General features: G+C 37.5%; 3 protein-coding genes across 4 annotated transcripts in view; 1 reads left to right on the plus strand and 2 right to left on the minus strand.

Moving 5' to 3' along the window:
- The first annotated feature begins 27,684 nt into the window (after positions 1-27,684).
- On the plus strand, positions 27,685-75,295 carry LOC133569898 (xin actin-binding repeat-containing protein 1). Its single transcript, XM_061922487.1, has 10 exons — positions 27,685-27,845; positions 27,917-28,051; positions 28,114-28,201; positions 31,689-32,027; positions 32,246-32,318; positions 45,162-45,307; positions 45,522-45,569; positions 45,866-50,232; positions 74,982-75,135; positions 75,209-75,295. Exons 2-8 carry the CDS (start codon positions 27,933-27,935, stop codon positions 49,985-49,987), a joined length of 4,935 nt encoding a protein of 1,644 aa, XP_061778471.1. The 5' UTR covers positions 27,685-27,845; positions 27,917-27,932; the 3' UTR covers positions 49,988-50,232; positions 74,982-75,135; positions 75,209-75,295.
- On the minus strand, positions 75,168-95,251 carry slc22a13b (solute carrier family 22 member 13b). The gene is made up of 8 exons (XM_061922488.1): positions 94,617-95,251; positions 94,439-94,542; positions 91,852-92,006; positions 91,598-91,769; positions 87,653-87,773; positions 78,852-79,126; positions 78,590-78,784; positions 75,168-78,516 (listed from the first exon to the last, which is right to left on the minus strand). Exons 1-8 carry the CDS (start codon positions 94,989-94,991, stop codon positions 78,453-78,455), a joined length of 1,461 nt encoding a protein of 486 aa, XP_061778472.1. The 5' UTR covers positions 94,992-95,251; the 3' UTR covers positions 75,168-78,452.
- A 7,743-nt stretch (positions 95,252-102,994) lies between these two features.
- oxsr1b (oxidative stress responsive kinase 1b) overlaps positions 102,995-115,000 on the minus strand; it is a 138,516-nt gene continuing 126,510 nt past the window's right edge. For both annotated transcript variants that reach the window (XM_061921260.1, XM_061921261.1), the window contains 3 exons: positions 114,337-114,405; positions 114,192-114,256; positions 102,995-110,299 (listed from right to left, as the gene is read on the minus strand). In XM_061921260.1, coding sequence (XP_061777244.1) covers positions 110,225-110,299; positions 114,192-114,256; positions 114,337-114,405 — 209 coding nt within the window. In that variant the 3' untranslated portion in view covers positions 102,995-110,224. The remainder of the gene's footprint in view (positions 110,300-114,191; positions 114,257-114,336; positions 114,406-115,000) is intronic.

Here is a 115,000-nt window from a genome sequence, read left to right on the forward strand (position 1 = left end):
CACTGACTTTCTTAAGTTTGATATGGGACCCAAATAGGATGGATTCCGTTTTACCTAAGTGTATGGATAGCTTGTTGTCGTCGAGCCAGGTGCAAATATTAAGGAGTTCAGCACTGAGGGTTTGTTCCACCTGTGACTTGTCCTTGCCGGGTACCAGCAGGGCCGAGTCATCCGCAAACGGGAACAATTCACAGTCGCATGCTGATGGCATGTCATTTATGTATATTAGGAACAGTAAAGGTCCTAGTATCCTGCCTTGGGGGACTCCACAGCTTACTGGGAGGGGAGGGGACATGGTGCCGTTCACCTCTACCACCTGTTTCCTCCCATCCAAAATACCAGGTGTGTTTAATACCCTGAGAGGAACACGACCCCGCAGTCGGCTTTCTTTGACGGCCATCCTTACGCCAACCCTTCCCGCCGCCGGGAGCTGGGTTATGTCGTCGGCACAACGCCGGCCTCCTGAAGCCCGTGAAAGCAGCTTAGAGCCCGCAGGTCTGCTGCTGCCGCCGCCACCACCGCGGCCACACGTGCGAAACGTGCACTACCGCCGACACGGCGGCGCACGCGGGAGGCCGAGCCCTCGCCACGGTCCGTGCAGGACTAATGAGGAGGGCGGGGCCTGTCGAGGCCTGCTCTGACCGGGAGAGGGGAGGGCTTAGGGGCCGGGTCACTCCCAGTCAGCTGTACTGAGGCACGTTGCTCCTCCACACACACACACACACACACACACACCTGCAGTTGTGTGTGTGTGTGTGCATGTGAAAGACGAGAGGCTGTTTTCCCACTAATGTCTGGAATGTGCTGCACAACTTTCTCTCCTCATTAGCAAATATTTCCGCTAATGACGCATCGATTTCACTTTCACGTTATCCCCCCCCGTATTATTGTCGTCCACGATGGAAGCAGGTGTGAGTGTGTTTACTGGCGCTGACCTGAATGCTCCTGCTTCTCCTGGAATAACCACAGCTTGGCCTGGAGTCACCTCAGTCCCTGAACGCGCCACAGAAGCCCCAGTCGGTCTTCTGCCTGGTCTCTGGCACCCCCTGCTGGCCGACAAGCATATGGACACAGAAGTTAAGTTAAAGTAGGAATAATTGTCACAGACACACATTGAAATTCGTCCTCTGCCTTTGATCCATCCCCTTGTTCACCCACTGGGAGGTGAGGGGAGCAGTGAGCAGCAGCGGCGGCCGCGCCCGGAAATAATTTTTGATGAATTAACCCCCAATTCCAACCCTTGATGCTGTAGTCCAGGGGTGCCCATTACGTCGATCGCGAGCTACCAGTCGACCGCGGGGGGTGTGTCAGTCGATCTCCAGTCAGGCTTTTAAAAAAAAAATAGACCTAAAAATGAGTGATCATCAATCTTCACCAAGACGTCACTTAAATGACATTCACGGTACCGGAGGGTCTTGTGAGATGACGCTGGCTGCGGCAAGATCATTATTATGAAAATATGAGCGAGAGGAAGGCCAGAAACACTTTTTATTTCCACAGACTCTCGCGCCGTACCTTCCGTCAAAACTCTAAAGGCCGACTGCACATTTCCTGTCTTCACAATAAAAGCCCTGCTTCATGCAGCCTGCGCTAACTAAATAGATTAGATTAGATTGGATTAGATAGTACTTTATTTATTCCGGCAGGAGAGTTCCTTCAGGAAAATTGAAATTTTCAGCACAATCCCATTCAAGATCAGACAAACATTACAGGGAGACAGAACAGGATCGCTGACGGGTCTGCCGGCTTCCAGCGCCCCTTACAAAAAAAAAGATGAGATACAGGTAAACAAGGGGGGGAGAAAAAAATAGAAGATTAATATAAAATTAAAAAAATCGGTTTTAGCCTGGGCCCTGGAGAGGGGGTGCAGACTGAGGCCAAGGGAGAAAAACAACAACTCATAGCCATAGTACACATCCCCCTTACATGTGTGTAAGAGGGAGACATCAAACATCAAAGAACACAGAGGACATTAAAGACATTAAAGCAGCAGATACAAGCAGACACTTCTACATACAGCTATGAATAAAAAGTAAAAGAAACATGGCCAGAGACAGGAGCAGACCCAACAAAGCAACCAAGACAGCCGACTCCACTCTCGGCCAGTGTCCAGTCCGCATGGATGAGCGATGATACGTCCAAGGAGACTGAGGTGTCCGACACCTGCTCACCCAGCCAAGACACCGCGGAGCCTCTCCGTCCCAGCGCTCAGTGCCAGCTCCGCAGTCCTGTCCCCTCATCCGCATCTCCTCCAGTCCCTCCAAAGCGACTCCGGTGTGGCAGAGACCCAGCAGCTGGTCTCCATGGCCAAAAGGCTCCCGGGAGGCAGATCCAGAAGTCCACAAAAAAAGCACCACAGAGGTCACGAAAGTGCCACCCCTTGTCACACAGTCCCAAAGGGTCCCGGACCAAAAGGCAAAAAAATATAATAACACATGAAAACAAGAGGGAAACACATACAGATACAAGATACAAATACAGAGTCTCAGAAAGCTGGCGTGCACATCGCTTGTGCACGCCAGCTTTCCGAGACTCTTATTTTGTTAGCGCAGGCAGCATGAAGCAGGGCTTTTATTGTGAAGATAGGAAATGTGCAGTCGGCCTTTAGAGTTTTGACGGAAGGGACGGCGCCAAAGTCTGTTGAAATAAAAAGTGTTTCTCGCCTTCCTCTCTGTCATTTTTTCATAATAATGAACTGGCAGCAGCCAGCGTCATCTCACAAGACCCTCGGGTGCCGTGAATGTCAATCAAGCAAGCTACGGAATTTGCCGCCAATGTTTTTCTTGTAAAGTGTATGGAAGCTGGATGAATTAGATGCCAAAAAGCAACCACTTTCATGTGGTATTGTACAGAAAGGACAACTTTTTTTTCTCCTCCATTTGAAAATGTGGGCGTTATCATCATTACTGTCTGATTCCAATCAATGCGAGTCATCAGAATCAGGTAATACACCAACTTATATTCTTGTCTTTGTGAAAGAAAGACATCTATATGTGTTACACATGCTTGTATTATCATTAAACACATTTAACTTGTTTACAAAAATGTCTCTTTCATAAATAAATAAATATAAATGAGGTAGATCCTCTCGAGTTGGTCAATTGAAAAGTAGCTCGCCTGCAGAAAAAGTGTGGGCACCCCTGCTGTAGTGCCAAGCAGGAAGGTGATGGCTCCCAACTTTATAGTCTTTGGTGTGACTCGGCCGGGGTTTGAACCTCACCACCTACCGATCGTAGGGCGGACACTCTAACCCATCGGTGTCAAACTCAAATACGGAGTGGGCCAAAATTTTAAAACGGAACAAGGTTGAACAAATTCACCTTTTAATAAGGACCCAAACAAGTTTTGCATTAAATATTGAACAAGCAAGGCTTATATAACTTTAGTGACATGCAAAATCCAGTTTTAAATAATACTAATAATTAAAAAAAATATCAATGGCATGTCAAAAAATAATTTAAATAAAAATGTTATGCCTTTTTTTCCTATTTGCAATCTTCTGAGGTAGATATCAATTTTTTTCCACAGGCTAATAATACATTTGTGAAGTGAAGTGAATTATATTTATATAGCGCTTTTCTCTAGTGACTCAAAGCGCTTTACATAGTGAAACCCAATATCTAAGTTACATTTAAAGCAGTGTGGGTGGCACTGGGAGCAAGTGGGTAAAGTGTCTTGCCCAAGGACACGACGGCAGTGACTAGGATGGCGGAAGCGGGAATCGAACCTGCAACCCTCAAGTTGCTGGCACGGCTGCTCTACCAACCGAGCTAAGCCGAAAATAAAACAACAATATTGAATGAACCAAACACTCAAGCCTTGAAGTAGCAAGAGAAAATGCATGAATAAAACGTTAATTATTGGTCAGTTTGCTGGAAGTTTCCCAAAAGAGTTAGTGCTGCAAGGGAGTCTGGGTATTTGTTCTGTTTTGTTACGGTGCGGATGTTCACCCGAAATGTGTTTGTCATTCTCGTTTGGTGTGGGTTCACAGTGTGGCGCATATTTGTAACAGTGTTCAAGTTGTTTATACGGCCACCCTCAGTGTGACCTGTATGGCTGTTGACCAAGTATGTGTGTGTGTGTGTGTGTGTGTGTGTGTGTGTGTGTGTGTGTGTGTGTGTGTGTGTGTGTAAAAGCCACAAATATTATGTGACACGCTGTTAGTATGGAGGAAAAGCGGACGTGACGACAGGTTGTAGAGAACGCTAATGCATTTTTTACGACCCGTGGAAAATAAGGAGCAGGAGAAAAATATATTGTATTTAAAATGTAACTTCCTGTGATTATAATCCCTCAGCTATCAAGGCAGAAAGGAAATGTCAACACAAGCATGGAAAACACTCAAATAATGTCAACAAAATAGTAAAATCACATTGAACACTTAACAATAAAATCTTAAAAATAAGGAATATGCAAGAAATGCTTCATAAAATGTAAGAAAATTGTGCAAAGTGTGAAAATGTAAACAGTTAACTATGTTTAGTGGCAGGAAATAACGTCTGTGTAACATTAATTTGCCTTGTTATTCTTATTTAACTATGGAAATTATTTTTTTGTGATACAGTAATCGTTTAAATATTAATATATCGGTCGATATCGATAATTATAGACATTTTTTACGACCCGTGGAAAATAAGGAGCAGGAGAAAAATATATTGTATTTAAAGGCAGAAAGGAAATGTCAACACAAGCATGGAAAACACTCAAACAATGTCAACAAAATAGTAAAATCACATTGAACACTTAACAATAATAGTTCTTAAAATGAAGGAATATGTAAGAAATGCTTCATAAAATGCAAGAAAATAGTGTTAAGTGTGAAAATGGTAACAGAGAACTATTTTCTGCAGGTTTAGTGGCAGGAAATAACGTCTGTGTAACATTAATTTGCCCTGTTGTTCTTATTTAACTATGGAAATACATTTTTGGTTATGCAGTAATTGTCTAAATATAATTAATAAATCGGTCCATATCGATAATTATAAACATTTTTATGACCTATGGAAAATAAGAAGCAGGAGAATAATATTAGAAATGTAACTTCCTGTGATTATAATCCCTCAGCTATCAAGGCAGAAAGGAAATGTCAACACAAGCATGGAAAACACTCAAACAATGTCAACAAAATAGTAAAATCACATTGAACACTTAACAATAAGATCTTAAAAATAAGGAATATGCAAGAAATGCTTCATAAAATATAAGAAAATAGTGGAAAATGTGAAAATGTAAACAAATAATTATTTTCTGCAGGTTGAGTGGCAGGAACTAACGTCTGTGTAACATTAATTTGCCCTGTTATTCCTGTTCAACTATGGAAATTATATTTTGTGGTGTACTGTATCGGTTGATTTCAATAATTATTGATATTTTGTTTTTTTTAAATGGAAGAATATGTAAGAAATGCTTCACAAAGTGTAAGAAAATAGTGCAAAGTGTGAAAATGTAAACATAGAGTTGTTTTCTGCAGGTATAGTGGCAGGAAATAACGTCTGTGTAACATTAATTTGCTCTGTTGTTCTTATTTAACTATGGAAATTATATTTTGTGGTGTACTGTATCGGTTGATTTCAATAATTATCAATATATTTTTTTTTTTTAAATGGAAGAATATGTAAGAAATGCTTCATAAAGTGTAAGAAAATAGTGCAAAGTGTGAAAATGTGAACAGATAATTATTTTCTGCAAGTTTAGTGGCAGGAAATAACGTCTGTGTAACATTAATTTGCCCTGTTGTTCTTATTTAACTATGGAAATTATATTTTGTGGTGTACTGTATCGGTTGATTTCAATAATTATCGATATTTTGTTTTTTTTAAATGGAAGAATATGTAAGAAAAGCTTCACAAAGTGTAAGAAAATAGTGCAAAATGTGAAAATGTAAACAAATAATTATTTTCTGCAGGTTGAGTGGCAGGAAATAACGTCTGTGTAACATTAATTTGCCCTGTTATTCTTATTTAACTATGGAAATTATTTTTTGTTATGCAGTAATTGTCTAAATATCATTAATATATCGGTCAATATCGATAATTATAAACATTTTTATGACTTATGGAAAATAAGAAGCAGGAGAATAATATTAGAAATGTAACTTCCTGTGATTATAATCCCTCAGCTATCAAGGCAGAAAGGAAATGTCAACACAAGCATGGAAAACACTCAATGTCAACAAAATAGTAAAATCACATTGAACACTTAACAATAAGATCTTAAAAATACGGAATATGCAAGAAATGCTTCATAAAGTGTAAGAAAATAGTGCAAAGTGTGAAAATGTAAACAGAGAACTATGTTTAGTGGCAGGAAATAACGTCTGTGTAACATTAATTTGCCTTGTTATTCTTATATAACTATGGAAATGATTTTTTTGTGATACAGTAATCGTTTAAATATTAATATATCGGTCGATATCGATAATTATAGACATTTTTTACGACCCGTGGAAAATAAGGAGCAGGAGAAAAATATATTGTTTTTAAAATGTAACTTCCTGTGATTATAATCCCTCAGCTATCAAGGCAGAAAGGAAATGTCAAAACAAGCATGGAAAACACTCAAACAATGTCAACAAAATAGCAAAATCACATTGAACACTTAACAATAAGATCTTAAAAATGAAGGAATATGTAAAAAACGCTTCATAAAGTGTAAGAAAATAGTACAAAGTGTGAAAATGTAAACAGAGAACTATGTTTAGTGGCAGGAAATAACGTCTGTGTAACATTAATTTGCCTTGTTATTCTTATTTAACTATGGAAATGATTTTTTTGTGATACAGTAATCGTTTAAATATTAATGTATCGGTCGATATCGATAATTATAGACATTTTTTACGACCCGTGGAAAATAAGGAGCAGGAGAAAAATATATTGTATTTAAAGGCAGAAAGGAAATGTCAACACAAGCATGGAAAACACTCAAACAATGTCAACAAAATAGTAAAATCACATTGAACACTTAACAATAATAGCTCTTAAAATGAAGGAATGTGTAAGAAATGCTTCATAAAATGCAAGAAAATAGTGTTAAGTGTGAAAATGTAAACAGAGAACTATTTTCTGCAGGTTTAGTGGCAGGAAATAACGTTTGTGTAACATTAATTTGCCCTGTTGTTCTTATTTAACTATGGAAATTATTTCTTGTGGTGCACTGTATCGGTTGATTTCAATAATTATCGATATTTTTTTTTTTTTTTAAATGGAAGAATATGTAAGAAATGCTTCATAAAATATAAGAAAATTGTGGAAAATGTGAAAATGTAAACAGAGAACTATTTTATGCATGTTTAGTGGCAGGAAATAACGCCTGTGTAACATTAATTTGCCCTGTTGTTCTTATTTAACTATGGAAATTATTTTTTTTGGTATACTATATTGGTTGATTTCAACAATTAACAATATTTTTTTTAAAATGGAAGAATATGTAAGAAAATCTTCATAAAGTGTAAGAAAATTGTGCAAAGTGTGAAAATGTAAACAGAGAATTATTTTCTGCAGGTTTAGTGGCAAGAAATAATGTCTGTGTAACATTAATTTGCCCTGTTGTTCTTATTTAAGTATGGGAATTATTTTTTGTTGTGCACTGTATCGGTTGATTTCAATAATTATCGATATTTTGTTTTTTTTAAATGGAAGAATAAGTAAGAAATGCTTCATAAAGGGTAAAAAAATAGTGCAAAGTGTGAAAATTTAAACATAGAATTGTTTTCTGCAGGTTTAGTGGCAGGAAATAACATCTGTGTAACATTAATTTGCCCTGTTATTCTTATTTAACTAAGGAAATTATTTTTTGTGGTGTACTGTGTCGGTTGATTTCAACAATTAGATTTTCTTTTTTTTTTTAAATGGAAGAATATGTAAAAAATGCTTCATAAAGTGTAAGAAAATTGTGCAAAGTGTGAAAATGTAAACAGAGAACTATTTTCTGCAGGTCTAGTGGCAGGAAATAACGTCTGTGTAACATTAATTTGCCCTGTTATTCTTATTTAACTATGGAAATAATTTTTTGTGGTATACTGTATTGGTTGATTTCAACAATTATCAATATATATATATATTTTTTGATGGAAGAATATGTAAGAAATGCTTCATAAAATGTAAGAAAATAGTGTAAAGTGTGAAAATGTAAGCAGAACTATTTTCTGCAGGTTTAGTTGTAGGAAATAACGTCTGTGTAACATTAATTTGCCCTGTTATTCTTATTTAACTAAGGAAATAATTTTTTGTGGTGTACTGTATCGGTTGATTTCAACAATTAGATTTTGTTTTTTTTTTTAAATGGAAGAACATGTAAAAAATGCTTCATAAAGTGTAAGAAAATAGTGCAAAGTGTGAAAATGTAAACAGAGAACTAATTTCTGCAGGTCTAGTGGCAGGAAATAACGTCTGTGTAACATTAATTTGCCCTGTTATTCTTATTTAACTATGGAAATTATTTTTTGTGGTGTACTGTATCGGTTGATTTCAACAATTATCAATATATATATATTTTTTAATGAAGGAATATGTAAGAAATGCTTCATAAAATGCAAGAAAATAGTGCAAAGTGTGAAAATGTAAACAGAGAACTATTTTCTGCAGGTATAGTGGCAGGAAATAACGTCTGTGTAACATTAATTTGCCCTGTTGTTCTTTTTTGACTATGGGAATTATTTTTTGTTGTGCACTGTATCGGTTGATTTCAATAATTATCGATATTTTGTTTTTTTTTAATGGAAGAATATGTAAGAAATGCTTCATAAAGTGTAAGAAAATTGTGCAAAGTGTGAAAATGTAAACAGAGAAATAATTTCTGCAGGTATAGTGGCAGGAAATAACGTCTGTGTAACATTATTTTGCCCTGTTATTCTTATTTAACTATGGAAATGATTTGTTGTTATACAGTAATTGTCTAAATATCATTAATATATTGGTTGATATCAATAATTATTGACATTTTTATGACCTATGGAAAATAAGAAGCAGGAGAATAATAATATTTATTTGAAAACCGGGTGTGAGTTTTCCTTGCCCTTATGTGGGCTCTACCGAGGATGTCGTAGTGGTTTGTGTTGTGGTTTGTGCAGCCCTTTGAGACACTAGTGATTTAGGGCTATATAAATGAACATTAATTGAAATGTAACTTCCTGTGATTATAATCCCTCAGCTATCAAGGCAGAAAGGAAATGTCAACACAAGCATGGAAAACACTCAAACAATGTCAACAAAATAGTAAAATCACATTGAACACTTAATAATAGCTCTTAAAATGAAGGAATATGTAAGAAATGCTTCATAAAATGTAAGGAAATAGTGCTAAGTGTGAAAGTGGTAACAGAACTATTTTCTGCAGGTTTAGTGGCAGGAAATAACGTCTGTGTAACATTAATTTGACCTGTTATTCTCATTTAACTATGGAAATGATTTGTTGTTATACAGTAATTGTCTAAATATCATTAATATATCGGTCGATATCAATAATTATAGACATTTTTATGACTGGTGGAAAATAAGAAGCAGTAGAATAATATTTATTAGAAATGTAACTTCCTGTGATTATAATCCCTCAGCTATCAAGGCAGAAAGGAAATGTCAACACAAGCATGGAAAACACTCAAATAATGTCAACAAAATAGCAAAATCACATTGAACACTTAACAATAAGATCTTAAAAATACGGAATATGCAAGAAATGCTTCATAAATTGTAAGAAAATTGTGCAAAGTGTGAAAATGTAAACAGAACTATTTTCTGCAGGTTTAGTGGCAGGAAATAATGTCTGTGTAACATTAATTTGCCCTGTTGTTCTTATTTAACTACGGAAATGATTTTTTTGTGATACAGTAATCGTTTAAATATCATTAATATATCGGTCGATATCGATAATTACAGACATTTTTTACGCCCCGTGGAAAATAAGAAGCAGTAGAATAATATTTATTAGAAATGTAACTTCCTGTGATTATAATCCCTCAGCTATCAAGGCAGAAAGGAAATGTCAACACAAACATGGAAAACACTCAAACAATGTCAACAAAATAGTAAAATCACATTGAATACCAACAATATGATCTTAAAAATTAAGGAATATGTAAAAAACGCTTCATAAAGTGTACGAAAATAGTACAAAGTGTGAAAATGTAAACAGAGAACTATGTTTAGTGGCAGGAAATAACGTCTGTGTAACATTAATTTGCCCTGTTATTCTTGAGTATGAAAATTATTTTTTTGTGATACAGTAATTGTTTAAATATCATTAATATATCGGTCGATATCGATAATTATAGACATTTTTTACGACCCGTGGAAAATAAGGAGCAGGAGAAAAATATATTGTATTTAAAATGTAACTTCCTGTGATTATAATCCCTCAGGCAGAGAGGAAATGTCAACACAAGCATGGAAAACACTCAAACAATGTCAAAAAAATAGTAAAATCACATTGAACACTTAACAATAAGATCTTAAAATAAAGGAATATGTAAGAAATGTGTCATAAAATGTAAGAAAGTAGTGCAAAGTGTGAAAATGTAAACATAGAATTATTTTCTGCAGGTTTAGTGGCAGGAAATAACGTCTGTGTAACATTATTTTGCCCTGTTATTCTTATTTAAGTATGGGAATTATTTTTTGTTGTGCACTGTATCGGTTGATTTCAACAATTATCAATATATAAATATATTTTAATGGAAGAAACAAAGAAATGCTTCATAAAATGTAAGAAAATAGTGCAAAGTGTGAAAATGTAAACAGAGAATTATTTTCTGCAGGTTTAGTGGCAGGAAATAACGTCTGTGTAACATTAATTTGCCCTGTTGTTCTTATTTAACTATGGAAATGATTTTTTGTGGTGTACTGTATTGGTTGATTTCAACAATTATCAATATATATATATATTTTTTGATGGAAGAATATGTAAGAAATGCTTCATAAAATGTAAGAAAATAGTGTAAAGTGTGAAAATGTAAGCAGAACTATTTTCTGCAGGTTTAGTTGTAGGAAATAACGTCTGTGTAACATTAATTTGCCCTGTTGTTCTTATTTAACTATGGAAATGATTTTTTGTGGTGCACTGTATCGGTTGATTTGAATAATTATCGATATTTTGTTTATTTTAATGGAAGAATATGTAGAAAATGCTTCGTACAGTGTAAGAAAATAGTGCAAAATGTGAAAATGTAAACAGAGAACTATTTTCTGCAGGTTTAGTGGCAGGAAATAACGTCTGTGTAACATTAATTTGCCCTGTTATTCTTATTTAACTAAGGAAATAATTTTTTGTGGTATACTGTATCGGTTGATTTCAACAATTAGATTTTTTTTTTTTTTTTAAATGGAAGAACATGTAAAAAATGCTTCATAAAGTGTAAGAAAATAGTGCAAAGTGTGAAAATGTAAACAGAGAACTAATTTCTGCAGGTCTAGTGGCAGGAAATAACGTCTGTGTAACATTAATTTGCCCTGTTATTCTTATTTAACTATGGAAATTATTTTTTGTGGTGTACTGTATCGGTTGATTTCAACAATTATCAATATATATATATTTTTTAATGAAGGAATATGTAAGAAATGCTTCATAAAATGCAAGAAAATAGTGCAAAGTGTGAAAATGTAAACAGAGAACTATTTTCTGCAGGTATAGTGGCAGGAAATAACGTCTGTGTAACATTAATTTGTCCTGTTGTTCTTTTTTGACTATGGGAATTATTTTTTGTTGTGCACTGTATCGGTTGATTTCAATAATTATCGATATTTTGTTTTTTTTTAATGGAAGAATATGTAAGAAATGCTTCATAAAGTGTAAGAAAATTGTGCAAAGTGTGAAAATGTAAACAGAGAAATAATTTCTGCAGGTTTAGTGGCAGGAAATAACGTCTGTGTAACATTAATTTGCCCTGTTATTCTTATTTAACTATGGAAATGATTTGTTGTTATACAGTAATTGTCTAAATATCATTAATATATTGGTTGATATCAATAATTATAGACATTTTTATGACCTATGGAAAATAAGAAGCAGGAGAATAATAATATTTATTTGAAAACCGGGTGAGTTTTCCTTGCCCTTATGTGGGCTCTACCGAGGATGTCGTAGTGGTTTGTGTTGTGGTTTGTGCAGCCCTTTGAGACACTAGTGATTTAGGGGTATATAAATGAACATTAATTAAAATGTAACTTCCTGTGATTATAACCCCTCAGCTATCAAGGCAGAAAGGAAATGTCAACACAAGCATGGAAAACACTCAAACAATGTCAACAAAATAGTAAAATCACATTGAAGACTTAACAATAAGATCTTAAAACAAAGGAATATGTAAGAAATGTGTCATAAAATGTAAGAAAATAGTGCAAAGTGTGAAAATGTAAACAGAGATCTATTTTCTGCAGGTTTAGTGGCAGGAAATAACGTCTGTGTAACATTAATTTGCCCTGTTGTTCTTTTTTAACTATGGACATTTTTTTTTTTGGTATACTGTATTGGTTGATTTCAACAATTATCAATATTTTTTTTAAAATGGAAGAATATGTAAGAAAATCTTCATAAAGTGTAAGAAAATTGTGCAAAGTGTGAAAATGTAAACAGAGAACTATTTTCTGCAGGTTTAGTGGCAGGAAATAACGTCTGTGTAACATTAATTTGCCCTGTTGTTCTTATTTAACTATGGAAATTATTTTTTGTTATGCAGTAATTGTCTAAATATCATTAATAAATCGGTCGATATATTTTTATGACCTATGGAAAATAAGAAGCAGGAGAATAATATTAGAAATGTAACTTCCTGTGATTATAATCCCTCAGCTATCAAGGCAGACAGGAAATGTCAACACAAGCATGGAAAACACTCAATGTCAACAAAATAGTAAAATCACATTGAACACTTAACAATAAGATCTTAAAAATACGGAATATGCAAGAAATGCTTTATAAAGTGTAAGAAAATAGTGCAAAGTGTGAAAATGTAAACAGAGGACTATGTATAGTGGCAGGAAATAACGTCTGTGTAACATTAATTTGACCTGTTATTCTTATTTAACTATGGAAATGATTTATTTGTGATACAGTAATCGTTTAAATATCATTAATATATCGGTCGATATCGATAATTATAGACATTTTTTACGACCCGTGGAAAATAGGGAGCAGGAGAAAAATATATTGTATTTAAAATGTAACTTCCTGTGATTATAATCCCTCAGCTATCAAGGCAGAAAGGAAATGTCAACACAAGCATGGAAAACACTCAAACAATGTCAACAAAATAGTAAAATCACATTGAACACTTAACAATAAGATCTTAAAAATACGGAATATGCAAGAAATGCTTTATAAAGTGTAAGAAAATAGTGCAAAGTGTGAAAATGTAAACAGAGGACTATGTATAGTGGCAGGAAATAACGTCTGTGTAACATTAATTTGACCTGTTATTCTTATTTAACTATGGAAATGATTTATTTGTGATACAGTAATCGTTTAAATATCATTAATATATCGGTCGATATCGATAATTATAGACATTTTTTACGACCCGTGGAAAATAGGGAGCAGGAGAAAAATATATTGTATTTAAAATGTAACTTCCTGTGATTATAATCCCTCAGCTATCAAGGCAGAAAGGAAATGTCAACACAAGCATGGAAAACACTCAAACAATGTCAACAAAATAGTAAAATCACATTGAACACTTAACAATAAGATCTTAAAAATGAGGAATATGCAAGAAATGCTTCATAAAATATAAGAAAATATTGGAAAATGTGAAAATGTAAACAGAGAACTATTTTCTGCAGGTTTAGTGGCAGGAAATAACGTCTGTGTAACATTAATTTGCCCTGTTATTCTTATTTAAGTATGGGAATTATTTTTTGTTGTGCACTGTATCGGTTGATTTCAATAATTAGCGATATTTAGTTTTTTTTAAATGGAAGAATATGTAAGAAATGCTTCACAAAGGGTAAGAAAATAGTGCAAAGTGTGAAAATGTAAACATAGAATTGTTTTATGCATGTTTAGTGGCAGGAAATAACGTCTGTGTAACATTAATTTGCCCTGTTGTTCTTATTTAACTATGGAAATTATTTTTTGTTGTGCACTGTATCGGTTGATTTCAATAATTATCGATATTTTGTTTTTTTTGAATGGAAGAATAAGTAAGAAATGCTTCATAAAGTGTAAGAAAATAGTGCAAAGTGTGAAAATGTAAACAAAGAACTCATTTCTGCAGTTTAGTGGCAGGAAATAACGTCTGTGTAACATTAATTTGCCCTGTTATTCTTATTCAACTATGGAAATTATTTGTTGTTATGCAGTAATTGTCTAAATATCATTAATAAATCGGTCCATATATTTTTATGACCTATGGAAAATAAGAAGCAGGAGAATAATATTAGAAATGTAACTTCCTGTGATTATAATCCCTCAGCTATCAAGGCAGAAAGGAAATGTCAACACAAGCATGGAAAACACTCAAACAATGTCAACAAAATAGTAAAATCACATTGAACATTTAACAATAAAATCTTAAAAATAAGGAATATGCAAGAAATGCTTCATAAAATGTAAGAAAATTGTGCAAAGTGTGAAAATGTAAACAGTTAACTATGTTTAGTGGCAGGAAATAACGTCTGTGTAACATTAATTTGACCTGTTATTATTTGACTATGGAAATGATTTTTTTGTGATATATTAATGATATATAAAACGATTACTGTATCGGTCGATATCGATAATTATAGACATTTTTTAAGACCCGTGGAAAATAAGGAGCAGGAGAAAAATATATTGTATTTAAAGGCAGAAAAGAAATGTCAACACAAGCAAGGAAAACACTCAAACAGTGTCAACAAAATAGTAAAATCACATTGAACACTTAACAATAATAGCTCTTAAAATGAAGGAATATGTAAGAAATGCTTCATAAAATGCAAGAAAATAGTGTTAAGTGTGAAAATGGTAACAGAGAACTATTTTCTGCAGGTTTAGTGGCAGGAAATAACGTCTGTGTAACATTAATTTGCCCTGTTGTTCTTTTTTGACTATGGAAATTATTTTTTGTGGTATACTGTATCGGTTGATTTCAATAATTATCGATATATATTTTTTTTAATGGAAGAATACGTAGAAAATGCTTCATAAAGTGTAAGAAAATAGTGCAAAGTGTGAAAATGTAAACAGAGAACTATTTTCTGCATGTTTAGTGGCAGGAAATAACGTCTGTGTAACATTAATTTGTCCTGTTATTCTTATTTAACTATGGAAATTATTTCTTGTGGTGTACTGTATCGGTTGATTTTAATGATTATCGATATTTTTTTTTTTTTATGGAAGAATATGTAAGAAATGCTTCATAAAGAGTAAGAAAATAGAGCAAAGTGTGAAAATGTAAACAGAGAACTAATTTCTGCAGGTTTAGTGGCAGGAAATAACGTCTGTGTAACATTAATTTGCCCTGTTATTCTTATTTAACTATGGAAATTATTTCTTGTGGTGCACTGTATCGGTTGATTTCAATAATTATCGATATTTTGTTTTAAATGGAAGAATATGTAAGAAATGCTTCATAAAGTGTAAGAAAATTGTGCAAAGTGTGAAAATGTAAACAGAGAACTATTTTCTGCAGGTTTAGTGGCAGGAAATAACATCTGTGTAACATTAATTTGCCCTCTTATAGTTCTTTAACTATGGAAAAGATTTTTTGCGGTGTACTGTATCGGTTGATTTAAAAAATTATCGATATATATTTTTTTTAATGGAAGAATATGTAAGAAATGCTTCACAAAGGGGAAGAAAATAGTGCAAAGTGTGAAAATGTAAACATAGAATTGTTTTCTGCAGGTTTAGTGGCAGGAAATAACGTCTGTGTAACATTAATTTGCCCTGTTATTCCTGTTCAACTATGGAAATTATATTTTGTGGTGTACTGTATCAGTTGATTTTAATAATTATCGATATTTTGTTTTTTTTAAATGGAAGAATATGTAACAAAAGCTTCACAAAGTGTAAGAAAATAGTGCAAAATGTGAAAATGTAAACAAATAATTATTTTCTGCAGGTTTAATGGCAGGAAATAACGTCTGTGTAACATTAATTTGACCTGTTATTCTTATTTAACTATGGAAATTATTATTTGTTATGCAGTAATTGTCTAAATATCATTAATATATCGGTCGATATCGATAATTATAAAAAATGTTATGATCTATGGAAAATAAGGAGCAGGAGAAAAATATATTGTATTAGAAATGTAACTTCCTGTGATTATAATCCCTCAGCTATCAAGGCAGACAGGAAATGTCAACACAAGCATGGAAAACACTCAAACAATGTCAACAAAATAGTAAAATCACATTGAACACTTAATAATAAGATCTTAAAAATGAGGAATATGCAAGAAATGCTTCATAAAATATAAGAAAATAGTGGAAAATGTGAAAATGTAAACAGAGAACTATTTTCTGCAGGTTTAGTGGCAGGAAATAACGTCTGTGTAACATTAATTTGCCCTGTTGTTCTTATTTAACTATGGAAATTATTTTTTGTGGTGTATTGTATCGGTTGATTTCAACAATTAGATTTAATTTTTTTTTAAATGGAAGAATATGTAAGAAATGCTTTATAAAATGTAAGAAAATTGTGCAAAGTGTGAAAATGTAAACAGAGAACTGTTTTCTGCAGGTTTAGTGGCAGGAAATAACGTCTGTGTAACATTAATTTGCCCTGTTATTCTTATTTAACTATGGAAATTATTTTTTGTGGTGTACTGTATTGGTTGATATCAATAATTATCTTTTTTTTTTTTTTATGGAAGAATACGTAGAAAATGCTTCATAAAGTGTAAGAAAATAGAGCAAAGTGTGAAAATGTAAACAGAGAACTATTTTCTGCAGGTTTAGTGGCAGGAAATAATGTCTGTGTAACATTAATTTGCCCTCTTATTCTTATTTAACTAAGGAAATTATTTTTTGTGGTGTACTGTATCGGTTGATTTCAATAATTATCAATATATATTTTTTTTAATGGAAGAATATGTAGAAAATGCTTCATAAAGTGTAAGAAAATAGAGCAAAGTGTAAAAATGTAAACAGAGAACTATTTTCTGCAGGTTTAGTGGCAGGAAATAACGTCTGTGTAACATTAATTTGCCCTGTTGTTCTTTTTTAACTATGGAAATTATTATTTGTTATGCAGTAATTGTCTAAATATCATTAATATATCGGTCGATATCGATAATTATAAAAAATGTTATGACCTATGGAAAATAAGGAGCAGGAGAAAAATATATTGTATCTGAAATGTAACTTCCTGTGATTATAATCCCTCAGCTATCAAGGCAGACAGGAAATGTCAACACAAGCATGGAAAAAAACTCAAACAATGTCAACAAAATAGTAAAATCACATTGAACACTTAACAATAAGATCTTAAAAATACGGAATATGCAAGAAATGCTTCATAAAGTGTAAGAAAATAGTACAAAGTGTGAAAATGTAAACAGAGAACTATGTTTAGTGGCAGGAAATAACGTCTGTGTAACATTAATTTGCCCTGTTATTCTTATATAACTATGGAAAATTTTTTTTTTTGTGATACAGTAATCTTTTTAATATTAATATATCGGTCGATATCGATAATTATAGACATTTTTTACGACCCGTGGAAAATAAGGAGCAGGAGAAAAATATATTGTATTTAAAGGCGGAAAGGAAATGTCAACACAAGCATGGAAAACACTCAAACAGTGTCAACAAAATAGTAAAATCACATTGAACACTTAACAATAATAGCTCTTAAAATGAAGGAATATGTAAGAAATGCTTCATAAAATGCAAGAAAATAGTGTTAAGTGTGAAAATGTAAACAGAGAACTATTTTCTGCAGGTTTAGTGGCAGGAAATAACGTCTGTGTAACATTAATTTGCCCTGTTGTTCTTATTTAACTATGGAAATTATTTTTTGTTACACAGTAATTGTTTGAATATCATTAATATATCACTTTATAGCCCTACAGTGCACTGGTCCCTCGGTTGCCATTCCTAATCTGTTCCAAAAGGTCCGATGAAGACCCCATCTTGTGAAAACCAAAACCAGAATGGATATAGATTCGATGAATCTAAAAAGGTTCATTATGTCTTCGTTTTCTTAATTCAAGAGTTAAAAACTCAGAGCTTTATGATTATTAAATTGACGTACCAACTGTGGAGAGGCGGAGCCGACGGTGGGGCAGGGCATGCTGCAGCCCTGCCCAAGATGGCGGCAAGGAGGCAGAGAATGCGGCGGAGCGCAGAGGCGGGGCGTGCCGGGAGCGACGCCGCCGCAATTAACCCATCTCCTCATGATGTATAAAAGGGGAGAGGGAGGAGAGATCGAGAGAGGAGTGGAATGTCCGCAGCAGCGACCAAGGAGCAGAAGCAAAGTGAAGAGCAAGAGCGCCAACGAGCACCCAAGAGACGGAGACGCGGCCGGCTGAAAAGCGACCGAGAGGCGAGCAGGGGAGAGGGAGCTGAAAAGCGACCAGACCGGAAAACAATCTTTATTATTGCAAAATCAATCAATCAATCAATGTTTACTTATATAGCCCTAAATCACTAGTGTCTCAAAGGGCTGCACAAACCACCACGACATCCTCGGTAGGCCCACATAAGGGCAAGGAAAACTCACACCCAGTGGGACATCGGTGACAATAATGACCCAGTGGGACGTCGGTGACAATGATGACTATGAGAACCTTGGAGAGGAGGAAAGCAATGGATGTCGAGCGGGTCTAACATGATACTGTGAAAGTTCAATCCACAATGGATCCAACACAGTCGCGAGAGTCCAGTCCAAAGCGGATCCAACACAGCAGCGAGAGTCCCGTTCACAGCGGAGCCAGCAGGAAACCATCCCAAGCGGAGGCGGATCAGCAGCGCAGATAAAAGAGTCAAACCTGCTCGACGATCATGCCCTTCCTGGGTGGTCCATTGAACCCGCACAACGACGGCTTGAGACTGTCACACCAGCATTCTACTAATTGTCCAACAAGTATACCAATATATGTGTACCGATATTATATATAAACATATTTATTACACAAGTGTAAAAAGAAGTTAGTCGCTGCAAATGTCAACTTGAATAGTCATGCAAGGTTTGGATTAAGAAGGTGTTTTGGACAGCCGGCGTGTGTTTTTGGGGGGAGTAGAGTTGCCATTGATGAAACTTCACAGTCCTGAAGTATTCCTTTCATGTGTGCAGCGCCTCCGAGGCTGAGACGCCAGGGAGGGATGGAGGTTCAAGTCAGGGTTGGGGGGGAGGTGGACTACAATCTGTTCTTGCCCTGTGGGCGAGGGCTGCTCGCTCGCTTTGGTAACGCAAAAGCAGGACAAAAGCAAGAGATAGACAAGAGCGGCCATTGTCTCTCACTGCTCTACTGCACCTTCGGTCTAGTCATGTGACACGACACATGTCTTAATTGCAATAAATATTATATCTTAATTTAGTCAAGTCATGTGACACAACACATGTCTTAATTGCAATAAATATTATATCTTAATTTAGTCAAGTCATGTGACACAACACATGTCTTAATTGCAATAAATATATCTTAACCTTAACCTACTCAGTGGTCTAGTGGTTAGGGTGTCCGCCCTGAAATCGGTAGGTTGTGAGTTCAAACCCTGGCCGAGTCATACCAAAGACTATAAAAATCACTATAAATGATTCCCGGGCGCGGCACCGGTGTTGCTCACTGCTCCCCTCACTTCCCAAGGGGGGATCAAGGGTGATGGGTCAAATGCAGAAGACAAATGTCACCACACCTAGTGTGTGTGTGTGTGTGTGTGTGTGTGTCAATCATTGGTACTTTAACTTCAACTTTTAAGTTCAAACTCTCAAAAACTACGAAAAAAAGTCAGCTTTCATGCAGCAGGACTTGTTTTGTCTTTGTGTTTACTGCCTCCAGGTGGTCAAAACTATACTGCAAGTGTCTAACACATGCAGTACAAGTGTCTAACACATGCAGTACAAGTGTGTAATAGACACAGTACAAGTGTCAAATACATGCAGTACAAGTGTCTAATACATGCAGTACAAGTGTGTAATAGACAAAGTACAAGTGTCAAATGCATGCAGTACAAGTGTCTAATACATGCAGTACAAGTGTCTAATACATGCAGTACAAGTGTCAAATACATGCAGTACAAGTGTCAAATACATGCAGTACTAGTGTCTAATACATGCAGTACAAGTGTCTAATATATGTAGTACTAGTGTCTAATACATGCAGTACTAGTGTCAAATACATGCAGTAAAAGTGTCAAATACATGCAGTACAAGTGTCAAATACATGCAGTACTAGTGTCAAATACATGCAGTACAAGTGTCAAATACATGCAGTACAAGTGTCAAATACATGCAGTATTAGTGTCAAATACATGCAGTACAAGTGTCAAATACATGCAGTACAAGTGTCAAATACATGCAGTACAAGTGTCAAATACATGCAGTACTAGTGTCAAATACATGCAGTATTAGTGTCTAATACATGCAGTACTAGTGTCAAATACATGCAGTACAAGTGTCAAATACACGCAGTACTAGTGTCTAATACATGCAGTACAAGTGTCATATACATGCAGTATTAGTGTCAAATACATGCAGTATTAGTGTCTAATACATGCAGTACTAGTGTCAAATACATGCAGTACAAGTGTCAAATACATGCAGTATTAGTGTCTAATACATGCAGTACTAGTGTCTAATACATGCAGTACAAGTGTCAAATACATGCAGTACAAGTGTCAAATACATGCAGTACAAGTGTCTAATACATGCAGTACTAGTGTCAAATACATGCAGTACTAGTGTCAAATACATGCAGTACTAGTGTCAAATACATGCAGTACAAGTGTCAAATACATGCAGTACTAGTGTCAAATACATGCAGTACTAGTGTCAAATACATGCAGTACAAGTGTCAAATACATGCAGTACAAGTGTCTAATACATGCAGTACTAGTGTCAAATACATGCAGTACTAGTGTCTAATACATGCAGTACTAGTGTCAAATACATGCAGTACTAGTGTCAAATACATGCAGTACTAGTGTCAAATACATGCAGTACTAGTGTCAAATACATGCAGTACTAGTGTCAAATACATGCAGTACTAGTGTCTAATACATGCAGTACTAGTGTCAAATACATGCAGTACTAGTGTCTAATACATGCAGTACTAGTGTCAAATACATGCAGTACTAGTGTCTAATACATGCAGTACTAGTGTCAAATACATGCAGTACTAGTGTCAAATACATGCAGTACTAGTGTCAAATACATGCAGTACTAGTGTCAAATACATGCAGTACTAGTGTCAAATACATGCAGTACTAGTGTCAAATACATGCAGTACTAGTGTCTAATACATGCAGTACTAGTGTCAAATACATGCAGTACTAGTGTCATATACATGCAGTACAAGTGTCAAATACATGTAGTACAAGTGTCAAATACATGCAGTACAAGTGTCAAATACATGCAGTACTAGTGTCAAATACATGCAGTACTAGTGTCTAATACATGCAGTACTAGTGTCTAATACATGCAGTACAAGTGTCAAATACATGCAGTACAAGTGTCTAATACATGCAGTACAAGTGTCAAATACATGCAGTACAAGTGTCTAATACATGCAGTACTAGTGTCAAATACATGCAGTACTAGTGTCAAATACATGCAGTACAAGTGTCTAATACATGCAGTACTAGTGTCAAATACATGCAGTACTAGTGTCAAATACATGCAGTACTAGTGTTTAATACATGCAGTACTAGTGTCAAATACATGCAGTACTAGTGTCAAATACATGCAGTACTAGTGTCAAATACATGCAGTACTAGTGTCAAATACATGCAGTACTAGTGTCAAATACATGCAGTACAAGTGTCAAATACATGCAGTACAAGTGTCTAATACATGCAGTACTAGTGTCAAATACATGCAGTACAAGTGTCAAATACATGCAGTACAAGTGTCTAATACATGCAGTACAAGTGTCAAATACATGCAGTACAAGTGTCTAATACATGCAGTACTAGTGTCAAATACATGCAGTACTAGTGTCAAATACATGCAGTACAAGTGTCTAATACATGCAGTACTAGTGTCAAATACATGCAGTACTAGTGTCAAATACATGCAGTACTAGTGTTTAATACATGCAGTACTAGTGTCAAATACATGCAGTACTAGTGTCAAATACATGCAGTACAAGTGTCAAATACATGCAGTACTAGTGTCAAATACATGCAGTACTAGTGTCTAATACATGCAGTACTAGGGTCAAATACATGCAGTACAAGTGTCAAATACATGCAGTACTAGGGTCAAATACATGCAGTACTAGTGTCTAATACATGCAGTACTAGGGTCAAATACATGCAGTACAAGTGTCAAATACATGCAGTACTAGTGCTGTATGTTGTGACACATTAGCCACAATATATACCATCCAACAACAACAACAACAAGAAGGATGATTGTTGACTTTCAGTTCTGAGGTCCACCAAAGCTGCCATGTTAACGTTTTCAAGCTGAGGTTTTAAAACTAAAATCTTTGACTCTAAGTGTAACAAGTAGTGTAGATGTACGTGTATACTGACTGTGTGCATGTACGTGTGAAAGAAGTAGTGTAGATGTACGTGTGTATTGGTTGTGTGCATGTACGTGTGAAAGAAGTAGTGTAGATGTACGTGTGTACTGACTGTGTGCATGTACGTGTGAAAGAAGTAGTGTAGATGTACGTGTATACTGACTGTGTGCATGTACGTGTGAAAGTAGTGTAGATGTACGTGTATACTGACTGTGTGCATGTACGTGTGAAAGAAGTAGTGTAGATGTACGTGTGTACTGACTGTGTGCATGTACGTGTGAAAGAAGTAGTGTAGATGTATGTGTATACTGACTGTGTGCATGCAAGTAGTGTAGATGTACGTGTGTAATGGCTGTGTGCATGTACTTGTGAAAGAAGTAGTGTAGATGTACGTGTATACTGACTGTGTGCATGCAAGTAGTGTAGATGTACGTGTGTAATGGCTGTCTGCATGTACGTGTGTAAGAAATAGTGTGGATGTACGTGTATACTGGCTGTGTGCATGTACGTGTGAAAGAAGTAGTGTAGATGTACGTGTATACTGACTGTGTGCATGTACGTGTGAAAGAAGTAGTGTAGATGTACGTGTGTACTGGCTGTGTGCATGTACGTGTGAAAGAAGTAGTGTAGATGTACGTGTGTACTGGCTGTGTGCATGTACGTGTGAAAGAAGTAGTGTAGATGTACGTGTGTACTGGCTGTGTGCATGTACGTGTGTAAGAAGTAGTGTAGATGTACGTGTGTACTGGCTGTGTGCATGTACGTGTGAAAGAAGTAGTGTAGATGTACGTGTGTACTGGCTGTGTGCATGTACGTGTGTAAGAAGTAGTGTAGATGTACGTGTGAAAGAAGTAGTGTAGATGTACGTGTATACTGGCTGTGTGCATGTACGTGTGAAAGAAGTAGTGTAGATGTACGTGTGTACTGACTGTGTGCATGCAAGTAGTGTAGATGTACGTGTATACTGACTGTGTGCATGTACGCGTGAAAGAAGATGTACGTGTGTACTGACTGTGTGCATGCAAGTAGTGTAGTAGTAGTGTGTACTGACTGTGTGCATGTACGTGTGAAAGAAGTAGTGTAGATGTACGTGTGTACTGACTGTGTGCATGTACGTGTGAAAGAAATAGTGTAGATGTACGTGTATACTGACTGTGTGCATGTACGTGTGAAAGAAGTAGTGTAGATGTACGTGTGTGCATGTACGTGTGAAAGAAGTAGTGTAGATGTACGTGTATACTAGCTGTGTGCATGCAAGTAGTGTAGATGTACGTGTGTACTGGCTGTGTGCATGTACGTGTGTAAGAAGTAGTGTAGATGTACGTGTGAAAGAAGTAGTGTAGAAGTACGTGTGTACTGTCTGTGTGCATGCAAGTAGTGATGTACATGTGAAAGAAATAGTTTAGATGTACGTGTATACTGGCTGTGTGCATGTACGTGTGAAAGAAGTAGTGTAAATGTACAGTACGTGTATACTGACTGTGTGCATGTACGTGTGAAAGAAGTAGTGTAGATGTACGTGTATACTGACTGTGTGCATGTAGGTGTGAAAGAAGTAGTGTAGATGTACGTGTAAGAGAAGTAGTGTAGATGTACGTGTATACTGACTGTGTGCATGCAAGTAGTGTAGATGTACGTGTATACTGACTGTGTGCATAAACGTGTGTAAGAAGTAGTGTAGATGTACGTGAGAAAGAAGTAGTGTAGATGTACGTGTATACTGGCTGTGTGCATGTACGTGTGAAAGAAGTAGTGTAGATGTACGTGTGTACTGACTGTGTGCATGTACGTGTGGAAGAAGTAGTGTAGATGTACGTGTATACTGACTGTGTGCATGTATGTGTGAAAGAAGTAGTGTAGATGTACGTGTAAGAGAAGTAGTGTAGATGTACGTGTGTACTGGCTGTGTGCATGTACGTGTAAGAGAAGTAGTGTAGATGTACGTGTATACTGACTGTGTGCATGTACGTGTGAAAGAAGTAGTGTAGATGTACGTGTATACTGGCTGTGTGTATGTAGGTGTGAAAGAAGTAGTGTAGATGTACGTGTAAGAGAAGTAGTGTAGATGTACGTGTGTACTGACTGTGTGCATGTACGTGTGAAAGAAGTAGTGTAGATGTACGTGTATACTGACTGTGTGCATGTACGTGTGAAAGAAGTAGTGTAGATGTACGTGTATACTGGCTGTGTGTATGTAGGTGTGAAAGAAGTAGTGTAGATGTACGTGTAAGAGAAGTAGTGTAGATGTACGTGTGTACTGACTGTGTGCATGTACGTGTGAGAGAAGTAGTGTAGATGTATGTGTATACTGACTGTGTGCATGAACGTGTGAAAGAAGTAGTGTAGATGTACGTGTATACTGACTGTGTGCATGTAGGTGTGAAAGAAGTAGTGTAGATGTACGTGTATACTGGCTGTGTGCATGTACGTGTGAAAGAAGTAGTGTAGATGTACGTGTATACTGGCTGTGTGTATGTAGGTGTGAAAGAAGTAGTGTAGATGTACGTGTATACTGGCTGTGTGCATGAACGTGTGAAAGAAGTAGTGTAGATGTACGTGTAAGAGAAGTAGTGTAGATGTACGTGTATACTGACTGTGTGCATGTAGGTGTGAAAGAAGTAGTGTAGATGTACGTGTAAGAGAAGTAGTGTAGATGTACGTGTATACTGACTGTGTGCATGTAGGTGTGAAAGAAGTAGTGTAGATGTACGTGTAAGAGAAGTAGTGTAGATGTACGTGTGTAAGAAGTAGTGTAGATGTACGTGTATACTGACTGTGTGCATGTACCTGTGAAAGAAGTAGTGTAAATGTACAGTACGTGTATACTGACTGTGTGCATGTACGTGTGTAAGAAGTAGTGTAGATGTACGTGTGTACTGGCTGTGTGCATGTACCTGTGAAAGAAGTAGTGTAGATGTACGTGTGTACTGGCTGTGTGTAAGAAGTAGTGTAGATGTACGTGTGTACTGGCTGTGTGTAAGAAGTAGTGTAGATGTACGTGTATACTGACTGTGTGCATGTACGTGTGAAAGAAGTAGTGTAGATGTACGTGTATAATGACTGTGTGCATGTATGTGTGAAAGAAGTAGTGTAGATGTACGTGTATACTGACTGTGTGCATGAACATGTGAGAGAAGTAGTGTAGATGTACGTTTGTAGTGACTGTGTGCATGCAAGTAGTGTAGATGTACGTGTGTACTGACTGTGTGCATGTACGTGTGAAAGAAGTAGTGTAGATGTACGTGTGTGCATGTACGTGTGAAAGAAATAGTGTAGATGTACGTGTGTGCATGTAGGGGTGAAAGAAATAGTGTAGATGTACGTGTATGTACGTGTGTAAGAAGTAGTGTAGATGTACGTGTGTACTGGCTGTGTGCATGCAAGTGGTGTAGATGTACGTGTGTAAGAATTAGTGTAGATGTACGTGTATACTGACTGTGTGCATGTACATGTAAGAGAAGTAGTGTAGATGTACGTGTGTACTGGCTGTGTGCATGCAAGTAGTGTAGATGTACGTGTGTAAGAAGTAGTGTAGATGTACGTGTGTAAGAATTAGTGTAGATGTACGTGTGCATGCAAGTGGTGTAGATGTACGTGTGTGAGAATTAGCGTAGATGTACGTGTATACTGACTGTGTGCATGTACGTGTGTACTGACTGTGTGCATGAACGTGTGAAAGACGTAGTGTAGATGTACGTGTATACTGACTGTGTGCATGTACGTGTAAGAGAAGTAGTGTAGATGTACGTGTGTACTGGCTGTGTGCATGCAAGTAGTGTAGATGTACGTGTGTAAGAAGTAGTGTAGATGTACGTGTGTAAGAATTAGTGTAGATGTACGTGTGCATGGAAGTGGTGTAGATGTACGTGTGTGAGAATTAGTGTAGATGTACGTGTATACTGACTGTGTGCATGTACGTGTAAGAGAAGTAGTGTAGATGTACGTGTGTACTGACTGTGTGCATGAACGTGTGAAAGAAGTAGTGTAGATGTACGTGTATACTAGCTGTGTGCATGTACGTGTGAAAGAAGTAGTGTAGATGTACGTGTGTACTGACTGTGTGCATGCAAGTAGTGTAGATGTACGTGTGTAAGAAGTAGTGTAGATAAATGGGTTGTACTTGTATAGCGCTTTTCTACCTTCAAGGTACTCAAAGCGCTTTGACACTACTTCCACATTTACCCATTCACACACACATTCACACACTGATGGAGGGAGCTGCCATGCAAGGCGCCAACCAGCACCCATCAGGAGCAAGGGTGAAGTGTCTTGCTCAGGACACAACGGACTTGACGAGGTTGGTTCTAGGTGGGATTTGAACCAGTGACCCTCAGGTTGCGCACGGCCACTCTCCCAATGCGCCACGCCGTCCCAATGTACGTGTATACTGACTGTGTGCATGTACGTGTGTAAGAAGTAGTGTAGATGTACGTGTATACTGACTGTGTGCATGTACGTGTGTAAGAAGTAGTGTAGATGTACGTGTGTACTGACTGTGTGCATGTAGGTGTGAAAGAAGTAGTGTAGATGTACGTGTATACTAGCTGTGTGCATGCAAGTAGTGTAGATGTACGTGTGTAAGAAGTAGTGTGGATGTACGTGTTTACTGACTGTGTGCATGTAGGTGTGAAAGAAGTAGTGTAGATGTACGTGTGTACTGACTGTGTGCATGCAAGTGGTGTAGATGTACGTGTGTGAGAATTAGTGTAGATGTACGTGTATACTGACTGTGTGCATGTACGTGTAAGAGAAGTAGTGTAGATGTACGTGTGTAAGAAGTAGTGTAGAAGTACGTGTGTAAGAAGTAGTGTAGATGTACGTGTGTAAGAAGTAGTGTAGATGTACGTGTGTAAGAAGTAGTGTAGAAGTACGTGTGTACTGGCTGTGTGTAAGAAGTAGTGTAGATGTACGTGTGTAAGAAGTAGTGTAGAAGTACGTGTATACAGGCTGTATGCGTGGTTGCTATCTTGAATAGTCAATGTATAACAGGCTGGATGAAATATGAGCAGAGGAACAACCAACCCTTGAAAACCAGCCAATGAAACATCACTTTCACTTTGACAAGAGAAGATACTGTACATGATTCATACTGCAGATGTTGGTCACAGTGTCGGGGACCAGGTAACGGCAGACCGCCGGACTTGAGACAAAAACGGACTTTGTTTACACACGCAGTCTTGTGACATCGTGGAAGGACTTTGGAGCGTCTCACGGAGAAAGCACCTGACCAACATCTCGGACGGTAACGATTGTTTCACAGCTGACAAATGCGGGTGAAACGTAAAGATGATTGAGTCTCATGTCGGTTTCCAGCTCCTGGACGACGGCCATGGAAAGGAAGAACAAGGCGACACGGAGCCAGTCCCTAAGGAGCATCTCTGACGAGGCCGCCAGGACGGACACCAAGCTGCTGGGCAGGGCGGTGTCCGTGTCCCACTTGGTTTTAAGGTCCAAGAAGCACTTGTCTGATCTGCGGCTGTAAGTTGCTAAAGTCCTGATGACTGTGACAGGTATCAAGAGAACGCTGGTGGAAACACCCCAGCCGAGGCCGCCCAAGAGAAAAAAAGTGAAAGGCCTCAGAGGTTGTCCGTTAAACAGGTAAGTTGAATCAGGAAGATCTCAGAGACTTAAGAACATACACGGGTGGTCAAAAGTGTACATAAACTTGTAAAGAACATCATGGCTGTCTCGAGCTAACAATCATTTCTACAACTCTTGTTTTTTTTGGGATGTCGTGATTGGAGCACATACTTGTTGCTCACAAAGAAACTCCCATGAAGTTTGCTTCTTTTATGAATTTATTATGGTTCTACTGGAAATGTGCTGGGTCAAAAGTACCGTATTTCCTTGAATTGCCACAGGGTCAAACTCGTCACGTCATCATTTTCAAAATGGAGGAGGCTAATTTAGATCATTTGAAATCGCATAAAGAGAAGAAGATTAGATAGATAGATAGATGGATGGATGGATGGATGGATGGATGGATGGATGGATGGATAGATAGATAGATAGATAATACTTTATTGATTCCTTCAGGAAAATTAAAATTCCAGAGTTATTCAGTAGGATTTAAGGTCCAAGCTATTGAATATGCTAAAAAGAACAGTAAGCAGCTATGTTCATCATTTTCAAAATGGAGGAGGCTAATTTAAATCATTTGAAATCGCATAAAGAGAAGAAGATTAGATAGATAGATAGATGGATGGATGGATGGATGGATGGATGGATGGATGGATAGTACTTTATTTATTCCTTCAGGAAAATTAAAATTCCAGAGTTATTCAGTAGGATTTAAGGTCCAAGCTACTGAATATGCTAAAAAGAACAGTAAGCAGCTATGTTTTATTAGTATACCGTAGCTGCGTGTGTCAAATATGAGTCGTTAATTGACTCCCGCTTCCTGGTGGTAGAGGGCGCTAGTGATCCTTCTTGAGACTACTCGGCTGCAGAAGAAGTGACAACAAGCAGCGATCGTTTATTTTTTCCTCTCGCTTGCCATTTTAACATGGAGGATTACATATCTAAAATAAAACGGTTTTCTAAACTGGACTTTCAATCGAAGCAGGAGGTAATAAAGGAAGATCTCCATCGAGACGGAGAGACTTTTAAAACTGAAGAAAGATAAGGAAGACTTCTATAGACAAGTTATCGATGCTTTTGATCAGAAGGAGCTGCGCATGGACTTCATTTATAAGTAAAGGTAAGACCATAATAATGTTGTTTTTTATTAAACGTGCTTTTCATGATGGTATCCTTACATCACACTCAAATTTTTAAGCGCAGTCCTAAATTTACCGCATGCCTTCGGTAAGCGCCGGAGTGAGAGGAGGTTTTAAATTAATTGGCGGCAATTCAAGGAAATGCGGTATACATACAGCAATGTTAATATTTGCTTACATGTCCCCCGCGACCCCGAAAGGGAATAAGCGGTAGGAAATGGATGGATGGATGGATGGATGTCCCTTGGCAAGTTTCACTGCAATAAGGCGCTTTTGGGTAGCCATCCACTAACTTCTGGCAAGCTTCTGGTTGAACTTTTGACCATGTGTTGGTTTTCTGACATGGACTTTGTGGAGGTCACCCTCTTGTGGGTTCTCCTGACCGTCAATAGAGCTTCTTGGGAGCCTGGAAGTCTGGTTTGGAACAATCAGCTCGGCGACTTTTCAGTCTCTCTCGTCTCGGCGTGGTCTTGCGTACCTGTGTCCGCTCGCTCCAACTCCCTCCTCGTGTCTCGATCCGGCTGCTGCTGATAAGCGTGGCAGGTGATTGGATGATTTACCCAGCTGGGTAATCCAATCACCTGCCAGCTGTGTTTCGAGGCCAGTCCTTACACAGGCAGGCCCGCAGACCACGCCCACCTCCACAGACTTGATTCTTCAGCGTTGTCCACACGTTTAAGTCAGGACTTTGGGAAGGCCATTCCAAAACCTTCATTCTAGCCTGATTTAGCCATTCCTTTACCACTTTTGATATGTTTGGGGTCATTGTCTTGTTGGAACACCCAAGTGCACCAACTACCCAACCTCCGGGCTGGTGATTTTTTTAGGTTGCCCTGAAAAATTTGGAGGTAATCCACCTTTTTCCATTGTCCTGTTTACTCTCTGTAAAGCACCAGTTCCATTGGCAGCAAAACAGGCCCAGAGCATAATACTACCACTGACAGTTTGGTCCACTGTCAGGTTTACCCCTGACAGTTTGGTTCTGTTTTAGTTTTTCCTCCGTGTGTGTAGTTTTTCCTGTCAGCGCTCTTGTTTTGGTTCTGTATCCTGTTTGTCTCCCTGAGTGCTGTGTCCCCTCAGCTTTGGCTGATTGGCACCTGGCCACACCTGGTGTCAATCAGCCAGATGCTATTTGAAACTGCCTTCCCATCCAGGTGGTACTGGAGTATTGTAGCTCCTACCGATTGATTGTCGTTTGTACCTGTATCCAAGTTCCTGTTTTCTGGTATCCAGTTTCCTGTGTCCTAGTTCCTGGTTTGTTTTTTGCCTTAATTTCTTTGCATCTTGGTGTTCGTCACCAACTCTATGTGACAACCACCACCATGCTTGATGGTAGGAACGGTGTTGCTGGGATTTAGCCCTCACCTTTTCTCCTCCAAACATATTGCTGGGTATTGAGGCCAAACAGTTCCATTTTTGTTTCATCTTACATCACATGGACAAAGATAAGACGTTCTGGAGGAACGTTCTGTGGTCAAAAGTGGTAAAGGAATGGCTAAATCAGGCTAGAATTAAAGGTATTAGAATGACCTTCCCAAAGTTCTGACTTAAATTGTAGAAATTATTGGAAACTCAAGACAGCCATGACAATATGTTCTGTGGAGAGGCGGAACCGGCGAACGGGCAGCGGGGCAGGGCACGCTGGAGCCTGGCCCAAGATGGCGGCGAGGAGGCGAAGAATGCGGCCGAGCGGAAAGGCGGGGCGTGCCGGGAAGCGACGCCGCAGTCCTGTGCAGGTGTGTGGATCGCGCACCGGTATACAATTAACTTATCTCCTCACGGTGTATAAAAGGGGAGAAGGAGGAGAGATCGGGGCAGAAGGAGGAGGGAAGCCCGCAGCGGCGACCGAGGGGCGGAAAGAAAGAGCAAACGAGGACGACGGCTGCTGAAAAGCGGACCGTGAGCGAGAAGTGGAGACAGGCAGCTGAAAAGCGATCCGGTCTGAAGACAAAGCTTTATTTGGAAAAAATAAACGACAGTCAAACCTGCTCGATCATGTCCTTCCTGAGTGGTCCATGGAACCCGAGCGACGACGGCAAAAGTCGTCCACATTTGCTCTTTCTTTCCGCTCCTCAGTCGCTGCTGCGGGTTCTCTTCTTCCTTCTGCCCCGATCTCTCCTCCTTCTCCCCTTTTATACATAAGTTAATTGTGTACTGGTCCGCGATCCACACACCTGTACATGACTGCGGCGTCGCTTCCGGCACTCCCCGCCTCTCCACTCGGCCGCATTCTCTGCCTCCTCGCCGCCATCTTGGGCCGGGCTCCAGCGTGCCCTGCCCCGCTGCCCGTTCGCCGGCTCCGCCTCTCCACAGTTCTTTACGAGAGTATGTAAACTTTTGACCACGACTGTACAATGTGTCCTCAGACTACAGCGACCCATCGTCTAAAGTCTCAGCCGGAGCCACCAAAGAGCAGAAACCACGAGAGAGGACAGGAGCGCGCTGAGGCCAAGACCACTTTGAACCGCAGTAAGTCCATGGGGAGCCTTCCAAGCAAACCAGAGTCCATCGAGGACCTAAAGGCCCGCTTTGAGTCCATGGCACCGCAAAAAGAGCTGAAGAGCGCGGTCAAAGCCGTGGACATCCCACGGGCTTCCAGAGAGCTGAAGCCAGCGAAGACTGAAAAGGTGGAGGCGGTGAAGAAGGAGCAGAAGCCTCCTCGGGCCTCTCTGAACTACGCAACAAAGGACAAAGCACCAAAACAGGTGAAAACAATTTAGCAGCCCTTTGAGACAATTGTGATTAAGGGCTATTTCATCAACTTTGATGGATAGCACACGAGGATCAGGATGCATATTTTATTTGGCTTTTATGTATTTCTCATCTTACCAAAACATTTGAGGGAACGACTCCAAATAGTTCTTGTGTAATCACCCTGAAGGCTGTCACTCCGGGTTGACCAAGTATGTTTACCAAACACCAGGTGGTGAGTCGCGCGGAGAGAAGGAAAACCATTGGAGGAAGTGGTTTCGAAAGACCTGCAGCCTCTAAAGCTGGTGAGTAGGAGACCGAATGATGGAGTGAAAACTGGAACATGAACCTGGTGTTGTGTGGTCTGGGTGTGTAAAACATACTGGAGGTGTCCTGACCAACTTACCCACTTTAAATGCTGTATGGATTATACTTTTCTACATTCAAGGTACTCAAAGCAGGGCATTAGACTGTTACACCCACAGTGCATTAGACTGTTACACCCACAGTGCATTAGACCGTTACACCCACAGTGCATTAGACCGTTACACCCACAGTGCATTAGACCGTTACACCCACAGTGCATTAGACTGTTACACCCACAGTGCATTAGACCGTTACACCCACAGTGCATTAGACCGTTACACCCACAGTGCATTAGACTGTCACACCCACAGTGCATTAGACCGTTAGACCCACAGTGCATTAGACTGTTACACCCACAGTGCATTAGACTATTACAGCCACAATGCATTAGACTGTCACATCCACAGTGCATTAGACTATTTATCCACAGTGCATTAGACCGTTACACCCACAGTGCATTAGACTGTTACACCCACAGTGCATTAGACTGTTACACACACAGTGCATGAGACTGTTACAGCCACATTGCATTAGACTGTTACACCCACAGTGCATTGGACTGTTACACCCACAGTGCATTAGACTGTTACACACACAGTGCATGAGACTGTTACAGCCACATTGCATTAGACTGTTACACCCACAGTGCATTAGACTGTCACATCCACAGTGCATTAGACTATTTATCCACAGTGCATTAGACCGTTACACCCACAGTGCATTAGACTGTTACACCCACAGTGCATTAGACTGTTACACACACAGTGCATGAGACTGTTACAGCCACATTGCATTAGACTGTTACACCCACAGTGCATTGGACTGTTACACCCACAGTGCATTAGACAGTCACACCCACAGTCCATTAGACCGTTAGACCCACAGTGGATTAGACCGTCACATCCACAGTGCATTAGACGGTTACATCCACAGTGCATGCGACTGTTACACCCACATTGCATCAGACTGTTACATCCACAGTGCATGAGACTGTTACACCCACAGTGCATTACACTTTTACAACCACAGTGCATTAGACCGTTACACCCACAGTGCATTAGACTGTCACACCCACAGTGCATTAGACCGTCACATCCAAAGTGCATTAGACCGTCACACCAACAGTGCATTAGACCATTTATCCAGAATGCATTAGACTGTTACACCCACAGTGCATTAGACTGTCACATCCAAAGTGCATTAGACCGTCACACCAACAGTGCATTAGACCATTTATCCACAGTGCATTAGACTGTTACACCCACAGTGCATTAGACTGTCACACCAACAGTGCATTAAACCATTTATCCACAGTGCATTAGACTGTTACACCCACAGTGCATTAGACTGTTACACCCACAGTGCATTAGACTGTCACACCAACAGTGCATTAGACCATTTATCCACAGTGCATTAGACTGTTACACCCACAGTGCATTAGACTGTCACATCCAAAGTGCATTAGACCGTCACACCAACAGTGCATTAGACCATTTATCCACAGTGCATTATACTGTTACACCCACAGTGCATTAGACCATTTATCCAAAGTGCATTAGACCGTCACACCAACAGTGCATTAGACCATTTATCCACAGTGCATTAGACTGTTACACCCACAGTGCATTAGACCATTTATCTACAGTGCATTAGACTGTTACACCCACAGTGCATTAGACCATTTATCCACAGTGCATTAGACTGTTACACCCACAGTGCATTAGACCATTTATCTACAGTGCATTAGACTGTTACACCCACAGTGCATTAGACCATTTATCCACAGTGCATTAGACTGTTACACCCACAGTGCATTAGACCATTTATCTACAGTGCATTAGACTGTTACATCCACAGTGCATTAGACTGTTACACCCACAGTGCATTAGACCATTTATCCACAGTGCATTAGACTGTTACACCAACAGTGCATTAGACCATTTATCCACAGTGCATTAGACTGTTACACCAACAGTGCATTAGACTATTTATCCACAGTGCATTAGACTGTTACACCCACAGTGCATTAGACCATTTATCTACAGTGCATTAGACTGTTACACCCACAGTGCATTAGACCATTTATCCACAGTGCATTAGACTGTTACACCCACAGTGCATTAGACCATTTATCTACAGTGCATTAGACTGTTACACCCACAGTGCATTAGACCATTTATCTACAGTGCATTAGACTGTTACACCCACAGTGCATTAGACCATTTATCTACAGTGCATTAGACTGTTACATCCACAGTGCATTAGACTGTTACACCCACAGTGCATTAGACCATTTATCCACGGTGCATTAGACTGTTACACCCACAGTGCATTAGACCATTTATCTACAGTGCATTAGACTGTTACACCCACAGTGCATTAGACCATTTATCCACGGTGCATTAGACTGTTACACCCACAGTGCATTAGACCATTTATCTACAGTGCATTAGACTGTTACACCCACAGTGCATTAGACCATTTATCCACGGTGCATTAGACTGTTACACCCACAGTGCATTAGACCATTTATCCAAAGTGCATTAGACCGTCACACCAACAGTGCATTAGACCATTTATCCACAATGCATTAGACTGTTACACCAACAGTGCATTAGACTATTTATCCACAGTGCATTAGACTGTTACACCCACAGTGCATTAGACCATTTATCCACGGTGCATTAGACTGTTACACCCACTGTGCATTAGACCATTTATCCACAGTGCATTAGAATGTTACACCCACAGTGCATTAGACTGTTACACCCACAGTGCATTAGACAGTTACATCCAGGAGAACTTCCCCAGGTATTTTCGAGCCACAGTTATTAGACTTAACACACTTGTGTAATTGCTGTGATCTTTCTCCTGGTGTGCAATACGAGTGTTAGAATCAGTTTTTTTGTTTTAATGTGATCTATACATAGTGTAATGTGTATTCTTTATTGATAATAATGTTACTGTATACAAAAACCCGAACCGGAACCATTCCTTTCATTCATTTATTTACTTTAAACCATGTAATTTCCTCATTGTGGGATGATAAAAGTACTTAATTTTATCTATTTACAATCATGAATGACCTTTGAGTATTTTCGCACCCTCATAAAACAAACTCAGCAACCTCGAAACGGCCTAATGAAGTCATTCGTAGTTGACAGATTGCTCTAGAACACAGGCGTCAAACTCAAGGCCAGATCAGGCCCGCCACGTCAATTTGAAATAGTGCAAATAAAGTACCTTATCTTTTGTTAATACATGCATTACAAAAATAAATGAACTGCGTACAATTACACATACAGTACATACACTAATAATAAAACAAAATAGTACATCATCATACATTTCAAAACAATGTTGTTCAAATAAAGATACATACTGAAATATTTGCTTGACTTATGATTTTAAAGCAAGTAATCCAACAAACTTTATGTAAAAATTTTACAGTAACTTTTTTTTAAACATTCAATATAAAATAATAATACACTATAAAACACAACAGCCATAGATTTTACAGTATAAAAAACTTGCATTAATTTTTTTACGTTACAAAAACAAAAACCGTGGCGGCGTTTTTCCATTCCATATAATTCCATGCATTTTTTTTTACTTCTATATGCTGTAAAAATAAAAATAAAAATAAAAATAATGATTAAAAAAAAATAAAAACTCCAATTTTTACGGTAAAAACAAGCTAAGAACTATGGGAGACCGGGCTTTCTGCTCCGCCGCTCCCAGTCTGTGGAATGCTCTCCCTGACCACCTGAGGGCACTAGAGACTGTGGATGCTTTTAAAAAAGGCTTAAAAACCCTTCTTTTAAAAATAAATATAAAAATGAATTTAAAAAAAAGCCTTTTCATAGATATATGCATACTAGTTCTATTTTTTATTTATTTTAAATATATTTTTATTATTATTTTATTTATTTATTCATTTATTTTAAATACACTGTAGCATTTGGAGGTTGTTTGGTCAATAAATAAAATAAAATAAAATCGATAAAAAAAAATCAATTGAAATTGTAGCGACTGAGCTGCCAGTTTTATACAGTACAATCTAAATGTTTAGTTTTGTTCAGCGTAGGTAAATATACACATTTATATTCATACTGTATATTATTCAATCAATCAATCAATCAATCAATGTTTATTTATATAGCCCCAAATCACAAATGTCTCAAAGGACTGCACAAATCCTTACGACTACGACATCCTCGGAAGAACCCACAAAAGGGCAAGGAAAACTCACACCCAGTGGGCAGGGAGAATTCACATCCAGTGGGACGCCAGTGACAATGCTGACTATGAGAAACCTTGGAGAGGACCTCAGATGTGGGCAACCCCGCCCTCTAGGGGACCGAAAGCAATGGATGTGGAGCAGGTCTAACATGATACTGTGAAAGTTCAATCCATAGTGGCTCCAACACAGCCGCGAGAGTTCAGTTAAAAGCGGATCCAAGACAGCAGCGAGAGTCCCGTCCACAGGAAACCATCCCAAGCGGAGGCGGATCAGCAGCGTAGAGATATCCCCAACCGATACAGGCGAACGGTCCATCCTGGGTCTCGACTCTGGACAGCCAGTACTTCATCCACGGTCATCGGACCGGACCCCCTCCACAAGGGAGGGGGGGACATAGGAGAAAAAAGAAAAGAAGCGGCAGATCAACTGGTCTAAAAAGGAGGTCTATTTAAAGGCTAGAGTATACAGATGAGTTGTAAGGTGAGACTTAAATGCTTCTACTGAGGTAGCATCTCGAACTGTTACCGGGAGGGCATTCCAGAGTACTGGAGCCCGAACGGAAAACGCTCTATAGCCCGCAGACTTTTTTTGGGCTCTAGGAATCACTAATAAGCCGGAGTCTTTTGAACGCAGATTTCTTGCCGGGACACTTAAAATTCCTCTGAGGGCAACCAGAACCGCGACGTGGCCCTCAATGAAAACAAATTTGACACGCCTGCTCTAGAGGTTGCCAGGTAGCAAATAAATCAAGCACGCTGGTCTAATTGTCAGAAATACTGTATAGTCGAGGAAGGAAGGAAGGAAGAAAGGGTGAGTTTCCAAGCAGCAGTGATTGACTGCACCTGGTGTGCATCAACACGATGGGCCACTCCAGTGCAGGACAGAAATAGTCGTCCTGCGAGCCCAAAATAAGTGCGGGGGACGCTCAGCTGTCACAACAGGGCAGCAGCAGCAGCAGATAGCTTGTGAGCGCGGCAAACACAGCCACAGGAAATTAGTCAAGGACGTCCATGCAGATCGGTAGAGAGTGAGCAGGAATGGCAGCACTTTGTTGCTGGTGAGTACACATTTTGGTTTTTCCGCACCTGATTTTGAGTAGTACTGTTTAAAGGGAATATTGACATAAAAACTATATCCGTTTGCAACTTTGAGCTTCAACTATTTGACATTTTACTGTCAAAAGGACTGGAAAGGTATATTTCACACATTTCCAATACTAGTCCATAGGAATGGAATTAGGGCTGGACGATTATGGCAAAAATAGTTATTATTTTTGATTAATATTGAAATCACGATCAATAACACTATTATTCATTTATGTGAAAACATGAGAGTTTCTTGCACCACCAAAACGCAACTAAAATACAATTTAAAGAAACAACGGGTGTAAATTAGTAACAAATAAAATTAAAGCTGCAAGCATCGTTGGTCGGGCCCGCCTTTGGCTGCTGCCCCCGCGACCCAAACCCGGATAAGCGGTAGAAACATGGATAGTAGCTACTATTATTATGGAGTATTGTGTGTAGAATTTTGAGGACAAAAAAGATTTAATTACATTTCACATTGTCATTGTCTACTGTTAGTCCTAAGTGTCCCAATACTTTTGCCTAGTGGTAGTCCTAAGTGGCCCAATACTTTTATCCAGTGGTAGTAGCCATCTTGAGACAACAACAGCAGCAGCGCAGTTGATCTTTGAAGGGTCATAAAATCAAAACCAGAGCAGTAATCAAATTTTCGAGAACTTTTTGTCAGAAGGGTTCAAACTCTCTCCTGTGCGAGTTTGAAGCCGAAACGACAAACGCGCTCAGAGGAGATATTGTTTGAAGGAAGACAGGTGACGTTTTTTTACCAAACTTTTGTTTTGAAGGGGTAATTGCCATTTTACTGTTGATTTTTGCTGAAGGATGGCAATTATTAAAATATAGGTCTAAGTGAGACCTACATAGAGGTTTTTGTTTCATGTCTTTCCGGCATTCCTACCGGAAGTTACGAGCAGTTTTGTCTGTATTTTCTTCCTAGGAGCAGTTTTTTCTGTGTTTTATTAAAAAATTGCGATAGAACGCAATTTTGAGTTTTGGTTTTTTCACTAGATTGCAATTTTCGCCCGTCCTGATGTGTGTGCCAAGTTTGGTGAGTTTTGAAGCATTTTAAGGGGGTCAAATTACAGCTCAAAGAGGCAAAAATAGCATTTTTTGCGAACATTTTATTTTGAAGGGGTCTTTGCCCACTTTCTGTTGATTTTTGCTATAGAAGTTTCTAATTGGAAATTTAGGTCTAAGTCGGACCTACATAGAGGTTTTTGTTTCATGTCTCTACGACATTGCTAGCGGAAGTTACAAGCACTCTGTTTTTTTTTCCTAGGGGGCGCTAGAGCACAATTTAAATTTTTAGGGTTTGATTGTTTTATATGTTGGGGTGGCCTGCCGTACCGATGTGTGTGTCAAATTTGGTGAGTTTTGAAGCATGTTAAGGGGGTCTAATTACAGCGCATAGGTGCGGAATAATAATAATAATAAAGAATAATAATAATAAAACGCACAAAATTCCATGATGTCGTTCACAACAACACAATCAAATGGGATTTGTTGTTGGTGTGTGGATTATTTGTACGTTGATGTTACATCCATGATGTCGTTCACAACAACACAATCAAATGGGATTTGTTGTGGGTGTGTGGATTATTTGTACGTTGATGTTACATCCATGATGTCGTTCACAACAACACAACCAAATGGGATTTGTTGTGGGTGTGTGGATTATTTGCACGTTGATGTTACATCCATGATGTCGTTCGTAACAACACAATCAAATGGGATTTGTTGTGGGTGTGTGGATTATTTGTACGTTGATGTTACATCCATGATGTCGTTCACAACAACACAATCAAATGGGATTTGTTGTGGGTGTGTGGATTATTTGCCTGTGATGTTACATCCATGATGTCGTTCACAACAACACAATCAAATGGGATTTGTTGTGGGTGTGTGGATTATTTGTACGTTGATGTCACATCCATGATGTCGTTCACAACAACACAATCAAATGGGATTTGTTGTGGGTGTGTGGATTATTTGTATGTTGATGTTACATCCATGATGTCGTTCACAACAACACAATCAAATGGGATTTGTTGTGGTTGTGTGGATTATTTGTACGTTGATGTTACATCCATGATGTCGTTCACAACAACACAATCAAATGGGATTTGTTGTGGGTGTGTGGATTATCTGTACGTTGATGTTACATCCATGATGTTGTTCACAACAACACAATCAAATGGGATTTGTTGTGGGTGTGTGGATTATTTGTACGTTGATGTTACATCCATGATGTCATTCACAACAACACAATCAAATGGGATTTGTTGTGGGTGTGTGGATTATTTGTATGTTGATGTTACATCCATGATGTCGTTCACAACAACACAATCAAATGGGATTTGTTGTGGTTGTGTGGATTATTTGTACGTTGATGTTACATCCATGATGTCGTTCACAACAACACAATCAAATGGGATTTGTTGTGGGTGTGTGGATTATCTGTACGTTGATGTTACATCCATGATGTTGTTCACAACAACACAATCAAATGGGATTTGTTGTGGGTGTGTGGATTATTTGTACGTTGATGTTACATCCATGATGTCATTCACAACAACACAATCAAATGGGATTTGTTGTGGGTGTGTGGATTATTTGTACGTTGATGTCCATGATGTCGTTCACAACAACACAATCAAATGGGATTTGTTGTGGGTGTGTGGATTATTTGTACGTTGATGTTACATCCATGATGTCGTTCACAACAACACAATCAAATGGGATTTGTTGTGGGTGTGTGGATTATTTGTACGTTGATGTCACATCCATGATGTCGTTCACAACAACACAATCAAATGCGATTTGTTGTGGGTGTGTGGATTATTTGTACGTTGATGTTACATCCATGATGTCGTTCACAACAACACAATCAAATGGGATTTGTTGTGGGTGTCCATCCATCCATCCATTTTCTACCGCTTATTCCCTTTCGGGGTGTGGATTATTTGTACGTTGATGTTACATCCATGATGTCGTTCACAACAACACAATCAAATGGGATTTGTTGTGGGTGTGTGGATTATTTGCACGTTGATGTTACATCCATGATGTCGTTCACAACAACACAATCAAATGGGATTTGTTGTGGGTGTGTGGATTATTTGTACGTTGATGTTACATCCATGATGTCGTTCACAACAACACAATCAAATGGGATTTGTTGTGGGTGTGTGGATTATTTGTACGTTGTTACATCCATGATGTCGTTCACAACAACACAATCAAATGGGATTTGTTGTGGATGTGTGGATTATTTGTACGTTGATGTTACATCCATGATGTCGTTCACAACAACACAACCAAATGGGTTTTGTTGTGGGTGTGTGGATTATTTGTACGTTGATGTTACATCCATGATGTCATTCACAACAACACAATCAAATGGGATTTGTTGTGGGTGTGTGGATTATTTGTACGTTGATGTTACATCCATGATGTCGTTCACAACAACACAATCAAATGGGATTTGTTGTGGGTGTGTGGATTATTTGTACGTTGATGTTACATCCATGATGTTGTTCACAACAACACAATCAAATGGGATTTGTTGTGGGTGTGTGGATTATTTGTACGTTGATGTTACATCCATGATGTCGTTCACAACAACACAACCAAATGGGATTTGTTGTTGGTGTGTGGATTATTTGTACGTTGATGTTACATCCATGATGTCGTTCAAAACAACACAATCAAATGGGATTTGTTGTGGGTGTGTGGATTATTTGTACGTTGATGTTACATCCATGATGACGTTCACAACAACACAACCAAATGGGATTTGTTGTGGGTGTGTGGATTATTTGCACGTTGATGTTACATCCATGATGTCGTTCGTAACAACACAATCAAATGCGATTTGTTGTGGGTGTGTGGATTATTTGTACGTTGATGTTACATCCATGATGTCGTTCACAACAACACAATCAAATGGGTTTTGTTGTGGGTGTGTGGATTATTTGTACGTTGATGTTACATCCATGATGTCGTTCACAACAACACAATCAAATGGGATTTTTTGTGGGTGTGTGGATTATTTGTACGTTGATGTTACATCCATGATGTCGTTCACAACAACACAATCAAATGGGATTTGTTGTGGGTGTGTGGATTATTTGTACGTTGATGTTACATCCATGATGTCGTTCACAACAACACAATCAAATGGGATTTGTTGTGGGTGTGTGGATTATTTGTACGTTGATGTTACATCCATGATGTCGTTCACAACAACACAATCAAATGGGATTTGTTGTGGGTGTGTGGATTATTTGTACGTTGATGTTACATCCATGATGTCGTTCACAACAACACAATCAAATGGGATTTGTTGTGGGTGTGTGGATTATTTGTACGTTGATGTTACATCCATGATGTCGTTCACAACAACACAACCAAATGGGATTTGTTGTGGGTGTGTGGATTATTTGTACGTTGATTTTACATCCATGATGTCGTTCACAACAACACAATCAAATGCGATTTGTTGTGGGTGTGTGGATTATTTGTACGTTGATGATACATCCATGATGTCGTTCACAACACAATCAAATGGGATTTGTTGTGGGTGTGTGGATTATTGTACGTTGATGTTACATTCATGATGTCGTTCACAACAACACAATCAAATGGGATTTGTTGTGGTTGTGTGGATTATTTCTACGTTGATGTTACATCCATGATGTTGTTCACAACAACACAATCAAATGGGTTTTGTTGTGGGTGTGTGGATTATTTGTACGTTGATGTTACATCCATGATGTCGTTCACAACAACACAATCAAATGGGATTTGTTGTGGGTGTGTGGATTATTTGCACGTTGATGTTACATCCATGATGTCGTTCACAACAACACAATCAAATGGGATTTGTTGTGGGTGTGTGGATTATTTGTACGTTGATGTTACATCCATGATGTCGTTCACAACAACACAATCAAATGGGATTTGTTGTGGGTGTGTGGATTATTTGTACGTTGATGTTACATCCATGATGTCGTTCACAACAACACAATCAAATGGGATTTGTTGTGGGTGTGTGGATTATTTGTACGTTGATGTTACATCCATGATGTCGTTCACAACAACACAATCAAATGGGTTTTTTTGTGGGTGTGTGGATTATTTGTACGTTGATGATACATCCATGATGTCGTTCACAACAACACAATCAAATGGGATTTGTTGTAAGTGTGTGGATTATTTGTACGTTGATGTTACATCCATGATGTCGTTCACAACAACACAATCAAATGGGATTTGTTGTAAGTGTGTGGATTATTTGTACGTTGATGTTACATCCATGATGTCGTTCACAACAACACAATCAAATGGGATTTGTTGTGGGTGTGTGGATTATTTGTACGTTGATGTTACATCCATGATGTCGTTCACAACAACACAACCAAATGGGATTTGTTGTGGGTGTGTGGATTATTTGTACGTTGATTTTACATCCATGATGTCGTTCACAACAACACAATCAAATGCGATTTGTTGTGGGTGTGTGGATTATTTGTACGTTGATGATACATCCATGATGTCGTTCACAACAACACAATCAAATGGGATTTGTTGTGGGTGTGTGGATTATTGTACGTTGATGTTACATTCATGATGTCGTTCACAACAACACAATCAAATGGGATTTGTTGTGGTTGTGTGGATTATTTCTACGTTGATGTTACATCCATGATGTTGTTCACAACAACACAATCAAATGGGTTTTGTTGTGGGTGTGTGGATTATTTGTACGTTGATGTTACATCCATGATGTCGTTCACAACAACACAATCAAATGGGATTTGTTGTGGGTGTGTGGATTATTTGTACGTTGATGTTACATCCATGATGTCGTTCACAACAACACAATCAAATGGGTTTTGTTGTGGGTGTGTGGATTATTTGTACGTTGATGTTACATCCATGATGTCGTTCACAACAACACAATCAAATGGGATTTGTTGTGGGTGTGTGGATTATTTGTACGTTGATGTTACATCCATGATGTCGTTCACAACAACACAATCAAATGGGATTTGTTGTGGGTGTGTGGATTATTTGTACGTTGATGTTACATCCATGATGTCGTTCACAACAACACAATCAAATGGGATTTGTTGTGGGTGTGTGGATTATTTGTACGTTGATGTTACATCCATGATGTCGTTCACAACAACACACTCAAATGGGTTTTGTTGTGGGTGTGTGGATTATTTGTACGTTGATGTTACATCCATGATGTCGTTCACAACAACACAATCAAATGGGATTTGTTGTGGGTGTGTGGATTATTTGTACGTTGATATTACATCCATGATGTCGTTCACAACAACACAATCAAATGGGATTTGTTGTGGGTGTGTGGATTATTTGTACGTTGATGTTACATCCATGATGTCGTTCACAACAACACAATCAAATGGGATTTGTTGTGGGTGTGTGGATTATTTGTACGTTGATGTTACATCCATGATGTCGTTCACAACAACACAATCAAATGGGTTTTGTTGTGGGTGTGTGTATTATTTGTACGTTTATGTTACATCCATGATGTCGTTCACAACAACACAACCAAATGGGATTTGTTGTGGGTGTGTGGATTATTTGTACGTTGATGATACATCCATGATGTTGTTCACAACAACACAATCAGATGAGATGTGTCGTGGGGGCATGGAATGTTTGTCCTTTGATGTTACATCCATGATGTCGTTAACAACAACACAAGCAGACGACATGGGTTGCGGGTGTATGGGTTGTCCTTGCTAGCTTTAGCTAATTGTTTTTGTTGCTGTTTCAAGTGTCCGTTTCCACAGTTTTGTTTAGGACGTGTTCCAGACATTGTATTTTCCCAAACAAATGTTAATTTTTCTCACAATGACATCATTTCACTCACATTTATGTCAATTTAACTGATATTCTGCGTTTTGCCCCTCTGTTCGTCCGTGGTTACATTAATGCGAGATCCCTAAATTCTAATAGATGTGGTCTTGTTTTCACTAATCACCCACTCATCCGTTTCACTGCTACAAGCTCAGATATTTGCATACACGTTGCGCGGCCCATTATAAGTATTTACTTTAAATTATTTTTATGATCTTGAGAATCCAAAACCGAAACTGTCCGATTAATTCCATGAATTGTCCAGCCCTAAATAGAAGGTTGCTTCATCAGTAACTGCACTCTTTGGTCAGTATGTGTGTCAGTGGGGTCAGGTATCTCACTTACCATCACAAGTGCTATATATTTTTAACTCTGACGCATAGCAGTTGTCACCCAGAAACTTAGAGAGCGCTATATCCAAAACCATAACTGTGCTGTAATTGCATGACTGTGCTACTTGAAGTATTCTGTCACGAGATGTTGTTGCACTGTTGTTCGTTGGCCGTCATGCCGCTGCCTTGCTGTGAAGTACGACTAAAGATGTTTTGTGTCTGCAGATGAAAAGCGGAGGTCGATCGCAGACTTCAGGGAAAACCTCTTCCTCCCCGAGAACGAGAAACTGTTTGTCTCCGTCAAAGCTCTGTCTGCTCTCTATCTGTCAAAAGTAGCAACTCAGGAAGCAGAGCAGACCATTTTAAAGCCGGTAAACCATCTCACTCTTGAACCCTTTTTACAGTCGTGACTATTCAGTTTTTATTGCCATTCAAAGTGTCGCTTTGTTAATGGTGTCTTACAAGCTTTACTAGAAGGAACTATGCCCTTGTAACGATCGCAAACCAATTAGTTTTATTGGCCGTGAACAATAAATGCCGCTCTTTCTACAACCCAGAACGTGCTTGCTTTATGTCCCCCACCAGGCTCAAGATCGCTCACCTGAACCACGGAGACGAGTGACTCGAATGAGGGTGAGTTCGAGCATCACGTGATTTTTGCAATCTTTTCTCTTTGCTGTATGTTGGATTTGAAGACATTTGCATGTTTTGTGTTGAAAGCATAAACTAATAACAATCAACAGTTGGGTTCACGTTGAGTGCCTACAGTTGTTGGTTGCCTTTGGAGTTCAGCTAACAAACTGACCTGTGCATCAATCAGCTGCTTTTTGGAAGGTAACAAAAGCATCTCATTAACCGGAGCATGGCAATGGAAACCTTGAAATCAGACCTGGTGCCAAATCATGACCACATCACTTTGTTCTTCAAAGATGGCCGAAGATGCCCAACTCGACAGAGGTGACCAGCTTGGACATCAATTAGGGACAAATCCGCAACTGTTCTCACAATCCCAAACTCCCAAAGAAACGTTGTCACAACAGCGTCAGAAATGTGAGCTGAGGAGACTCTTGAAGCACACACACCCTGAGCTGAAGATGCTGGATGAGGTGGTGGACGAGGAGCTTGCTGAGGTTTTGAACTCGGACTCCGAGGTGACAGCTGATAAGAGTGGATACGAGGGAGAAGTCCACTCCAGAAGGTTGCTATTTGAAAACAGTTCCCTGAGTGATAAAGTATCATCTTACAACCCCAGGATGCACATGGCTGAAGAAACGTTAGAAAAAGGGACTATCAGTAAAACATCAGCTGTGGTTGAGGACCCGAACGAGAGGTCAAGTCTTGTTCAACCAATGTTGGACTCTGACCAAAGTCTGCTTTCTAGCCCAGATCCCAACAGAGAGTGTGAGGAAGAGCCTATCAGAACAGATGTACAGGCAACCAGAAGGATGTTTGAAAGTCAGTGTGTGGAAACATCTCAGCCGAATTCAGATACCAAGCAGGGGCGTAAAGTTTCTAATTCAGGTGATGCCATGGCGTTAATCCAAGGACAGCAAGCCCAAAAGTGCGAACCATGCAATACTCATGGAGATGGAGACGTTTCAACACAGTTTGTGGGAAAAGAAGACAGTATAAAAACCAAAGCGGCCCTGATGCAAAACAACCCATTCGTGTCACAGAACATAAAAGAACTCTCCCACTTTCACACGAAGAAACCAAGTCCAGCAGCAGAAGATGATATTTACGCTATAGTTAAGGACAGAGCCCATTTGTTTGAGTCAATGCCGTTTGACAGAATCAGACGCCAGAACAAGGACGAAATAGAAACGATGGTAGAGACGCTCAAAGAATCACTGCACTCTCTCCATCGCCTCAACGTCATTCACGGCAATGGTTCCATCATTGAAGTAAACGAGACCACGCGAGCCAAAAAGGCAGAGTACACCATATCAGAGAGAATACCTGAAATAAATGAAGAGGTTTCCGAAGGTAATTTCCAAAACTTGGTCCTGCGTGTTCTGCCACGAGCCAACCTGAAGCCTCAGGTGACTTACCTGAAGGAGGCTTGTGACGGAGAGATAAAGAACTCATTGCTAATTGTACCCGTGAACCAGCATCAGGAGTGTAAAACTGCTAATGTGCTGCAATTTATTGAGGATGTTCTTAATCAAGATAACTCTCTGAGGAAAGGCGTGATCATCCAGGAGGATAACAAATCCGAAGACATCATCGTTTACTCCCTTTACAAGTATTCGGACGAGGAAGATGTGAGACGATATTGTCCTCCACAAGCGCGTTGTTCAGAGATGAACACACGCAAGTCTCCGGTCGTCTCCCCAGATAGGACCTGTCAAGTTTCAAGCCATCCTGCAGTCAAAGGAAATGTGAAATTATTCAAAAGTTGCATTGAGAAGGGAGAACTGGAGTATCTGAAAACTCTTCAGGCAGAGGCAACAGTTGGAGAACTGACGACGGAACAAATCGCAGCGATTCAACCTGAGCATGCAGACGAGGGTGCTCGAGAGTGGGCACCAGTGGATGTGAAGAAGCTGAGAAGTATGTTTTCCGGAGGTCAAAACCCGAGCCAACCTGACGGAATCACAATTTCTCCAAGACTAAACTTGACACCAGATGTCCCTCCACGTGAAACCAAGAAATGTAGCACCAAAGCTCATGAAGAAGTTAAAGACTCCTTCAGTTTGTCGCAATTTGACACACGGTATGGAGACGCAGTCTTCCTAGATGAGTTAGTGGAGGTGGTCGAAGACAATGAAGTGTCCAACCTTCAAACTGCAATTCACAGCCTCCAACAGGCCACAACGGAAGCTAAATCTTTGCATAAGTCATTGCAAGAAAAGCAGAAACCTATCGAGCAACCAGTTGATGTCAACTCACAGGAGATACACATCGAACAAAACACGTTGCCAAAAGACTGTGGACAATCAGAACAGGCAGTCTTCGGCATCAATTCGGCTTCAGATAGTACAACTTGTCTAAAAGATGGTGCTTCTGAAGAAACTCACAGAGCTGAGGATGTCCAGGAATGCCACTTCCACACTGCTGTGGTCCCTCCAGATGTTTCAGAAACGTCCACACAAGAGAGAGAGGAAAACGTACTTCAAGGTAAACTCAAGGCGGCCTTGGATTCCCTGGAAAGGTCCAACATTAACGTCAGCAAAGGAGATTTCAGAGCAGCAATGATATATCGTAACTCCTCAAAACCTCCTCAAGAAAGACTGAAAACTGATGCGGTTTCTGTTGAAAAGACAGTCGACCAAGACGTTTGTGTACCATCGTCTCATTTGAGTCAAAATACGGTCAGAGAAGAAGGGATCAACACCACAAACGCGGAGTCTACAAGGAAAGGCAAATTCACAAGTGTATCTGAGAAAAGCAGAAGGAATGTTGGCCCGAAACCAGACATCCCTCCAAAACCTGAACACCTGAAAGCAAAGGAACATAAACAGTCAAACACCGAGAAACACACAACTAAGCTACTTAAAGATGAAAATACAACAAACCCAGATCAACCTGAGGCAGATTTGTCGAAAAGAAACACTGCTATGGTCTTTGAACAAGATGTGCTGGGTTCGGAAAGATCTGGTGTGACAGAAACTAATTCACAGACATCTCTGGAAATTGACAATGAACAACCAATCCAAGTAACCACGGAAAAAGACCACAAAGAAGAGATATATGTCCCCCAGGACATCCCAGTGGGAGACAAGATTAATGACAGCGAGGAAATCCACTTAGACTTCAACGAGGCATGTCAAATGTTTGGCGGCAAAAAGGCTCCTTCGAAGAAGAAGCCACCTGTGAAACCAAAAAGAGTGAAACTGGCTCAATCTCACAACAAAGACGCCGAGGACGTATCTGAAGTGAGACAAGTAGATGTCCAATCACAACCAACTCTACTCGATCAGTCGCACGGTAATCCACCTGGACAGAAAGACCAGCCAAAAACTAAACAGGACGCTAAGGTTGCGTTGAGGCAAAAGAAGGGAAGGACGGAGACGGAGGATGAACGGCGACAGCGTCTCTCAGTCCACATGGACGAGATCATGCGGGGAAACATTTCGGCCGCCATGGAGATCTTTGACAACCTGCGAAAGCGGGAAGAGCTGCAGAGCATCCTCTGTCGAGTTGAAGAAATGGAGGAGGACACCAGCAAGGTGGATGTCAGGTCGCTGAGGAGAGTGTTCGAGGACGTTCCCGACTGGGTTGTTCGCTCCAACGAAAAGAAAGAAAAGCCGGTAAAGAAAGAACTCAAAGGAGAGACGCTGACACTATCGGACCATAAATCCCCCATGGCGCAGGTTTTTGGAGATCTGGAAAGAGCCAGTGAGGAGATAATGAATCTCAAAGAGCAGACGCTAGCAAGGCTGGTGGACATAGAGGACGCCATCAAGAAGGCTCTATATTCCGTCTCCACGCTGAAATCGGACTCCGACATAGCTGGTCTGTCTTGCCTGTTCAAGGAGTCTTTGGGAAGCATGCAAGGATCCTCTGCTAACATTAGCAAAATAAGCATCGGCTCGAGCAAAACTAAACCACTGCAAGAAGAAGAAGTCCTCACAGCTCCAGCCGGGGGACAGAACCTTGAAAGGACTCCACAGGGCACATCTTCACCTGCGTTCATCTCTATCCAGTCAGCTGCCAGAAAGCCTCCAGAGACCGCCCTCGGCCCAACATGCCAGCACAGTCAAAGGCCAGAAGAGACTTTCCGCACGACCAAAGTCCTTCGATGCAACAGTCCTGGTCTGAACAGGACGAAGGACGACAGCAAGGAATCTAACTCGACTCCACGGGAGATCAGCGTACTGGAGGTGCACACGGACCTCCACGGGAGCACCGAGGCCATCACGGAAAACTACGCAAGGACGGACGCCTGCGGGAACAAGATTTACTCCTCAAAAACGTCCGCTGTGGTCACCGCTCCGCCTGAAAGCGTCGCCTCGTCCGCAGCTCCGGTCGTGGTCATGCCGGCGATGTGTCAGATCGCCGCATACACCGAGGTCCCCCTGCCGGGCGAGGACCACAAGCAGTCCTGAAAACCCTTCTCACGTGTACAGAACTCATGTTTGGTTACGCTTTCATATTGTCCTCCACTTTTCTTGGTGTTTTGGAGATAAAAACCCGTCCTAACTGCCTGGTTGTCTCATCAGTTCCAAGCAAGTCCTTCCGAGACCTGCTCGGCCTGTCTCAAGCCCGTCTACCCCATGGAGAAAATGACGGCGGACAAATACATTTTTCACAAACGTTGCTTCTGCTGTAAAAAGTGCAAGAAAACTCTCAGGTGAGGAAAAACAAACAAACTTTAAAACCAATCAGCAGCTTGCAAGGCAGAGGTGGGCGATACTGCCGATGTTGGTATCGATCTGATACCAAGTCACTAAAACGATTTGGCACATTTAAATTTGGGAGGAATGATTTTGGAAAAGAACACAAATGAGTGAAAAGCAGAACAAATACAAATGTTGCTTCTTTTTGTCTTTGTTAAGAGAGTGAGAAGCAACACAACAACGTAAACCTACAACACAACAACTTTCAGCCAAAACATGATTGCAAAAAACACAACAAATGCAAACGCCACAACACAACAACTTTAATCCTCAACGCAAAAACAACAAAAACCCACAACACAACAACTAGTAGCCACAAAATGATTGCAAAAACAAAAACGCTTTAGCACAACAACTTTCAGCCACAACACAACAACTTTTAGCCACACAATGATTGCAAAAACCACAACAAATGCAAACGCTTTGACACAACTTTCAGCCACAACGCAACATAAACCCACAACACAACAACTTTTAGCCACAAAGCAACAACATAAAGCCACAACATAACAACTTTCAGCCACAACGCAATAACATAAACCCACAACACAACAACTTTCAGCCACAGCGCAACAACATAAACCCACAACACAACAACTTTCAGCGACAACGCAACAACATAAAGCCACAACACAACAACGTTCAGCCACAACGCAACAACATAAACCCACAACACAACAACTTTCAGCCACAACGCAACAACATAAAGCCACAACACAACAACTTTCAGCCACAACGCAACAACATAAACCCACAACACAACAACTTTCAGCGACAACGCAACAACATAAAGCCACAACGCAACATAAACCCACAACACAACAACTTTCAGCCACAACGCAACAACATAAAGCCACAACACAACAACGTTCAGCCACAACGCAACAACATAAACCCACAACACAACAACTTTCAGCAACAACATAAAGCCACAACACAACAACTTTCAGCCAAAACATGATTGCAAAAAACACAACAAATGCAAACGCCACAACACAACAACTTTAATCCTCAACGCAAAAACAACAAAAACCCACAACACAACAACTAGTAGCCACAAAATGATTGCAAAAACAAAAACGCTTTAGCACAACTTTCAGCCACAACGCAACATGAAGCCACAACACAACAACTTTTAGCCACACAATGATTGCAAAAACCACAACAAATGCAAACGCTTTAACACAATTTTCAGCCACAACACAACAACTTTCAGCCACAACATGATTGCAAAAAACACAACAAATGCAAACGCTTTAACACAACTTTCAACCACAACACAACAACTCTCAGCCACAACGCAACAACCTAGAGCCACAACACAACAACATAAAGCCACGACACAACAACTTTCAGCCACAACACAACAACATAAATCCACAACACAACAACTTTCACCCACAACGCAACAACATAAACCCACAACACAACAACTTTCAGCCACAACGCAACAACAAAAAGCCACAATGCCACAACTTTCAGCCACAACGCAACAACATAGAGCCACAACGCAACATAAACCCACAACAGAACAACTTTCAGCCACAACGCAACAAAATAAACCCACAACACAACAACTTTCAGCCACAACGCAACAACATAAAGCCACAACACAACATTCAGCCACAAAGCAACAACATAAACCCACAACACAACAACGTTCAGCCACAAAGCAACAACATAAACCCACAACACGACATCTTTCAGCCACAACGCAACAACATAAATCCACAACACAACAACTTTCAGCCACAACGCAACATAAATCCACAACACAACAACTTTCAGCCACAACGCAACATAAATCCACAACACAACAACTTTCAGCCACAACGCAACATCAATCCACAATACAACAACTCTCAGCCACAACGCAACAACATAGAGCCACAACACAACAACATAAAGCCACAACACAACAACGTTCAGCCACAAAGCAACAACATAAACCCACAACACGACATCTTTCAGCCACAACGCAACAACATAAATCCACAACACAACAACTTTCAGCCACAACGCAACATAAACCCACAATACAACAACTCTCAGCCACAACGCAACAACATAGAGCCACAACACAACAACATAAAGCCACAACGCAACATAAATCCACAACACAACAACTTTCAGCCACAACGCAACAACATAAAGCCACAACGCAACAACATAAACCCACAACACAACAACTTTCAGCCACAACGCAACAACAAAATGCCACAATGCCACAACTTTCAGCCAGAATGCAACAACATAATGCCACAACACAACTTTCAGCCACATGATTGCAAAAAACAACAAATGCAAACACCACAACACAACAACTTTAAACCGTAACACAACAACATTTAGCCACACAATGAGTGCAAAAACCACAACAAATGCAAACGCTTTAACACAATCTTCAGCCACAACAACTTTCAGCCACAATGCAACAACATAAAACCACAACACAACAACTTTCAGCAACAGCATGATTGCAAAAAACACAACAAATGCAAACACCACGACGCAACAATTTTAATCCTCAACGCAACTACTTTAAACCACTATACAACAACAACTACAACCCACAACACAACAACTATTAGCCACAAAATGATTGCAAAAACGAAAAATGCAAACGCTTTAGCACAACTTCCAGCCACAACGCAACAACATAAAGCCACAACACAACAACTTTCAGCCACATGATTGCGAAAAACAACAAATGCAAACATCACAACACAACAATTTTAAAATGCAACACAACTTTTAGCCACACAATGATTGCAAAAAACACAACAAATGCAAACGCCCTAACACAATTTTCAGCCACAACACAACAACTTTCAGCCACAACGCAACATAAACCCACAACACAACAACTTCCAGCCACAACGCAACAACATAAAGCCACAACACAACACCTTTCAACCACAACATTAGTGCAAAAAACACAACAAATGCAAACGCCACAACAACTTTAATCCTCAACGCAACTACTTTAAACAAAACACAACAACTTTAAACCACAACACAACAACTTTTACCCACACAATGATTGCAAAAACCACAACAAATGCAAACGCTTTAACACAATTTTCAGCCACAACACAACATTTTAAACCACAACGCAACAACATAAAGCCACAACACAACAACTTTCAGCCACATGATTGCAAAAAACAAAAAATGCCAACACCACAAAACAACTTTAAACCGCAACACAACTTTTAGCCACACAATGAATTAAAAAACCACAACAAATACAAACGATTTAACACAATTTTCAGCCACAACACAACATTTTAAACCACAACGCAACAACGAAAAGCTACAACACAACAACTTTAAACCACAACACAACAACTTTTACCCACACAATGATTGCAAAAACCACAACAAATGCGAACGCTTTAACACAATTTTCAGCCACAACACAACAACTTTCAGCCACATGATTGCAAAAAACAAAAAATGCAAACACCACAACACAACTTTAAACCGCAACACAACTTTTAGCCACACAATTAAAAAAACACAACAAATACAAACAATTTAACACAATTTTCAGCCACAACACAACATTTTAAACCACAACGCAACAACAAAAAGCTACAACACAACAACTTTAAACCACAACACAACAACTTTTAGCCACACAATGATTGCAAAAACAACAACAAATGCAAACGCTTTAACACAATTTTCAGCCACAACACAACAACTTTCAGCCTCTACACAACTTTCAGCCACAACATAATTGCAAAAACCACAACAAATGCAAACGCTTTAACACAACTTTCAGCCACAAAACATTAACCCACAACACAACAACTTTCAGCCACAACACATACACCCACAACACAACAACTATCAGCCACAACACAACAACAAAGCCATAACACAACTGCAAAAAACACAAACTTTAATCTGCAACGCAACTACTTTAAACCACAACACAACTACAACCCACAACACAACAACTATTAGCCACAAAATGATTGCAAAAACAAAAATGCAAACGCTTTAACACAAAAACTTTCAGCCACAACGCAACAACATAAAAGCCACAACACAACAACTTTCAGCCACATGACTGCAAAAAACAACAAATGCAAACACCACAACAACTTTAAACCACAACACAACAACTTTTAGCCACACAATGATTACAAAAACCACAACAAATGCAAACGCTTTAACACAACTTTCAGCCACAAAACATTCACCCACAACACAACAACTTTCAGCCACAACACATACACCCACAACACAACAACTATCAGCCACAACACAACAACAAAGCCATAACACAACTGCAAAAAACACAACAAACTTTAATCTGCAACGCAACTACTTTAAACCACAACACAACTACAACCCACAACACAACAACTATTAGCCACAAAATGATTGCAAAAACAAAAATGCAAACGCTTTAACACAAAAACTTTCAGCCACAACGCAACAACATAAAAGCCACAACACAACAACTTTCAGCCACATGATTGCGAAAAACAACAAATGCAAACATCACAACACAACAATTTTAAAATGCAACACAACTTTTAGCCACACAATGATTGCAAAAAACACAACAAATGCAAACGCCCTAACACAATTTTCAGCCACAACACAACAACTTTCAGCCACAACGCAACATAAACCCACAACACAACAACTTCCAGCCACAACGCAAGAACATAAAGCCACAACACAACACCTTTCAACCACAACATTAGTGCAAAAAACACAACAAATGCAAACGCCACAACAACTTTAATCCTCAACGCAACTACTTTAAACAAAACACAACAACTTTAAACCACAACACAACAACTTTTACCCACACAATGATTGCAAAAACCACAACAAATGCAAACGCTTTAACACAATTTTCAGCCACAACACAACATTTTAAACCACAACGCAACAACATAAAGCCACAACACAACAACTTTCAGCCACATGATTGCAAAAAACAAAAAATGCCAACACCACAAAACAACTTTAAACCGCAACACAACTTTTAGCCACACAATGAATTAAAAAACCACAACAAATACAAACGATTTAACACAATTTTCAGCCACAACACAACATTTTAAACCACAACGCAACAACGAAAAGCTACAACACAACAACTTTAAACCACAACACAACAACTTTTACCCACACAATGATTGCAAAAACCACAACAAATGCGAACGCTTTAACACAATTTTCAGCCACAACACAACAACTTTCAGCCACATGATTGCAAAAAACAAAAAATGCAAACACCACAACACAACTTTAAACCGCAACACAACTTTTAGCCACACAATTAAAAAAACACAACAAATACAAACAATTTAACACAATTTTCAGCCACAACACAACATTTTAAACCACAACGCAACAACAAAAAGCTACAACACAACAACTTTAAACCACAACACAACAACTTTTAGCCACACAATGATTGCAAAAACAACAACAAATGCAAACGCTTTAACACAATTTTCAGCCACAACACAACAACTTTCAGCCTCTACACAACTTTCAGCCACAACATAATTGCAAAAACCACAACAAATGCAAACGCTTTAACACAACTTTCAGCCACAAAACATTAACCCACAACACAACAACTTTCAGCCACAACACATACACCCACAACACAACAACTATCAGCCACAACACAACAACAAAGCCATAACACAACTGCAAAAAACACAAACTTTAATCTGCAACGCAACTACTTTAAACCACAACACAACTACAACCCACAACACAACAACTATTAGCCACAAAATGATTGCAAAAACAAAAATGCAAACGCTTTAACACAAAAACTTTCAGCCACAACGCAACAACATAAAAGCCACAACACAACAACTTTCAGCCACATGACTGCAAAAAACAACAAATGCAAACACCACAACAACTTTAAACCACAACACAACAACTTTTAGCCACACAATGATTACAAAAACCACAACAAATGCAAACGCTTTAACACAACTTTCAGCCACAAAACATTCACCCACAACACAACAACTTTCAGCCACAACACATACACCCACAACACAACAACTATCAGCCACAACACAACAACAAAGCCATAACACAACTGCAAAAAACACAACAAACTTTAATCTGCAACGCAACTACTTTAAACCACAACACAACTACAACCCACAACACAATAACTATTAGCCACAAAATGATTGCAAAAACAAAAATGCAAACGCTTTAACACAAAAACTTTCAGCCACAACGCAACAACATAAAAGCCACAACACAACAACTTTCAGCCACATGACTGCAAAAAACAACAAATGCAAACACCACAACAACTTTAAACCACAACACAACAACTTTTAGCCACACAATGATTACAAAAACCACAACAAATGCAAACGCTTTAACACAACTTTCAGCCACAAAACATTCACCCACAACACAACAACTTTCAGCCACAACACATACACCCACAACACAACAACTATCAGCCACAACACAACAACAAAGCCATAACACAACTGCAAAAAACACAACAAACTTTAATCTGCAACGCAACTACTTTAAACCACAACACAACTACAACCCACAACACAACAACTATTAGCCACAAAATGATTGCAAAAACAAAAATGCAAACGCTTTAACACAAAAACTTTCAGAAACAACGCAACAACATAAAGCCACAACACAACAACTTTCAGCCACAACACAACTGCAAAAAATCCAACAAACTTTAATCCACAACGCAACTACTTTAAACCACAACACAACAACAACATGAACCCATAATGTTGTCATTATGGTGGTACTTAATGAATACTTAGGTCTACTACACTACTGTACTAGTTGTCATTATGGTGGTACTTAATGAATACTTAGGTCTACTACACTACTGTACTAGTTGTCATTATGGTGGTACTTAATGAATACTTAGGTCTACTACACTACTGTATTTAATGTCATTATGGTGGTACTTAATGAATACTTAGGTCTACTACACTACTGTATTTAATGTTGTCATTATGGTGGTACTTAATGAATACTTAGGTCTACTACACTACTGTATTTAATGTTGTCGTTATGGTGGTACTCAAAGAATACTTAGGCCTACTACACTACTGTAGTTAATGTCATTATGGTGGCACTTAATGAATACTTAGGTTTACTACACTACTGTATGTTGTCATTATGGTGGTACTTAATGAATACTTAGGTCTACTACGCTACTGTATTTTAATGTTGTCATTATGGTGGTACTTAATGAATACTTAGGTCTACTACACTACTGTATTTAATGTTGTCATTATGTTGGTACTTAGGTCTACTACACTACTGTATTTAATGTTGTCATTATGGTGGTACTTAATGAATACTTAGATCTACTACACTACTGTATTTAATGTTGTCATTATGGTGGTACTTAATGAATACTTAGGTCTACTACACTACTGTACTAGTTGTCATTATGGTGGTACTTAATGAATACTTAGGTCTACTATGCTACTGTACTTTAATGTTGTCATTATGGTGGTACTTAATGAATACTTAGGTCTACAACACTACTGTACTTTACTGTTGTCATTATGGTGGTACTTAATGAACACTTAGGTCTACTACACTACTGTACTTTAATGTTGTCATTATGGTGGTACTTAATGAATACTTAGGTCTACTACACTACTGTATGTTGTCATTATGGTGGTACTTAATGAATACTTAGGTCTACTACACTACTGTATTTTAATGTTGTCATTATGGTGGTACTTAATGAAGAGTTGGGCCTACTATGCTACTGTGTTTAAAGTCTATATGGTGGTACTTAATGAATACTTAAGTCTACTACACTACTGTATGTTGTCATCATGGTGGTACTTAATGAATACTTAGGTCTACTACACTACTGTATTTAATGTTGTCATTATGTTGGTACTTAATGAATACTTAGATCTACTACACTACTGTATTTAATGTTGTCATTATGGTGGTACTTAATGAATACTTAGGTCTACTACACTACTGTACTAGTTGTCATTATGGTGGTACTTAATGAATACTTAGATCAACTACACTACTGTATTTTAATGTTGTCATTACGGTGGTACTTAATGAATACTTAGGTCTACTACACTACTGTATTTTAATGTTGTCATTACGGTGGTACTTGATGAATACTTAGGTCTACTACACTACTGTACTAGTTGTCATTATGGTGGTACTTAATGAATACTTGGGTCTACTATGCTACTGTACTTTAATGTTGGTACTTGGTAAAAGAAAGTTTGAGAGCCACTGAAGTCGATTTGTTCAAAGTGCAGCTTGGAAAGCATTTATGGCAGCCAGCTTGTTGTTTTTTTTTATTGTCCCTCGTCATATTGTGAAAATAAAATGAGTAAGTTATCATTGATATCATTACTGTATCGAACTTCACAAAATAATAAAAGGTATATTTATTTTTGAACTGAACAGAAGTCTTGACAAAGCCGGGCCTCCATTAAACATTGCAATCACACACATTATAGTCAGACTTTTAAAAAAAACTTACCTGTCGAGCTTTTCAAGGGTGATTAAAGTCCAGAGGTTCCACTTTAAACATCTTTTTATGGTCAAAAAAACGTAATCTTGTTGAGTTTGTCCGAGCTCTCATTTTGAACCAGGAAGAAAGAACCAGGAAGTGATTGTTTTGTTGGTTTTAGTCCCACAAAACAACATAATATTCTCTTTCTTTCTTCATCTGTGCTTCCGGTGTTTAAATATCATACTTTGGAGAAGCTGCTCACTTAAAGAAGAGCGTTAAAGCTCCTTCCAGCTCAGTAACAGCTGCTAATAATTGCTCAACTAAGTGGACTCAGCAGGGGTGCGTTCAGGACCTGTTGCTTCTTTTGCAACACTTTAAAGATTAAACAACTCTTTTTGAGCTTTAAAGACCTACAGAAAGCCACTACTACCGATAGTTTATATATCAATGATGAAATATTAATATTGCAACACATGCCAATACGGCCTTTTTAGTTGACTAAATTGCAATTTGAAATTTAGCGCGAAGTATCCTGTTGAAAACATCACGGATTGTAGCGGACATTTAGTTCCAGCCCGTTCCCAGCTATAAGTCGTCTGCTTTAATCGGATAATTCCACAGTATTCTTGACATCTGTGTTGCTGAATCTTTTGCAATTTGTTCAATTAATAATGGAGACGTCAAAGAAGAAAGATGTAATGGGAAGCGGTGTATTTCGGCTGCCTTTAGCCACACAAACACAGCCGGTGTTTCTTTGTTTACATTCCCGAAGGCGAAGCTTTACTTTGGAACAGAGCGGTCAAGCGAACACGGTTCTCTACCACATGTCAACCGGCAGGTTTCGATGAGAAAATGGTGGTAATAAGTCGGCTCTTACCGTAGACAGTTTATATATCAATGATGAAATCTTAACATTGCAACACATGCCAATACGGCCTTTTTAGTTTACTAAATTGCAATTTTAAATTTCGCGCGAAGTATCCTGTTGAAAACGTCGGTATGATGACGCGCACGCGTGACGTCACGGATTATAGCGGACATTTTGTTCCAGTCCCGATCCCAGCTATAAGTTGTCTGCTCTAATCGCATAATTACACAGTATTCTTGACATCTGTGTTGCTGAATCTTTTGCAATGTGTTCAATTAATAATGGAGACGTCAAAGAAGAAAGATGTAGGTGCAACACAAACACAGACTGTTTCTTTGTTTACATTCCCGAAGGCGAAGCTTTACTTTGGAACAGAGCGGTCAAGCGAACACGGTTCTCTACCACATGTCAACCGGCAGGTTTCTTTGAGAAAATGGTGGTAATAAGTCGGCTCTTACCGTAGACAGTTTATACATCAATGATGAAATACTAACATTGCAACACATGCCAATACGGCCTTTTTAGTTTACTAAATTGCAATTTTAAATTTCGCGCGAAGTATCCTGTTGAAAACGTCACGGATTGTAGCGGACATTTTGTTCCAGCCCGTTCCCAGCTATAAGTCGTCTGCTTTAATCGCATAATTCCACAGTATTCTTGACATCTGTGTTGCTGAATCTTTCGCAATTTGTTCAATTAATAATGGAGACGTCAAAGAAGAAAGATGTAATGGGAAGCGGTGTATTTCGGCTGCCTTTAGCCACACAAACACAGCCGGTGTTTCTTTGTTTACATTCCCGAAGGCAAAGCTTTACTTTGGAACAGAGCGGTCAAGCGAACACGGTTCTCTACCACATGTCAACCGGCAGGTTTCGATGAGAAAATGGTGGTAATAAATCGGCTCTTACCGTAGACAGTTTATATATCAATGATGAAATATTAACATTGCAACACATGCCAATACGGCCTTTTTAGTTTACTAAATTGCAATTTTAAATTTCGCGCGAAGTATCCTGTTGAAAACGTCGGTATGACGACGTGTACGCGTGACGTCACGGATTGTAGCGGACATTTAGTTCCAGCCCCGATCCCAGCTATAAGTCGTCTACTTTAATCGCATAATTCCACAGTATTCTTGACATCTGTGTTGCTGAACCTTTCGCAATTTGTTCAATTAATAATGGAGACGTCAAAGAAGAAAGATGTAGGTGCAACACAAACACAGACGGTGTTTCTTTGTTTACATTCCCGAAGGCGAAGCTTTACTTTGGAACAGAGCGGTCAAGCGAACACGGTTCTCTACCACATGTCAACCGGCAGGTTTCGATGAGAAAATGGTGGTAATAAGTCGGCTCTTACCGTAGACAGTTTATATATCAATGATGAAATATTAACATTGCAACACATGCCAATATGGCCTTTTTAGTTTACTAAATTGCAATTTTAAATTTCGCACGAAGTATCCTGTTGAAAACGTCGGTATGACGACGGGTGCGTGTGACGTCACGGATTGTAGCGGACATTTAGTTCCAGCCCCGATCCCAGCTATAAGTCGTCTACTTTAATCGCATAATCACACAGTATTCTGGACATCTGTTTTGCTGAACCTTTTGCAATTTGTTCAATTAATAATGGAGACGTCAAAGAAGAAAGATGTAGGTGCAACACAAACACAGCCTGTATTTCTTTGTTTACATTCCCGAATGTGAAACTTTACTTTGGAACAGCGCGGTCAAGAGAACACGGTTCTCTACCACATGTCAACCGGCAGGTTTCGATGAGAAAATGGTGGTAATAAGTCGGCTCTTACCGTAGACAGTTTATATATCAATGATGAAATATTAACATTGCAACACATGCCAATACGGCCTTTTTAGTTTACTAAATTGCAATTTTAAATTTCGCGCGAAGTATCCTGTTGAAAACGTCGGTATGACGACGGGTGCGTGTGACGTCACGGATTGTAGCGGACATTTAGTTCCAGCCCGATCCCAGCTATAAGTCGTCTGCTTTAATCGAATAATTCCACAGTATTCTTGACATCTGTGTTGCTGAATCTTTTGCAATTTGTTCAATTAATAATGGAGACGTCAAAGAAGAAAGATGTAGGTGCAACACAAACACAGCCGGTGTTTCTTTGTTTACGTTCCCGAAGGCGAAGCTTTACTTTGGAACAGAGCGGTCAAGCGAACACGGTTCTCTACCACATGTCAACCGGCAGGTTTCGATGAGAAAATGGTGGTAATAAGTCGGCTCTTACCGTAGACAGTTTATATATCAATGATGAAATATTAACATTGCAACACATGCCAATACTGCCTTTTTAGTTGACTAAATTGCAATTTTAAATTTCGCGCGAAGTATCCTGTTGAAAACGTCGGTATGACGACGGGTGCGCGTGACGTCACGGATTGTAGCGGACATTTAGTTCCAGCCCGATCCCAGCTATAAGTCGTCTGCTTTAATCGCACAATTCCACAGTATTCTGGACATCTGTTTTGCTGAACCTTTTGCAATTTGTTCAATTAATAATGGAGACGTCAAAGAAGAAAGATGTAGGTGCAACACAAACACAGCCGGTGTTTCTTTGTTTACATTCCCGAAGGCGAAGCTTTACTTTGGAACAGAGCGGTCAAGCGAACATGGTTCTCTACCACATGTCAACCAGCAGGTTTCGATGAGAAAATGGTGGTAATAAGTCGGCTCTTACCGTAGACAGTTTATATATCAATGATGAAATATTAACATTGCAACACATGCCAATACGGCCTTTTTAGTTTACTAAATTGCAATTTTAAATTTCGCGCGAAGTATCCTGTTGAAAACGTCACGGATTGTAGCGGACATTTAGTTCCAGCCCCGATCCCAGCTATAAGTCGTCTGCTTTAATCGCATAATTCCACAGTATTCTTGACATCTGTGTTGCTGAACCTTTCGCAATTTGTTCAATTAATAATGGAGACGTCAAAGAAGAAAGACGTAATGGGAAGCGGTGTATTTCGGCTGCCTTTAGCCACACAAACACAGCCGGTGTTTCTTTGTTTACATTCCCGAAGGCGAAGCTTTACTTTGGAACAGAGCGGTCAAGCGAACATGGTTCTCTACCACATGTCAACCGGCAGGTTTCAATGAGAAAAGGGTGGTAATAAGTCGGCTCTTACCGTAGACAGTTTATATATCAATGATGAAATATTAACATTGCAACACATGCCAATACGGCCTTTTTAGTTTACTAAATTGCAATTTTAAATTTTGCGCGAAGTATCCTGTTGAAAACGTCGGTATGACGACGTGTGCGCGTGACGTCACGGATTGTAGCGGACATTTAGTTCCAGTCCCGATCCCAGCTATAAGTCGTCTGCTTTAATCGCATAATTCCACAGTATTCTGGACCTCTGTGTTGCTGAACCTTTTGCAATTTGTTCGATTAATAATGGAGACGTCAAAGAAGAAAGATGTAGGTGCAACACAAACACAGCCGGTGTTTCTTTGTTTACATTCCCCGAAGGCGAAGCTTTAGTTTGGAACAGAGCGGTCAAGCGAACACGGTTCTCTACCACATGTCAACCAGCAGGTTTCGATGAGAAAATGGTGGTAATAAGTCGGCTCTTACCGTAGACAGTTTATATATCAATGATGAAATATTAACATTGAAACACATGCCAATACAGCCTTTTTAGTTTACTAAATTGCAATTTTAAATTTTGCGCGAAGTATCCTGTTGAAAACGTCGGTATGACGACGCGCACGCGTGACGTCACGGATTATAGCGGACATTTTGTTCCAGCCCAATCCCAGCTATAAGTTGTCTGCTCTAATCACATAATTACACAGTATTCTTGACATCTGTGTTGCTGAACCTTTTGCAATTTGTTCGATTAATAATGGAGACGTCAAAGAAGAAAGATGTAGGTGCAACACAAACACAGCCGGTGTTTCTTTGTTTACATTCCCGAAGGCGAAGCTTTACTTTGGAACAGCGCGGTCAAGCAAACACGGTTCTCTACCAAATGTCAACCAGCAGGTTTCGATGAGAAAATGGTGGTAATAAGTCGGCTCTCACCGTAGACAGTTTATATATCAATGATGAAATATTAACATTGCAACACATGCCAATACAGCCTTTTTAGTTTACTAAATTGCAATTTTAAATTTCGCGCGAAGTATCCTGTTGAAAACGTCGGTATGACGACGGGTGCGTGTGACGTCACGGATTGTAGCGGACATTTAGTTCCAGCCCCGATCCCAGCTATAAGTCGTCTACTTTAATCGCATAATTCCACAGTATTCTGGACATCTGTGTTGCTGAACCTTTCGCAATTTGTTCGATTAATAATGGAGACGTCAAAGAAGAAAGATGTAGGTGCAACACAAACACAGCCGGTGTTTCTTTGTTTACATTCCCGAAGGCGAAGCTTTACTTTGGAACAGAGCGGTCAAGCGAACATGGTTCTCTACCACATGTCAACCGGCAGGTTTCGATGAGAAAATGGTGGTAATAAATCGGCTCTTACCGTAGACGGTTTATATATCAATGATGAAATATTAACATTGCAACACATGCCAATACGGCCGCTTTAGTTGACTAAATTGCAATTTCAAATTTCCCACAAAGTATCCTGTTGAAAACATCACGGATTGTAGCGGACATTTAGTTCCAGCCCGATCCCAGCTATAAGTCGTCTGCTTTAATCGCATAATTCCACAGTATTCTGGACATCTGTGTTGCTGAACCTTTCGCAATTTGTTCAATTAATAATAGAGACGTCAAAGAAGAAAGACGTAATGGGAAGCGGTGTATTTCGGCTGCCTTTAGCCACACAAACACAGCCGGTGTTTCTTTGTTTACATTCCCGAAGGCGAAGCTTTACTTTGGAACAGAGCGGTCAAGCGAACATGGTTCTCTACCACATGTCAACCGGCAGGTTTCGATTAGAAAATGGTGGTAATAAGTTGGCTCTTACCGTAGACAGTTTATATATCAATGATGAAATATTAACATTGCAACACATGCCAATACGGCCTTTTTAGTTGACTAAATTGCAATTTTAAATTTCGCGCGATGTATCCTGTTGAAAACGTCAGTATGACAACGCGCGCGCGTGACGTCACGGATTGTAGCAATCATTTAGTTCCAGCCCGATCCCAGCTATAAGTCGTCTGCTCTACTCGCATAATTCCACAGTATTCTGGACATCTGTGTTGCTGAACCTTTCGCAATTTGTTCAATTAATAATGGAGACGTCAAAGAAGAAAGATGTAGGTGCAACACAAACACAGCCGGTGTTCTTTGTTTACATTCCCGAAGGCGAAGCTTTACTTTGGAACAGAGCGGTCAAGCGAACATGGTTCTCTACCACATGTCAACCGGCAGGTTTCGATGAGAAAATGGTGGTAATAAATCGGCTCTTACCGTAGACAGTTTATATATCAATGATGAAATATTAACATTGCAACACATGCCAATACGGCCGCTTTAGTTGACTAAATTGCAATTTTAAATTTCCCGCGAAGTATCCTGTTGAAAACATCACGGATTGTAGCGGACATTTAGTTCCAGCCCCGATCCCAGCTATAAGTCGTCTGCTCTAATCGCATAATTCCACAGTATTCTGGACATCTGTGTTGCTGAACCTTTCGCAATTTGTTCAATTAATAATGGAGACGTCAAAGAAGAAAGACGTAATGGGAAGCGGTGTATTTCGGCTGCCTTTAGCCACACAAACACAGCCGGTGTTTCTTTGTTTACATTCCCGAAGGCGAAGCTTTACTTTGGAACAGAGCGGTCAAGCGAACACGGTTCTCTACCACATGTCAACCGGCAGGTTTCGATGAGAAAATGGTGGTAATAAGTCGGTTCTTACCGTAGACAGTTTATATATCAATGATGAAATATTAACATTGCAACACATGCCAATACGGCCTTTTTAGTTTACTAAATTGCAATTTTAAATTTCGCGCGAAGTATCCTGTTGAAAACGTCGGTATGACGACGTGTGCATGTGACGTCACGGATTGTAGCGGACATTTAGTTCCAGCCCGATCCCAGCTAAAAGTCGTCTGCTTTAATCGCATAATTCCACAGTATTCTGGACCTCTGTGTTGCTGAATCTTTTGCAATTTGTTCAATTAATAATGGAGACGTCAAAGAAGAAAGATGTAGGTGCAACACAAACACAGCCGGTGTTTCTTTGTTTACATTCCCGAAGGCGAAGCTTTACTTTGGAACAGAGCGGTCAAGCGAACACGGTTCTCTACCACATGTCAACCAGCAGGTTTCGATGAGAAAATGGTGGTAATAAGTCGGCTCTTACCGTAGACAGTTTATATATCAATGATGAAATATTAACATTGCAACACATGCCAATACGGCCTTTTTAGTTTACTAAATTGCAATTTTAAATTTCGCGCGAAGTATCCTGTTGAAAACGTCGGTATGACGACGTGTGCATGTGACGTCACGGATTGTAGCGGACATTTAGTTCCAGCCCGATCCCAGCTAAAAGTCGTCTGCTTTAATCGCATAATTCCACAGTATTCTGGACATCTGTGTTGCTGAATCTTTTGCAATTTGTTCAATTAATAATGGAGACGTCAAAGAAGAACGATGTAGGTGCAACACAAACACAGACGGTGTTTCTTTGTTTACATTCCCGAAGGCGAAGCTTTACTTTGGAACAGAGCGGTCAAACGAACATGGTTCTCTACCACATGTCAACCGGCAGGTTTCGATGAGAAAATGGTGGTAATAAGTCGGCTCTTACCGTAGACAGTTTATATATCAATGATGAAATATTAACATTGCAACACATGCCAATACGGCCTTTTTAGTTTACTAAATTGCAATTTTAAATTTCGCGCGAAGTATCCTGTTGAAAACGTCGGTATGACGACGTGTGCATGTGACGTCACGGATTGTAGCGGACATTTAGTTCCAGCCCGATCCCAGCTAAAAGTCGTCTGCTTTAATCGCATAATTCCACAGTATTCTGGACATCTGTGTTGCTGAATCTTTTGCAATTTGTTCAATTAATAATGGAGACGTCAAAGAAGAACGATGTAGGTGCAACACAAACACAGACGGTGTTTCTTTGTTTACATTCCCGAAGGCGAAGCTTTACTTTGGAACAGAGCGGTCAAACGAACATGGTTCTCTACCACATGTCAACCGGCAGGTTTCGATGAGAAAATGGTGGTAATAAGTCGGCTCTTACCGTAGACAGTTTATATATCAATGATGAAATATTAACATTGCAACACATGCCAATACGGCCTTTTTAGTTGACTAAATTGCAATTTTAAATTTCGCGCGAAGTATCCTGTTGAAAACGTCGGTATGACGACGCGCACGCGTGACGTCACGGATTGTAGCGGACATTTAGTTCCAGCCCGATCCCAGCTATAAGTCGTCTACTTTAATCGCATAATTACACAGTATTCTTGACATCTGTGTTGCTGAACCTTTTGCAATTTGTTCAATTAATAATGGAGACGTCAAAGAAGAAAGATGTAGGTGCAACACAAACACAGCCGCTGTTTCTTTGTTTACATTCCCGAAGGTGAAGCTTTACTTTGGAACAGAGCGGTCAAGCGAACATGGTTCTCTACCACATGTCAACCGGCAGGTTTCGATGAGAAAATGGTGGTAATAAGTCGGCTCTTACCGTAGACAGTTTATATATCAATGATGAAATATTAACATTGCATCACATGCCAATACAGCCTTTTTAGTTTACTAAATTGCAATTTTAAATTTCGCGCGAACTATCCTGTTGAAAACGTCGGTATGACGACGTGTGCGCGTGACGTCACGGATTGTAGCGGACATTTAGTTCCAGCCCGATCCCAGCTATAAGTCGTCTGCTTTAATCGCATAATTCCACAGTATTCTGGACATCTGTTTTGCTGAACCTTTTGCAATTTTTTCAATTAATAATGGAGACGTCAAAGAAGAAAGATGTAGGTGCAACACAAACACAGCCGGTGTTTCTTTGTTTACATTCCCGAAGGCGAAGCTTTACTTTGGAACAGAGCGGTCAAGCGAACATGGTTCTCTACCACATGTCAACCGGCAGGTTTCGATGAGATAATGGTGGTAATAAGTCGGCTCTTACCGTAGACAGTTTATATATCAATGATGAAATATTAACATTGCAACACATGCCAATACGGCCTTTTTAGTTTACTAAATTGCAATTTTAAATTTTGCGCGAAGTATCCTGTTGAAAACGTCGGTATGACGACGTGTGCGCGTGACGTCACGGATTGTAGCGGACATTTAGTTCCAGCCCCGATCCCAGCTATAAGTCGTCTACTTTAATCGCATAATTACACAGTATTCTGGACATCTGTTTTGCTGAACCTTTTGCAATTTGTTCAATTAATAATGGAGACGTCAAAGAAGAAAGATGTAGGTGCAACACAAACACAGCCGGTGTTTCTTTGTTTACATTCCCGAAGGCAAAGCTTTACTTTGGAACAGAGCGGTCAAGCGAACATGGTTCTCTACCACATGTCAACCGGCAGGTTTCGATGAGAAAATGGTGGTAATAAGTCGGCTCTTACCGTAGACAGTTTATATATCAATGATGAAATATTAACATTGCAACACATGCCAATACGGCCTTTTTAGTTTACTAAATTGTAATTTTAAATTTCGCGCGAAGTATCCTGTTGAAAACGTCGGTATGACGACGTGTGCGCGTGACGTCACGGATTGTAGCGGACATTTAGTTCCAGCCCCGATCCCAGCTATAAGTTGTCTGCTTTAATCGGATAATTCCACAGTATTCTTGACATCTGTGTTGCTGAACCTTTCGCAATTTGTTCAATTAATAATGGAGACGTCAAAGAAGAAAGATGTAGGTGCAACACAAACACAGCCGGTGTTTCTTTGTTTACATTCCCGAAGGTGAAGCTTTACTTTGGAACAGAGCGGTCAAGCGAACATGGTTCTCTACCACATGTCAACCAGCAGGTTTCGATGAGAAAATGGTGGTAATATTTTGGCTCTTACCGTAGACATGAGCGGAGCTTGCGTCATTCCTCCTGCAACAACAAAACCTTCTTTTACCTTCTTTATCTGTGCTTCTGGTGTTTAAATATCATACTTTTGAGAAACTGTTCACTTAAAGAAGAGAGCGAAAGCTCCTTCTAAATCAGCTGTGTCCAAAGTGTGGCCCCTAGCTAATTTGTTAATGGCCCCCAGCACATTCTAAAAAATACTATAATAAAAATGTACAACATAAAAGAGTGTAATAAAAGAGTAAACAGTGACATGTAACAAGAAAAAGTTGCAAAGCTGTTATTGACCTGCTGAAGGCTCCAATTACATCACTTTCAAATATTTTGGTGGGATAATATTGCATATTTTGTGCGAAACAAAGTTTTCTTTCACAAAAAAGGGAATCAAACAAACAAAAAAGTATGAAAAAAATGATAAAATCTTATAATCAAGAGACTTAAGCGTTAAAAGTAAAAACACTTATTCTTTTTTTTTATTGTTATGAATTATTGAGCTATTTAGGGTTCTAATTACTTCATGTCAAATATTCCACTTGAAAATGTTGCATAGTTTGTGTTTGCTATATAAATAAGGGTTTTGACATAAAGGCCATAAACATAAAAAACTAAATAAAATAAAAACGTTATAACAACAGACAGACCTGAAGTTGATTTCGAGATTCAAGCGTTAACTGAAAAAAATAATAATAAAATATGACTTATTTCTAGCATTTTTATGACTGACTGAGACACCAAACTTGAGGAAATCCATAAAGGTAAAAAAAACAAAACAACTATTGCTTTTAAAAAGAAACATATCAAAATGTCCCACGCATGCTTTTATTATTCAGTCTGCGGCTCTCAGTGGAAAAAGTTTGGACACCCCTGTTCTAAATCATCTTTTAGCATAGCTCAACTAAGTGTATTCAGCAGGGGTGCGTTCAGGAGCGCCAATTGTGGCCCGTTGCTTTTTTTAGCACCATTTTTAAGATTAAACGACTCTTTTTGAGGTTTAAAGTGGATGTGTGCGAGTTAAAAAATACTTAAGTGTGATTAAAGTCCAGGGGCTTCATTTAAACCATCGTTTTGTGCTCAAAAAGCTCAAACTTGTAAGAGTTTGTCCAAGAAGCTAGCACTTTGAACCAGGAAGTGACTGTTTTGTTGTTTTAGTCCCAAAAAAACGCATAATATTCTTTTTCCGTCTTCATCTGTGCTTCCAGTGTTTAAATATCATACTTTTAAGAAGCTGTTCACTTAAATAAGAGCGCTAAAGTTCCTTATAGTATAACAACAGGTGGTAATAATTGCTAAATCATCTTTTAGCATAGCTCAATTAAGTGTATTCAGCAGGGGTGCGTTCAGGACCGCCAATTGTGGCCCGTTGCTTCTTTAACAACACTTTTAAGATTAAACAACGACTCTTTTTGAGGTTTAAAGTGGATGTGTGCGAGTTAAAAAATACTTAAGTGTGTTTAAAGTCCAGGGGCTTCATTTAAACCATCTTTTTGTGCTCAAAAAGCTCAAACTTGTAAGAGTTTACCAAAGAAGCTAGCACTTTGAACCAGGAAGTTAATGTTTTGTTGTTTTAGTCCCACAAAACAACATAATATTCTCTTTCCGTCTTTATCTGTGCTTCCAGTGTTTAAATATCATACTTTTAAGAAGCTGTTCACTCTAAAAAGAGTGCTAAAGTTCCTTATAGTATAACAACAGGTGGTAATAATTGCTAAATCATCTTTTAGCATAGCTCAATTAAGTGTATTCAGCAGGGGTGCGTTCAGGACCGCCAATTGTGGCCCGTTGCTTCTTTAGCAACACTTTTAAGATTAAACAACTCTTTTCAAGGTTTAAAGTGGATGTGTGCGAGTTAATAAATACTTAAGTGTGATTAAAGTCCAGGGGCTTCATTTAAACCATCTTTTTGTGCTCAAAAAGCTCAAACTTGTAAGAGTTTGTCCAAGAAGCTAGCACTTTGAACCAGGAAGTGATTGTTTTGTTGTTTTAGTCCCAAAAAACAACATAATATTCTCTTTCCTTCTTCATCTGTGCTTCCAGTGTTTAAATATCATACTTTTGAGAAGCTGTTCACTTAAATAAGAGCGCTAAAGTTCCTTATAGTAAAACAACAGGTGGTAATAATTGCTAAATCATCTTTTAGCATAGCTCAATTAAGTGTATTCAGCAGGGGTGCGTTCAGGACCGCCAATTGTGGCCCGTTGCTTCTTTAGCAACACTTTTAAGATTAAACAACGACTCTTTTTGAGGTTTATAGTGGATGTGTGCGTGTTAATAAATACTTAAGTGTGTTTAAAGTCCAGGGGCTTCATTTAAACCATCTTTTTGTGCTCAAAAAGCTCAAACTTGTAAGAGTTTTTGTCCAAGAAGCTAGCACTTTGAACCAGGAAGTGAATGTTTTGTTGTTTTAGTCCCAAAAAACAACATAATATTCTTTTTCCGTCTTTATCTGTGCTTCCAGTGTTTAAATATCATACTTTGGAGAAGCTGTTCACTTAAATAAGAGCGCTAAAGCTCCTTATAGTAAAACAACAGTTGGTAATAATTGCTAAATCATCTTTTAGCATAGCTCAATTAAGTGTATTCAGCAGGGGTGCGTTCAGGACCGCCAATTGTGGCCCGTTGCTTCTTTAGCAACACTTTTAAGATTAAACAACGACTCTTTTTGAGGTTTATAGTGGATGTGTGCGTGTTAATAAATACTTAAGTGTGTTTAAAGTCCAGGGGCTTCATTTAAACCATCTTTTTGTGCTCAAAAAGCTCAAACTTGTAAGAGTTTTTGTCCAAGAAGCTAGCACTTTGAACCAGGAAGTGAATGTTTTGTTGTTTTAGTCCCAAAAAACAACATAATATTCTTTTTCCGTCTTTATCTGTGCTTCCAGTGTTTAAATATCATACTTTGGAGAAGCTGTTCACTTAAATAAGAGCGCTAAAGCTCCTTATAGTATAACAACAGGTGGTAATAATTGCTAAATCATCTTTTAGCATAGCTCAATTAAGTGTATTCAGCAGGGGTGCGTTCAGGACCGCCAATTGTGGCCCGTTGCTTCTTTAGCAACACTTTTAAGATTAAACAACGACTCTTTTTGAGGTTTAAAGTGGATGTGTGCGAGTTAATAAATACTTAAGTGTGTTTAAAGTCCAGGGGCTTCATTTAAACCATCTTTTAGTGCTCAAAAAGCTCAAACTTGTAAGAGTTTACCAAAGAAGCTAGCACTTTGAACCAGGAAGTGAATGTTTTGTTGTTTTAGTCCCACAAAACAACATAATATTCTTTTTCCGTCTTCATCTGTGCTTCCAGTGTTTAAATATCATACTTTGGAGAAGCTGTTCACTTAAATAAGAGCGCTAAAGCTCCTTATAGTAAAACAACAGGTGGTAATAATTGCTAAATCATCTTTTAGCATAGCTCAATTAAGTGTATTCAGCAGGGGTGCGTTCAGGACCGCCAACTGTGTCCCGTTGCTTCTTTAGCAACACTTTTAAGATTAAACGACGACTCTTTTTGAGGTTTAAAGTGGATGTGTGCGAGTTAAAAAACACTTAAGTGTGATTAAAGTCCAGGGGCTTCAGTTAAATCATCTTTTTGTGCTCAAAAAGCTCAAACTTGTAAGAGTTTACCAAAGAAGCTAGCACTTTGAACCAGGAAGTGAATGTTTTGTTGTTTTAGTCCCACAAAACAACATAATATTCTCTTTCCTTCTTTATCTGTGCTTCTGGTGTTTGAATATCATACTTTGGAGAAGCTGTTCACTTAAAGAAAAGCGTTAAAGCTCCTTCTAAACCAGGGGTGTCCAAACATTTTGACTTGGGGGCCGCTTTGGGCTAAAAAAATGTCGTTGAGGGCCTAAAGTCGACTGCATGTAGAGTAACTATATACATATTTATATATATATATATATATATATATATATATATATATATATATATATATATATATATATATTAGGGTTTTTACAGTATACTAGTATTAGTATAGTACCGCGATACTAATGAATCATATTCGGTACTATACCGCCTCTAAAAAGTACTGGTCATTTTCTCATCACCCTTTCTAATGAATGGGTGTAGTTTATTTTTTTTTTTTAACGGTGACTCGACTTTTTTTTTTTTAAATTAATATCCACAAAGTTCAGTGTCCATGTCTGTTTACATTTTGTATTGGGTGGATTTTTTTTTTTTTTTTTTTGCACCATGACTAGGCAAGGTTATTTGCATAAATAGATGTTGCACATTCCAAACATAAAAAAGTAATTGACCAGGAAAAACTAGTGTTGTCCACAAGTTTGAGTCAAAACGTCAGCATTTAAAATGTTATTTAAAATGTTATTTAAAATGTTATGTAAAATGTTATGTAAAATGTTATTTAAAATGTTATTTAAAATGTTATTTAAAATGTTATGTAAAATGTTATGTAAAATGTTATGTAAAATGTTATGTAAAATGTTATTTAAAATGCTATTTAAAATGTTATGTAAAATGTTATGTAAAATGTTATTTAAAATGTTATTTAAAATGTTATTTAAAATGTTATGTAAAATGTTATGTAAAATGTTATGTAAAATGTTATTTAAAATGTTATGTAAAATGTTATTTAAAATGTTATGTAAAATGTTATTTAAAATGTTATGTAAAATGTTATTTAAAATGTTATGTAAAATGTTATTTAAAATGTTATTTAAAATGTTATTTAAAATGTTATGTAAAATGTTGTTTAAAATGTTATGTAAAATGTTATTTAAAATGTTATGTAAAATGTTATGTAAAATGTTATGTAAAATGTTATGTAAAATGTTATTTAAAATGTTATGTAAAATGTTATTTAAAATGTTCTTTAAAATGTTATGTAAAATGTTATTTAAAATGTTATTTAAAATGTTATTTAAAATGTTATTTAAAATGTTATGTAAAATGTTATGTAAAATGTTATGTAAAATGTTATTTAAAGTGTTATTTAAAATGTTATGTAAAATGTTATTTAAAATGTTATGTAAAATGTTATTTAAAATTTTATGTATAATGTTATTTAAAATGTTATGTAAAATGTTATTTAAAATGTTATTTAAAATGTTATGTAAAATGTTATTTAAAATGTTATGTAAAATGTTATTTAAAATGTTATGTAAAATGTTATTTAAAATGTTATGTAAAATGTTATTTAAAATGTTATGTAAAATGTTATTTAAAATGTTATGTAAAATGTTATTTAAAATGTTATGTAAAATGTTATTTAAAATGTTATTTAAAATGTTATTTAAAATGTTATGTAAGATGTTATTTAAAATGTTATTTAAAATGTTATGTAAAATGTTATTTAAAATGTTATGTAAAATGTTATTTAAAATGTTATGTAAAATGTTATGTAAAATGTTATTTAAAATGTTATGTAAAATGTTATTTAAAATGTTATGTAAAATGTTATTTAAAATGTTATTTAAAATGTTATTTAAAATGTTATGTAAAATGTTATTTAAAATGTTATGTAAAATGTTATTTAAAATGTTATTTAAAATGTTATGTAAAATGTTATGTAAAATGTTATGTAAAATGTTATGTAAAATGTTATTTAAAATGTTATGTAAAATGTTATTTAAAATGTTATGTAAAATGTTATTTAAAATGTTATGTAAAATGTTATTTAAAATGTTATGTAAAATGTTATTTAAAATGTTATGTAAAATGTTATTTAAAATGTTATTTAAAATGTTATGTAAAATGTTATTTAAAATGTTATGTAAAATGTTATTTAAAATGTTATGTAAAATGTTATGTAAAATGTTATTTAAAATGTTATTTAAAATGTTATGTAAAATGTTATTTAAAATGTTATTTAAAACGTTATTTAAAATGTTATACATTTTAAATTAATGCAATCTCCCTGCGGGAAAGATTTCTTATTAGACTCATGACCTCTTGCGGGCCGATTTGAAGATGTCTTTGGACACCCCAGTTCTAACCAATCTGTTAGCATAGCTCAACTAAGTGTACTCAGCAGGGGTGCGTTCAGGACCGCCAATTGTGTCCCGTTGCTTCTTTAGCAACACTTTTTAAGATTAAACAACTCTTTTCAAGGTTTAAAGTGGACGTGTGCGTGTTAATAAATACTTAAGTGTGCTTGATTTGTATTATCGTATGCACCTTTGGCCTCTGTTTTACTGCTCGTTGTTCCCAATCATCTTAATCCGTCCGTCTTGAATCATTGTGCATCTTTATGGACGTCGTAAATCAACGATCCAAAAAGGCAAAAATCGGTGGACGCCAACAATATTTTAAGATATGACCTTTTGCAACCTGTGCTTGGTTCTCAGCGTGTTGAATTACACACCTTTGCACGGGGAATTCTACTGCATATTTCACTACCAACAACTGTTCCGAAGGAAAGGGAATTACGACTTTAGTTGGGAGACACCGAGAACGAGACGCGACGGCTTTTAAACACCTCGGAACCCGAGTCCTTTGAACGTGAGTAAAGAATATCGAATATCGACACCGGACACATTTAATATTTTTAATCCCTTTTTTCCCTTCTTTTCAGGGGACTAAAAAGGCCACCAAGAAGCATCAAGAGTACAAAATTGCATTCAAAATGTTTTTTTTTATGATTGAAATTTGTGAATTAAAATTTTTTTTTTTCGGGGGCCTATTTTGAAATGATAGTAATGGATTTTAAATAATTTAGATTAAAAAGTTAAAACATTTCCCATATATAATTTATTTTTTTCTTTTTCAATTTTTCTTTTTCTTTTTGTTATTTTTTTGGGCTATTTTGAAATGATAGTAATGCATTTTAAATAATTTAAATTAAAAGTAAAAATCTTTGCCATATATAATATGTTTTCCTTTTTTTAATTTAAAAAAATATGGCTTTTTGCCTATTTTAAAATGATAGTAATGCATTTACAAAAGTTTAGATTAAAAGTAAAAATCTTTCCAATATATACTTTTATTTCCTTTTTTTAATTGAATTTTTTTTTGTTGTTGCCCATTTTGAAATGATAGTAATGCATTTTAAATAATTTAGATTAAAAAGTTAAAACATTTCCCATATATAATTTATTTTTTTCTTTTTCAATTTTTCTTTTTCTTTTTGTTATTTTTTTTTGGGCTATTTTGAAATGATAGTAATGCATTTGAAATAATTTAGATTAAAAGTAAAAATCTTTACCATATATAATATGTTTTCCTTTTTTTAATTTAAAAAAATACGTTATTTTTTTGCCTATTTTAAAATGATAGTAATGCATTTACAAAAATTTAGATTAAAAGTAAAAATCTTTCCAATCTATACTTTTATTTCCTTTTTTTAATTGAATTTTTTTTTTTTTTTGCCCATTTTGAAATGATAGTAATGCATTTTAAATAATGTAGATAAAAAAGTTAAAACATTTCCCATATATAATGTATTTTTTTCTTTTTCAATTTTTCTTTTTCTTTTTGTTATTTTTTTTGGGCTATTTTGAAATGATAGTAATGCATTTTAAATAATTTAGATTAAAAGTAAAAATCTTTGCCATATATAATATGTTTTCCTTTTTTTAATTTAAAAAAATGTGTTATTTTTTTGCCTATTTTAAAATGATAGTAATGCATTTACAAAAGTTTAGATTAAAAGTAAAAATCTTTCCAATATATACTTTTATTTCCTTTTTTTAATTGAATTTTTTTTTGTTGTTGCCCATTTTTAAATGATAGTAATGCATTTTAAATAATGTAGATTAAAAAGTTAAAACATTTCCCAAATATAATTTATTTTTTTCTTTTTCAATTTTTCTTTTTCTTTTTGTTATTTTTTGGGCTATTTTGAAATGATATTAATGCATTTTAAATAATGTAGATAAAAAAGTTAAAACATTTCCCATATATAATGTATTTTTTTCTTTTTCAATTTTTCTTTTTCTTTTTGTTATTTTTTTTGGGGGGCTATTTTGAAATGATAGTAATGCATTTAAAATAATTTTGATTAAAAGTAAAAATCTTTACCATGTATAATATGTTTTCCTTTTTTTAATTAAAAAAATATGTTATTTTTTTTGCCTATTTTAAAATGATAGTAATGCATTTACAAAAATTTAGATTAAAAGTAAAAATCTTTCCAATATATACTTTTTTTTCCCTTTTTTTAATTGAATTTTCTTTTTTTTTTTTTGCCCATTTTGAAATGATAGTAATGAATTTTAAATAATTTAGATTAAAAGTAAAAATCTTTCCCATATATAATATGTTTTCCTTTTTTTAATTTAAAATATATGTTATTTTTTTGCCCTATTTTGAAATGATAGTAATGCATTTACAAAAGTTTAGATTAAAAGTAAAAATCTTTCCAATATATACTTTTTTTTCCTTTTTTTTTAATTGAATTTTTTTAATTTTTTTAGCCCATTTTGAAATGATAGTAATGCATTTAAAATAATTGAGATTAAAAAGTAAAAATATTTCTCATACATGTATTTTTTTCATTTCTTTAATTAAAAAAATATATATATTTATTTTGCCTATTTTGAAATGATAGTAAAGCATTTGAAATAATTTAGATTAAAAAATAAGCGGTAGGAAATGGATGGATGGATGGATAACTTTACCATATATTTTTTTCCCTTTTTAATTTTTGTTATTTTGTTTTTGTTTTCTTGCCTATTTTGAAATGATAGTAATGCATTTAGAATAATTAGTTTGAAAAATAAAAATCTTTCCCATATTTGAATTTTTTTTCCTTTTTTAATTTTGTTTTGTTTTTTGCCTATTTTGAAATGATAGAAATGCATTTAAATATTTTAGCTAAAAAAATAAAAATGTTTGCCATATTTAATTTTTATTTCCTTTTTTAATTTTGTTTTATGTTTTTTTTTGCCTATTTTGAAATGACAATAATGCATTTAAAATAATTTACATTAAAAAGTAAACATCTTCCCATACATAATTTGTTCCCCTTTTTTAATTAAATAATATTTTTGAAATGATAGTAATGCATTTAAAATAATTTAGATTAAAAGTAAAAATCTTTTCCATGTATATATTTTTCCCTTTTCTTATTAAAAAAAATTGTTTATTTTTTTCCCCCTGTTTTGAAATGATTGTAATGCTTTTAAAATAATTCAGATTAAAAAATAAAAATCTTTCCCATAATCTTTCCAATAATTAATCTTTTTTGCCTATTTTGAAATGATAGTAATGCTTTAAAAAGTAAAATCTTTTGCCCTATATGTACTTTTTCCTTTTTTAAATTAAAAAAAAAATGTTTTTAATTTATTTTTTGGGGCCTATTTTAAAATGATAGTAATGCATTTAAAATAATTTAGATTAAAAAGTAAAAATATTTCCCATTTAGAGATTTTTTCTCCTTTTTTTTTAAATTTTAAAACATTTTTTTGCCTATTTTGAAATGATAGTAACGCATTTAAAGTAAAAATCTTTTTTTTTAAATTTTTTTAACCAAGCCATTGCTATCAGGTTCATACAAATAATACAACATTTAACATGTAATTAAATGACTTGTTGTTTTCTGTCCAATTAAAAAATAAACGTTGGATCTTTTGTTGTTGACTTTGATTTAAAAGCACTCACTTGAACGATTATTGCACTGTTTTAACTTGGTTGTAAACAGGAGTACAGAACGAGTAAACATCATAAAACGACGTGTTCCTTTTCAAAAGACGGTGACAAATAATACTAAAGAAATAAAACATGTTTTAAAAAGTCCAAAAAGGGAGAAATATCTGGAGGATTTGACGCGTTCTTCCGTGTTGGCGAGCGGCCGTTGCCATGGTAACAGCGCATCCCCGCTAGAAGGGCGTGTCCTTTTCTCCGTCCTCCTCGCGGCCGCTGCTGCTTCCGGCGCCGTCTTGCCTGCAAGACAAAGCGAAGGGCGTCTCTGCTCGGAGCCGTTGTGGCCGCGTCGGCGTCGTGACGTCATCATTACGTCATGTCGGCGTGATCCTGCAGCTCCGCGCCGCGCGTCTCCGGAAGCAGCAAACACAGGAGGCCGGCGCTGACGGGCACCGCGCCATATAAGGACATGGGGATGACGTCATGGTAGGCGTGGAGCAGTCGGATCAGCGGCGCCAGGACGCCTCCGATGCGCGCGCACATGGAGTTGAGGCCCACGCCGTTCTGCCTGGCAACACGCGCGTCGTGCCGTGACGTGGTGGTGACGTCACGGAGCGTCGCGCGCACGCGCTTACCTGAGCGTGGTGGGGTAAAGTTCCGCCGTGTAGACGAAGACGATGGAGAAGCAGGCGGTGGCGGCGAACTTGCCGATGACGGCGATGGACGTGGCCACGGCGGGGAGATCTGAGGACCAACAAGAAGTTGGAGGAATGACGTCATTTGAGGGCGTTTCAGGCTGCTCACAAGCGCGTTGAACACGCTGGCCAGCAGAGGGCGCCGTCACTGAATATTTTCGACTTTTTTTTTTTTTTACTCCAAAATAAGCAATTAAAAGTAGTATCAATTTTTTTTTTTAGTTTTACTTTGTGACAAAATGCCCAAAATAGTGCGAGGGAAAAAAGCATTTAAATTGTGTGATGTATTTTTTTTGTCTGAATATATAAAAAATAATATAATTACATCTGACTATATAAATAATATAATTAGATATGAATATATATAAATAATATAACTACATATGAATAGATATAAAAATAATATAATTCATATAAAATTATATATATATATGAGAGTTATTATATTATCTTGTATACATTCAGATGTAATTATACAAAAAAATATATATATATATACATATGTGTAATTATTTTTATCTTATACACATTCAGATGAACATATATATATATATATAAATATATATATATATATATATATATATACATACACACATAATTACACGTGAATTTATACTAAATAAAATATTTACATCTGAATATATATAAAATAATATAATTACACCTGAATTTTATATATATATATATACATATATATATATATATATACATACATATATATATACATATAATTACACCTGAATTTATAAAAAATATTATATTTACATCTGAATATATAAAATATAATTGCATCTGAATATATATAAAATAATATAATTACACCTGAATTTTATATATATATATATATATATATATACATATATATATATATATACACATACATATATATATATATACATATAATTACACCTGAATTTATAAAAAATATTATATTTACATCTGAATATATAAAATATAATTGCATCTGAATATATATAAAATAATATAATTACACCTGAATTTTATATATATATATATATATATATATAAAATAACATAAAATAAAACATCTTAATATACATCAAATAATATAATTACACCTGAATTTTATATATATATATATATATATACGTTAAATAATACAATTACACCTGAATTTATACTTAATAATCACATCTGAATACATATAAAATACTTTAATTACATCTAAATATATATAAAATAATATATTGTTTTTTTTTGTTTACGTGAAAAACCTAAAATCAATTAAAAAAAATTATGAACTTACAAAAGCACGTATTTCATATTATTAATTAAAGTTTTAAAAGTTCAGATGTTAAATTGAGTTATTTCTTTCTGTTTATCTGGAAAACAGTACATAATTAATAAAAATAATAAACTCACAAGAAGTAAACATGTTATTGGAAATAAATTGAAAATTCAGAGAAGAAACAGTATCTATATTTCAAATTAATTACAAAAAAACTGAATAATTGTGGCTGTTAAAATGTGTTATTTTTGATTGTTTGCATGGAAAACCTATTAAAATAATTAATAAAAATAAAAATAATGAACTCACCGAAAATATATTTCACTACATTAAAGAACAAGTTAAAATTGTGGATGTTAAAATGTGTTATTTTTTTCTGTTTGTATGGAAAACTTTTGAAAATAATGAATACCTATGATTAACTCAAAGAAGCATATATATTATATAATTATAAATAATTGTAGATGTTAAAATGTGTTTTTTTTAGTTTGTATAGAACACTCATAAAAATATTTAATAAAAATGATGAACTCACAGAGGCATATATTCTATATTAAAGTAAAAATAAAAATAAAATGGTAATTTTTTTTGTTTATTTGTATGGAAAACATAATTATTCCATATAGTGAACTCACAAGAGTCATATATATTTTCATTAAAAAAAGAGCTAAAATTGTGGAGGTTAAATTGTGTTTAACTGGAAGTATTATAAAAATAATTAATAAAAAAGAACTCACAGAGGCATACATTTCATATTATTACAATTTTTAAAAACAGATGTTAAATTGTGTTTTTTTGGGGGGGTTTATATGGTGAAAAAAGAAAAAGAATAACTCACAAGAAGCATTAAAAAATAAGTAAAAATTGCTATTGTTAAAATGTGTTATTTTTGTACATTTATCTAGAAAACTTATTTAAAAAAACAATTAATTAAAAATGAACTTTAACAGATGTTAAATTGTATTATTTTTTTCGCTTTATACGGAAAAAAGAACTCACAGAGGCATATATTTCATATTATTACAATTTTTAAAAACAGATGTTAAATTGTGTTATTTTTTTCGGTTTATATGGGAAAAAAAAAAGAAAAAAACCTCACAAGAAGCATATATTATTTCATTAAAAAATAAATAAAAATTGCTAGTGTTAAAATGTGTTATTTTTGTACATTTATCTAGAAAACTTATAGAAAAAAACGATTAAGTAAAAATGAACTTTAACAGATGTTAAATTGTATTATTTTTTTCGCTTTATACGGAAAAAAAAACTCACAGAGGCATATATTTCATATTATTACAATATTTAAAAACAGATGTTAAATTGTGTTATTTTTTTCGGTTTATATGGTAAAAAAAAAGAAAAAAAACTCACAAGAATTGCTAGTGTTAAAATGTGTTATTTTTGTACATTTATCTGGAAAACTTATTAAAAAAAACAATTAATTAAAAATGAACTTTAACAGATGTTAAATTTTATTATTTTTTTCGCTTTATACGGAAAAAAGAACTCACAGAGGCATATATTTCATAATGTTACAATTTTTAAAAACAGATGTTAAATTGTGTTATTTTTTTCGGTTTAAATGGTAAAAAAAAAAAAGAAAAAAAACTCACAAGAAGCATATATTATTTCATTAAAAAAAAAAAAATGCTAGTGTTAAAATGTGTTATTTTTGTACATTTATCTGGAAAACTTATAAAAAAAAAAACTATTAATTAAAAACGAACTTTAACAGATGTTAAATTGTATTATTTTTTTCGCTTTATACAGAAAAAAGAACTCACAGAGGCATATATTTCATATTATTACAATTTTTAAAAACAGATGTTAAATTGTGTTATTTTTTTCGGTTTATATAGTAAAAAAAAGAAAAAAAACTCACAAGAAGCATATATTATTTGATTAAAAAATAAATAAAAATTGCTAGTGTTAAAATGTGTTATTTTTGTACATTTATCTGGAAAACTTATAAAAAAAAACAATTAATTAAAAACGAACTTTAACAGATGTTAAATTGTATTATTTTTTTCGCTTTATACGGAAAAAAGAACTCACAGAGGCATATATTTCATATTATTACAATTTTTAAAAACAGATGTTAAATTGTGTTATTTTTTTCGGTTTATATGGTAAAAAAAAAAGAATAACTCACAAGAAGCATTAAAAAATAAGTAAAAATTGCTATTGTTAAAATTTGTTATTTTTGTACATTTATCTAGAAAACTTATGGAAAAAAACAATTAATTAAAAATGAACTTTAACAAATGTTAAATTGTATCATTTTTTTCGCTTTATACGGAAAAAAGAACTCACAGAGGCATATATTTCATATTATTACAATTTTTAAAAACAGATGTTAAATTGTGTTATTTTTTCCGGTTTATATGTTAAAAAAAAAAAAAAAAACCTCACAAGAAGCATATATTATTTCATTAAAAAATAAATAAAAATTGCTAGTGTTAAAATGTGTTATTTTTGTACATTTATCTAGAAAACTTATAAAAAAAAAAAACAATTAAGTAAAAATGAACTTTAACAGATGTTAAATTGTATTATTTTTTTTCGCTTTATACGGAAAAAAGAACTCACAGAGGCATATATTTCATATTATTACATTTTTTAAAAACAGATGTTAAATTGTAGGGTTTTTTTTGGTTTATATGGTAAACAAAAAAAAGAATAACTCACAAAAAGCATTAAAAAATAAGTAAAAATTGCTATTGTTAAAATGTGTTATTTTTGTACATTTATCTGGAAAACTTATAAAAAAAAACAATTAATTAAAAATGAACTTTGACAGATGTTAAATTGTATTATTTTTTTCGCTTTATACGGAAAAAAGAACTCACAGAGGCATATATTTCATATTATTACAATTTTTAAAAACAGATGTTGAATTGTGTTTTTTTTTCGGTTTATATGGTAAAAAAAAAAGAAAAAACTCACAAGAAGAATATACATTATTTCATTAAAAAATAAATAAAAATTGCTAGTGTCAAAATGTGTTATTTTTGTACATTTATCTAGAAAACTTATAAAAAAAACCAATTAATTAAAAACGAACTTTAACAGATGTTAAATTGTATTATTTTTTTTCGCTTTATACGGAAAAAAGAACTCACAGAGGCATATATTTCATATTATTACAATTTTTAAAAACAGATGTTAAATTGTGTTATTTTTTTCGGTTTATATGATACAAAAAAAAGGAAAAAAACTCACAAGAAGCATATATTATTTCATTAAAAAATAAATAAAAATTGTTAGTGTCAAAATGTGTTATTTTTGTACATTTATCTAGAAAACTTATAGAAAAAAACAATTCATTAAAAACGAACTTTAACAGATGGTAAATTGTATTATTTTTTTTCGCTTTATACGGAAAAAAGAACTCACAGAGGCATATATTTCATATTATTACAATTTTTAAAAACAGATGTTAAATTGTGTTATTTTTTTCGGTTTATATAGTAAAAAAAAAAAAGAAAAAAAAACTCACAAGAAGCATATATTATTTCATTAAAAAATACATAAAAATTGCTCGTGTTAAAATGTGTTATTTTTGTACATTTATCTAGAAAACTTATAGAAAAAAACAATTCATTAAAAACGAACTTTAACAGATGGTAAATTGTATTATTTTTTTTCGCTTTATACGGAAAAAAGAACTCACAGAGGCATATATTTCATATTATTACAATTTTTAAAAACAGATGTTAAATTGTGTTATTTTTTTCGGTTTATATGGTAAAAAAAAAAAAAACTCACAAGAAGCATATATTATTTCATTAAAAATAAATAAGAATTGCTAGTGTTAAAATGTGTTATTTTTGCACATTTATCTGGAAAACTTATAAAAAAAAACAATTAAAAATGAACTTTAACAGATGTTAAATTGTATTATTTTTTCGCTTTATACGGAAAAAAGAACTCACAGAGGCATATATTTCATATTACAATTTTTAAAAACAGATGTTAAATTGTGTTGTTTTTTTCGGTTTATATAGTAAAAAAAAAAAAAGAAAAAAAAACTCACAAGAAGCATATATTATTTCATTAAAAAATACATAAAAATTGCTCGTGTTAAAATGTGTTATTTTTGTACATTTATCTAGAAAACTTATAGAAAAAAACAATTCATTAAAAATGAACTTTAACAGATGGTAAATTGTATTATTTTTTTTCGCTTTATACGGAAAAAAGAACTCACAGAGGCATATATTTCATATTATTACAATTTTTAAAAACAGATGTTAAATTGTGTTATTTTTTTCGGTTTATATGGGAAAAAAAAAAGAAAAAAACCTCACAAGAAGCATATATTATTTCATTAAAAAATAAATAAAAATTGCTAGTGTTAAAATGTGTTATTTTTGTACATTTATCTAGAAAACTTATAAAAAAAAAACCCCATCCATCCATCCATTTCCTACCGCTTATATTATTTCATTAAAAAATAAATAAAACTTGCTAGTGTTAAAATGTGTTATTTTTGTACATTTATCTAGAAAACTTATAAAAAAAAAACCCCATCCATCCATCCATTTCCTACCGCTTATATTATTTCATTAAAAAAATAAATAAAAATTGCTAGTGTTAAAATGTGTTATTTTTGTACATTTATCTAGAAAACTTATAAAGAAAAAACAATTAAGTAAAAATGAACTTTAACAGATGTTAAATTGTATTTTTTTTTTTTTTGCTTTATACGGAAAAAAGAACTCACAGAGGCATATATTTCATATTATTACAATTTTTAAAAACAGATGTTAAATTGTGTTATTTTTTTCGGTTTATATGGGAAAAAAAAAAGAAAAAAACCTCACAAGAAGCATATATTATTTCATTAAAAAATAAATAAAAATTGCTAGTGTTAAAATGTGTTATTTTTGTACATTTATCTAGAAAACTTATAAAAAAAAAAACCCATCCATCCATCCATTTCCTACCGCTTATATTATTTCATTAAAAAATAAAAAAAAATTGCTAGTGTTAAAATGTGTTATTTTTGTACATTTATCTAGAAAACTTATTAAAAAAAAACCCATCCATCCATCCATTTCCTACCGCTTATATTATTTCATTAAAAAATAAATAAAAATTGCTAGTGTTAAAATGTGTTATTTTTGTACATTTATCTAGAAAACTTATAAAGAAAAAACAATTAAGTAAAAATGAACTTTAACAGATGTTAAATTGTATTTTTTTTTTTTTTTTTGCTTTATACGGAAAAAAGAACTCACAGAGGCATATATTTCATATTATTACAATTTTTAAAAACAGATGTTAAATTGTGTTATTTTTTTCGGTTTATATGGTAAAAAAAAAAAAAAACTCACAAGAAGCATAAATTATTTCATTAAAAAATAAATAAAAATTGCTAGTGTTAAAATGTGTTATTTTTGTACATTTATCTAGAAAACTTATAAAAAAAACCCCATCCATCCATCCATTTCCTACCGCTTATATTATTTCATTAAAAAATAAATAAAAATTGCTAGTGTTAAAATGTGTTATTTTTGTACATTTATCTAGAAAGCTTATAAAGAAAAAACAATTAAGTAAAAATGAACTTTAACAGATGTTAAATTGTATTTTTTTTTTTTGCTTTATACGGAAAAAAGAACTCACAGAGGCATATATTTCATATTATTACAATTTTTAAAAACAGATGTTAAATTGTGTTATTTTTTTCGGTTTATATGGTAAAAAAAAAAAAAAACTCACAAGAAGCATATATTATTTCATTAAAAAATAAATAAAAATTGCTAGTGTTAAAATGTGTTATTTTTGTACATTTATCTAGAAAACTTATAAAAAAAAACCCATCCATCCATCCATTTCCTACCGCTTATATTATTTCATTAAAAAATGAATAAAAATTGCTAGTGTTAAAATGTGTTATTTTTGTACATTTATCTAGAAAACTTATAAAGAAAAAAAACATCCATCCATCCATTTCCTACCGCTTATATTATTTCATTAAAAAATAAATAAGAATTGCTAGTGTTAAAATGTGTTATTTTTGCACATTTATCTGGAAAACTTATAAAAAAAAACAATTAAAAATGAACTTTAACAGATGTTAAATTGTATTATTTTTTCGCTTTATACGGAAAAAAGAACTCACAGAGGCATATATTTCATATTATTACAATTTTTAAAAACAGATGTTAAATTGTGTTATTTTTTTCGGTTTATATGGTAAAAAAAAAAAAAAAGAAAAAAAACTATGGTCATAATTATTTTAAGTGCACTACGCAGAATAAACACAACATTATTAATATTGCTACTACGGATAATTTGATCCAAAATTCCCTAAAACAGCCCACTACCTATAATATAGGTTTTTTCACATTGTAGGAATTTTAAATAATTTATTTGTAAATTATGGTGGAAAATAAGCATTCAAAGCTCTCACTGATGGAAGGTTTTGGCTCCAAATCTCAGGATACATGGCCCCATTCATTCTTTCCTTAACACGGATCAATCGTCCTGTCCCCTTAGCGGAAAAACAGCCCCCAAGCATGATGTTTCCACCCCCATGCTTCACAGTAGGTGTGGTGTTCTTGGGATGCAACTCGGTATTCTTCTTCCTCCAAACACGACCAGTTGAGTTTACACCAAAAAGTTCCATTTTGGTTTCATCTGACCACATGTGCTCTCTGGCAAAACGTCAGACGGGCCTGGACATGCACTGGCTGAAGCAGGGGGGACACGTCTGGCACTGCAGGATTTGATTCCCCGTCGGCGTAGTGTGTTACTGATGATAACCTTCGTTACTTTGGTCCCAGCTCTCTGCAGGTCATTCACCAGGTGTGGTTGTGGGATTTTTGCTCACCGTTTTCATTATCATTTTGACCCCACGGGATGAGATCTTGCGTGGAGCCCCAGATCGAGGGATATTATCAGTGGATAATTGCTCAAACAGTTGATTTTTTCACACCAAGCTGCTTGCCTATTGTAGATTCACTCTTCCCAGTCTGGTGCAGGTCTACAATTCTTTTCCTGGTGTCCTTCGAGAGCTCTTTGGTCTTGGCCATAGTGGAGTTTGGAGTCTGACTGTTTGAGGCTGTGGACAGGTGTCTTTTATACAGATAACGAGTTCAAACAGGTGCCATTAATACAGGTAACGAGTGGAGGAGAGAAGAGCTTCTTAAAGAAGAAGTTACAGGTCTGTGAGAGCCAGAGATCTTCCTTGTTTGAAGTGACCAAATACTTATTTTCCACCATAATTTACAAATAAATTCTTTAAAATTCCTACAATGTGAATTCCTGGATTTTTTTCCCCCACATTCTGTCTCTCACAGTTGTAGTGTACCTATGATGAAAATTACAGACCTCTGTCATCATTTTAAGTGGGAGAACTTGCACAATCGCTGGCTGACTAAATACTTTTTTGCCCCACTGTATAAATATATAAATAAACATATATATATTCATAAATGTTGCATATTTACTATTTGATGTGTATGAGAAGAAAGGTATTGACCTTGTCCAGCAGATGTTGTGAGATGGTCCTCCCGTTGACCTTCGCTGCTCTCCTCACTTCCTTCACGGCTTCCTCCTTCCTACCTTGGGTAAGGAGCCAGCGAGCAGATTCTGGCAGAAACCTGCAGGGCGTGTTGGGGGTTTAGTGGTCAAAGTGAGCAGAAAGTGATTTTTTTTTCTCTCTCTCTTTGATGTGCCTGAAAGAGTGGCAGCACATCACAGTCGCTCCTTTGAATTTCTTCATTTGACTTTAATTTTGTCCACTAAAGACGCCGAGATCATTATCCATGCGTTTGTTACGCCTCGTCTCGATTACTGTAACCTATTATTTTGGGGTTTCCCCATGTCTAGCGTTAAAAGATTACAGTTGGTACAAAATGCGGCTGCTAGACTTTTGACAAGAACAGGAAAGTTTGATCATATTACACCTGTACTGTATATACTTATATACATATATACCTATATATACACCTATACTGTATATACTTATATACATATATACCTATATATACACCTATACTGTATATACTTATATACATATATACCTATATATACACCTATACTGTATATACTTATATACATATATACCTATATATACACCTATACTGTATATACTTATATACATATATACCTATATATACAACTATACTGGCTCACCTGCACTAGCTTCCTGTGCACTTAAGATGTGACTTTAAGGTTTTACTACTTAAGTATAAAATACTACACGGTCTAGCTCCATCCTATCTTGCCGATTGTATTGTACCATATGTCCCGGCAAGAAATCTGCGTTCAAAAGACTCCGGCTTATTAGTGATTCCTAGAGCCCAAAAAAAGTCTGCGGGCTATAGAGCGTTTTCCGTTCGGGCTCCAGTACTCTGGAATGCCCTCCCGGTAACAGTTAGAGATGCTACCTCAGTAGAAGCATTTAAGTCTCACCTTAAAACTCATTTGTATACTCTAGCCTTTAAATAGAATCCCTTTTTAGACCAGTTGATCTGCCGCTTCTTTTCTTTTTTCTCCTATGTCCCCCCCTCCCTTGTGGAGGGGGTCCGGTCCGATGACCATGGATGAAGTACTGGCTGTCCAGAGTCGGGACCGCTCGCCTGTGTATCGGTTGGGGACATCTCTACGCTGCTGATCCGCCTCCGCTTGATATGGTTTCCTGTGGATGGGACTCTCGCTGCTGTCTTGGATCCGCTTTGAACTGAACTCTCGCGGCTGTGTTGGAGCCACTATGGATTGAACTTTCACAGTATCATGTTAGACCCGCTCGACATCCATTGCTTTCGGTCCCCTAAAGGGGGGGGGGGGGGGGTTGGGGTTGCCCACATCTGAGGTCCTCTCCAAGGTTTCTCATAGTCAGCATTGTCACTGGCGTCCCACTGGATGTGAATTCTCCCTGCCCACTGGGTGTGAGTTTTCTTTGCCCTTTTGTGGGTTCTTCCGAGGATGTTGTAGTCGTAATGATTTGCTCAGTCCTTTGAGACATTTGTGATTTGGGGCTATATAAATAAACATTGATTGATTGATTGATTGATTGATTTTTGGTAATATTCTCAACTTTTCTTGCTTTTTTTTTTTTTTAATCACTTATCTTTTCCATAAACCACTAATTATGTTTTTGGGGCGTTTTTGTGTGTCTTTTTCTTTTCGGACCGTTTTGTGTTTGTCTTTGATCATTTGAGCAGCAGGTCCGTTTCCATAAGAGTTGGGAAATTGTGTTAGATGTAAATATAAACAGAATACAATGATTTGCAAATCATTTTCAACCCATATTCAGTTGAATATGCTACAAAGACAACATATTTGATGTTCAAACTCATAAACATTTTTTTTTTCTTGCAAATAATCATTAACTTTACAATTTTTAACGCCAGCAACATGTGACAAAGAAGTTGGGAAAGGTGGCAATAAATACTGATAAATTTGAGGAATGCTCATCAAACACTTATTTGGAACATCCCACAGGTGTGCAGGCTAATTGGGAACAGGTGGGTGCCATGATTGGGTATAAAAACAGCTTCCTGAAAAATGCTCTGTCTTTCACAAAAAAGGATGGGGCGAGGTACACCCCTTTGTCCACAACTGCGTGAGCAAATAGTCAAACAGTTTAAGAACAACGTTTCTCAAAAAGCAATTGCAAGAAATTTAGGGATTTCAACATCTACGCTCCATAATATCATCAAAAGGTTCAGAGAATCTGGAGAAATCACTCCACGTAAGCGGCATGGCCGGAAACCAACATAAAATGACCGTGACCTTCGATCCCTCAGACGGCATTGTATCAAAAATCGACATCAATCTTTAAAGGATATCACCACATGGGCTCAGGAACACTTCAGAAAACCACTGTCACTAAATACAGTTGGTCGCTACATCCGTAAGTTGAAGTTAAAGCTCTACTATGCAAAGCGAAAGCCATTTATCAACAACATCCAGAAACGGCGCCGGCTTCTCTGGGCCCGAGATCATCTTAAATGGACAGATGCAAAGTGGAAAAGTATTCTGTGGTCTGAGGAGTCCACATTTCAAATTGTTTCTGGAAATATTCGACATCGTGTCATCCGGACAAAAGGGGAAGTGAACCATCCAGATTGTTATCGACGCAAAGTTCAAAAGCCAGCATGTGTGATAGTATGGGGGTGCATTAGTGCCCAACTTACACATCTGTGAATGCACCGTTAATGCTGAAAGGTACATAAAGGTTTTGGAACATATGCTGTCATTTAAGCGTCGTCTTTTTCATGGACGCCCCTGCTTATTTCAGCAAGACAATGCTGGGACGGGGGACAGGGATGCAAAACATTAACAGTGCAATACGTTTTCATAACATGGTCACTACTGCCTAGTTTCTCTTGTTATATTCTTATTTTACTGTTATATTGTTATTCCCATTGTTTTTATTCTTTTGTAATATTTCTCTATTTTGTTTCCATTTAAACCCCCATTATTTACTTTTTACTTTTTTCTTTAAATTGATCTCAACTCTGTACACTGCTGCTGGAATTTTAATTTTCCTGAAGGAACTCTCCTGAAGGAATCAATAAAGTACTATCTATCTATCTATCTATCTATCTATCTATCTATCTATCTATCTATCTATCTATCTATCTATCTATCTATCTATCTATCTATCTATCTATCTATCTATCTATCTATCTATCTATCTATCTATCTATCTAGTGCCCAAGGCATGGGTAACTTACACATCTGTGAAGGCACCATTAATGCTGAAAGGTCCATACAGGTTTTGGAACAACATATGCTACCATTTAAGCGCCGTCTTTTTCATGGACGCCCCTGCTTATTTCAGCAAGACAATGCCAAGCCACATTCAGCACGTGTTACAACAGCGTGGGTTTGTAAAAAAAAGAGTGCGGGTACGTTCCTGGCCCGCCTGCAGTCCAGACCTGTCTGCCATCAAAAATGTGTGGCGCATTATGAAGCCTAAAATACGACAGCAGAGACTGTTGAAGGACTGAAGCTCTACATAAAGCAAGAATGGGAAAGAATTCCACTCTCAAAGCTTCAACGATTAGTTTCTTCAGTTCCCAAACTTTTATTGAGTGTTGTTAAAAGAAAAGGTGATGTAACACAGTGGTGAACATGCCCTTTCCCAACTACTTTTAAGTTAATTATTATTTGCAAAAAAAAAATAAAGTTTGTGAGTTTGAACATCAAATATGTTGTCTTTGTAGCATATTCAACTGAATATGGGTTGAAAATGATTTGCGAATCATTGTATTCTGTTTATATTTACATCTAACACAATTTCCCAACTCATACGGAAACTGGGTTTTTACATGTAAAATGGAACTATGGTACATTTTTTGTTTACGTTACACCTGCATTATCCTTTCCACTCTTTGTAACTGAGCTACTCTGCGGAACAATTTCCTTTGTGGATCAATGAAGTTTGAGTAAGACTAAGAAGAAAAGTGGTGACCAGTAGAGAAGGATCAGCAGCAGCAGAAGAGGCGAGTAGAGGACAAGTTGCAGGACCCTCCAGTGGGGGATGAGGTAAGCAAGACCTGACAGCAGCATCAAGCCCACCGCAGTGAAGGAATGGCTGACGATGGTGCACGTGGCGAACTTGGACGACTCACACCACTCTCCACCTGGGACACAGCACATCATCATCACCATCAACAACATCAACAACAACAACAACAACAAAAAACAACAGCATTTGATACTTACCGATCACAAACGCGTTGGCGATAATTCCCGACAGAGAAAATCCACACAGGAATTTGAGTGTGATGTAAAAATAAATATTTGGGGAAAAGGCGGAAGTGACGCCGAACAAGAAGAGAAGAAGATGAGCCAGCAGGACCACAACACGCCGACCGAACCTGCGACATAAACCACATTTATTATTTACACTCAAATATTTTATCCATCCATCCATTTCCTACCGCTTATTCCCTTTTTGGGGTCACGGGGGGCGCTGGCGCCTATCTGAGCTACAATCGTGCGGGAGGCGGGGTACACATTTTACATTTTAAAACCAGCCCTGCGATGAGGTGGTCACTTGTCCAGGGTGTACCCGCCTTCCGCCCGAATGCAGCTGAGATAGGCTCCAGCACCCACTGCCAACCCGAAAGGTACATGCCGTAGAAAATGGATGGATTTTAACCATCCATCCATCCATCTTCTTCCGCTTATCCGAGGTCGGGTCGCGGGGGCAACAGCCTAAGCAGGGAAACCCAGACTTCCCTCTCCCCAGCCACTTCGTCTAGCTCTTCCCGGGGGATCCCGAGGCGTTCCCAGGCCAGCCGGGAGACATAGTCTTCCCAACGTGTCCTGGGTCTTCCCCGTGGCCTCCTACCGGTTGGACGTGCCCTAAACACCTCCCTAGGGAGGCGTTCGGGTGGCATCCTGACCAGATGCCCGAACCACCTCATCTGGCTCCTCTCCATGTGGAGGAGCAGCGGCTTTACTTTGAGTTCCTCCCGGATGGCAGAGCTTCTCACCCTATCTCTAAGGGAGAGACCCAAACTCATTTGGGCCGCTTGTACCCGTGATCTTATCCTTTCGGTCATGACCCAAAGCTCATGACCATAGGTGAGGATGGGAACGTAGATCGACCGGTAAATTGAGAGCTTTGCCTTCCGGCTCAGCTCCTTCTTCACCACAACGGATCGGTACAACGTCCGCATTACTGAAGACGCCGCACCGATCCGCCTGTCGATCTCACCATCCACTCTTCCCTCACTCGTGAACAAGACTCCTAGGTACTTGAACTCCGCCACTTGGGGCAGGGTCTCCTCCCCAACCCGGAGACGGCATTCCACCCTTTTCCGGGCGAGAACCATGGACTCTTCACACTCGGCTGCGAACCGATCCAGTGAGAGCTGAAGATCCCGGTCAGATGAAGCCATCAGGACCACATCATCTGCAAAAAGCAGAGACCTAATCCTGCGGATTTTAACCATTAACTGAAAATCGCAAGAAGAAGTTATTGGGGATGGGGAGATTCTGGGGGAAGTTATGTGATAAACAGGAGGGAAATGTCAGAATAATTGTATCCAAGTTATCACAAAACTTTGTGTTGCCGTGAGTTCCTGGCGAGCAGACAAAAGCTGTCTTTGATCTTACCAATCAAAAGGCTTGTAAAACTCCACTGTGTAGGATGGGAAGCGACATGAAGGTGTCAGTTTCTTTGATGCATTGTAATCCATAGGAAGATTTTGTTTTGACCCGAGATCTACAAAGCGGAGAGGAAGCAGGACCTGACCCCCTTCCAGGCACTTTTTCTTTTAGAAACAGCTGTTGCCATGTAATCAGGGAAAGTTCAAATAAAAGAGGAGGCGTACAATCTTTCAAATATTTTATATTTTACATTTTAAAACACGGCTCTGCGATGAGGTGGCCACTTGTCCAGAATGTACCCAGCCTTCCGCTCGAATGCAGCTAAGATAGACTCCAGCACCCCCCACCACCCCGAAAGGGACAAGCGGTAGGAAATGGATGGATGGATGGATTTTAAAACACCATATACACAAAATTGTACATATTTACAGTCAAATATTTCACATTTTAAAACATAATGCATAACAGCAATACAAATAAGAAAGTTGTATCTTTTTTTAGGTTAAAAAAAAGTACGATTGTCAAAATTGATCACGTTTATGGTGATTAATATGAGTATCTTCATAAACATAACTTAATGATACTTTTCAAAACAAAAACAATCATAGAATAAGAATATCACATAAGTGAGCGTTTTTTTAAAAAAATATTTAAAATACACAAAAAAATTTTTGACTAATAGTGCATATGTCATCATAAATAATAGTCAATAATAAAATGTCTTTAGTTTGAAAAAAATCACAAAATAAAAATGTTACATTATTGGGTATTCTGCTATTTTTTTTAAATACTACTTGAAATAAAAACATAAAATATACACATCTAAGTTCTAACTTGGCCTTTTTATGATCGTTATGTCAGTAAATAATAGTACATTTGTAATATAATAGTCAAAAAAATTTTTTTTAATGTTTCTTAAATCTGTTTTTCAAATTCTTTCAGTAGAAAAAAAGCACAAAATAAAATATTTGTATCTAGCATTTTTATGAAGGTAACTAATGTAAGTACTATCATAAATAATAGTCAATATTAACATTTCTTCTTCAAAATAAACCCCAATAAAATCATGGAATATAAAAATCATATTGTTGGATATTTTTTGTGTATTAATTTCTTTGTCAATATCAGCATTTTGCAAAATGGATTGGATGGCGTGAATATGCAAATTAGTATGCAAATGAGGACGCCTGACCTGTCAGCCATGGCCCCCAGCACCAGGGCCCCCACAAGAAGTCCGGCCATGTAGACGGACTGGGACGCTTCGATGAAGGAACTTCTGTCACAAACCAGCTGGAACTGACGAAAAAGAAAAAAAGGTGACGACGGACGGTAAGTGAGCCTGAGCGCCGGTCGCCATGACGACCCCTAACCTCAGTGACCACGCTGGAGGCTCCCGGCGGCGCCTGGAAGGTGGAGCCGTTGAGGCACGGCGTGGTGCGGTTGAGGCCGTACTCCGCGATGGCGTCCAGGTCCCAGGGCACGGGCGTGAACATCAAGCAGGCGTGGAAAGTTCCGTCCGGGCGGCGAGGGAGACTCAGCTCCTTCTGCCTCTGCAGGCTGAGGTTGGCGCCTCGCTCCAGGATCCAGGAGGTGTCGCAGAAGTTGGGGAAGGCCAGGCCTGTGAACACCTGGCCGATGATGTCGAAGGCGATGAAAAAGCTGGGGACGCACAAGATGGCCACCAGACGCTTCTGGAAGAAGCCAAACTCTCCAACCTCCTGGAGGACTTGAGGGAAGGAGCTCATGGCGGACGTCTGGCGGGACAATGTGCGGCTGCAACGTGAGCGCCGCTCGCAACCTGGTTAATCTTTAACCCCGCTATCACGTCTTTGCAATGATTGCACACTTCCTGTGCAGACAGGAAATGAACAACTCTTCTTTTACTTAGTGACATTCTTAGAAAATCAGAAATAGTTCCTGGTTAAAAACACACGTCGTCATTAGCGCCTCATCTGCATTACAACTTCAAATTCTTGCTTTCAAACTCTTTTTTCTAAATAATTCATCTTTATAACTATAAAATGTTTTATTTCCAAACAATTAAGTTTTTTTTAAACAATCTTCTTTTCTAAAAAAAATGTTTTAAAACAATCTTCTTTTAAGGCAATATTATTCCAAAAACACTGACTCAATATCTTTTTAAAACAAACAATAGCTTTAAAAAAATATTATTTTTAAAACGGACTTAATTTTACATTCAATGTAATTTTTTAGATATATATATTTTAAATAATATTAAAAAAAAGTTTTTAAAACATACTTTAAAAAATTATGTTATTTGTCCATCCATCCATTTTCTACCGCTTATTCCCTTTCGGGGTCGCGGGGGGCGCTGGCGCCTATCTCAGCTACAATCGGGCGGAAGGCGGGGTATACCCTGGACAAGTCGCCACCTCATCGCAGGGCCAACACAGATAAGACAGACAACATTCACACTCACATTCACACACTAGGGCCAATTTAGTGTTGCCAATCAACCTATCCCCAGGTGCATGTCTTTGGAGGTGGGAGGAAGCCGGAGTACCCGGAGGGAACCCACGCATTCACGGGGAGAACATGCAAACTCCACACAGAAAGATCCCGAGCCTGGATTTGAACCCAGGACTGCATTATCAATCAATCAATCAATCAATGTTTACTTATATAGCCCTAAATCACTAGTGTCTCAAAGGGCTGCACAAACCACTACGACCTCCTCGGTAGGCCCACATAAGGGCAAGGAAAACTCACACCCAGTGGGACGTCGGTGACAATGATGACTATGAGAACCTTGGAGAGGAGGAAAGCAATGGATGTCGAGCGGGTCTAACATGATACTGTGAAAGTTCAATCCATAATGGATCCAAACCAGTCGCGAGAGTCCAGTCCAAAGCGGATCCGACACAGCAGCGAGAGTCCCGTTCACAGCGGAGCCAGTAGGAAACCATCCCAAGCGGAGGCTGATCAGCAGCGCAGAGATGTCCCCAGCCGATACACAGGCGAGCAGTACATGGCCACCGGATCGGACCGGACTCCCTCCACAAGGGAGAGTGGGACATAGAAGAAAAAGAAGAGAAACGGCAGATCAACTGGTCTAAAAAGGGAGTCTATTTAAAGGCTAGAGTATACAAATGAGTTTTAAGGTGAGACTTAAATGCTTCTACTGAGGTGGCATCTCGAACTGTTACCGGGAGGGCATTCCAGAGTACTGGAGCCCGAACGGAAAACGCTCTATAGCCCGCAGACTTTTTTTGGGCTTTGGGAATCACTAATAAGCCGGAGTCCTTTGAACGCAGATTTCTTGCCGGGACATATGGTACAATACAATTTGCAAGATAGGCTGGAGCTAGACCGTGTAGTATTTTATACGTAAGTAGTAAAACCTTAAAGTCACATCTTAAGTGCACAGGAAGCCAGTGCAGGTGAGCCAGTATAGGTGTATATATAGGTATATATGTATATAAGTATATACAGTATAGGTGTATATATAGGTATATATGTATACAAGTATATACAGTATAGGTGTATATATAGGTATATATGTATATAAGTATATACAGTATAGGTGTATATATAGGTATATATGTATATAAGTATATACAGTATAGGTGTATATATAGGTATATATGTATATAAGTATATACAGTATAGGTGTATATATAGGTATATATGTATATAAGTATTTACAGTACAGGCGTAATGTGATCAAACTTTCTTGTTCTTGTCAAAAGTCTAGCAGCCGCATTTTGTACCAACTGTAATCTTTTAATGCTAGACATGGGGAGACCCCAAAATAATACGTTACAGTAATCGAGACGAGGCGTAACAAACGCATGGATAATGATCTCAGCGTCTTTAATGGACAGAATGGAGCGAATTTTAGCGATATTGCGGAGATGAAAGAAGGCCGTTTTAGTAACGCTTTTAATGTGTGCCTCAAAGGAGAGAGTTGGGTCGAAGATAATACCCAGATTCTTTACCGTGTCGCCTTGATTAATTGTTTGGTTGTCAAATGTTAGAGTTGTATTATTAAATAGAGGTCGGTGTCTAGCAGGACCGATAATCAGCATTTCCGTCTTTTTGGCGTGGAGTTGCAAAAAGTTAGCGGACATCCATTGTTTAATTTCATTAAGACACGCCTCCAGCTGACTACAATCCGGTGTGTTGGTCAGCTTTAGGGGCATGTAGAGTTGGGTGTCATCAGCATAGCAGTGAAAGCTAACACCGTATTTGCGTATGATGTCACCTAGCGGCAGCATGTAGATGCTGAAGAGTGCAGGGCCAAGGACCGAACCCTGGGGAACTCCACACGTTACCTTAACATAGTCCTAGGTCACATTGTTATGGGAGACACACTGCATCCTATCAGTAAGATAAGAGTTAAACCAAGACAGGGCTAAGTCTGACATACCAATTCGTGTTTTGATACGTTCTAATAGAATATTATGATCGACGGTATCGAAAGCAGCGCTAAGATCGAGGAACAGCAACATAGATGACGCATCAGAGTCCATCGTTAGCAATAGATCATTAGTCATTTTTGCCCTGAAACCGGATTGAAAGGTTTCACATATATTGTTGGACGCTATTATGCTAAATGGATTCACAAAATGTTGTAAGTAGTCTTGAATTGCACTGGAATATGCAGACGTGCTTCTACTGTTCAAATGGATGACTGAAAATGTGCCTTTTGATTTTATTGAGTTATTATATTCCATCCATCCATCCATCCATCATCTTCCGCTTATCCGAGGTCGGGTCGCGGGGGCAGCAGCCTAAGCAGGGAAACCCAGACTTCCCTCTCCCCAGCCACTTCGTCTAGCTCTTCCCGGGGGATCCCGAGGCGTTCCCAGGCCAGCCGGGAGACATAGTCTTCCCAACGTGTCCTGGGTCTTCCCCGTGGCCTCCTACCGGTTGGACGTGCCCTAAACACCTCCCTAGGGAGGCGTTCGGGTGGCATCCTGACCAGATGCCCGAACCACCTCATCTGGCTCCTCTCCATGTGAAGGAGCAGCGGCTTTACTTTGAGTTCCTCCCGGATGGCAGAGCTTCTCACCCTATCTCTAAGGGAGAGACCCAAACTCATTTGGGCCGCTTGTACCCGTGATCTTATCCTTTCGGTCATGACCCAAAGCTCATGACCATAGGTGAGGATGGGAACGTAGATCGACCGGTAAATTGAGAGCTTTGCCTTCCGGCTCAGCTCCTTCTTCACCACAACGGATCGATACAACGTCCGCATTACTGAAGACGCCGCACCGATCCGCCTGTCGATCTCACCATCCACTCTTCCCTCACTCGTGAACAAGACTCCCAGGTACTTGAACTCCTCCACTTGGGGCAGGGTCTCTTCCCCAACCCGGAGATGGCATTCCACCCTTTTCCGGGCGAGTTATTATATTCCCTTTCTGAACAGTATTTGCAGTTAATGGAGTCAGATGATGGAAACATATTACCTGGATGGAGATGATATTCCAAGTCTAGTGAATTGTGATCAGAATACTCCGATGATTTTAGTTCGAAAAGCTCGGAATCTAGAATCCTTTGTTGTATTGTTGTCTGTAATAGCAGAGGACTGATTTGTATGCCTTTGAATGAACTTGTAAATGTACTTTTTAACTCTCCTTGTCCCACTGATTCACATATTTATTCATATTTCTTCAGTTCCTGTATGTCTCTAACAACCAGCACTTTTGCTTGTTCAGGTGATCCGTTCAGTTTTATGAAGATTTTACAGTTTGTGACCCAAGTAGTCTGTATTTTGCCTGGCTTTTTTTGCAATATCTGCATTCCTTTTGATCAGGTGAATTCCTGGATTTTCCCCCCACATTCTGTCTCTCACAGTTGAAGTGTACCTATGATGAAAATTACAGACCTCTGTCCTGATTTTAAGTGGGAGAACTTGCACAAACGCTGGCTGACTAAATACTTTTTGCCCCCACTGTATATATCATATTGTTGGATATTTTTTGTGTATTAATTCCTTTGTCGATATCAGCACTTTGCAAAATGGGTTGAAAGGCGTGAATATGCAAATGAGGACGCCTCACCTGTCAGCCATGGCCCCCAGCACCAGGGCCCCCACAAGCGTCCGGACTGGGACGCTTCGATGAAGGAACTTCTGTCACAAACCAGCTGGAACTGACAAAAAAGAAAAAAGGTGACGACGGACGGTAAGTGAGCCTGAGCGCCGGCCGCCATGACGACCCCTAACCTCAGTGACCACGCTGGAGGCTCCCGGCGGCGCCTCGAAGGTGGTGCGGTTGAGGCCGTACTCCACGATGGCGTCCAGGTCCCAGGGCACGGGCGTGAACACGAAGCAGGCGTGGAAAGTTCCGTCCGGGCGGCGAGGGAGACTCAGCTCCTTCTGCCTCTGCAGGCTGAGGTTGGCGCCTCGCTCCAGGATCCAGGAGGTGTTGCAGAAGTTGGGGAAGGCCAGGCCTGTGAACACCTGGCCGATGATGTCGAAGGCGATGAAGATGCTGGGGATGCACAAGATGGCCACCAGACGCTTCTGGAAGAAGCCAAACTCTCCCACCTCCTGGAGGACTTGAGCGAAGGAGCTCATGGCGGACGTCTGGCGGGACGACGTCTGGCGGGACGACGTCTGGCGGGACGACGTCTGGCGGGACGACGTCTGGCGGGACGACGTCTGGCGGGACGACGTCTGGCGGGACGACGTCTGGCGGGACGATGTCTGGCGGGACGACGTCTGGCGGGACGACGTCTGGCGGGACGACGTCTGGCGGGACGACGTCTGGCGGGACGACGTCTGGCGGGACGACGTCTGGCGGGACGACGTCTGGCGGGACGACGTCTGGCGGGACGACGTCTGGCGGGACAATGTCTGGCGGGACGACGTCTGGTGGGACGACGTCTGGCGGGACAATGTCTGGCGGGACGACGTCTGGTGGGACGACGTCTGGCGGGACGACGTCTGGTGGGACGACGTCTGGCGGGACAACGTCTGGCGGGACTGGCAGGACGACGTCTGGCGGGACGACGTCTGGCGGGACGACGTCTGGCGGGACGACGTCTGGCGGGACAATGTCTGGCGGGACGACGTCTGGCGGGACAACGTCTGGCGGGACGACGTCTGGCGGGACAATGTCTGGCGGGACGACGTCTGGCGGGACGACGTCTGGCGGGACGACGTCTGGCGGGACGACGTCTGGCGGGACGACGTCTGGCGGGACAACGTCTGGCGGGACGTCTGGTGGGACGACGTCTGGTGGGACAATGTCTGGCAGGACGACGTCTGGCGGGACGACGTCTGGCGGGACGACGTCTGGCGGGACGACGTCTGGCGGGACGACGTCTGGCGGGACGACGTCTGGCGGGACGACGTCTGGCGGGACGACGTCTGGCGGGACGACGTCTGGCGGCGCGACGTCTGGCGGGACGACGTCTGGCGGGACGACGTCTGGCGGGACGACGTCTGGCGGGACGACGTCTGGCGGGACGACGTCTGGCGGGACGACGTCTGGCGGGACGACGTCTGGCGGGACGACGTCTGGCGGGACGACGTCTGGCGGGACGACGTCTGGCGGGACGACGTCTGGCGGGACGACGTCTGGCGGGACGACGTCTGGCGGGACGACGTCTGGCGGGACGACGTCTGGCGGGACGACGTCTGGCGGGACGACGTCTGGCGGGACGACGTCTGGCGGGACGACGTCTGGCGGGACGACGTCTGGCGGGACGACGTCTGGTGGGACAATGTCTGGCGGGACGACGTCTGGTGGGACGCGGCTGCAACCTGAACGCCGCTCGCAACTTGGTTCATCTTTAACCCCGCTAACACGGACTAAAAATGATTGCACACTTTATGTGCAGACAGGAAATAAAGAACTCTTCTTCTTTTTCTTGCTGGCATTTTTAGAAAATCAGAAAATGTTCCTGGTTAAAAACACAACTTCAAATACTTACTATTTTTTCTAAACAATTCATCTCTATAAAAATACATTTTTAAAAATGTTTTATTTTAAAACAATTCGTTCTTTTTAAACAATATTCTTTTTAAAAAAAAACAACTTTTTTTTTGCATAATCTTTTAAGACAATATTATTTGAAAAACACTAACTCAATATCTTTTTAAAACAAACAATAGCTTTAAAAATATTTTTAAAACTGACTTCATAAAACTGTTATTTTTAAGACAATAACATTTAAAAACGATGTTATTTTTAAAACAATATAAATTTTTTAAATATTATTCAAAAAATATTTTTAAAACATACTTTAAAAAATAACGTTATTTGTATGCAATATAATTTTATAAACAGTTATATTTTCGAGACAATGCTATTTTTAAAACAATATGTATATATATAATATATATATATATACTGTATGTGTATGTATATATATATATAATTGTATTCATTTTGTAAAATATTTTTCAAAACCCTTTTTTTTAACAGTATTATTTTAAAAATGTATTATTCTTAAAACAATATTGTCTATCTTATTTTTAAAACAATATCATTTACAATTTTTTTTTAAAAAAGCATACTTTAAAAAATAATGTTATTTGTATGCAATATCATTTTATAAACAATTATATTTTGAGACAATGTTATTTTTCAAACAATATATATGTATACATACACATAATTGCATTTATTTTCGTAATATTTTTTTAAAACCTCATTATAAAACAATATTTTCAGACAGTATCATTTAAAAAAAATATTTTTGTTGAAACGATATTGTCTTATTTTTAAAACAATATCATTTACAAAGATTTTGACAAATAATATTTTTCAAACATTGTTTTTTCGGACAATATCATTAAAAAAAATGTTTTCTAATGCAATGTTCTTTTTAAACAACAATATTTTAAAACAATGTTATTTTTTAATTTATTTTTAATTTTTAAAACAGACTTTATAAAACAATTATATTTTTGAGACAGCATAATTTTAAAAACATATTCTTAAAGCAATATTTTCTACATTATTTTTTAAAACAATATCATTTAAAAATAATATTTTAAAACAGACGTTGTAAAACAATGTTTTTTTAGAACAATATCACTTAAAAATATATATTATTTTCTAAGGCAAAGTTATTTTAATAACAAAAATCATTTAAAACAATGTAATTATTAAAACATTATTATTTAGATTTTTTTTTTATTTTAAAACAATGTTATGAGGCCAATATAATTTAAAAAAAAATGTTCTTTCTATAACAAAAATAATTCAAAACAATGTTATTTTTAAAACAATTGTTTTTTTATAAGCGATATTATTTTTGAAGACAATGTTATCTTTAAAATAATATATTTCTTTTGGGAATATTATTTTGAAAAACTGATCATTTCCTTTTTGTACAAAAAGTAATTACTTAATAATGTTGGTAGAATTTATGTGTTAATTCACAGTAATTATACAAATATGTATTTAATATAAATGTATATATGAATAAAAGTAAATAATTAGTAAATAACACTTAGTAGTTATTGTGCAATAAAAAATATAAAAATGTATACATTAAGAAACCAAGATTATTAAAATTAAAATACATACTACATATAAAACAGTAAATATTTATTCTATAAAATTACTAAAGTATAATAAAATCTTTCGTGAATAAACAATAAAATGTATTGATTTTGTAATAACATTTATAAAACAATATAGTTAATATAATACAATAAATAAATACAATAACTAAAAATAGAAAAAAAGTTTAAAAAAAAATAAATGATGCCGTAAAATCATTTTTAATTTCCATATTATTTAAAAAATGATTTTACAGAAAATGTTGTGCTCGTTCTTTATTGATTAAAAATAGTCAGCTAGAGAAACATGCAAAAGAAAGAAGGTGAAAAGATGTAGAAAACCTTGATCTTTTTTTTTTTTTTTAATCATTATTGTCATGAAATCACAGACGGGATTCAATCATAGGAGCATCAAAAGTTTGTGTCCGCACAAAAGGAGGTTGACTACAGCCGCGCTCAAGAGAAACCGCATGAGAACTTTGAATCCTTTTGTTACAAGTACGAACCCCGTTTCCATACGAGTTGGGAATTTGTGTTAGATGTAAATATAAACAGAATTTAATGATTTGCAAATCCTTTTCAACCCATATTCAGTTGAATATGCTACAAAGACAACATATTTCATGTTCAAACTCTTAAACTTTATTTTTTGTTGCAAATAATAATTATCTTGGAATTTCATGGCTGCAACACGTGCCAAAGTAGTTGGGAAAGGGCATGTTCACCACTGTGTTACATCACCTTTTCTTTTAACAACACTCAATAAACGTTTGGGAACTGAGGAAACTAAATTGTTGAAGCTTTGAAAGTGGAATTCTTTCCCATTCTTGTTTTATGTAGAGTTTAAGTTGTTCTCTGTTGTCGTATTTTAGGCTTCAGTGTAGCACCCGGACTCTTTTACTATAAAGCCACGCTGTTGTAATACGTGGTGTGGCATTGTCTTGCTGAAATAAGCAGGGGCGTCCATGAAAAAGACGGCGCTTAGATGGCAGCATATGTTGTTCCAAAACCTGTATGTACCTTTCAGCATTAGTGAATTATATTTATATAGCGCTTTTCTCTAGTGACTCAAAGCGCTTTACATAGTGAAACCCAATATCTAAGGTACATTTAAACCAGTGTGGGTGGCACTGGGAGCAGGAGGGTAAAGTGCCTTGCCCAAGGACACAACGGCAGTGAATAGGATGGCGGAAGCGGGAATCGAACCTGCAACCCTCAAGTTGCTGGCACGGCCGCTCTACCAACAGAGCTATGCCACCCCTAACGGTGCCTTCGCAGATGTGTAAGTTACCCATGCCTCTGGGTACTACTAATGCACCCCCATACCATCACAGATGCTGGCTTTTGAACTTTGCGTCGATAACAATCCGGATGGTTCTTTTCCTTTTTGTTCCCGAGGACACAAATGTCCATAGTTTCCAAAAACAATATGAAATGTGGACTTTTCCACTTTGCATTAGTCCATCTTAGATGATCTCGGGCGTTTCTGGATGTTGTTGACAAATCATAATAATAATAATAATGGATTAGATTTATATCGCGCTTTTCTATTGTTAGATACTCAAAGCGCTCACAGAGAAGTGGGAACCCATCCTGGTGGTGGTAAGCTACATCTGTAGCCACAGCTGCCCCGGGGTAGACTGACGGAAGCGTGGCTGCCAGTTTGCGCCTACGGCCCCTCCGACCACCACCAATCATTCATTCATCATTCATTCACCAGTGTGAGCGGCACCGGGGGCAAAGGGTGAAGTGTCCTGCCCAAGGGCACAACGGCAGGGATTTGGATGTCAATAGGTGGGAAGCGAACCTGCAACCCTCAGGTTTCTGGCACGGCAGTTCTACCCACTACGCCATGCCGCCCCTAATGGCTTTTGCTTAGCATAGTAGAACTTTAACTTGCACTTACAGATGTAGTGACAAACTTTATTAAGTGACAGTTGTTTTCTGAAGTCTTCCTGAGTCCATGTGGTGATATCCTTTGGGGATTGATGTCGGTTTTTGATACAGTAATGACTACTTCCACTTGTAATTAAAGTTTTAAAATTAACGTTCAAAATATAAAACATGCTCATGCATTTGAATCCAACCATCCTTTTTCTACCGCACTAGTTCAAGAAGTTGCATTAAGTGAAAGAAGTGATTGATTTATTATTAGTTAGTTTAGGGCTTGCCCTCCAGGGGGTTCTTCAGACCACCGGGCCTGTTTCAGGGTTACTATATTTTTTTATTTTTCAACGAGTCTCTCAATTGCTTTCCAGCAATTATCTTTTTCTCTTTCGTTCTCGCTCGCGCTCTGGCTCCAGCTCCAACCCTGTCTCTCCTCCCGGCTGCTGCTTATAACAGAGCGACAGGTGATTGGACAACCAGGCCCTGGTGGACCTTCTACGCACCTGTCGCTGGTTTCGAGGCCGGTCCTGGCACACCCCGCTTCGCTGCAGGCCCGCAGGCCACGCTCCCTCCACAGTTAGCTTCGGAATAACAATGTTATTTCAAAGAATAAGAAACCTATTATACTCTAGAAATGGTGGTCTTACTTAAAATTATTTGCAAATCATTGTATTCTGTTTATATTTACATCTAACACAATTTCCCAACTCATATGGAAACGGGGTTTGTACACACACACACACACACACACACACACACACACACACACACACACACACACACACACACACACACACACACACACACACACACACACGGCACGAAGTAGTTGAGGTAAAATGAGCTTTGAGTGAAAGGACAAAAGAGTGAAATAAAAGAAAGGCGAGCGACAAATCAAAGAAAAAGTGTATTTTTTAAATAAAAGCTGTCATAGCTAGCACATACACTTTGTTCCTTCAAAATAAAAGGGGAGCTAACGACGCTAACAGCGCCCCCTGGAGGAGGGAGCGGCGGCTGCACTTCCGTCAGACGTGAGGCCCGGCAGAAAAGCTCGGCGTAGAAAATAATATTTACAATTCGGACACTTTGATCACCAACTTTTTTTTTCCTCCGTGGACAGAAATGCACTTAAGTCCTCTCGCTGGCCGGGGAACATTTGTCAAGTTTTCTTTGATTTATTCTTTGCCAAGGTTTTTATGTTGAATGTTTTCCCGATCATCAACTTTTTCTTCGCACGTTTCGGTTTGAAAAATGAGGACACTTCCTGTGAATGACATTTAGTGGCGCCCCCCTGTGGGCGGAGGTCCAAAAGACAGCGTCATTCTTAAGTCCCGCCCACAATCTTGTTCAACGTACCACACCAGCCTCAAAGTTGGATATGATTGGACAAAACACCCTAGAGCAGTGCTTCTTAAATATTCTCTCACGCCCCCCCTAAAGGACAGAGTTGTTTTCATGCCCCCCCCTGAAGTTAATGTTTATTTTCTTATCTCTATGTGTCAATATAGTTCTTCACATTGAAATCTTCCTAGGGGACACAATGTTTTCACGCCCCCCCCTCCCCCACCCAAAGTTAATGTTTATTTTTGATCTGTATGGGTCAAACTTTTATAAAACTCCATGGCCTCTCACCCCCCCAACACCTCACAGTGCTTCTCAAATATTCTCTCACGCCCCCCCCCCCAAAGGAAAGAGTTGTTTTCACGCCCCCCCCTGAAGTCAATGTTTATTTTCTTATCCCTATGTGTCAATATAGTTCTTTTATAACGCAAAAAATGCTAGGGGTCAGAATTTTTCACGCCCCCCCCTCCCCAATTATTTTCTTATCTCGCTGTATGTGCCAAGATATACGCTATTTAAGAAGCAGAGCATTAAGCGGGATGTTTGGAACTGGCTCAGTTAAAAACATTTGGGGAGACAGTGATTTTTCTCACGCCCCCCCATGAAGTTAATGTTTAATTTTTTTATCTGTATATGTTGCGCTAGTTAGTTTTTTTTACTAATACTAAAGATGCTATTATGCGATTGCCTCTCACGCCTCCCCCCCATTTGACTATGCAAGAAGCACTTATATGAACAAGATGTTTGGAATTGGCTCACATTGAAATCTTCCTAGGGGACACATTGTTTTCACGCCTCCCCCCAAAATTAATGTTTATTTTTGATCTGTATGTGTCAAACGTTTATAAAACTCCACGGCCTCTCACCCCCCAACACCTCACAGTGCTTCTCAAATATTCTCTCACGCCCCCCCCAAAGGACAGGGTTGTTTTCACGCCCCCCCCCCCCTGAAGTTAATGTTTATTTTCTTATCTGTATGTGTCAATATAGTTCTTTAATAACACTAAAGATGCTTGCCTCTCACCCCCCCTTTCTTACCAACACTTCACCGAATTTGCTCACATTCAACTTTTCCTAGGGGTCAGAATTTTTCAGGCCCCCCCCTCTCCAATTATTTTCTTATCTAGCTGTATGTGCCAAGATATACGCTATTTAAGAAGCAGAGCATTAAGCGGGATGTTTGGAACTGGCTCAGTTAAAAACATTTGGGGAAACGGTGATTTTTTTCACGCCCCCCTTTAAGTTCATGTTTATTTTTCTATCTGTATATGTTACGCTAGTTTGTTTTTTACTAATATTAAAGATGCTATTATGCAACCCCCCATCTGACTATGCAAGAAGAACTTATTTTAACATATCTGGAATTGGCTCACACTGAACAGACAGAATTTTTTCACGCCCCCCCAAAGTTAATGTTTATTTTTGATCAGTATGTGTCAATCTTTTATGAAACTCTTACACATCCCCTACCCCTCATACTGCTTCTCAAATATTCTCTCACGCCCCCCTCCCCAAAGGACAGAGTTGTTTTCACGCCCCCCTCCCCCCCTGAAGTTAATGTTTATTTTTTTGTCTGTATGTGTCAATATAGTTGTAAAGACAGTTGCCAGGGGGGCGTGTCCCACCAGGTGAGAAGCCCTGCCCTCGAGTGCCGTATGAGAAGTTTCAAGGTGACACGAGGCAACAAGCAGGTTGTGCTCATTTTTGCAGTAAAAGTTTTAACGCACAAAAAAAGTGTGAAGTTGAGGAGATCTTCTCCGTGAATGTGAGTCAAGATGCAGAAGTTGTGCTTTCTGACGGCCATCATTGTGCAAATGTTTTTATGGTATTTGACACTGAGTACATTCCTACTGTACTTCATCAGACTTGTCATACTGTACTCTATCATACTTGTCATTCTATACATGATCATACTGTACTTTATCATACTGTACTCTATCATACTTGTCATACTATACATGATCATACTGTACTCTATCATACTTGTCATACTGTACTCTGTCATACTTGTCATACTGTACTCTATCATACTTGTCATACTATACATGATCATACTGTACTCTATCATACCTGTCATACTGTACTCTGTCATACTTGTCATACTGTACTCTATCATAACTGTGATACTTTACATGATCATACTTGTCATTCTATACATGATCATACTGTACTCTATCATACCTGTCATACTGTACTCTATCATACTTGTCATTCTATACATGATCATACAGTACTTTATCATACTGTACTCTATCATACTGTACTCTATCATACCTGTCATACTGTACTCTGTCATACTTGTCATACTGTACTCTATCATACTGTAATCCATCATACTTTTCATACTATACATGATCATACTGTACTCTATCATACCTGTCATACTGTACTCTATCATAACTGTGATACTTTACATGATCATACTTCTCATACTGTACTCTATCATACTGTACTCTATCATACTTGACATACTGTACTCTATCATAACTGTGATACTTTACATGATCATACTTCTCATACTGTCCTTTATCATACTATACTCTATCATACCTGTCATACTGTACTATATCATACTTGTCATACTATACATGATCATACTGTACTCTATCATACCTGTCATACTGTACTCTATCATAACTGTGATACTTTACATGATCATACTTCTCATACTGTACTCTATCATACTGTACTCTATCATACTTGACATACTGTACTCTATCATAACTGTGATACTTTACATGATCATACTTCTCATACTGTCCTTTATCATACTATACTCTATCATACCTGTCATACTGTACTCTATCATACTTGTCATACTATACATGATCATACTGTACTCTATCATACCTGTCATACTGTACTCTGTCATACTTGTCATACTGTACTCTATCATAACTGTGATACTTTACATGATCATACTTGTCATTCTATACATGATCATACTGTACTCTATCATACCTGTCATACTGTACTCTATCATACTTGTCATTCTATACATGATCATACAGTACTTTATCATACTGTACTCTATCATACTGTACTCTATCATACCTGTCATACTGTACTCTGTCATACTTGTCATACTGTACTCTATCATACTGTAATCCATCATACTTTTCATACTATACATGATCATACTGTACTCTATCATACCTGTCATACTGTACTCTATCATAACTGTGATACTTTACATGATCATACTTCTCATACTGTACTCTATCATACTGTACTCTATCATACTTGACATACTGTACTCTATCATAACTGTGATACTTTACATGATCATACTTCTCATACTGTCCTTTATCATACTATACTCTATCATACCTGTCATACTGTACTATATCATACTTGTCACACTTTGCATGATCATACTTCTCATACTGTCCTCTATCATACCTGTCATACTTTACATAATCATACTTCTCATAATGTCCTCTATCATACTGTACTCTATCATACCTGTCATACTGTACTCTATCATACTTGGCATACTGTCCTCTATCATAATGTACTCTATCATACCTGTCATACTTTACATAATCATACTTCTCAAACTGTACTCTATCATACCTGTCATACTGTACTCTATCATACCTGTCATACTGTACTCTATCATAGTTGACATACTGTACTATATCATACCTGTCATACTGTACTCTATCATACTGTACTCTATCATACCTGTCATACTGTACTCTATCATACTTGGCATACTGTCCTCTATCATAATGTACTCTATCATACCTGTCATACTTTACATAATCATACTTCTCAAACTGTACTCTATCATACCTGTCATACTGTACTCTATCATACCTGTCATACTGTACTCTATCATAGTTGACATACTGTACTATATCATACCTGTCATACTGTACTCTATCATACTGTACTCTATCATACCTGTCATACTGTACTCTATCATACTTGGCATACTGTCCTCTATCATAATGTACTCTATCATACCTGTCATACTTTACATAATCATACTTCCCAAACTGTACTCTATCATACCTATCATACTGTACTCTATCATACTGTACTCTATCATACTGTACTCTATCATACTTGACATACTGTACTCTATCATACCGGTCCTACTGTACTCTGTTATACCCGTCCTACTGTACATGATCCCACTGGTCCTACTGTACTTGCGTGCCTGGTCCCACAAGGCCACACTAGTCTTTGGCACAGTTCTTGTCTTGATCCAGCATCCAAGTTCACATCGTTCAGGTCCAGGAAGCAGACTTAGCTTCAGTTGATGCTCAGCTGAGCAAAACCCAGCAGTTTCACCTCGTCTGGAAGCTCCGATCCCTCCGTTCCAGACGCCTGCAGCCACGATAACAAAGGAAGCGTTCATGTATCATACAGCATCCATGTATCATACAGCGTTCATGTATCATACAGCGTTCATGTATCATACAGCATTCATGTATCATACATCGTTCATGTATCATACAGCATTCATGTATCATACAGCATCCATGTATCATACAGCATTCATGTATCATACATCGTTCATGTATCATACAGCATTCATGTATCATACAGCATCCATGTATCATACAGCGTTCATGTATCATACAGCATTCATGTATCATACATCGTTCATGTATCATACAGCATTCATGTATCATACAGCATTCATGTATCATACAGCATTCATGTATCATACATCGTTCATGTATCATACAGCATTCATGTATCATACAGCATTCATGTATCATACATCGTTCATGTATCATACAGCATTCATGTATCATACAGCATTCATGTATCATACATCGTTCATGTATCATACAGCATCCATGTATCATACAGCATTCATATATCATACATCGTTCATGTATCATACAGCATTCATGTATCATACAGCATTCATGTATCATACATCGTTCATGTATCATACAGCATTCATGTATCATTCAGCATTCATGTATCATACAGCGTTCATGTATCATACAGCGTTCATGTATCATACAGCATTCATGTATCACACAGCATTCATGTATCATACAGCATTCATGTATCATACATCGTTCATGTATCATACAGCATTCATGTATCATACAGCATTCATGTATCATACATCGTTCATGTATCATACAGCATTCATGTATCATACAGCATTCATGTATCATACATCGTTCATGTATCATACATCGTTCATGTATCATACAGCGTCCATGTATCATACAGCATCCATGTATCATACAGCATTCATGTATCATGCAGCATTCATGTATCATACATCATACATCGTATCATACAGCATTCATGTATCATACAGCATTCATGTATCATACAGCGTTCATGTATCATACAGCGTTCATGTATCATACAGCATTCATGTATCATACAGCGTTCATGTATCATACAGCATTCATGTATCATGCAGCATTCATGTATCATACATCGTATCATACAGCATTCATGTATCATTCAGCATTCATGTATCATACAGCGTTCATGTATCATACAGCGTTCATGTATCATACAGCATTCATGTATCACACAGCATCCATGTATCATACAGCATTCATGTATCATACAGCATTCATGTATCATACAGCGTTCATGTATCATACAGCGTTCATGTATCATACAGCATTCATGTATCATACAGCATTCATGTATCATACAGCGTTCATGTATCATACAGCATTCATGTATCATACAGCATTCATGTATCATACAGCATCCATGTATCATACATCGTTCACGTATCATGCAGCATTCATGTATCATACATCGTTCATGTATCATGCAGCGTTCATGTATCATACAGCATTCATGTATCATACAGCATTCATGTATCATACATCGTTCATGTATCATACAGCGTTCATGTATCATACATCGTTCATGTATCATACAGCGTTCATGTATCATACAGCGTTCATGTATCATACAGCGTCCATGTATCATACAGCGTTCATGTATCATACAGCGTCCATGTATCATACAGCGTCCATGTATCATACAGCGTTCATGTATCATACAGCGTTCATGTATCATACAGCGTTCATGTATCATACAGCGTTCATGTATCATACAGCGTTCATGTATCATACAGCGTTCATGTATCATACAGCATTCATGTATCATACAGCATTCATGTATCATACAGCGTCCATGTATCATACAGCATTCATGTATCATACAGCGTCCATGTATCATACAGCGTCCATGTATCATACAGCGTCCATGTATCATACAGCGTCCATGTATCATACAGCGTTCATGTATCATACAGCGTTCATGTATCATACAGCGTTCATGTATCATACAGCATCCATGTATCATACAGCATCCATGTATCATACAGCGTTCATGTATCATACAGCGTTCATGTATCATACAGCATTCATGTATCATACAGCATTCATGTATCACACAACATTCATGTATCATACAGCATTCATGTATCATACAGCATTCATGTATCATACAGCATTCATGTATCATACAGCATTCATGTATCATACAGCATTCATGTATCACACAGCATTCATGTATCATACAGCATTCATGTATCATACAGCATTCATGTATCATACAGCGTTCATGTATCATACAGCATTCATGTATCATACAGCATTCATGTATCATACAGCGTTCATGTATCATACAGCGTTCATGTATCATACAGCATTCATGTATCATACAGCATTCATGTATCATACAGCATTCATGTATCATACAGCATTCATGTATCACACAGCATTCATGTATCATGCAGCATTCATGTATCATACAGCATTCATGTATCATACAGCATTCATGTATCACACAGCATTCATGTATCATACAGCATTCATGTATCATACAGCATTCATGTATCACACAGCATTCATGTATCATGCAGCATTCATGTATCATACAGCATTCATGTATCATACAGCATTCATGTATCACACAGCATTCATGTATCACACAGCATTCATGTATCATACAGCATTCATGTATCATACAGCATTCATGTATCATACAGCATTCATGTATCATACAGCATTCATGTATCACACAGCATTCATGTATCATGCAGCATTCATGTATCATACAGCATTCATGTATCATGCAGCATTCATGTATCATACAGCATTCATGTATCATACAGCATTCATGTATCACACAGCATTCATGTATCATACAGCATTCATGTATCACACAGCATTCATGTATCATGCAGCATTCATGTATCATACAGCATTCATGTATCATACAGCATTCATGTATCATACAGCATTCATGTATCACACAGCATTCATGTATCATGCAGCATTCATGTATCATACAGCGTTCATGTATCATACAGCGTTCATGTATCATACAGCATTCATGTATCACACAGCATTCATGTATCATACAGCGTTCATGTATCATACAGCGTTCATGTATCATACAACATTCATGTATCATACAGCATTCATGTATCATACAGCATTCATGTATCATACAGCGTTCATGTATCATACAGCGTTCATGTATCATACAGCATTCATGTATCATGCAGCATTCATGTATCATACAGCATTCATGTATCATGCAGCATTCATGTATCATACAGCATTCATGTATCATACAGCGTTCATGTATCATACAGCATTCATGTATCATACAGCATTCATGTATCATGCAGCATTCATGTATCATACAGCATTCATGTATCATACAACATTCATGTATCATACAGCATTCATGTATCATACAGCATTCATGTATCAACTCAATCATGTGGTTTTCTGCCGATACTCCTTATACACTGACGATACTGATATTGCCGGGATCAGACATTCAGTGGCTAGAAAAGGTTCGATCAAGTAAAAGTCAAACAGAACAATGATAATTATGAAAAACACTGGTAGATGTATTTATTAACTGTATATATACATATATACATACATACACATATATATGTAAACAATAAATATATTGTCTTTGCAATCTATTCAATTGAACATAAGTTAAAAAGGATTTGCAAATCAGTGTATTCTCTTTTTATTTACCATTTACACAACCAGACAACTTCACTGCTTTCGTACAAAATAGAACAAACGTACGCGACTCTCGCTGAGAAACGTAAAAAAAAAAACATATTTCACAGTGTGAGTTGTGAGGCCATGAATAAAAACGTGTGAGCGGCTGAACGGGAGTATTTTTCAGAGATCCTCTATTTGATGGACATGCGTCTGTCATGCAGGGTCAGGAGAGAACTCACCAGTTTAAAAACCACAGTTTTATTGCTTTTGGGCTCCTCCACTATCTTCTGGAGATTGGCAGCAACTGACCAAGAAGGAGAGTTAAAAAAGAAGAAGAGATTACAGGAGGACTTTTAGGAGTGCGTGCAGATCTTTATCACTGACCTATGACCAGGTCCCTTCCGTCCACCAGACCTGCTGACACCAGCTCCTGAGACACCCCGTCAGCCGTGTCTACACACACACACACACACACACACACACACACACACACACACACACACACACACACACACACACACACACACACACACACACACACACACTGGTTATTATTTGGAATGGGGACCAAGTTGTTGTTCGTGACTTGTGGGGACCACCCTTTCTACAGGTTGTGGAGGCATAAATAAAATGTAGGTAAAAGGTCCACTGCCCAGTTAGCTCATACACGTCTTTAAATCTCTATATTGATAAGGTTATGTGCTAAAATTAAATTAAATTAAAGGTTTCCGTTTAGGGGACCTGTTTTTTTGTCCCCATACGGTCAAAGGTCCCCTAAAGGTGACTGTGTAAACAAAGTGATGTCCCCATTAAGTCAGCATTTCCAGAACACACACACACACACACACACACACACACACACACACACACACACACACACACACACACACACACACACACACTGGTTATCATTTAGAATGGGGACCAAGCTTTTGTTCGTGACTTGTGAGGACCACCCTTTCTATAGGTTGTGGAGGCATAAAAAAATGTAGGTAAAATGTCCACTGCCCAGTTAGGTCATAGACGTCTTTAAATCTCTGGATTGATG

The sequence above is a fragment of the Nerophis ophidion genome, linkage group LG15 (genome assembly GCF_033978795.1).
Source record: "Nerophis ophidion isolate RoL-2023_Sa linkage group LG15, RoL_Noph_v1.0, whole genome shotgun sequence".
Lineage (NCBI taxonomy): Eukaryota > Metazoa > Chordata > Actinopteri > Syngnathiformes > Syngnathidae > Nerophis > Nerophis ophidion.

What these genes read in the sequence shown, in the direction of transcription:
- LOC133569898 (XM_061922487.1), top strand. Translation starts at nt 27,933, where the DNA reads ATGGAAAGGAAGAACAAGGCGACACGGAGCCAGTCCCTAAGGAGCATC. An exon ending in GTGTCCCACTTGGTTTTAAG is followed by an intron (nt 28,052 to 28,113) that starts GTCCAAGAAGCA and finishes TGACTGTGACAG; the next exon opens with GTATCAAGAGAACGCTGGTG. An exon ending in AGAGGTTGTCCGTTAAACAG is followed by an intron (nt 28,202 to 31,688) that starts GTAAGTTGAATC and finishes ATGTGTCCTCAG; the next exon opens with ACTACAGCGACCCATCGTCT.
- slc22a13b (XM_061922488.1), bottom strand. Translation starts at nt 94,991, where the DNA reads ATGAGCTCCTTCCCTCAAGTCCTCCAGGAGGTTGGAGAGTTTGGCTTC. An exon ending in CCTCCAGCGTGGTCACTGAG is followed by an intron (nt 94,543 to 94,616) that starts GTTAGGGGTCGT and finishes CTTTTTCGTCAG; the next exon opens with TTCCAGCTGGTTTGTGACAG. An exon ending in CACAACATCTGCTGGACAAG is followed by an intron (nt 79,127 to 87,652) that starts GTCAATACCTTT and finishes TAAAACTAAAAA; the next exon opens with AAAAAATTGATACTACTTTT.